At 33.6% G+C, this 122,211-nt stretch overlaps 8 protein-coding genes and 1 long non-coding RNA gene across 16 annotated transcripts; 7 read left to right on the top strand and 2 right to left on the bottom strand.

The window, feature by feature from the left end:
- Positions 1–9,205: 9,205 nt before the first annotated feature.
- LOC112733456 (uncharacterized) lies at positions 9,206–11,098 on the top strand. The gene has a single exon (XM_025782409.3). The coding sequence runs from the start codon at positions 9,870–9,872 to the stop codon at positions 10,815–10,817; it is 948 nt and encodes a 315-aa protein (XP_025638194.1). The 5' UTR covers positions 9,206–9,869; the 3' UTR covers positions 10,818–11,098.
- Positions 11,099–18,774: 7,676 nt separating this feature from the next.
- On the bottom strand, positions 18,775–21,247 carry LOC112733455 (uncharacterized). Its single transcript, XM_025782408.3, has 3 exons — positions 20,499–21,247; positions 19,430–19,632; positions 18,775–19,216 (listed from the first exon to the last, which is right to left on the bottom strand). Exons 1-3 carry the CDS (start codon positions 20,586–20,588, stop codon positions 18,961–18,963), a joined length of 549 nt encoding a protein of 182 aa, XP_025638193.1. The 5' UTR covers positions 20,589–21,247; the 3' UTR covers positions 18,775–18,960.
- Positions 21,248–22,410: 1,163 nt separating this feature from the next.
- On the top strand, positions 22,411–27,031 carry LOC112733454 (mitochondrial inner membrane protein OXA1-like). 2 transcript variants are annotated; one of them, XM_072212569.1, is made up of 10 exons: positions 22,411–22,534; positions 22,663–23,138; positions 23,395–23,485; positions 23,814–23,861; positions 24,322–24,380; positions 24,639–24,714; positions 24,818–24,949; positions 25,195–25,308; positions 26,041–26,095; positions 26,515–27,031. In XM_072212569.1, exons 2-10 carry the CDS (start codon positions 22,672–22,674, stop codon positions 26,604–26,606), a joined length of 1,134 nt encoding a protein of 377 aa, XP_072068670.1. In that variant the 5' UTR covers positions 22,411–22,534; positions 22,663–22,671; the 3' UTR covers positions 26,607–27,031. The 2 variants fall into 2 exon arrangements, with proteins under 2 accessions (XP_072068670.1, XP_072068669.1); XM_072212568.1 differs by having other exon boundaries at positions 22,427–23,138.
- A 2,162-nt stretch (positions 27,032–29,193) lies between these two features.
- Positions 29,194–33,896, top strand: LOC112733453 (mitochondrial inner membrane protein OXA1-like). 3 transcript variants are annotated; one of them, XM_025782405.3, is made up of 10 exons: positions 29,194–29,345; positions 29,466–29,941; positions 30,198–30,288; positions 30,626–30,673; positions 31,128–31,186; positions 31,439–31,514; positions 31,618–31,749; positions 31,995–32,108; positions 32,862–32,916; positions 33,262–33,896. In XM_025782405.3, the coding sequence occupies exons 2-10, from the start codon at positions 29,475–29,477 to the stop codon at positions 33,351–33,353; spliced, it is 1,134 nt and encodes a 377-aa protein (XP_025638190.1). In that variant the 5' UTR covers positions 29,194–29,345; positions 29,466–29,474; the 3' UTR covers positions 33,354–33,896. The 3 variants fall into 3 exon arrangements, with proteins under 3 accessions (XP_025638190.1, XP_025638189.1, XP_025638191.1); XM_025782404.3 differs by having other exon boundaries at positions 29,196–29,941; XM_025782406.3 differs by lacking the exon at positions 31,995–32,108 and having other exon boundaries at positions 29,196–29,941.
- Positions 33,897–43,092: 9,196 nt separating this feature from the next.
- On the top strand, positions 43,093–47,747 carry LOC112733452 (mitochondrial inner membrane protein OXA1-like). 5 transcript variants are annotated; one of them, XR_003168229.3, is made up of 12 exons: positions 43,093–43,243; positions 43,372–43,847; positions 44,104–44,194; positions 44,478–44,525; positions 44,992–45,050; positions 45,308–45,383; positions 45,480–45,611; positions 45,857–45,970; positions 46,377–46,423; positions 46,563–46,651; positions 46,747–46,801; positions 47,232–47,747. XR_003168229.3 is itself a non-coding variant. In XM_025782399.3 (10 exons), the coding sequence occupies exons 2-10, from the start codon at positions 43,381–43,383 to the stop codon at positions 47,321–47,323; spliced, it is 1,134 nt and encodes a 377-aa protein (XP_025638184.1). In that variant the 5' UTR covers positions 43,093–43,243; positions 43,372–43,380; the 3' UTR covers positions 47,324–47,747. The 5 variants fall into 5 exon arrangements, 2 of the variants coding, with proteins under 2 accessions (XP_025638184.1, XP_025638185.1); XR_011869970.1 differs by lacking the exon at positions 46,563–46,651; XR_011869971.1 differs by having other exon boundaries at positions 46,377–46,651.
- A 1,651-nt stretch (positions 47,748–49,398) lies between these two features.
- LOC112733450 (mitochondrial inner membrane protein OXA1) lies at positions 49,399–54,915 on the top strand. The gene is made up of 10 exons (XM_025782398.2): positions 49,399–49,670; positions 49,948–50,429; positions 51,364–51,454; positions 51,808–51,855; positions 52,356–52,414; positions 52,580–52,655; positions 52,750–52,881; positions 53,100–53,207; positions 53,682–53,736; positions 54,387–54,915. Exons 2-10 carry the CDS (start codon positions 49,966–49,968, stop codon positions 54,650–54,652), a joined length of 1,299 nt encoding a protein of 432 aa, XP_025638183.1. The 5' UTR covers positions 49,399–49,670; positions 49,948–49,965; the 3' UTR covers positions 54,653–54,915.
- LOC112733451 (uncharacterized) lies at positions 54,664–55,581 on the bottom strand. The gene is made up of 2 exons (XR_003168228.3): positions 55,224–55,581; positions 54,664–55,124 (listed from the first exon to the last, which is right to left on the bottom strand). It is a non-coding gene; the product is annotated as an uncharacterized lncRNA (long non-coding RNA).
- A 28,399-nt stretch (positions 55,582–83,980) lies between these two features.
- LOC112735421 (protein FAR1-RELATED SEQUENCE 5-like) lies at positions 83,981–86,972 on the top strand. The gene is made up of 3 exons (XM_025784959.1): positions 83,981–86,320; positions 86,425–86,505; positions 86,781–86,972. The coding sequence occupies exons 1-3, from the start codon at positions 83,981–83,983 to the stop codon at positions 86,970–86,972; spliced, it is 2,613 nt and encodes an 870-aa protein (XP_025640744.1).
- A 19,389-nt stretch (positions 86,973–106,361) lies between these two features.
- On the top strand, positions 106,362–107,510 carry LOC112735420 (F-box/kelch-repeat protein At3g06240-like). Its single transcript, XM_025784958.1, has one exon. It carries the CDS (start codon positions 106,362–106,364, stop codon positions 107,508–107,510), a length of 1,149 nt encoding a protein of 382 aa, XP_025640743.1.
- The last annotated feature ends 14,701 nt before the right edge of the window (positions 107,511–122,211 follow it).

The following is a 122,211-nucleotide window of genomic DNA, read 5'->3' as shown; positions in this document are numbered from 1 at the left end:
ATAAATAAATACAATGAGTCAACTTAAGGGAAAGAAAATATATACTATATAATATATATAGAGTGTGTATAACATGTTTTTGTTTGACAATATTATTATTATTCTCATGGCAAGTGAGCGAGCTATATAGGCTATGGGCTCCACTTTCAATCAAATCTCAATTTACTTCTTCTATACTCAGTTAGGTTCCATCCATTGTTAGAACTATATATACGTCTTTGTGCTATCATATTCTTTCTTGTCCCACCGCCACCACCGCCAACACTTCAAATGGAGGGTTCTCATTGGTTTCGGCCCTTTAATTTTGAACAACGCAAATGGGTAGTGCATGTTGTAACATTATACATGTAACTTGCATTGATGATGATGATTTCAATTTAATTTATTCGTGCTCATTTGGGGTGTGACTAGTTACTCCTTTATTTGCACTTGCCTACAAAATTATGAACCTATAAAAGGGACATAAATGGGAAGCCTTAGCCCATTATTGGTCATGTCATGCTGTGGTGTCAAAAATTTTCTACATTTAGACCCACATCGGTTGATGCCTTTTCCCCACCATGTATGGTACGTATCATGTGTGAAATATGCGGCCACTCATATTGAACCTTCTTTCATTCTTGAAATTAAAAATAAACTTATATAATAATTATCCTTTAAACCAGTACAATAACAAAATTCTCTCTTTAAATCATGTCATAAAATTATTATTTTATATATTTAATTAACAAATGTTCTATAAGAATTTAATATACAAAATAAAATTTAATTTGAGAACGAATAGAATATGATTTGTGAGATCAATAATAAATTTAACAACAATAAAAAGCATATATTTATGTGATACATTTGGAGTCATCTAGCACTGAGTGTGAACCCTAATGGGCAGTAACGAAGGTATCTTGGGGCAAAATAAAGGGTAAATTGATGGCGATCGGGACGAAGCTTAGTTCAGATAAGGGGGTTCATGGTCCCAAATTTTTTATAAAAAAATTAGTAGTATTTTTTTAAAAGATAAAAAATAGTTTAATTGATTTAAATACTTTAATATGACTTAAAGTATCCAATAAATTTAATAAATAATATTCTCTCTATTTTTAAGTTCAAATATAAAAAATTAGATATTTTTATTTATTTAATTTAATATTATTTTATATTTTATTATTTATTTAATTTAATTTTTTATATAATAAAAAAAATAGAATATTCAATAAGTATTAATAATATTATATTTGTATAAATTAATAAAAAAATTTAATAAATATTATAAATTTTAATATTTATCCTTCTAACTTCTTCTTTCAATATTTTATAGGATATATATTCAAATTTTATATAAAATAATAATGAAAAATTAAATAATTGATGCATTTTTTAAGAGGAAGACTAATATTTAAAAAAGAGAACATATAACTTTTACAATATCAACACCTGTAGATAGTTCTTCTACTTTAATGAATCACGAAAAAAGTCATGAGTTTAACTTTAACCTTTTGGAACGAGAACCTAGAAAACGGCTTTAAATTTGGCAATATTATCCAAATCCGAGAGATAAGATTAAACGAGCTTATCTTAAATTAAGTCCATATCAAAAACATCTTGACAATTATCCTCTATCTGGCCCCCAAAATTTTGTTTCAAGTTACGCCACTGATGGTGATGGTGATGCTTTGTGTGTCACATATGAGTAATGTGACATGCATGATGCAGCCCTCTCTGGGGCATCATGGGGGGCATGCATGCATCTCTTCTCAATTGGGTGGAGGGTCCTTTCAGAGTCAGCTATTTTAACCCAAACAAACATTATGGGGATTCCTAAGAAAATGACATCAATATATAACCCACTACAGTTTTATTCTAGATATGTAGAGAAATAATGGCTTTCATTGAGACCTATAGAATGGAGAGAGATTTGATGTATATATATATATTTTTTAATTTGTTATGTATATATATAAAGTTTAGGTTAATAAATTAATTGGTGATCAAAATTAAGTAGATATTTTAAATAGAAATTGGTATATTTTAAACAAATATATGGACAAATTCGATTTAAATTTATACACATAAATTGAACCAACCTAATTTTTATAGAATTTTATTTATTCTTTTCATACGATATATAATACAATATAGTTGATGAGAGTATTAGAGTGATATATTTTACTCCTATTAATTATTCTATATTATATACTCTATTTTAAAAATTTTGGAGTATAGTTTAAATTTATTTTAAAAATTTAGAATACTGATTAAATATATATATTAAAATTATGAAGGAGCTATTTGTGAATAAAACATAAACATATTTAATTCAAACCAGTATTTAAATATATTAATTTTTGAATACTATTTAAATATAATAATATTTTTATTAAATTGATCCAAACCAGTACGTATTAATATGCTCTTTGTTGCTCGTTAAAACGATATGAAATAAATTACATGATGAAAAATCAAATCCTAAATAAATAATACAAGACAAAATTAAATTAACCTGCTTCGATTTATAATATATTTTCTATACACATAAATCGAATTGATCTATATCGATTTATCACAAAAAAAAAAAAAAGAAAAAATTCCCAGAAACAAAGCAATCTATTTAGTAGGCTAATTTGATTTACATGGATTCTTTATTTTTGTGCATAAATTGAATTGAGTTGATTCAATTTATATGCATATGCTTATATATATATATGAAGTTTACCTAATTCGATTTATGTAAATTTATTTAGGACAGACATATAACTAATTTTTATTCAGAATATTTATGTAATTTTAATCTTTAATCAATTTATTAACGTGTGTATATATATATGAAATACATTAAAAATTTATTATCTGAATCTAAAATCTTTTAATTAGTAAAATATTTATTATTTTAATCAACTTCACATGTGGTGCCGGTTACAAAGATTTTATTATTTTGGAAATCTAAACTTAAAATTATTTATTAAGAGAATAAATTTACGCAAATTATTTTCAATATAATAAGACATGTGTATATGACAAGAGTATGATAGTAATGTGTAAAAATTAATGACACCAATTTTTTTGAGCTATGTATGGTGATGTGCAAAAATTGTATCATTAATTTGTATTATGTAATTATTTTTTCAAAAAAAAAAAAAAAGTTAGAAATCGCACCCACTCATTTTTATTATTTATTTAAAAAAAATCATAAATTACACCTAGCGATCTCTCTAAACTGCCCCCGCGATTTTTTTTAACATTTGTTTTCATATTCTAGTAAACTTCTAAAGAACTCAGTATTAAACGCCCCCTATATAAAAGAATTTGACACAAAAAAGTACTATCACTCATGCAAAGTATAAAATAACACAATAAAATAAAATAGTCAATAAGATAATCAATACCAAAAAATGAATGCCACAATTCAATACTCCAAGCTGGAAACATCATTTGCCAAATCGGTTCATCAGGTGGGCCCCAACTCATCCAGTGATTCTGTGACATGTGTACACTTGTGAATTGTGATTGTAATAATGAAAATATTATTCCGATTCTTATTACCCCCAATTAAGCAACGGCAACAATTGAACACCACAAATTAAATAAATTGATTGGAATGACTAATAGTTAATTATGAAACTAATTAGAAACATACATGGCTCCACCAGCAACAGCGAGAGTCAGCACGCGAATCTGTTTTTTAGATTCTTAATCGATATTTTTAAGGGCTAATAATAATTAATTAATAAGTGGTATAGTGTTATTATTAATGTAAAGTTATTTGATGGACATAAGTGGCATCTTAGTCGGACATAATAGACTATATATTGCCTTACTGGAGAATACAACTTGGATATTATTTAATTAATTCAATGAGTCACTTTCAAAACTGGCAACAAACATTCCTTGTTTTGTCCTCTTCAATTTGATATAGTAGACCCCTTTACCTAACCAACCGACCAAGATTGATTTTCCATGCACATTCTCCACTCTTCAATCTTCATATCATATATCAACGTATTTTAAACTGGCCTCCAGTTTAATCAAATGTTTTTTTAATTGTGTTCTTAATTATCCTAATCGTGCCTTCATTATATATTTGCATGTGCTTTCTGTGGTCCTGAAATTTTAATCCTTGTAGCGGTCAAGTTGGTGAAATTATGGCGTGATAATTTCTAATTCAAGTCATATATACATCGCTATATATATATGATTTAAAAGAAATGTTATCAAATTCTTAAGTCGTTCATTGTATGAATACTCAAGTCATACTTTTAAATATAAATCTACGGGCTAATATATAGTTAAATTAGTTTTTGAAAGGTAAGATATTTTTTAAATTTGTCTTTAAAATTTTTTTTCAATAAAATTGGTTTTTTAAAGATTATGAATTACTCATATATGTCCTTCACTTACTTCACTCACAATTTTTATTAACGATTGATGATGTAAAATGTTAACTGATAGCATACATGACATATAATATGTTCAATTAGACGTTAACTAAATATGTTTATGAAAATCTATCAATTTAATCACTAGATCATATTAACTATTAAGAATAGGATATTTTGTAATTAAAAAAATGACTAAATTAATAAATTTTCATAAACATATTTGGTCATTATCCAATTAGACATTTTAGGTATTATATATGTTATCAATTAATATTTTACAACACAATTTTAAAAAAAATTATTAATAGAGTGACTAGAGGACAAATATAATTAATTCGTAATCTTTTTAAGAATAAACTTAAAAAATATCTTATATAATGAAATTATCAATTTAATTTTCCAATATAACAATTTTAAAATTATTTTTAAAAGTTTGTATAAATATGATGTAATTATATATAAATTAAGAAAAGATTGGTTACAAGACGTAATGTTAAGAAGAAAAAAAAATATCTTATTTAATATTTATTAATTATTATAATAAAAATATTAAATAAGATAAATTTTGACTATTTTTGGCTAACTACTTTTGGTTATTATACATTTTGGTTACAAGAAATAATTTTCATTGTATATAGACATAAATGCATATATGATGAAATTGATGAATTTAATCATTCATGAGAAAGTAGTAGTGTGTCAAACACATCCATTTCTAATACAATCTATGAAGTACGGACACTTTGCTGAGTTACCGTGTTCGCGTGTTGGACACATTTTGGACACGACATTCATTAATATTCGTCTAACACGCGTGTCTATTGTGTCCAACCGTGTCTTAATAAAGAAGAAAAAATTCTTCTCCGAATACGTCTGGACACATCTAAATACCATCACGTGTCAGCGTATCCAATCTTATTCTTAACATATATTCTTAAAATAAATTTAGATATAATATATATTATTATTTATTAAAATAAAAAAATATTTTAAATACTTGACATAATTAAAATAAGACATTAAAAATAATTAAAAAAATTAATTTATATTTTAATATCAATAAAATATCAAAATATCATTACGATTTATCTAAAAAGAATTTGGATCCTCTAAATTTTAAATTTGTACTTTAGAGGGTAAAGTGTGATCTTCTATCCTTAAATAGTTTCTCTCTCATATTTATTCTTGGTTTCACCTATAAAATAAATGGTGAGAGATCACACCTTACTCTCTAAAGTGAAATTCAAACTTTAGAGAATTCAAATTCTCTAAAAAATACTTTATATTTTATATGTATTCGTGTTCTCGTGTCATGTAAAATTTTAAAATTCGCGTGTCGGCGTGTCCCGTATCGTGTCGTGTTCCGTGTCCGTGCATCATAGAATACAACTCTCCAAATTATGGATAACGTCAGAGAGATAATAATTTAGAATTATTTTATTTTATTTTTTAATTTTATATATTTAATATTATTTAATTATTTTAATTATAATTAAAAATATAAATTAAAGTAAGTAATAAATAAAAAATACAAAAAAAATATTTAAATAATTTTAGATTAATTTTTTATTATTTTCTAAATATTTGTCAAATTATATTGGATATGAATTAATTACTATTCACACAAAAAGAAAAAAAAAGTAGAAATAAGTGTGTTTTTATTTCGTTAATGCAATATGATATTTCGGGAACAATAGAGATAGAAAAATATATAGTTTTTTTTTTTTTTGACGGCTAACATATATAGTAATTAGTAATTAAACGATGAAAAGAATGGCACCGTCTAATTTTAGGTGAGTTCTACGATGTTTTTGTTATAATATTTAAATTACCTAATTTTTTTTAAATAAAAAATAAAATATTTAAAATAAAAAATAAATCATATAAAATTTATTAAATATTATTTATTTATTGGGTAAAGTATATTTTTTGTCCTTGAAGTTTGGCAAAAATTTTAAAAATACCCTTAAGTTTTATTTTGTTTTAATTTTGTCCCAAAAGTTTTCGATTTGCATCAAATATACTCTTGACGGCTAATTTTTTAAAATAATTAAGATCAATCTAACAATAATGCATGAAAATTATGCTTGATTTTTTTGTGTTGAGGGTTGTTCTTATGAAATTGTTGTTGAATTGGTCTTTAATTTTTTGAAAAATTAGCTGTCAGGGTATATTTGATGCAAATCGAAAATTTTTGGGACAAAATTGAAACAAAATAAAACTTAGAGATATTTTTGAAAATTTTGTCAAACTTCAGGGACAAAAAATATACTTTACCCAAAATTATTTATTTTTTTTAGTAACTTAAATACAAAATGATAGACACCATAACATTTACCTTAATTTTATTCTAAATTTGTCATTAGATTAGAGTCCCGCTAAAGAGACAATGAGGTATTTATACAATGGGCTGTTTATTTGGCCTAATATGTATTAATAATGTAAAGTAAACATCATTATTCCTAATTTTTAGTTGCTTTTTATGATTTCTACTCCCAATTTACTCTAAATTCTTTCACATTAACCCTTCATCATCCACCATTACCTACCCTCCAAAAAACTCTATTTTTTGTTCAACAGAAAAACTCCCTTTCTTCGCCGCCCTGCCGTATGCGCAGTCTGCGTGACGTGTAGCTTCCGTTCCTGCCGACCGGAACTGTCGCGCTCCGCCTCCTTGCGCCAACGCCCTCACCAGAAGAACCTCCGTCACTCCTCACGCGGCCGAACATCTGTGACCTGCAACTGTCAGCGTCGTCGAGGTGATGAGTTGCAGCCCCGAATCCCGTGCTCGCATCATCCCAGCGCTGCTGCCGGAGTCTTGTTGAATTACTCGAAGAATAAATATCCACGAAAATTGAGAAGGTGAACATCCAAAATCATACAAAAACGAACATCCAATGTGAACGTGTATAAATCATAACCAGCAATCATCGTCTACAACTAAGCACCCAAGAAAGTGAACATCCGGCGACAGGAAGAAGGCACAAACCGGCTGTGATGGAGGCGCTAGACGTCCGGGTTGCTGCGGTGTTGTGAGCTCGACTCATAATATGCGTGTCCTCCCTATGTACGGTGCCCTGTGCGGACGACGGCACCAGTCGGAAGAATGTCGGCGCGATGTCCAACGGCGACCGGTAACTGTGGCGGCATTGTACCAGTTTTTGCTTTGAGGAGAGAGTGAGACTGTGAGAGAAAAATTTGCACTGTATTTACTATTTAGAGAGGGAGATAATCCTAATTTGATTCTGACGGAAATCATGATTTAATTCAAATTTTAAATGAAAAACTATTCAAAATTAATTAATTGCCATAACTAACAGGAATCATAATTTAATTCAAATTTTAAATTGAAAATTACTCAAAATTGATTAATTACTTCTAATTTAATTCTAATTTCAATTTAACCCAATTGTACATATCGTATAAAACATACATTGACTTCTCGTACTTTTCCATTAGATTAAATCACTTATGGTAGATCGAGCAACTTGAAATACTGAAATTCACATTCCTGACAACGTTACTATCATACATGTGAAAATCAAAATCAAATGCTTCTTTGTAACGCTTTGGTTATTGTTTGACCAATTGGCTGCTATCCATTATACCTGAATTTGTGTGTTCATATACACATTCAAAATTTGACAACTCCTAGTTATATAAATTGTCTATAATAACGATCCCATTGTTTACCCAATATCTCAAACCATATCTTTGTTATATTCTCTCTATCTCTTGTGTACAAGTTTCATCAATCCAAGTTTTAAAATTTATTTTTATTAATAATTTCTTAAACATAGTTAATTTATCTCTCATTTAATTTAATAAGAGAATTAGGCTCCAACTTTTTTTTTTTGAAATAAAGTAGCTCAACACAATAGAGTGGAGCAAATTTAAAGACAAAAAGGCGAACAACACCTAAAATAATACAACTTAAAAACTTTTCATGTCATCTCCGGCATAGCCATCAACAACACAAAGAGCACACACCTTTTCACTCTTCATTGCTAAGGAAGGTCATATTGATGATTTCTTTAACACCTTTCCAACTTCAATATTTGTCAAATAAGGAGTTTATCATGAAAGGAGTCTATTATTAATTAAAAGCTATATGTAAGTATAATATTATCCACAAGATTTAAATTATTTGACCAAGGGTGGTTGCGATGTCTCTTGAGTCTGACCATCAAATTCTGTTGTGCTATGGTAGGTATGTGCATCTATCATCCAATCAACTACTACAGTTTTTATCTTTATATTCATTATTTTTTTAATTCTAAATTTTTGAATTCTAATTTTTTATATTTCTAAAACATAAATTCTAACCCTAAATTATCTTAAACCTTTAAAAATACACGTGAGAGTCGGAAAAAAAAAAGTTTAGAATAAAAGAAATTAATTAATGTTAGTTAATTAAATTACATGTATGATAGATGGTGGATGCATGATTGAATCTAGAGACATAAACATAGTATATCCATAGAGAAGATGAAACTTAACACGTGCATGCAACACATATAGATATCCCCATCTTGCTACATGTAAATCACATGACATAGGATAGGACCACTAATCACCACCACCTCAATTGTGTCCCACTACAAACCATGCTTTTGACAACTGTTATTAACCTCACTAAGAATCTTATGCCCCACTATTATTATATATATATTTGAGAATGGATGATCTCAAATTCAAATTTCACATAATCTTATTATATATACACTCCGTTTGATTATTCCTTTTTTATAATATTATTATTGTTTTTTTAAGAATATATTTTATGATCTCAATTTTAATGAAAAATGGAAAAACCTAGGCTATGGACCGTAGTTTGCCAACTTTGTAGTTTGCATTGGTTGCTTGGTGGTCAAGTCTATATGTGTAGCTTGGCCATATATCTACGTTGATTATTTCAGAATTAGAGAGCACTATCAAGGGCCAAAAACGTTCCACGTGTCAAGCACCCAAGGTGTATAGAACTTCATGGTTAAGTTTCTGTTGTCTATAATACTCTCCTTGTGTGTAAAGAAGGCATAGGAAATTAAAAGTGATATCCCAAGGTGTATAGTAGTTGTTACTTGTTACTATCACTAATCACAACCACTACTACCTTCACCACCACGCTCAACTTCAACAAGAGATTCTTCAATTTATATATCTATATCTATACATAGTTATAATTATTGGTCCTTTTACAGATAGATAATAAAGGTCATTAGATATAGACAGCAGAAGATAAAAGATCATGCTCACTTCTTCTCAATTTCCAAGGACTTTCCTTATTCCATTAAACAAATCTTTATTACAAAACGCGGTTTGTGCTATAAGCATCAGCACCAATCTCATACTGTTACTCTTGCTATCCTTCAGATTCATCATCCCTCTTCTAGCGCCTAGATCAAAGGGCTGATAGCTATTCATCATCATCATCAAAATCTTGCACCTTTTTTCTGCTTTAATTATATATCTTATTGGATTGTGTTATTTTTTGTTATGGGTTTGAGTTCCAAGCAGGTTTCAAGGAGTAGTAGTGGACTTGATTGGAACCAAGCCTTATTGGAATCACAGAACTTGGAGCTTCCAATTCCAAAGCCTCATCATATCATGAAGAAACAACAACAGAATAATCAATCATCGTCATCATCATCAGAGCCAATGAAGTGTCCAAGATGTGAATCTACCAACACAAAGTTCTGTTACTACAACAATTACAACAAGTCTCAGCCTCGCTATTTATGTAGAACTTGCAAGAGGCACTGGACCAAAGGTGGAACTTTGCGCAATGTTCCAGTTGGTGGTGGAAGAAAGAACAAAAGGGTAAAAAAGTCAACTGCCACTGCAACCGCCACAGCCACCGCCACCACCTCTACTTGCACCACAAGCATCAGAATTCAAGCTCCTTCTCTTGCAATGGATGATCACAAAAACATAGCTTCTCCTTCTCCTTCTTCCTCTTCTTCCCTCTATCAAGGTCTGATTCGTCCACCACCTTTCCTACTACATCAGAATCTGATGAATAATATTATTACCAGAGGCATAACATCAGAAAGTAAAGGTTATGGTATTGGTAATAATAACAATAATACCAATGGCATCTTTCTTGGTTCATCAGCTTTGTCTCTTCCTCAGAATCAAGGCTTGCTTTTCCCCTTCTCAACTGCATCAAGCTCTAATTTTGACACAAACCCATGTTTAGTTTCAGTTTCAACCTCTTTGCAATCCACCAATGTTTATAATAACTGTGGTGGTGAAGAGTTTAAAGCAATAGAGGAACCAAGCATGCACAGCATAATGGCTACCACTACTTCTACACAACCATGGGAGATACCAGCAGCAACAATGGAAATGTCAAACTATTGGGGTTGGGAGGACATTGATTCTTTGGTCTCTACTGATCCGAACAACAATCATCCTTGGGATGATTCTGATATCAAACCCTGAGAGACCAAAAAAGAAAATAAAATCAACTACAGAAGCAGCAACATGACACATGGCAGTGGTGTTCATAGATTAGTTAGTTTTGTTTTATTTGATTTAATTGGGGGTGTTTTTTTTATTTTTAATTTTGTGTTTCCTTACAGATTAGTGAGTGTTCTTGTTTTTCAGATGGAGTGATTATTATTGTTACAAAGAGCAGTATTTTGGAGCTGTTATGTTTTAGCTTCAGCTCCAGGCTTTCAAAAATTGGATCCCAATTTATTAGATGTAACCCACTTTGATTATTTCGTCCTCTTTGTTCTTTATCTCTCTGATCTGATCTCTATCATTTTCTCTCTAGTCTCTAAATAAATAAAATAAAATGGTGTGCCATATACTGATGTTGTATCTAGAGAATCCAGCTATAGAGAATTATTCATCAGTGTTTTGGATATTTTGCTTTTCTTTTTTAAGGTTTTGTGAATTGTGAGTGCTTTGTGACAAGGATAGTTGTTGTTAAATGGGGTCTGATCCAGCACTGCCAAACTGACAGAATGTGATCGAAGATTCTTGTAGATTTTGTATATATATATATGTTAGGAGTTATGGAATGATATATCATCTCATTGATTTTTATTGCTCATGATTCATCACCACCACTATATACCACTTCTTGAGAATCATTCTTTGATGCTGTGACTGACTGTTGAGAATTCTGTGGTGTATATGTTCAGTGTATAGTTGCTCCTTCATATTATCTATTTTTATTCCTACGATCATTTTGTCTGCTGGGGCTTTTTTTATTTATTTATTTTTTCATTTTCATTGGTCCTGTTTAATAGAACAGTGTACGGAACACATGTATAGGGCCTGCCTCCACATCATTTTCAACATTTGTTTATGCTTGTCTTTTTCTCCCAAAAAATAATTATTTGTACTCATAGATTTTGTTAATATTAATAAAAAATATTTATATTATATTTATAAAAAATTAGTTCTGCTCAATAAAAATATTTGAATTTTAAATTTTTGTTAATTTTTTGATAAAATTTTTAAATTATTTCATATTCTAATTTCAACCTCAACTCTATTATCAAAATTTTAAGTTTTTACATTCTTCTATTATTACCACCTTAATTATCATTACTTAGAGCTCTAAATCAAGTCTCTTCTTTTTCACCAAAATTTCATTTTCTTTCCATTATCCCATACAATATGTTCTTATCATTTTTTTCGTCACTTCTACCACAACTATCTCTACATCAACCTTAACATTGTTCGTTATTATCTACCGCACTATCTCATCATTGCTACGGTCCATACACATTCACTAACAATAACAATAGAGATGAGAGCAATAAAAAAAAAAGCCAAATTGAAGTGAGAAAGAGAGACAACAATGGAGGGGTGTGTGTGAGAGAGAACACTCCAAAGGAGGAGGGAGGGATCGGAGAAGTGGCGGTGGCTGTGGACTGTCACTCTTAACTTTTGTGACATGATCACTATTTTTGTTTTTTGCGGCACAATCGGCGTCGATTCCTCCTCTATTAACGCTAACATCGTCAATGGCACCACCTTCTTCAAGATATTCAAGATTCTTCGATTTCTCTCTATTATTCTTCTCTTGAATTTTTTTTTTTTGAAGAAAATTTGAATATTTTTGTGGTTTAATTATTTGCAGTTATATATTGTTGTTAGGGAGCTACTCAAATAAAGATGCAAAAAACATCTTTTTATGAAGATGCTTTGTATAAAAGTGTGATTTATTGATTTGGCCACACTTCAAATAGAAACAACACTTTTATAACATATCAAAATCTAACCCTACACTCCATCATCTAAGGGTCAAAAAGAAAAATCATCACATGAAGACAATTATAATATCTTCATGGGAGTACCCACCTTGTTGTTATTGTTAAAGGATGATGTGATTATGATTGTGACAGTAGAGAGAGAGGAAGGTGGAGCTGATGAGGTGAAAAAATTGATGTAGTTGATGTTGATGTCGTCATGATGGTAGTGGTGGAGTAGTAAAGAAGAGAAAATGTAGTTAAAATTATGGCAATACAAGATTATGAAAATTTAAAATACTAGAAAAAAGAGATAGAGGTAGAGATGAAGTTAAAGATAAAAGACGGAATACTTTATAAATTTTATTAAAAAATCAACAAAAATTTAGAATTTCATATTTTTATCACATAGAATCTGTTTGGTTGCTCGGATCCGAAGTGAATCTGGTTCTACGGAATTCGAGAGTTGGTAGGTGGTTGGATGCCTGGCTTGGGCGAGCTCCGGAGGGCAGGCGTGAGCGAGACTCTTTCGAGCTGACGAGGAGGGGGATGCCACCTGCAAGGACTCCAGGCGGCAATTAGGGTAATGTGAGTGACGTCCCTGGGGCCCTCCCTTTATATAGTTTGTACTAGAGTGGGTCCCATATGTGCAGACCCTCTTTCCTGAAAGTTTCCTTTCCAGCTATCCAGGGGTTCTGATGAGGTAGGGGAGTAAGGTGAGTTGGCGAGTCAGAAAACACGTCGGGTCGGCTCTCGGAGAGCACCCGAATCCGAGTTGCTTGTTGGCTGGGCCGGAACAGAATCCATTTGTTATGAAGATAAGGTTAATTTTTTTTATAGGTACTTTTCTTAGTATTGGTAAAATTTATAAGTACAAATGATTGTTTTATCAGAATTTCTTTTTTTCTATGGGTTTATTTGGGTGAACTTCTAAGAAAAATATATTTTTTCGAGTTATCTTTTTTTAAAAGATCTTATAAAAAAGTAAAAGTAATTTTATGTCTGGGTATCTCATGTAAAAGGATCTTTTTATTTATCAATTATGTTTGGATATAACAATATAAAAATACTTTTTTGTTTATTTATTACATTGAAAAACATCTTTTTTTAAGAAAAAAATCTTTTAAAAAAAATTATTTTTTTTGTTTTGACTCTTACTATTAAAAAATTATCAAACACGCTAAAAAATAAAAAATAAAAAATTTCAATAATTTTTTTTAATCAAAATAATGAGACTCAAACAAACACATATTGAGTCAATATGGGAGAATTCCTAAAAAATATTTAAACTATGCATGGTCATAGGTCTTTAATTACAAAACATTAATCTTTAAAAAATGGGGAGTATTAGGTAAACAATGACCATCTTGAACAATATAAACAATCACCAATCAAATACAAATACACTACATCCTAATTTTTTTTTTGGTGACTAAACAAGGAAAGAAACAAAGCAAAAACTATTCTAAATCCGAGCGGATGATTCGTTGGAGATCAACACTAGGCTCAGACCAAATAACATGATTAGAGTTACTCTTGGCACCATATTTAGCCATCCAATCCGCAGCTCTATTTGCTTCTCGGGACACCCATTCCACGTGAACAAGCCAAGGACGAGATAAAAGCTCCTGAATCTTGTGAACCAAATCTGTTACTTCAGATGGATACCCACTTGTAAGCTCATGCATGATGGGCAGAATGTCAAGGCAATCTGTTTCACATATAATATCCCTCAAACCGCAATCTCAAGCTAAAACCAGCCCCCTCCAAGCAGCAAATAATTCACATCTGATTATAGACCAAGGGGGAATGCTTCCAGAGCAGCCCGAGATCCAATCTCCCTTAGAATCTCTAATAATACACCCAAATCCCGCTAAATTTGAATCCATATACAAGCTTGCATCACAATTAACTTTAAAACTATTGCCTACCGGTGGTTCCCAACACAGGCAATTTCGGAGAGACCTAAAGGCATTGCTTCGATTCCTGTAAACCTGTAAGTCCTTGGCGGTAATTCTGGCCAAGGCAACAACCTTATGGTCTGTCCAAGGGTTGTCAGTGTTGAATATGTCATTGCACCTATGTCTCCATACCCACCAAAGCCCTGCACCAAAGGACGCCTCATTGTTAGCCAAGGCTTTCCGAAACCACTCTTCAAGAGCAGTACCAGCCGTCGAGTCCAGGATACTAGGATCCAACATATACCAGATTGCCTTTGATCGTTCACAGTCTCTAAGGCAATGCTCCATAGTCTCCTGCGCCTTGTTACATCTCTTACACATATCTGAAGAAGCTAAATGCCGCTTGAATCGAAAGGTCTCAGTTGGTAGAGCATCATGTAAGCTAAGCCACATAGTAAATTTGAACTTCTCTGGAATGTTTGTGTTCCACAACCAGTTCCAATTACTGTTGGCATTCCAATTTAATGTTTTCTTTAATAACCATCTGTAACCCTCCCTTGCACTATACTTTTTTGTTGCTGCAGGCCACCACTCCCACTGTGGCTCCAACTCAGTCAAACTAGGATATCTCAGACCATAAATAAACTGCTTAATCTCATGCGGAATAGGCGTGGTAAGACTATCAACCTCCCAAGACACCCCTTTCCACAAGTCAGCCACCATGAAATCTGATTCAGAAATATGTACATAAGGAACAAGGTTGCAAAGCTTACCAAAAGGAGTCCACTCATCATACCAAACTGATTTGTGGACATCTCCAATATTCCAATGAAGCCCTTCCTTGAGATGCTCATAGGCACTAACAATGTTCTTCCAGGTAGCCGATGAAGAATTTCTACTGTTTCCGTTCATACCAGATTGATTCCTGAGATATTTATGCTTCAGAACCTGCACCCATAACTTCTCACTATTATTTAGACAATCCCATACCAACTTTCCCAGAAGCGCCATGTTAGCACAGGAAGTATCCCTAATACCCAATCCTCCTGCCTTTTTAGGAGTTATGGCGACCTCCCACCTGACCAGAGGCAGTCCTTTTCCAGTCGCTTGGCCTTTCCACAAGAATTGTCTCATTGAATTTAAGATTAATTTACTCTTTGAACTCTATTAATTCACATTGTTCACACAATGTTCAAAAATATTGTTAATTACCTATACTTTTCCTTAAAAAATTAGTTACTTTTCATGACATATTTAAAACTAATTGATAGAAATTCATTGAATTATCATGATTACCATTAACTATTCTTTTAACCAGTCACAAAAAAAAAAAAATATTCTTTTAACCTGAACTTAGCAGACCAAGTTAGTGAATTATAATAACCCCATTTCACCATGAATAGCGTAATATTTTTCTCAGTATCAACAGAATTGGCTCAAACAGTGTAAATTTTCTCGGACTAATTTTATACTTTTAATTGTTATTATTCGTTCATGATACTTGCACTAGAGACCTTGGTCGAAAGCAATCTATACATAGAATGCATCGCAACCACTTTAGGCAAACAACTAAGTAAGCGTCAAACGAAGTCTAAATAAATTGTCGCTATGTGGCTAATTTCCACACCAATAAGCATGAAATGAAAGCTAAAAAGAGGTACTTTTTGAACACCAAGACAAATATCTTCACCTTTACTTTGAATATTCTTTATTTTTATTTAACTTTTGATTTTTTTTTTTTTTTACTTGAACAAAATTTGAGTTATTTAAAAAAAAATGACGAAAATTGTAAAGTGAGACTATTTCAAAAACTCTTGAAATTTGTAGAGATGGTTTCATTATAGATGATTTATGTGGTTTGCGAAACTTAATTTAAAGGAATGGTTAGTGGTAATTATGAATGAATTTCTATCAATTAGCTTTAAACATATATAGAGAGTAACTAATCTTTTATTTGAAAAAGAATTGGTTAAAAATTACCTTAAAAATTTTTTTATTATAAAATATCAGTAACATTTTTTTTATTACATCTTACATTAGTTAAGAATTATATTACCATCATAACAATTCAAAACACAAAAATATCCCATATGTAAAACATTTAGCCTTATGTACCAAACCTATAACCTACGGTAGCCCCTTTTATACAAGTTTAGCATATATTGTCAAAGTACAGGTTTTAAATGTAAAATTCAATGAAATTTATTGATACTTTCTCTATTTGTTCAAGTAATATATTAACTTGTTTTTACTATTGTATATACTTATATTTATAAGGGCATCATATATTTCAAAAAATGTCATTATATATAATGTTAATCATTATACATTTCTTTGAAAATATAAGGAATTAAGTTAAATTTCATCAAGATTACAAAAAAATGAGTATTAATTGTTGCCTTAAAATAAATTATTTATTCAATAACTGTACTTATTTGAATTAGAATAATCCTAGCAAATGGGGGTGAAGACTGAAGAGACTAGCAGCTTTTCTTTCCTTTATGCATGTGAGGATGCCCCCTTTCAGAATTCACAAACTGCCACAATCGGTATCATCTTTGGTGATGAGGTAGTACGCATTGGTTTTACAATTTCACATATATAAATTACTTTGACACCTAAATGTTATGTACCTACTACCTCAAATGTTGAGGCACCTTGCAAGTTGAGGCAGTATTATGTAGTACCTAATAAATAAAAATAATGCGCTTACATTGACATAGTAAGAGTGTACAATTCCCTCTCATCAATGTATGAATTTAGATACATTATTGATCTAATGTTAACCATACCGAGAAATAAAAGAAATAGGAGTGAGTATTTAATTGGGGGAGCTGTTAGGACCACAATGAGATTGAGAACATGATGAACCATTAGTGTAACCCTGAAAAAGAAAAGAAAAGGCATCATTTACAATGTAGTAGTAGTGTCCAGTCTAGGTTGTCCCGAAGCTTTAATTGCATGCATTATAGATATAGAGGTTGGGGATGTCTATTATTTATCCATAGCCATTTCTCATTATTGTTCCTCTCATGGTAGTTGCTGCGGCTATATATGAAAGATGTCCCATAAGGGGAGCAGGACCAGGATCAACGGTTTAGACCACCTCGCCCTATAAGAAATTATATTATGTATCATGTGATATGAGCGTTTAATTTTAGAATTTAATTTTAATTTTGATACACTCTTAGAATAAAACCGTTTTACATGTGCATCTAATCACATAACAGACACATTAATAAAAATAACTATTATTTATATTCACTGCATAAATGATCATCCAAAAAAACGATTGTGATTGCATAACTAGATAAAATGTTTTACACTGTCAATATATCAAAATTAAACTCTTTATTTTATTAGTTTAATAAATATTTAATTAAATAATTAAAAAAGGCTAAGTGGTTAACTAATTTGATAGAAGTTGGCTTTCAATAGCAAACAAAACTACAAGTCAATCATCTCTTCCTTCCTACGCGAATGAACTTCTTTAATTTCTATTTATCATCAAGAAAAGAATTGAAGAAGGAATAAAAAAAGACAAAATTCTAGACCAACATTTTTAGTTTTAAAATAAAAAGAATAGACTAGTATTGGCTCAAATGTAAAAAAAATGTTAGTCGCTTAATATTTGTAAATTTGTCAATTCAGAAATTGGCTTAAAAAATATCCTTATATTGATCACATTTGTATATACATAAGTAAAAGGTAGATCGCAACTTGTGAAGGTAGAGGAATGGCATTTGAAGGTTTAAGTGAACAAATGTGAGAGCCACAGATTTTCTTTAATGCATCAGAAGAAGTGTATGGTATCATAAAGAATACACTACAATAACCACTCCAACCACACAAACTCAAGTACAGTAATGTAACATATACAATTAATTGAAGCATAAAATAAATAACAGATTGCAACACTGCATATATATTGAAGTCACCAGCTATGAATAGGAGATATCTGGAAGCAACTAGGCTGAATCCATATCACTTTATTAACTTGAATGTTCTCTCCATCAGTCTCAAGGAAAAGCACATCACTATTTGTGATAGGAATCATAGTTCCACAGGTAGAAAATGAAACAACAATACGACATGGATTGATAGGACTAGTCTAATTATAATAGGATTTTATTCTAAAACTAAATGTGTTTCAAATTCTACGCTTTTACCAACAACAACAAATGTAATTACGTAAGTGGATGTGGATCCCTTGTAAAGGTAGAAAGTTCCTTCATGTATAAATAATTAAATATCAATATGACTATTAACTTAAAATTAACTGTTTAATCATACAGAGCAAGAACATTTTCATTCCTAGATCAGCATATCAGCAGAATCAATAGACATGTGGTATAGTTTAAACATCAGAATCACAACCAGTCTTCATAATTTACAAATAGCTTTTTTCACATGAATGATATTAGCCAGTTTTCCACACAAACATGTTCCCAACTACTAACTAAGTAAGAAAAAGTTCTATAAGTTTCCCATCCTCACACCAGTGTCCCTGGCATAGGGGGGAGGACCATTGTTAGCTTTGGAAAAACTAACATAATAAATCTCAGAGGCTATGCCTGTGAGAACGATGAATGCAGCTCCGGCTCCAAAGACACCCTTCCTCATTGTCTCGCACGATGGTGCACTCTGTTTCAAGAGATCTCTGTACTTGGTGTGGTAAGCATTCCTCACAGAACCGGCCAGCAGGCATGCCGCAGCAATAATAAACATTACCCTGAATCAACAACATAGCCATGTCAGTTCAAGTCTTAAATGCACCAAGTTAAACTTGGCGAATAATAGTATAAGTCCAAGAGAAATTATTGTGCATAATCATGTTAGATCTGTGTTGTTCAATTATCATTGTCCTGGTTAAAAAGTTGGTCTTGGAACTTTATAGGTGAAATCAATAAGAAAAGAAAAGGAAAACAATTGGAAGCAAGTGTACCAGCTAGTTATGAATAAGCAAATTGCCCAAGATCTGGAACCACTTGGTCTCATAGCTTTTCCACAGCAGAGGCATCTAGTTACAATCATTATGATCACTTGACTCGCGACTAGGATGAAGAACGAACCCACGCCAAGGCCAGTTGCAATGTCAGAATCATATTGGCAGTACTTTCTACCATTAGCATCAACAACTAGCTTGGCCTGTATTATCAACATATACATACATTAAAGGAATCCATTACAGCAACGCAAAACATTTGTTTAATGCTTTGCTTCTGAGGCTTCAACGGCATCATCATGTGTGTATAACTAGTTGTGGATAAGCTGTTATAATTCTATACCATGGTATCTTTGTTTCCTTGAAATTCACTTCTTAAATGCCATGTACATGTTTTCCCCCATCAAATGGTAATGTATGACAATATTATTGAGTTCTGCATAACGGTATAGAAGCTTAATGGGTTTTACTAACAAGTATTCTAAATTTGTATGGTTTCCAATGTGATGATGAATCATGAAGTATTGAAAAGCTTGTTCCTAAAATGTTAAAAATAAAATAAAAGTTTGTATATTTTTAACCCTATAGTTCCTTCTTGCCTTGCTGAAACACTTATATCCCAGCATCTCCCTATGAATCTCTTCATATCAAGTCTTTTATGAGGATCTCTAGGTCTTAGATGTTTCAACATAATGGATAAATCTTTACAACGAGCACATGAGGATTCTATGAAAGTTTGTATACTATACACAAGTATATACAGTGATTCCTAGAAGCTAATATAGCTACATAAAAGCTAAATCTTATTCCCCCTTCCCCAAAACATAAAGACCTAGAGGCTTCTACTTTGCAGGATTAGGATTTGGTCAGTTCAATTTCAACGAGAAGTCAAAGAAAATTAAGCAAACATAGAATATAATAAAATCATATTTTGCCAATAAATAAATAAATAATCAACAGAATAGTCATAATTTTTATGACCTTTCCAACCCAAGATTTTTCAATTATGTCATAAGCCCTAGAGCAACGAGAGAGAGAGAGAGAGAGAGAGAGAGAGAGAGAGTCTTACAGTGTTCCTCCTCTGTTCTGCAGCAACAGCAAGAGCAAAAGCAATGAGATCAAAGACAAAGACGACAGCGAGCAACAGAGACGAAGCCATAGCGGCTCAAAAGTAAAAACCCCCCACAACACCACCTTCCTTACTCTCCGTATAAATATTTACCCACAGAAACTAATAAATAAATAAATAATTAAATAAGCCCAGAGATTGGAAGAAACACGAAGAACGAAGAGTCAACAGCAGAAGAAGCCGTAGGGCTCTTGGTTTGGATGAGGGAGATTTTCCTTGTACGAGAAGGGAATGCATTAAAAAAATGATTACCACATGGCACACACTCAGCTCTCTTTCTATAGTGCACTTTGAAGCTGCCGCAACTTTACGCTGCCTATATTGTAATTAACTCTAATTTTGCGTTACGGGTACTAATATACATTTTTTTAGTCACCTAATAATCTATGCCCTAACTAATATGCAAAGGCTTAATTAAACATAAGTCCATCATCTTTTTCAGTAGCTATTGATTGACACGTTGTAACTTGTAAGAGCACTGTGGTGCATGATCATAGGTAAATGCTTATCTTCGTGTTTGTAATCATTTGCTTCTCATGGATTGGAAAACCTGTATGTGAAGGAGAAGGATAGTAGAGGACACCAGTCACAGGATAACCTTGCTAACAGTAACAGATCAAAGCTAGGGGAATCTGTGCATTATATGGCACTAGGAAAAGTCATATGACACGTCGGTTCAAACCAACTTTAAATGGACCAAATGACCAATTGAAACCATATCAAATACATTTTGCTAAGTAATTAATTAAGGTATTAGCCAACTCCAGCTAATTATAAAAGGAGCCGCAACAAAAAATTCAATAACACAAAAAAAAATCATATAATTAATTTTATTAGTACTTTTTTATCTAATACAACTTTTTTTTTCTTTTTTTATTAGTATTTTTTTTAAAATTAATTTTTTTAAAATTATTTAAGTTGACTGCACATGTAGTTAATTCCCTAATTTTTTTCTATTAGCTAACTTGCACTTATTTTTTTTTAATTATTAGGCGTATCATAAAATATATTTATTTTTATATTTTTTCTTAGTCTCACTTAAATTTTATAGTTTATAAAATAAATTAAAAAATTGAATAAATTTACTTCAAAATCCAAATGCTTTAAAAGACGGCTAGTTTGGATAAACAACTTAATTAAGTTATTTTTGAAAAAATAGTTTAAATAATAAATATTTATATTAAAAGTAACTTATAAATAAATTATTTTGTATTTGTTTTTTAGTTCTAAAAGTATTTATTTTAAAAAAAAAATAATAAGAAAAACTTTTTATTATAAAAGAAGTTATTTTTTTAACTTCTCTTTAAGTACTAAAATAACTTTTTAAAAAATTATAATTTTATTTTAAAAATTATACCAGATATTAATATTACATCTTTTCATAAGTTAAAAATTAAAAAAAAAAATCACTTATAAAACTATTCAAACTGGCTGAGGTAACATATACAATGTAGAAAGTCAATTTGATTCACACAGTATGTAGCTCAACACACCAGTATACTGTATCGTCGCAAAGTCACTTCATATTGGGTAACATTAATTTTAAATTATTTTTATATAAAATGCTTATTTTTATTTTTACTTTAATCAATTATCCATAATAAGAATTTATTAATAAATTATTTGTTGATTTAAATATAAATAGTATCTGTAATGGTAAGACAAATATCAAAATAAGTAAAATATTAATATGCTTGTTTATTTTCATTTTTTTTAAGAAATGGTAGAGCTAACATTCTAAATATAAAAATAGGTATTTGGCTAGCATTAATTTAAATGCAAAATAGATTAAAAAAAAAAGTATTGGTCATCAATTTATTTTGACAAAATATACTTGTTTAAAAATTAAAACAAAAAAAAAACCCTCCAAAATATGAAACGACAGCGTTTTTAAGCTGGAGAAACAAACGCTGAGCTACCACTACCAGTAAACAGCAGTCCAGCAGCTGCACTGATCCACCGTACTCAAATTCAAGGCAACGCCGTAACGCCACCATCCACCGATCACGTTTCATGCCAAACATATCAACGTTCCTGCGTTCTGAATTGCTCAATTTCGTTCTACGCATTTTCATGCTTTAACCTAATTCTCACCTCCTTTCAGTTCTCACCAATGGCTTATCGACGCTACCTCCTGCGAAGAACCAACCTCTCAAACTGCAACTTCCACCCTTCTTTCAGCTACGTTCTCCACCACACCATCGACGAACCCAACCAACGGCAACAAGAAAAACCGGTTCCAGCGGCAATAACTAGTTTGATCCAAGCGCGGTCCTTCGGGAGCTTCCTCAATGGAACAACGGGGTTCGGTGCTTCTTCTAAACGAAGAACGATTTTCAATAACACGTTTTCTGGATATAGTTTGTGCCGATACCTGTCTACGTTGAATGATGATTCCGATAAGATCAACTTCGGGATCGACGTGGCAGATGTGCTCGCCGAAACGACCATTGATACCGTAGCTTCTCAGGCTGGTTCCGTCGTCGACGAAGTTGCGATTGCCGCCGCTGATTCTCTTTTACCGATAAAGATGGTGCAGTATGCCATCGACTATGTGCATTTCTTAACTGGCATGAACTGGTGAGTGTAAACCATTATTGCTGAGTTCTGTGAAAATTTTGTAGTTTTTCATCGTTAAGAATTGGTTAATTGTGTATTTGAAGTTGCCATTATGTGGAATTTTTTTAGCTTTTGCCAGAATTAAAGGTTTATTTGTAATTTAGGGTTCTTGAGATTTTCTTAGCAAGATTGTTCTTTTATCATTACATTGTTACAAGATAGATGTTACGGAATTCATTTCTCCAATGGATTCTTTTTTCCTCTTTCTTCCTTTCAGGTGGGCAGCCATAGTTATGACAACCTTCTTGGTTCGAATCGCAACAGTTCCATTTTTAGTAAATCAACTTAAGGCTAATTCCAGATTCCGTGTACGTTATGCTGCTCATAGCTTCTTTCATTCATCTTTATTTCTTGGTAAAAAATAATGGCAATCTATGTCCTCTTCGGAATAAATTTGATTTAAACAGTTGGAGGGAAGGAGGTTTCAGCTTCCCTTTTCTTCTCTTTACTCCTCATAAGATCCCCCTCTAACATGGGTTTGAGGGTTAATTCCCTTGCTTCCCACAGTTTCTTTTTAGGTGCATTCAGAATAATCCCTGCAGCTATTGTAGTTGTTAATTTGTTATATCAAAATTAGATTTCTCCGTGCTCTGATCAACTGCGTTGCTAGGCTTACCATTTTCATTTCTGATGCAGGTATTGAGGCTTAAAGTAGATGAAATAATCGCACAGTTGGAAGACAAGGTAATGGTGGATTTTTTGTGATATGCAAGTGTGTTAAAGTTAATGAAACATCACAGTTCCATTGCTTTGTATCTCCAAATTTTTGTTTGAATCAATAGACTTTCTGAAGATTGATTTAGTTCAATTATTAAGTATCCGTCCTGGGGTTCTGTCATGTTTTTTTTTTTTTTTAGAGCTACTTTGGCAATCAAAACAAACAACTCTGCATAACTAGACTCTTTTTCTCCATCTACCACTATTTGAAGTGTTTTGTAATTTGTATAAGAGGTCATAGAGGACTAAATAGTGTAGAAAGAATGGGAACAAAGGATGGAAATGAGCAATAAGGTTGTTCTTTTGGATTGGAATCCGACCATCATTCAGCCTTTGAAATGGAATTGGACCATAGAAACAATTTTGGTTGTGATTGCCATAACATTTCTCTTTTTGATAAAAAGAGTGATTGCAATAATGATTTCAGGCATCGGGTCCTGCAGCTGTTGCCGAAGGTCAGAAACAAATTACAAAGCTATATAAGGAGTAAGTGTATCATTGGTTTGCTTGCAGATAAGTATATGTTTCAAAACTTTCTTTGTTTTCTTTTTTTTTTTTTCCATCCCTCTCTCCAGAATGTAAGTTGGACTAGTTATTATCAATATTTAAGAACTTCTTTGAACATACAAACTAGCAAGCACAACTGCTGGACTGTGGTATATATCAAGAGCCCAACTAGTAAATTAAACTTCTAAGATTTTCTGTTTCACTTTATATCCTTTTTTCTTTGATCTAATAATGCAGATTTGGTGTGAGTCCACTTCCATTATTTCATGGGCTAATTATTCAAGCTTCTATCTTGATCAGTTTCTTCTGTGCAGTAAGTTGAATTTAAATTTGATATTCTCCCTAATTGTAAGAGTCTGAGGATTCAGGATCCTTAATCTGTTTCTATTGATTCACATTATCTTGTTTAATGGAAGATATCAAACATGGCAGAAAAAATGCCATCATTCAAGCATGGTGGAGCCTACTGGTTTACTGATCTCACAACTCCAGATTCCTTATACATTTTTCCTGTTTTGACTGCATTGTCATTCTTGGTAATAGTAGAGGTCAGCATCCTGTTTCCAGAGCTTCTCTTTCAACTTTCATTTCTATTGTCTTTCTTTGTTGCTTCTTGAATTCTTGTCAATATTTGTTTTAGATTTCTGTTTTAAGTTCTATGCCATCAATCCACTTTATGACCGGTCACTTAATAAGTCATGAGAAACGTAGTTTTGGAGTCACCAAGAGTGTTGTTATTTGTTTTATTCCCGTTCATATTGTATTGGGTTTATACTTTTATCCTGTTCCCCAGCATAATGTTCATGAAGGCTCTCATTGTATGCTTGTGGAGACCCGTACTACCATGAAAAATCTCGCTAGGGCTGTTTCTGTTCTTGTAGTCCCTTTTGCCATGGAACTTCCAAAGGTAAACTTTTTTGGCTTGGCTCTTTTTTGAAGGAATTACTTCCCTATGCCCCCACACATCTGTGTGTTTGAGATAATTTATTATATGAACTTGGAAAGAGACCTAGAGACTATCAACTTTGTTAGTGAGACAGAAGATCAATTGAAAATTTTTTTTGCCAAATGGTACTAGTGGTCTTATTATTATCAGACTTTTTTGCCAAATGGGTTCGTCAAATGGCACTTCACACTTGCTTTCATAGAATTATAAATAATCTTTTTACCACCTCATCCTTTGTACTTCTTAATGAGTACCTTTTTATTGAAAATGTCCTAATAATTTGAAAATTAATATAATTATTGAATGTTTGAAACTTACTAGGAATCATGAAAAATGTTCTCTTGACCCAAAAGTCAAAACAAAGCAAAGTATGATTGTATTCTAGTCATTAGAAAATTTTAAAAGGGGAAAAAAACTGCTATTCTATTTTCTATACCAAGAAGAGATTTTTCATAATTATGAACAGAAATATTGTAATCATTGTCGAGTTTAAGGGTCTTTTTTTAAGAGAATGTTTTAGGGTATCTTCAGTGAAGCAAAAAGTTTGGCAACGGCTTATGCCATGCATGTTTATATATAATATAGACGTGGATAGGTAATAGATTATTGATTATCATTTTACTTATGAATTCTATTTATATTTTGTTTGTAGTTGTTTTTCTTTAATATCTGATCGAGTTTCTACTTGTGCAGGCTATATTATGTTTCTGGCTTGCATCAAATTTGTTTTCAATTATTTATAGACTTGGTAAGTCATTTCAAAATTTCCTTTATAATATTAATTCTCTCTTTTCCTTTATTCACCACTTCATTGGCAGAAGTTGGATTTTCCTCATGAAATACATATTGCTTTGAATATTGATTCCACTGTGTGATTCATATTGCATTTAGACACTGTAGAATGATACTGGTGTATCAAGAAGTGATCCGATTTCATCAGCATCTTGGTATTCTTGTAATGTTGGTTAATTGGTTATCTTCCCATGATAGTCTAAAAACCTCCAAGACGAACTTATAGTCTTATATGCTTCAAGTTTTACTGGGGCTGAATAGCCTACATCAGGATTTTGATTTCGATTTTCAAACTTCTAGTATATGCTCTTATTAATCATTTAGTTTATTATTTGTTATTTTCTAATCCCTTTGTTCTCTCTTGGAACTTTACAGTTATTAGCGTTCCCAGCGTAAAGAAAAGTTTAGGTATTCCTGTAATAGTCGTGGATTCAGCACCTGCCGATGCTCCAAAATCCCAGCGCTAAAACAAGCTGCATCAGCGACATATTTGAAAGATCATTTACCGGTAGAACATCGAGACATTTAAATGATAGGGTTTTTTCTTCTGTATCCATCAGTCAAAGGCTTAAGAGTCAGAAGCTTAGAGAATTAATACAGTGAAAATCTATGCTCCATTTTATCATCAAGTGAGCAAATTTTTCTTCTTCGAAGAATGAAGTTTTTTTTAAACCAAGTGAGATTCAAATCCAAAACCTCTAGGTTCGAATCCAAAACTTCTAGGTAGGGAGAAAGGACATATGCCATCTGAGCTATGGCTCGTTGGCGGAGAAGTTGGAAGTTTGAACTTTTGCTTAATGAATATCTATACAGAATACACTCTTTTTATGGATAATCTAAGTTTGATGATGCCTGAATGCCCGCAAAATAAGCGATGGCTCGAATTTGCAAATGTGTGTCACTGAGTAGTGGTGTTCAAATTCAAACCGATCTAAATTAAACCGCTCATCCAATTCGATTCAAATCGAAAATCGATTAAAACCGCACTAATTCGTATTTGATTGGATTTTATTTTTTGCAAACAGCTGGATTGGATCGGATTTTGGATCTACTTTTCATAACCGATCCAATCCAATCCAAACCGCACAATGTGCTATAATATTATTATTTTATTATTATATTTACAATTATACTTATAATATGTTCAATTTGTTATACATTTTTCTATTATTCATGTATTATTATTATTTAATAAATATTTTATGTTGAAAATCTTATTTATTTATTTATTTTAACCAACTTATAATTTTATTTCTATTATTATGTTATCGTTGGCTTTTTAAGATATTGTTAAGACTTGTTATGTCATTGTTGATTATTTAAAATTTGATATTGAGACTTGTTATATGTATTTAATTTTTTTTATTTAAAAATCGCAATCCAAACCGCTTGTAATTGGATCGGATTGGATCAGATTCCAAAAAAATTCCATCCAATCCAAACCGCACCGCACATAGGTTAAGCGTTCGGATCGGATGACTTTTTTCCTTAAAACCGAATCAAACTGCACCGCGAACACCCCTATCACTGAGATATTTAAATTAACAAAAATACTATTTGTACACTAAATTAGTCATCAATGTATTTGTGTATAAATATTTGTGTAATTTAATTTATTTTTAATGTATATTTATATTCTAACAAGTATTTTATACTGGTGATTGACTTTAATATACACATAACATAGTCCTTAAATTAATTATTTGAACACGATATATAAAATGCAACTAGGGATGTCAATCGGGCAGGGCGGGGGCGGGGGATGCCTCCCTGCTCCCCGTCCCCGCCCTCATATTTGTTCCCCATCCCCATTTCCCACGGGGTCCCATTCCCCGCGAGGACCCCATTTTCCATCTACATAATAGTTCTAATTAATTATTAATTTCTATATGAATAGAGCTACAAGTATCTATCTTATACAAAAACTGCAAGATTTTATACAAAAAGTCTAAATGACACGACGGTGACTTCTTTCGAAATAACGCGGGGAACGCAACGACGAGCCAAAGGAAAAAGCAGTGGACGAGATAGGAGACGCGGCAACAGAGAGGAGAATAGACACGATGGCAGAGTTACGAAAAGGAACGCCGCAAATAGAAATTACGACGCGGTAAGGTTGATGACACGGTGAGGTGTGACGATGCGATGAGAAAGGTGACGAGGGGGTGACTGCAGAGAGGTTGAATGGAATATGGACAACCTTAAGATCTCTGAATTGAAGAGGAGTTATGCAAATAAAGATTAGGAGTTTTGTGTTTCTATATATATGTGTGTGAGAAATGACTAAAAAACATGTATGAGAAATAAACTATTAAGAATAATTTAAGGAGTTTATAAATTTCGGGGAATAGCGGGAACGGGGTGGGGATCCCCGCTCGGGTCCCCGCGCCTACTTCGGGGGAATTTTGTCCTCCATCCTCATCTTCGCGAAAAAAATTCTCCACAATCAAATCTCCATTCGAGGCAGTCCCCGCAGGGATCCCCGCATCTCGGGAAATTTTGCCATCCCTATATGCAACATCTATGATTTGCGTATGTTATGGCTAACTTTTCGACGTCAGAATATTGAAAATTAGTGTTTTATAACTCTTTAAAAATCAGTCTTTTTTATTTTTTTATAAAATATTAAAATTTGATTTTTCCCACTTTTATAATCATTTTTATTTTTTTTAAGAAATGCTAGAGCTAACATTCTAAATATAAAAATAGGTATTTGGTTGCCATTAATTTAAATGCAAAATAGATTATAAAAGAAAAGTATTGGTCATCAATTTATTTTGACAAAATATACTTTTTTTTTTTAAATTAAAACAGAAGATACTAGTTAAAAACAATAAAAAGATAAAAGAATGTCTTAAAAGAAAAAAGTTTAATACATTGAGTATATAAAAAAAATCTTACTTGTTGTGTGACAAATACTTATAAAACCCATTTTTAACTAAATCTAATAATTTATTGGTGTATTAGTTTTAAATTAAAAATTTGTCTGTGTAAGCTTTTGCGTTAATATAAAAGTTAATATAAAAACATCTTTTATTTTTAAGTAAATTTAGAAAAAAAAAACCTCCAAAATATGAAACGATAGCGTTTTTGAGCCGGAGAAACAAACGCTGAGCTACCACTACCAGTAAACAGCAGTCCAGCAGCATTAGGCTCTGCCACCCCGCAGCTGCACTGATCCACCGTACTCAAATTCAAGTGACGCCGTAACGCCACCTTCCACCAATCACGTTTCATGCCAAACATATCAACATTCCTACGTTCTGAATTGCTCAATTTCGTTCTACGCTTGTTCATGCTTTAACCTAATTCTCACCTCCTTTCAGTTCTCACCAATGGCTTATCGACGCTACCTCCTGCGAAGAACCAACCTCTCAAACTGCAACTTCCGCCCTTCTTTCAGCTACGTTCTCCACCACACCATCGACGAACCCAACCAACGGCAACAAGAAAAACCGGTTCCAGCGGCAATAACTAGTTTGATCCAAGCGCGGTCCTTCGGGAGCTTCCTCAAGGGATCAACGGGGTTCGGTGCTTCTTCTAAACGAAGAACGATTTTCAATAACACGTTTTCTGGATATAGTTTGTGCCGATACATGTCTACGTTGAATGATGATTCCGATAAGATCAATTTCGGGATCGACGTGGCAGATGTGCTCGCCGAAACGACCATTGATACCGTAGCTTCTCAGGCTGGTTCCGTCGTCGACGAAGTTGCGATTGCCGCCGCTGATTCTCTTTTACCGGTGAAGATGGTACAGTATGCCATCGACTATGTGCATTCCTTCACTGGCATGAACTGGTGAGTGTAAAACATTATTGCTGAGTTTTGAGAAAATTTTGTAGTTTTTCATCGTTAAGAATTGGTTAATTGTGTATTTGAAGTTGCCATTATGTGGAATTTTTTTAGCTTTTGCCAGAATTAAAGGTTTATTTGTAATTTAGGGCTCTTGAGATTGTCTTAGCAAGATTGTTCTTTTATCATTACATTGTTACTAGATAGATGTTACGGAATTCAGTTCTCCAATGGCTTCTTTTTTCCTCTTTCTTCCTTTCAGGTGGGCAGCCATAGTTATGACAACCTTCTTGGTTCGAATCGCAACAATTCCATCCTTAGTAAATCAACTTAAGGCTAATTCCAGATTCCATGTACGTTGTGCTGCTCATAGCTTCTTTCATTCATCTTTATTTCTTGGTAAAAATAATGGCCATCTATGTCCTCTTTGGAATAAATTTGATTTAAAGTTTTGAACAGTTGGAGGGAAGGAGGTTTCAGCTTCCCTTTTCTTCTCTTTACTCCTCATAAGATCCCTCCTCAGATGGGTTTGAGGATTAATTAATCCCTTGCTTCCCACAGTTTCTTTTTAGGTGCATTCAGAATAATCCCTGCAGCTATCGTAGTTGTTAATTTGTTATATCAAAATTAGCTTTCTCCGTGCTCTGATCAACTGCGTTGCTAGGCTTACCATTTTCATTTCTGATGCAGGTATTGAGGCTTAAAGTAGATGAAATAAAGGCACAGATGGAAGACAAGGTAATGGTGGATTTTTTGAGATATGCAAGTGTGTTAAAGTTAATGAAACCTCACAGTTCCATTGCTTTTTATCTTCAAATATTTGTTTTACTCAATAGACTTTCTGAAGATTGATTTAGTTCAATTATTAAGTATCTGTCCTGGGGTTCTGTCATTTTTTTTTTTTTTTGAGAGCTACTTTGGCAATCAAAACAAACAACTCTGCATAACTAGACTCTTTTTCTCCATCTACCACTATTTGAAGTGTTTTGTATAAGAGGTCATAAAGGACTAAAATGGTGTAGATAGAATGGGAACAAAGGATGGAAAATGAGCAATAAGGTCGTTCTTTTGGATTGGAATCCGACCATCATTCAGCCTTTGAAATGGAATTGGACCATAGAAACAATTTTGGTTGTGGTTGCCATAACATTTCTCTTTTCGATAAAAAGAGCGATTGCAATAATGATTTTAGGAATCGGATCCTGCAGCTGTTGCGGAAGGTCAGAAACAAATTGCGAAGCTATTTAAGGAGTAAGTGTATCATTGGTTTGCTTGCAGATAAGTATATGTTTTAAAACTTTTTGTTTTCTATTTTTTCCATCCCTCTCTCCAGAATGTAAGTTGGACTAGTTATTATTAATATTTAAGAACTTCTTTGAACATATAAACTAGCAAGCACAACTGCTGGACTGCGGTATATATCAAGAGCCCAACTAGTAAATTAAACTTCTTAGATCTTCTGTTTCCCTTTATATCCTTTTTTCTTTGATTCTAATAATGCAGATTTGGTGCGAGTCGATTTCCATCATTGCAGGGGTTCTTTATTCAAGCTTCTATCTTGATCAGCTTCTTCTGTGCAGTAAGTAGAATTTAAATTTGATATTCTCCCTAATTATAAGAGTCTGAGGATTCAGGATCCTTAATATTTTTCTATTGATTCACATTATCTTGTTTAATGACAGATATCAAACATGGCAGAAAAAATGCCATCATTCAAGCATGGTGGAGCCTACTGGTTTACTGATCTCACAACTCCAGATTCCTTATACATTTTTCCTGTTTTGACTGCATTGTCATTCTTGGTAATAGTAGAGGTCAGCATCCTGTTTCCAGAGCTTCTCTTTCAACTTTCATTTCTGTTGTCTTTCTTTGTTGCTTCTTTAATTCTTGTCAATATTTGTTTTAGATTTCTGTTTTAAGTTCTATGCCATCAATCCACTTTTAGACCAGTTACTTAATAAGTCATGAGAAACGTAGTTTTGGAGTTACCAAGAGTGTTGTTCTTTGTTTTATTCCGGTTCATATTATATTGGTTTTATACTTTTATCCTGTTCCTCAGCATATTGTTCAAGAAGCCTCTTATGGTACGGTTGTGGAGAGCAGTACTACCATGAAAAATCTCTCTAGGGCTGTTTCTGTTCTTGTAGTCCCTTGTGCCATGGAACTTCCAAAGGTAAACTTTTTTGGCTTGGCTCTTTTTTGAAGGAATTACGTCTCTGTGCCGCCACACATCTGTGTGGTTGAGATAATTTATTATATGAACTTGGAAAGAGCCCTAGAGACTATCAACTTTGTTAGTGTGACAGAAGATCAATCGAAAGTTTCTTTTGGCAAATGGTACTAGTGGTCTCTATTTTTATTATTATTATTGTTGTTGTTATTGTTATTGTTATTGTCAGACTTTTTTTCAAATGGCACTTCACACTTACTTTCATAGAATTATAAATAATCTTTTTAGCGTCTCATCCTTTGTACTTCTTAATGAGTACCTTTTTATTGAAAATGTCCTAATAATTTGAAAATTAATATAATTATTGAATGTTTGAAACTTACTAGGAAACATGAAAAAATGTTCTCTTGACTCAAAAGTCAAAACAAAGCAAAGTAAGATTGTATTCTAGTCATTAGAAAACTTTAAAACGGGAAAAAAGCTGCTATTCTATTTTCTATACCAACAAGAGATTTTTCATAATTATGAACAGAAATATTGTAATTATTGTTGAGTTTAAGGGCCTTTTTTTAAGAGAATGTTTTAGGGTATCTTCAGTGAAGCAAAAAGTTTAGCAACGGCTTATGCCATGCATGTTTATATATAATATAGACATGGATAGGTAATAGATTATTGATTATCTTTTTACTTATGAATTCTATTTATAATTTGTTTGTAGTTTTTCTTTAATATCAGATCGTGTTTCTACTTGTGCAGGCTATATTATGTTTCTGGCTTACATCAAATTTGTTTTTAATTATTTATGGACTTGGTAAGTCATTTCAAAATTTCCTTTATAATATTAATTCTCTCTTTTCCTTTATTCACCACTTCATTGGCGGAAGTTGGATTTTCCTCATGAAATACATATTGCTTAGGGTATTGATTCCACTGTGTGATTCATATTGCATTTAGACACTGTAGAATGATACTGGTGTATCAAGAAGTGAACCGATTTCATCAGCATCTTGGTATTCTTGTAATGGTGGTTAATTGGTTATCTTCCCATGATAGTCTAAAACCCTCCAAGACGAACTTCTAGTATATGCTCTTATTATTCATTTATTTTATTATTTGTTATTTTCTAATCCCTTTGTTCTCTCTTGGAACTTTACAGTTATTAGCGTTCCCAGCGTAAAGAAAAGTTTAGGTATTCCTGTAATAGTCGTGGATTCAGCACCTGCCGATGCTCCGAAATCCCAGCGCTAAAACAAGCTGCATCAGCGACATATTTCTAAGATCATTTACCGGTAGAACATCAAAACATTCAAATAAAAGGGATTTTTCTTCTGTATCCATCAGTCAAAGGCTTAAGAGTCAGAAGCTTAGAGAATTAATGCAAGAGAAAGGAAGAAAGTAAAAACAAGAGGTGATGAAAATCTATGCACCATTTTATCATCAAGTGAGCAAAATTTTCTTCTTCGAAAGAATGAAGTTTTTTTTCGGCCAAGTTACATCAGGTGAGATTCGAATCCGAAATCTCTAGGTAGGGAGGGAGGACATATGCCATCCTAGCTACGGCTCGTTGGCAGGAAAGTTGGAAGTTGGAAGTTTGCTTAATGAATATCTGTACAGAATACACATTATTTATGGGTAATCTAAGTTCTCTTTTGTAAAACTCTGATGTTGCCCGAATGCCCTTAAAATAAGCGATGGCTTGAATGCACATGCGCGTCACTATAGTTTTTGAGATACTTTCTCTTAAATTAATTATTTAAACACGATATATAAGATGCAACATCTATTTGTGTATGTTATGGCTAACTTTTCGGGGCAATGCTACGGTGAAGAAAGTGATTTTTTTCTTCACCATTTGAAATGTGTTGGAGGAAGGAGAAGGGAATACGTGGAATGTTAGTTTTTTCTTTCTGGGCAGTTACTGTCATATTTGTAGAGTTATATGAAATGTAGATAAAACTGTAGTTTATTAATTGGAGTTAATTTTGCATATAATAATAATTCTTGAACTCATTTTTTGAATAAAAAATGGTGTTAGCTTCAAAATTTTATGGAATTTATCATGATAATAAATAGAACAACAAAAATAGTAAATAAAAAATGAGAGTTTTTTATTTAACAGAAAAATGAGCTTAAGAATTATTATTATATTTAATTTTATTAAAACTGGAAATATTCTTACTTGTTTATTATTATTAAAACAAAAATTATTATTATTATTATTATTATTATTATTAACAAATATTATAGCATTAAACATGACTTTAATTAATCTTTTAAAGATCAAATATATTATTATTATTATTATTATTATTATTATTATTAAAATCATAATATTAAATAGACCAAAATAATTTGATTATTATTATCTGCAAAAATAAAATTGTTCTTATTAGCATCAGTAGCAATAACAATATCAACTTAACAACTCAATATATTTATTAATAACACCAACCATGAATATTTTAATTTAAAAAATACAAAAAAAAATTCTGTTACGTCAACATACAATAACAATAGAATATTAAAATTAAACATATAGACTTTTAATTATATTTAACGTAAGAAATTGAAAAATCAATAATAAAAATATAATATTTTTTACTATTCACACTAATATAAAATATATATAAAGAATGAAATATATCCAATGGGAGTAATTTCACGGTATCAAAAGTTTATTTAAAAAAAATTGAGAAAACGGTGAGAAAACGCTTGAAATTATTATTATTATTATTATTATTATTATTATTATTATTATTATTATTATTATTATTATTATTCATGGTATTTTTGTAATAATTTTTATTATTAATTTTTTTTGTTAGCCCCACATATTCATAAAGAAAGAAAAAAAATTAGCTTTTATAACTTATATCTGACCTCCATTTCATATCACTATAGCATTTGTTGGACAATAACGGACCAACATTTCACATGTTCTCTTCTTTTTCCTCCAATACATTTCAGCAGGTGAGAAAAAAATTACTTTCTTCACTGTAACATTGGCCAACTTTTCGACGTCAGAATATTAAAAATTAGTGTTTTATAACTTTTTTTAAATTCAGTCTTTTTTATTTTTTATAAATTATTAAATTTTGATTTCTCCCACTTTTATAACCATTCTTGTATGTATATGATAAAGAACATGTTGAACTATGACAAGCTGACAACTCTTTTTGTTTACAGTAAAAAGTAGTAAAAGAGTAAAAATATCGAATTAAAATGAGCTACCACTTTTAGATTTAAGATCAAACTTTATTTATTGAATCAATAACATATTCTCTTAACATTTTTTTCGTAATCTTCTTAATTAAATATGAACAAAATTTTTAAACTTTTTTAAAGATATAAAATGTATTTGAATACTTTTCTAGTTTACAAATTAGGTTATATCATTACTTATAGTTTAAAAATGTAGATTTCGCACACGCCTAGAATTTATTTATAATAATCAAATATTTAATATAAATATAATAAAAATTTGAAAATGGATACTGTCTCTCTTTTATTTATAATATCGTTCTTTTTTTTTTTAATTCGTGCAAATATTGGAGGTTCAAGTTATCAAAATTCAAAAAAGAATGGATTTAATGATGGTTGAAAGAAAAGACTTTGTGTGTATAAATAAATGAAGCAAAAGTCTGAAACTACACACATTAGGTTTGTTTGGGAAGTTTTAAACGTAATTTTTTTGAGTTTTTGACTTATAAAAAGTAGTAGTATTAATGTCTGATACAATTTTTAAAATTAAATTACGGTTTTTTAAGAAGCTATTGAGGAACTTATAAAGAAGTTTAAAAAAATGACTTCTCTCATAATACTACTACTTTTTACCACATTTTTATAAAATAAGGACTTTTAGAACTAAAAATCCAAATATAAAATAACTTATTTATAAGCTACTTTCAAACAACTTAATTAAGATACTTTTAAAAAAATAGTTTAAATAATAAATGACTATATTAAAAATAACTTATAAATAAGTTATTTTGTATTTGGATTTTTAGTTCTAAAAATATTTATTTTATAGAAATGTGATAAAAAAGTAGTAGTATTATGAGAGAAGTCAATTTTTTTAAACTTCTCTATAAGTTCCTAAATAACTTTTTAGAAAGCTGCAATTTGGTTTTGAAAATTGCACCAGACATTAATACTGCTACTTTTTATAAGTCAAAAGCTCAAAAAAATTACTTTTGAAACTTTTCAAACGACCCTAAGAATATAAAATACTCCTCTTTCTTTGTCCCTCTATGCACGCTGCAATATATAAATATATATGAATCATTTTTATTATATCGAGATGATAATATTGGTAAATATTAATACTATAATCTTCTATCTATACGTCTTTATTTTATATTTATTTCATCTTTTTTATTTATTTATTTTATAACACGTTATCAGCAAGAAACTCTGATCAAGTTTTAGGAAGACTCAGGTAATAAATTTTTATTATGTCAAAATTCTCTCATTTTGAATTTAATAGTTTTGATATATTTGGAAACAACTACTTATCATGAATATTAGATGCCGAAATTTATTTTGATTCAATGGATCTTGAAAATACCATTAAGACTGAAAATAATGCATCTCAAAAGGATAAAACCAAAGTCATGATCTTCTTTCGTTGTCGTCTTGGCGAAGGATTGAAAAATAAATATCTCATACTAAAAGATCTTGCAGATCTGTGGAAGAAATTTGAAGAATGATATAATTATTAAAAGACAGTGATACTTCCATGTTACGAACGTACTCTTGCAGCAGCAGTATCAAGAAAAAGAATTTAAAAAATATTTTGAACTAATTTATTGCCTTCATCCCTATCCTCAATAAGAGAAATATCCTTCGCAGCCACCAAATCGTCATGCTTTTTGTTAATATACATGCAAACTATAATACATATAAATATCTTTCATCAAATAATTTACTTTTATTTAATAGATTTTAATTTTAGTTATAAACTCATTCATTCTTAAATTAATTATATTTTTATTAAAATAATAATAATTATAAACTCACTTATTTTTTTTCTTTTTATAATTATATAATATCTATTAATATTATTTTTTAATAAATACTTGTAGTATATAATAGTATAATAGATATAAACTAATTAATAAATTATTAAAATTTGAAAATAATATTTATTTTAATATAAAAATAAAATAAAAATATTTATGATAGTGTAAAATTAACAAAATACTCATTGTTCATGTTTCATATTATTTTAGAATAGCAAGATATTCTTAAAATATTAGTGAAATATGTATATTAAATTTTAAAATTTTAATTTTAATTTTAATTTTTTTATTCTTTTTTATTTTTTATTTACATAGAACCGAGTCAATCGATTCAACCAGTAACTCACCGATTGAACTAGTAACCCAGTGATCCAGTAACTTGACTGGTTCGATTACCGGTTCAATTCTGACAACTATGCTTTGAAGAAAATGATAAGGATATATAATGAAGATGTTTGTCTTGCGGATAGTGCAAGTTCGCATACCATTCTCAAACGTAATATATATTTTACTCATCTTGTACCAAAAGAAGAATGTGTTAATATCATTATTGGCTCAGACAATATAATAGAAGGCTCCGAAAGAGCTATAATTTTGTTTCTCAGAGGAACAAAATTCATAATAAATAATGCCTATTATCTAGTAAGTCTCTAAGGAACTTATTAAATTTTAAAGATATTCGTCGAAATGGATATCATATTGAAACAATGAATGACGAAAATCATGAGTACTTTTGTATCACAACTCTGATTCAAATAAAAATATTATATTAAAAAAGTTATCCTCATTTTTATCTGGGTTATATTATACTAAAATTAGTACAATTGAATCACATGTCATTGTGAACTAGAAGTTTACAAGCCAAAATAAATTCATAATTTGACATAATTGATTGAAGCATCCTGGAACAACAATGATGCAGAGAATTATTGAAAACTTCGATGGACATTCACTAAAGAACTAGAAAATTTTTAAATCTAGTGAATTTTACTGAGCTGCATGTTTTAAGGGAAAAATAATTTTAAGGCCATTATTAGTAATTAGTAAAGATTGGATTTGAGTCTCCTAAATTTCTTGAAAGGATTCAACACGATATATGTGGACCTATTTATCCACCATGTGGATCTTTTAGATATTTTATGGTTTTAATAAAAACGCATATTCGAGATGGTCATATGTGTACTTATTGTCTTTTCGCAACTTGGCATTTGTGAGATTACTTTCTCAAATTATTCGATTAAAAGTACAGTTTTCAAAAAATATAATTAAAACAATTTGTCTTGATAATGCTGGTGAATTCACTTCCCAAACCTTTGATGCTTATTATATGGCTAATAGAATAAGCGTTGAACATCCAGTAGCTCATGTCCACACGCAAAATGGGTTAGTAGAATCACTTATTAAAACGTCTCCAATTGATTGCTAGACCCTTACTTATGAGAACAAATCTTCCAATCTCTGTTTGGGGCATACAATTTTACATGCTGCAGTACTTATTCGATAGAGGCCAACAAGTTACTATCAATTCTCTCCTCTACAATTAGCTTTTGGCTAGCAGCCAAATATTTTTCATTTGAGGATATTTGGGTGTGCAATATATGTTCAAATTGCCCAACCTTCTCGCACCAAAATGGGACCCCAAAGAAAATAAAAAATTTACGTGGGATATGATTCTCCTTTTATAGGAATGTATCTTGAGATACAATTAGGAGATGTGTTTAAAGCTCGATTTGTAGATTATCATTTTGATGAATCAAAATTTTTAACATTAGGAAAAAAAAATAAGTCTCTTGAAAATGAACTTAATTGAAATGCATCATTTAGATCCTCAATCAGGACAATGTGAACTAAAAGTTTAAAAGATTATACGTTTGCAAAGAATAGCAAATGAGTTGTCTAATGCATTTTCTGATATGAAAAGGATTACTAAATCCTATATACCAGCTGAAAATGCTCCAATCCGAATTGATGTCCAAGTCAGACAAATGACAACTGAAACAAATTCACATCAGAAGTGCAGTAGGCCTGTCGATTTCAAAGACAAAAATCCTCGAAAAAGAAAAAAGGTAAATACTATTTCTGTTGGAAAAGATAAAAGTATAATAAAAATACTTGCAATTGTCCAAAATTCTGATATAGTTTTGACGGCAAAAGACGTTCAGGTACTTGAAAAATACTAAAAATTGTGAAAATAATAGGATCTCGATAAATTATGCATTTATAGGAGAAAATGGAATCGAAATAAAATAATTATCGATGAAATATTTGCATATAATGTGACATTACACATCATGCATGAAAGTAAGGATCTTGAGCCAAAAACAGCCAAAGAATGTCGACAAATGAATGGTTGGCTAAAATGGGAAGAAATTATGAAGGTTGAGTTAGACTTACTTGAAAAACGTGAAGTTTTTTTATCTGTAGTCCATACACCAGAAGATGTAAAACCTGTTGGATATAGATGGATATTTGTGAGAAAACGAAATGAGAAAAATGAAGCTGTACGCTACAAAGCTCGACTTGTGGCGTAAGATTTTTCACAAAAGTCCTGTATAGATTATGAAGAAATATATTCCTCTGTAGTATATGCAATAATATTGGGTTATTTGGTCAGTTTATCCGGATACCATAAACTACATATACATCTAATGGATGTAGTAACAACCTATTTGTCCGAATCATTAGGTCGTGATATTTATATGAAAGTCCTTGAAGAATTAAAGATAACTAAGCCATCCAATGAATATTCGCAAGGTTATACTCAGTAAATTGCAAATATCTTTAGATGGTCTAAAGCAATATGGACGAATGTAGTATAATCGTCTTACTAAGTATCTGACAAAAAATGAATTTAAAAAAGATATCTACCCATGTGTTTTCATAAAGAATCTGCATCTGGATTCATTATAATTGCTGTGTACGTTGATAATTTAAATATTATTGGAACCCTTAAAGAGATTCCAACAATTATAAAAACTCTAAAAGAAGAGTTTGAGATGAAAGATCTTGAAAAGATTAAATTTTGTCTTAACTTACAGATCAAGCATACAAAAATAGGATCTTTATTCATCAAACAACATACACAAAAAAGATCTTGAAGAGATTTTATATGGATAAGTCACATCTATTAAGTACCCTAATAATCATAAGGTTTTTAGATGTAGAAAATGATCAATACCATCCTAAAGAAAAAAATGAAGATATTCTTGGTTCTGAAGTAACATATCTCAGTATCATTTGGGCGCTAATGTATTTTGCTAATAATACACGACCCGATATATCATCTGCTGTGAATTTACTAGCAATGTATAGTTTTTCTCCAATTAGAAAATATTGGAATGAAATCAAACAAATCTTTTGATATTTTCATGGAACGGTTGATATGGTATTGTTTTATCCATATGAATCCAAGTCACAACGTGATGGCTATACAGATGCAGAATACTTGTTTGATCCACACAAAAACAGGATATATATTTACATATGGTGGTACAGTTATATCATGGAGGTCCACAAAACAGGCGATTGCAGTAATATCTTCTAATCATGTTGAAATACTAGCGATACATGAAGCTAGTCGCGAGTGTTTTTAGGTCAGGAGTTTAATCCAATATATTCTATCATTATGTGGACTAACCGATAGAAAAATGGCTCAAACGGTTCTGTTTGAATATAATACAGCACGTATTGTTCAATTTAAGGGTGGATACATCAAATGTGATAGAACAAAGTATATTTATCCCAAATTTTTTTTCACTCATGACATTCAAAATCAAGGAACAATTGATGTCCAACAGATCCGCTCAAACGATAATCTGACAGATTTATTTACAAAGTCACTTCTAAAATCCTCCTTTAAAAGATTGGTACATCAGATTTCGAGATATAAAATAATGTTGACAAGAGGGAGAGACTGTACTTTTTTTTCTTTGGTCAAAATTTTTTTATTGATTTTTTTACAAAGTTTTTAATGAGACAGTTTTCATCACAAATGATATTGTACTCTTTTTTCTTCACTAAATTTTTTTTCACAGAAATTTTTTTCATTAGATTTTTTTTAGTAAGATTTTAACGAGGCATAATCCAAAATGAATAGTAAAAAGAAAGTGTTACGATATAGATATCTATTTAATATGAGCCATTCATATTTTCCAATGTTGGAGACAAAGAATAGATTTAATGATGGTTGAAAGAGATAATTTTGTGTGTATAAATAGAGGAAGCAAAAATCAAGTTGGGTTGATCTAATAGTTAGCTTGTTAGTCCGTTTAAACAAGTGTCGGAGGTTTGAATCTCGCCTTGTGCAAGCAGCAACCCATTGGCCAGCGACAATCAATATATATATATAATCATTTCTATTATATTGAGATAATAATAATAATAAATATTAATACTAAAATCTTCTAGTTATGCCTCTTTATTTTATATTTATTTATTTTTATTTATTTATTTTACAACAACAACTAAATTTAATAATTTATTGGTGTATTAGTTTTAAATTAAAAATTTGTCTGTGTAAGCTTTTTATGTTAATATAAAAGTATTTTTTATTTAGAGTAAATAGCCAAAATCATCTTTGAAAGATACTCCGATCTTTATTTTGGTTCTCGGAAGATAAAGTTAATCAAAATCGTCTCCGAAAGATACACGATTGGTCACGTTAGTCCTTCCGTCAGTTGGATGATGACGTGGAGGGCTAATGCCACGTGTCACAAGATGATTGTTGACGTGTCAGATCAGTGACACCTGGCATGCCACGTGTCAGGCCAGTGACACGTGACACTTGACATGTAAAAAAGTTATTTATAATCAAAATAGTCCTTGAAAGTTCAGACGTAAGTCATTTTCATCCCTAAAATTTTAAAAATTAATCAAATTAGTCCTTATATAATTTTTTTTTTATTTTTTCTTGATAATATTAAATTTAAAATATTTTTTGATACTACTAATTTTAATAGAAATGTAATTGACAATCAAAAAATTAGTAATTGTATCTTTTTTTCTTAAATTTTTTTCAATAAAATTATCTCTCTCCTTTAATTCTTGTCAAAATCTCTCTTATTCTTTTCTATTCTAAAACTTTTTTCTTACATTATTACATTTTGCTGGAATATATATATATATATATATTCTCAAAATTGAAATGTATGTATTTGTTAACCTAAACAAAGTTAATAAAAATTTATACATCTTTTTCTTTTATTACGGTATTACTTTCATTTAGGTTAATATACATAAATTTTGATTTTGAGCATATAACTTTGTTTAGGTTAACAAATACCTATATTCCAGCAAAATGTAATAATATAAGAAAAAAATTTTAGAATAGAAAAAAATAAGAGAGATTTTGACAAGAATTAAAGGAGAGAGATATTTTTATTGAAAAAATTTTTAAAAAGAAAAGATACAATTACTAATTTTTTGATTGTCAATTACATTTCTATTAAAATTAATAGTATCAAAAAATATTTTAAATTTAATATTATAAATAAAAAATAAAAAAAATTATATAAGAACTAATTTGATTAATTTTTAAAATTTTACTATTTTAGAGATGAAAATGACTTACGTTTAAACTTTCAAGGACTATTTTGATTATAAATAATTTTTTTACATCTCAAGTGCCACGTGGCATGCCACGTGTCACTGATCTGACACGTCAACCAATCATCTTGTGACACGTGGCATTAGCCCTCCACGTCATCATATGCCACGTGACACTTAACGTGACATGTGACCTCATCCAACTGACAGAAAGACTAACATGACCAATCGTATATGTTTCGGGGACGATTTTGATTAACTTTATCTTTCGAGGACCAAAATGAAGATCGAGATATTTTTCAGAGACGATTTTGATTAACTTTATCTTTCGAGGACTAAAATGAAGATCGGGTATCTTTCAGGGACGATTTTGGCTATTTACTCTTTTTATTTATAATAAAAATATGTCTTTTTTTTTAAGTAAAAAAAAAAAAAAAACTCCAAAATATGAAACGACAGCGTTTTTGATTTGGAGAAACAAACGCTAAGCTACCACTACCAGTAAACAGCAGTCCAGCAGCATTAGGCTCTTCCGCCACCCAGCTGCACTGATCCACCGTACTCAAATTCAAGGTAACGCCGTAACGCCACCATCCACCGATCACGTTTCATGCCAAACAAATCAACATTCCTACGTTCTGAATTGCCCAATTTCGTTCTACGCTTTTTCTTGCTTTAACCTAATTCTCACCTCCTTTCAGTTCTCACCAATGGCTTATCGACGCTACCTCCTGCGAAGAACCAACCTCTCAAACTGCAACTTCCATCCTTCTTTCAGCTACGTTCTCCACCACACCATCGACGAACCCAACCAACGGCAACAAGAAAAACCGGTTCCAGCGGCAATAACTAGTTTGATCCAAGCGCGGTCCTTCGGGAGCTTCCTCAATGGAACAACGGGGTTCGGTGCTTCTTCTAAACGAAGAACGATTTTCAATAACACGTTTTCTGGATATAGTTTGTGCCGATACATGTCTACGTTGAATGATGATTCCGATAAGATCAATTTCGGGATCGACGTGGCAGATGTGCTCGCCGAAACGACCATTGATACCGTAGCTTCTCAGGCTGGTTCCGTCGTCGACGAAGTTGCTATTGCCGCCGCTGATTCTCTTTTACCGGCGAAGATGGTGCAGTATGCCATCGACTATGTGCATTCCTTCACTGGCATGAACTGGTGAGTGTAAAACATTATTGCTGAGTTCTGTGAAAATTTTGTAGTTTTTCATCGTTAAGAATTGGTTAATTGTGTATTTGAAGTTGCCATTATGCGGAACTCTTTTAGCTTTTGCGACAATTAAAGGTTTATTTGTAATTTAGGGCTCTTGAGATTGTCTTAGCAAGATTGTTCTTTTATCATTACATTGTTACAAGATAGATGTTATGGAATTCAGTTCTCGAATGGGTTCTTTTTTCCTCTTTCTTCCTTTCAGGTGGGCGGCCATAGTTTTGACAACCTTCTTGGTTCGAATCGCAACAATTCCATTTTTAGTAAATCAACTTAAGGCTAATTCCAGATTCACTGTACGTTGTGCTGCTCATAGCTTCTTTCATTCATCTTTATTTCTTGGTAAAAATTTGGAGGGAAGGAGGTTTCCAGCTTCCCTTTTCTTCTCTTTACTCCTCTTAAGATCTCCCCTAACATGGGTTTGAGGGTTAATTCCCTTGCTTCCCACAGTTTCTTTTTAGGTGCAGTCAGAATAATCCCTGCAGCTATTGTAGTTGTTAATTTGTTATATCAAAATTAGCTTTTTCCATGCTCTGATCAACTGTGTTGCTAGGCTTACCATTTTCATTTCTGATGCAGGTATTGAGGCTTAAAGTAGATGAAATAAAGGCACAGATGGAAGACAAGGTAATGGTGGTTTTTGTGTGATATGCAAGTGTGTTAAAGTTAATGAAACCTCACAGTTCCATTGCTTTGTATCTTCAAATTTTTATTTGAATCAATAGATTTTTGAAGATTAGTTTAGTTCAATTATTAAGTATCCGTCCTAGGGTTCTGTCGGGTTTTTTTTTTGTTTTTTTGTTTTTTTTGAGAGCTACTTTGGCAATCAAAACAAACAACTCTGCATAACTAGTCTCTTTTTCTCCATATACCACTATTTGAAGTGTTTTGTATGAGAGGTCATAAAGGACTAAAGTAGTGTAGAAAGAATGGGAGCAAATGATGGAAATGAGCAATATGGTCGTTCTTTCGGATTGGAATCCGACCATCATTCAGCCTTGGAAATGGAATTGGACAATAGAAACAATTTTGGTTGTGATTGCCATAACATTTCTCTTTTTGATAAAAAGAGTGATTGCAATAATGATTTCAGGCATCGGATCCTGCAGCTGTTGCCGAAGGTCAGAAACAAATTGAGAAGCTATTTAAGGAGTAAGTGTATCATTGGCTTGCTTGCAGATAAGTATATGTTTTAAAACTTTCTTTTTTTTCTTTTTTTTTTTCCATCCCTCTCTCCAGAATGTAAGTTGGACTAGTTATTATTAATATTTAAGAACTTCTTTGAACATATAAATTAGCAAGCACAACTGCTGGACTGCGGTATATATCAAGAACCCAACTAGTAAATTAAACTTCTTAGATCTTCTGTTTCACTTTATATCCTTTTTTCTCTGATTCTAATAATGCAGATATGGTGTGAGTCCATTTCCATCATTGCAGGGGGTCTTTATTCAAGCTCCTATCTTGATCAGTTTCTTCATTGCAGTAAGCTTAATTTAAATTTGATATTCTCCCTAATTATGAGAGTCTCAGGATCCTTAATATTTTTCTATTGATTCACATTATCTTGTGTAATGACAGATATTAAACATGGCAGAAAAAATGCCATCACTCAAGCATGGTGGAGCCTACTGGTTTACTGATCTCACAACTCCAGATTCCTTATACATTTTTCCTGTTTTGACTGCATTGTCATTCTTGGTAATAGTAGAGGTCAGCATCCTATTTCCAGAGCTTCTCTTTCAACTTTCATTTCTGTTGTCTTTCTTTGTCGCTTCTTGAATTCTTGTCAATATTTGCTTTACATTTCTGTTTTAAGTTCTATGCCATCAATCCACTTTAAGACCAGTCACTTCATAAGTCATGAGAAACGTAGTTTTGGAGTTACCAAGAGTGTTGTTATTTGTTTTATTCCGGTTCATATTCTATTGGTTTTATACTTGTATCCTGTTCCTCAGCATAATATTCAAGAAGGCTCTGATGGTACGCTTGTGGAGAGCAGTACTACCATGAGAAATCTCTCTAGGGCTGCTTCTGTTCTTGTAGTCCCTTTCGCCATGGAACTTCCAAAGGTAAACTTTTTTGGCTTGGCTCTTTTCTGAAGGAATTACTTCCCTACGCCACCACACATCTCTGTGCTTGAGATAATTTATTATATTAACTTGGAAAGAAACAGGAGATTTCCTGGGTTGACGAACTTTCCTTGTGAAATGTGCTAGGGAATTGACTATCAACTTTGTTAGTGTGACAGAAGATCAATTGAAAATTTTTTTGGCAAATGGTACTAGTGGTCTTATTATTATTATTATTGTAAATCAGACTATTTTTTTCAAATGCCACTACACACTTGCTTTCATAGAATTATAAATAATCTTTTTAGCGCCTCATCCTTTATACTTCTTAATGAGTACCTTTTTATTTGAAATGACCTAATAATTTGAAAATTAATATAATTATTGAATGTTTGAAACTTGCTAGGAAACATGAAGAATGTTCTCTTGACTCAAAAGTCAAAACAAAGCAAAGTAAGATTGTATTCTAGTCATTAGAAAACTTTAAAAGGAGAAAAAAAGTGTTATTCTATTTTCTATACCAACAAGAGATTTTTCATAATTATGAACAGAAATATTGTAATTATTGTTGAGTTTAAGGGCCTTTTTTTAGGAGAATGTTTTAGGGTATCTTCCGTTGAAGCAAAAAGTTTAGCAACAGCTTACGCCATGCATGTTTATATATAATATAGACATGGATAGGTAATAGATTATAGATTATCATTTTGCTTACGAATTCTATTTATAATTTGTTTGTAGTTTTTCTGTAATATCTGATTGTGTTTGTACTTGTGCAGGCTATATTTTGTTTCTGGCTTACATCAAATTTGTTTTCAATTATTTATGGACTTGGTAAGTCATTTCAAAATTTTCATTTATAATAATATTACTTCTCTCTTTTCCATTATTCACCACTTCATTGACAGAAGTTGGATTTTCTTTCATGAAATACATATTGCTTAGGGTATTGATTCCACTGTGTGATTCATATTGCATTTAGCACTGTAGAATGATACTGGTGTTTCGACAAGTGAACTGATTTCATCAGCATCTTAGTATTCTTGTAATGTTGGTTTAATTGGTTATCTTCCCATGATAGTCTAAAACCCTCCAAGACGAACTTAGTCTTATATGCCCCAAAGTTTTACTGCTGGGGCTGAATGCTACTACTACATAAGGATTTTGATTTCGATTTTCAAACTTCTAGTATATGGTCTTATTATTCATTTATTTTGTTATTTGTTATTCTCTAATCCCTTTGTTCTCTCTTGGAACTTTACAGTTATTAGAGTTCCCAGCGTAAAGAAAAGCTTAGGTATTCCTGTAATAGTCGTTGATTCAGCACCTGCCGATGCTCCAGAATCCCAGCGCTAAAACAAGCTGCATCAGCGACATATTTCAAAGATCATTTACCGGTAGAACATCAAAACATTCAAATAAAAGGGTTTTTTCTTCTGTATCCATCAGTCAAAGGCTTAAGAGTTAGAAGCTTAGAGAATTAATGCAAGAGAAAGGAAGAAAGTAAAAAACAAGCGGTGATGAAAATCTATACACCATTTTATCATCCTCAAGTGAGCAAAATTTTCTTCTTCGAAGAATGACGATGTCTAGGAATTTTGCCGAGGAAGTTGTAAGTTTTTTTTTTTTTTAAGGCTAAGTTATATCAGCTGAGACTCGAATCCAAAATCTCTAAACAGGGAGGGGGATGTATGCAAATTTTGCTACGGCTCGTTGGCAAAGAAGTTGGAAGTTTGAACTATAATCAATATCTATACAGAATACACCCAATTTTGTAAAACTTTGTTGTTCCCTGCAAAATAAGCGATGGCTCGAATTCGCAAATGCGCGTCCCTATAGTTTTTGAGATATTAAAATTAATTATTCGAGCACATTATATATAAGATGTAACATCCATTTGTTTATGTTATGGATGTCAGAATATTGAAATTCAATGTTTTATAACTTTTTTAAAAATCAGTCTTTTTTATTTTTTATAAATTATTAAATTTGATTTCTCCCACTTTTGTAACCAATCTTGTATGTATATGATAAAGAAAATGTTGAACTATGACAAGCTGATAACTCCTTTTATTTACAGTAAAAATTGGTGAAAGAGTAAAAAATTTAAAATAATTTTTCGAGGAGTGTTAGGGGCAGCAACTTTGTGATTTGTAGCCATCAAATAGCTATTAATGATGGTTTTAATGGTGTGAGATTGATGTGAGATTTTATCCAATGGCCCACTTTTCTTTACTGGTTACATGCTGGCCAGAATTTAACAAAGTTGTTGGTCCCTAGACTTTTCCTAATTTTTCACGTCCAAGCAATTTTATATCCAAGTGATTTGAGTTATGCATTTTTTTTTGTTTTCTTTCCTCTTTGTGCTGCTGCTTCTTCTTCACTCCAGATGCTACGTCATCTTCTTCTTCTCCTCGCCGCAAACAACAAAACCTCCACCTCCTCCTCTTCCTATTGGAATTTCGTCTCCTCCTTTTTTTTATCATTCTCCGCCATCATCATCATCATTATAATCATCATCGTTATCGTCATTGTCTTCTTCTAATACATATCGTCGTTATTGTTATATTTGAATTTGAATTTATATAATGGACAATTTTCGGTTGATTTGGTATTATACAATGGTTTCGTTTTGAGCCAATTTTTGATACATTTGAGACACAAATGTTTCTAAATTCGAATTTATATAATGGACAATTTTCTGTTTATTTGGTATTATACAATGATTTCGTTTTGATAATATTTTCGGTTCATTTGATCACCATAGAGAATCAGAATCAATAAAGATGTTAGTAAAATGTTGGTGTTGTTGGTGATGACGATAATGATGATGGAGGAAGAAGAAGGAAAAGAAGGAAGAGATTAAATAAATTCAAATAAAAAAGAAATAGGAGGAGGAAGAGATGGATGTGGTGGTGACGATAATAAAAATGAAAAAAAGATGAAGAAAAAGGAGAAGGAGAAGAAGAAGAAATAGGAGGAGGAGGAGAAAGAAGAAGAAGAAAAAGACGACAAAGTCCTGCAGCATAAAGAAATGACTTGGATGAACTGTAAAATTACTTGGATGTGTAACTGGACTAAAAAAATTATGTATAAACTAAACCGAAGAGTTTCAAGTATATCAGGAACACCGGTGTTCCAATTGTTTTAACCGTTGATTTCAATTAATATATATTTTATATATTTTTTATAACTCAGATCAATGGTTAAAACAATTAGAATATCGGTGTTCCCGATACACTTAAAATTTTCCTAAACTATAAAGTGGTATTATTATTTTCTTAAAAATTTGCATCCAGTATCTTGGGTCTTTTTAATTTGGGCCATATATGTTTTTAGGTATTGGGATTACATATAAAAGAAACGGACATCAGTTTAGATTGCATTCCAGCCCAAAACTGACAAAAAAGAAAAAAGATGACATGATTTGCATCCATAATTCATTTTTGGGTTTCTTGAAGGGCGGTGTAAAAAAACTACGTCGTTTGGATGTTTCCTTGTTTCATGTTTTGTTCCCTTCGCAACAAATGTCAGCTTTTCTCAGCTAGCTTACTTCGACACTAGCTCGCTTTCAGGTCCCGGCGGCACTTCCACACCAACCAACTCTCAACCCTAACTGCCGTCACCTCCCACAGTTGCCCCAACTCCGATCGCTGTTCCACCATCGGTGTCGTATTCTTCCGCCACCGTTGGTCCGCCGCCGGTTCGTATTCTTCTCTGCTTCGTTTCCCTCATTTCCTCCAATCAATAATTCGTGCTCTTGTATGTTTGTATACGTATATAACATTGGTGATCATGTAGTAATTCCCATTATACTATTCTTCATGCGTATTATTTCTCCCACTCTTTGGGATGTTACATTATAGTTAATCAGTGTATATTTGTGATTGCTTGCAACCTGTTTGATGAAAAGCCTCAACGTTTTGAATCTATCTTTTTTTTTGTCGGAATTTTGTTGGTTATTTGATGCTGCATGATAGAACTTCCTAAGGATACCAATGGCTTATAGACGATGCCTCTTGAAAAGAGGGAACCTTGTAGACTGGAAGTGTCACCCGTCTTTCAGTTATGTACTCTACAGCGATGATGGGAAACACAAGCGCCCAGAAGAAAAATCATCCTCTGCAGCAATCAGTAATTTTGTCCAAACAAGGTTCTTCGGGAGTTCCCTTAATGGGTCAATGGGGTTTGGTGCCTCTTCTAGAGCGCTTTCCAACACATTCCTTTCCCCGTGCTCTGGATATAGTTTCTGCCGATATATGTCGACTGTGAATGATGGATCAGATAAGATTGAGTTGATGTCCGACATTGCAGATGTACTTACTGACAAGGCCGTTGAGACCATAGCTTCTCAGGCTCCTGTTGTTAACGAGGTTGCCATTGCTGCTGCTGATTCGTATTTGCCTGTGAAGTTGCTGCAGTATGGGATCGATGCTGTGCATACTTATACCGGGTTAAACTGGTGAGTTTGTACTTGTCTTGTCTCGCTTCTTGAATTCAGATCAAATTCCTAAGTAGTTCATATTTTACTGCTTATTTGGTATCATATGGTGAGGTAAAATTAAATTGATTTGAATTCCTATGTTTAAAGTAACCAGTGAATCAAAGAATTGAATTTAATTTATACTGTTAGGAACGTGTACAAAAATGAATTGAGTCATTTTTTCTTTTCCTTTCTTAAGGTTAGGGTGAAATGCTATTTTGATTTTTCTATTTTTAAGCCAAAGTTTATTGAGTGTGGTTTGCAAATATGAACCATATTTTTCTTATTTACTTTTGCCCTATTTGCAAGAATCGACTCCCTCTTCAATTTTAATTTCATGTTTTTTATTTAGTTTCAAACCAAGGAATCGACGAATTCAGTTTCTTGAATGGATTGGATCCCTTGACTTTCCGAACATTCTGATAAAATTGGTACTCTTGTTGTTAAAGTTGCCATTGGTAGGTTTCTGGGTTTTACCATGAGTTAGAGGTTTGAACTTAGAAATGTCAATTCTTTTAGTTTGTTGGTTGCTAAGTTTAACTTGCTACACATAATTGCTGATGTAATTGATTTACCCAAACAATCTTATGATTTTAAGATTTTTCTACCTGGGTGAAGAATACACTTTCTGGTGTATATGGTAGAGCTTCTTCTTGCATTGTGATTTACAGATCGTCATTTTAGGTAGGAATGCGTTTTATTCATGGCAAAAAAAATATATGAATTGGCTTCTATTATGATTGTTCAACATTTAGTTGAATATATTAGGTTTTTGAGACCACGCTAATCCAAACTGTTCTTGCACTTTACACCGTAGTACATGACACCTACTCTGGGAATTGACTATCCAATGGCTTGATTATCCATATTTTGACATGTATTTGTTGCCATTTCATTTCCCTTTTTCTTTCAGGTGGGCCGCCATTGCTTTGGCAACCCTTGTGATTCGAAGCGCAACAGTTCCGTTCTTAATCTACCAACTTAAGGCTACATCTAAGCTTACAGTATGTTGTTGCTGCTTATACATTCATCCGTACATATTTGTTTCCTGCAAAAATAGATTAATGGAAATCTCTCTCTCTCTCTCTCTCTCTCTCTCTCTCTCTCTCTCTCTCTCTCTCTCTCTCTCTCCATGTGTCCTAGTTGGAATGGCCAAAATTTAAATGCATTGAGGAAGGAATATGCTTGTTTTCTCTCTTTTATCTGAGTTAAGATTGTGGAGGGTTATTTCTGTTGCTACTCCACTCTGTTATATTGAGAGATGTTGCCAAGCTTGGTCTGGTTGTTTTATCGGTAATGAATTTTCTATACTCTAATCAAGAGGTTGCCTGAGCTTACTATATCATGTCTATTGCAGTTGCTGAGGCCGCACATGGAAGCGATACGGGCTGAGATGGAATATAAGGTAACTGTATTGTATGTCGTCAAATTATTTTTTATATTGGCAATAATGGTAGATGTTCTGCTTTGCTGTTATATTGATATCTATCTAGCCATGTCAAGCAGATGAGAGACCCACAATTGCTGCTGCCTACTAACTGTATCCGAAAGTTTTAGTTTGAATTGATAAATTTTCTTAAGATTTAGTTCACCCGTTAATTATCTGACCTGAACTATGTCTTGCAAGAATATTTTTGGATCGAAATAAGCAATTCTTATAAACCTATCTCCTGTCATGTGCTCTTTACACTATATATTTTGACTAAATTTGTTTAGACAGAAGACTAAAATAGTATAGAGAATGGGAGGAAAATATTGAAAAACAAGAATAATTAAAGAAAGTCGGAAAGCCCAAGCTAATTTTATTTCTTTAAGACTAAATTAGCAGAGTGGAATTGGGATTCAACATTCAATCTTTGAATTTGACTTTAAGAAACATTTTTGTCCTTCATATATTAATTTCAGGCTATGGATCCGGTAGCTGCAGCTGAAAATCAAAAGAAGATGAAGCAGCTGTTTAAGGAGTAAGTGGTTTCTGATTTTGTTGGTGAAAGATATCATTGACAGTTCACGGTTTCTTTCATAACTGCTAATAGCATTTTAGATTCCCCCAGTGGCCCAGTCTGAACTTAGTTGCTACATTCAGTATGGAATGCCATATCATTTTCTCCCTGATTTTGATGATACAGATATGGTGTGAATCCGTTTACACCTTTGATGGGACTCTTTGTTCAAGCTCCTATCTTTATTAGCTTTTTTCTTGCGGTAAGGTGACTACCGATTTGATTTCTCTTGCTTAATCAAGGCTAAGGAACCTTTATGTTATTCTATCCATTAACATTCCCTTGTTTAATGATAGATATCAAACATGGCTGAAAAGGTGCCATCATTTAAGCATGGTGGAACCTACTGGTTTACTGATCTCACTACTCCAGATGCTTTATATGTTCTTCCTGTTTTGACTGCATTGTCGTTCTTAATAACAGTTGAGGTGAGCATTTTTTTTTTCAAAAACCATTCTTGCAACTAACATTTTAATTCTATTTCCAGTTTGACCGCTTAAATTGTGTAAGTGTGTGCCTTTCTTTTCTTCTTGGAAATAAAAAGTAAAAAGGGCCACTTAAACAACTGCAAAAGATAATTTTTGAATGAAGTTAGTAAGAAAACTGTTCAGGTTGCAATTTAAGTGAAATTTATGTTGTTCCTTAGTGTAATATGCAAGAAGGCTTGGAAGGAAATCCTGTGGCTGGTACCATGAAAAATGTCTCTAGGGGTCTTGCTGTTCTTACAGTTCCCTTCACCATGGGGTTCCCAAAGGTAAGCTTCTCTGACTTTTCCTTTTTGGGAATGAACAAGTTTACATTGCATTTGCTGTCTATGCATGTGAAATAACATCTTTCATTTGTATGATCATTAGAAAGAAAAGAGAAGTTTTCTGATGGTTACGATAGAATTGGTTGCATGTGTTGTTTCCTTATCTCCTGTAGACTAACTTTTCAATGGTTGGTCTTTGGGGCTGTGGAGTTGTCTTGCAACTTGTTAAGTGTAACTTGCATTATTATTATTATGCTTTTTCTTATTTCATCTATTTAGGGGGAAAAAAAATTCTTTCTCAATACAAAATTATTGTTTATCAAAAGAAAAGATCTTAATATCAGAATAATTGATATAGTAATTGGGAAGTATACTAAATGAGATAGGAAAGGCCTTCGTTTTTTCCTTTCTAAGTACTGTATTTTACCTTTTGTCATTTTATGTAGTTTGAACGTGTGCCTATTTGTACTTTTGCAGGCCATATTTTGTTACTGGGTTACGTCAAATTTGTTTTCACTTGTGTATGGACTTGGTAAGATGTTTCAAATTTTTCTTTTGCATACCTTGGCTTCTCCATTATTCACAACCTTAGTATGCTAAAAAATAAAAATTAGATTTTCATTCATGAAATACGTATTGTTTATGGCATTGATTTCATTCCACCATGCAATCTTATTTCTTGGTTGCTCTTGAAAGGAGTATCTCTTGTTCCCCCACCTTTCTGCATCATTCTTTCCTTCATCTTAATAAAATTCTTGTTTCTTCTATAATAGAAAATAATTAAACAAATTATGTTTCAATGAGTATAGACATCATTCATGATAAGGTATAATAACGTCATTTGATCTTCTATAGCTGATCTCACCTAGTGAGATAAGATTCTTTTGTTGTTTAGACGAAGTCATGTAATATTGTTAGCCTAAAATCTGTTGATGTTATTGGTTGGATAACTTTGACTATTTTAGTAGGACTAGAATTTTATTTTATTTTTGAAATATAGGACTGGAACTCTTCTAACAAAGGAAGTACTAAAGTGGGTTTGTAAGGCCTAAGTTTGAAGCTTTGTTTCGTTTGTCTTAATTCCGATTTTACTATTATTTGTGGTTTTAAAGGATGCTCGTTTCCATTTTCAATTTTTTATCTTATTTGTTTATTTGTTATCTCCTTTTTCGAATTTTACAGTGCTTAAAGTTCCTGGCATAAAGAAAACTTTAGGTATTCCTGAAATAGTTGCTGCAAAACCTACCACTGCTCCAGAACCACAATCTCCCTTTAATGTATTTCCAGCACTAAAAAAATCCACAGCAGAAGCAACTGAGCCAAGCTCATCACCAGTTGAACCATCAAAACATTCAAACAAAAAGATTTCTTCTTCTGCTGTTCTCAGCCAAAGGCTCAAAAGTTTAGAGAAACAAGTGAAAGGAAGAAAGAAAAACCTCAAGAGGTGAGCCAATACACGTGTTCCTTAATTCGGCTCAAATTGATGCCGTAAATGTGCCGAGATTTATTTATATTTGGTTATCATTATAATGATATAGAATTAGTCATTTATTCAACTTAAGAGAGGCCAGAGGGATATATTTTTTTGTGGCTAATAAATTTTGCTGAGGAGGTTCAAACTTTTGTTTAACGTGTAATCTTACCTTAGATTCGAGTGTAATCTTGATTATCTTATTTAAAACTCGGTCTTCACAAAAGGGAGACTTAACAAGGATCTTTCATATTTGATTAGATAGTATATTAGTTTCCCATTTGTGGCCAGACTATGGCTAATATGGTCTCGTGTCACATATTATTGGCAAGCCGAATGGGTAGTCTACTGTCAACATTTATTCTCCAGCGGTGAGCTTTCAACTTTCATCTCTGCCAACTTGTCCGTTCTCACCATAGTTTCTCCTCCCAATTTTGAAGATTTTTGTTCTATCCAAAAATAAGAACAAATTAGCACAAAAAAATTTGTGCTTCTGCGATTTTGAAAAAAAAAAAAAAAAGCTCACAGAAGAATAGTACAGTACGCACCTGCGATAGGCTTTCAGTGTAACGGGACAAGCAATAGCCTTCAAGAGCTTGGTCCAATAAGTAGTTGCAAGTTTCTTTGAAGCATGGCTTCTAAATTCTAATCGCATCCCAGCTAACTGATTGTGGTTATCAATAGGCTCTTCGAAACTTTGTATGTGCTCTTGATTACATATGTGCCTCTATGCATAATCATAATATTTATACATAATGAGAAATATAAAAGTTTGAAAAATAGAAAGCAAGGTATTCTGAAAGAAATGAAAGGGAAATTTGTTTCCATAGAAATCTTTAAAGTAAAAGCTTCAAGATTCATTTTTTTTAAGAATTTCTACGAAGATATAATATTTTCCTATTTCCCAAATACAAAGTTGGAATTATTATTAAAGTATGTTTATTTTAATGTTATTTTTCATGCACTGGCCCATTATGAAAGTTAATTAAAAACTCAATCAACAATCTACAAAGTTCAAGAGACTAGATCTACTTTGATAGTTATGTCCCACTGATATACTTCCACAGTTCCACTCACTCCACCTATGCGCTCGACTTTATCTATCCGATTTGGTACGCAAAAATTTTAATTACACTTACGAATATGCTCATGTATTTAAATATCTAATATTAACAACCCCTAGATAAAAGGGGCTAACTACCCCCACAAAAGAGAGTGGAAGTTACAAAATGATGGTTAAGTCATCACTATTACCACTATAAATACTAAAATACCTATGATGCACGGACACGAGACACGACACGATAAGGGACACGCCGACACGCGAATTTTAAAATTTTATATGATATGGGGACACGTATACATATAAAATATAAAGTATTTTTTTTTTTTTATTTGGATTCTCTAAAGTTTGAATTTCACTTTAGAGAGTAAAGTGTGATCTCTCACCATTTATTTTATAGATGGAACCAAGAATAAATATGAGAGAAAAACCATTCAAGGATAGAAGATCACACTTTACCCTCTAAAGTACAAATTTAAAATTTAGAAAATCCAAATTCTTTTTAGATAAATCTTAATGATATTTTGATATTTTATTGATATTAAAATATAAATTAAATTTTTTAATTATATCAAGTATTTAAAATACTTTTTATTTTAATAAATAATAATATATACTATATCTAAATTTATTTTAAGAATATATGTTAAGAATAAGATTGGATACGCTGACACGGTTGGATACAACAGACACGCGTGTTGGACGAGTATTGGTGAATGTCGTGTCCGAAATGTGTCCGACACGCGGATACGGCAATTCAGCGAAGTATCCGTGTTTCATAGATAAATACAGATATCTTCAAGTATAGTTAGAACTCAATCTACTAAAAATTTGTCTAAAATCTTTATTAATTTAAGTATTGGAGTCCTTTTGTAGGTATTAGTTCCACCTCCCCACGAAGATCTCGACACCCCTTGCTAACTTAATTTTTCTTGTATATATTTAAAGTTGTATACTAAAAAATATCATGGACTCTTCCTTTTACATTTAATTCTTACTCTTCAAAATCTCTTATCTTGCTGTCGCCGCTCAAAAATTTCCCCAAATAAACAAGTTCAGCGTTGCACACTTACATGCTTTCTTAAAATATAAATTTTGTAATATCAATTATTTTAGAATTACTTATTTTATAATATCAATTTTGTACTATCGTCGTATTTAATATCAACGGACTACCGATATACAATTTTAATTGGTGTCGATCTCATTTGACTGTTTGTACACTCCAATTGAATGACAAATAATTCCTTCTTGAAGATAAATAGATAATATGTGAATTTATTAATGAAACACATTACAATCGGTCTCAAATTAAAGACGCAATTAAAATATCTATTTTTTTTAGAATAATACTACACATTTAAAAATTTTTATTAATTAAATTTAATTAAGTTGATGTAATATCAACAAAAATCAATTAAGAATAATATTACTCCAACTTTTATTATTTAATTTGGTTAAATTTAATTCATAAAAAGATTTAGATGTGTAGTATTACTCATTTTTTTAATATAATATTTGACACTTTTAAATGATTGTTTAATGTATATGTTATTTTGTAATTTAATGCAATACTTGTGGAACATTCGCTACCTCTGTTATCCACTTAACAATGTTTTCTTTTCCATTTTTTTTTTTGGGTGGAACAATTAATCAGAATACAAAATATAAAATGTAAAGGCAAGATATAAACTTCATTTTTTTTTATGTCTGATATTGACATCAATAACTAAAATATTAACATTCTGAATTCATTATTAAAACAAAATACTTCTATAAACAATTTTTTGCTCATTTTTTTGGTTTTAAAGTTTTTTTTATAGTGTATGAAAATGGCAGCTGTTTGTAAAAGCACGGAAAGAAGTATAGTTGAAGATCATTTAAAGCACGATGAACTTCTCTAAGATGAAGACCAGGTTAGGATGTGTTTAGAAACACTGAAAATCTAAATTTATTTTAATATTTTTTTAATTTTAATATAATCAATTAATTTGATACAAATTATATTTGGATGTTTTAGCTGAAAAAGTTGTTTTAGATTAATCTGTTTTGTTTGGATAGTCTGAAAATAATAATTTTTTATCAATGTACTAAAATGGATATAAATATATTAATTGAATAATAAAATAAAGAAAAAGTATATTTTTTGGTTTAAAAATACTCTTAGGTTTTATTTTATTTTAATTTTGATCCAAAAACTTTCAATTTACATCAAATATACCTTTAACCGCTAAATTTTTAAAAAATTTAGGATCAATCCAACAATAATTCATGACAATAGTGTCTAATTTACTTGTGTTAAAGATTGTTCTTATAAAATTATTACTACATTTGTTCCAAAGTTTTTAAAAAATTAGTCACAAAAAATATATTTGATACAAATAAAATTTTTTTAGGATAATTAAAATAAAATAAAATTTAAAAATATTCTTAAATTTTTTAACAAATTTAAGAAAAAAAATATTACAGTGAAAGGCAACATAGGAAATTAAAAGTACCTTTATTGTGCAAGAGATACTGAAGCAACAAGCTTTTGCAAAAAGTCCAAACATTAATTTTATTAAGAAAAATAAAAACATTTTTAGTTATTGGTGTTTAGGTTATAATTTAAAAAGAAAATTATAGGTAGTCAACAAAAATATTAAATAATGTGAATAATGAATACATTGGATGTTCAATTTACTAGGTGTACGGATGGTTATCCTAATATTAAGATTTTGGTGGGTAATTTGGGGGTGTAGTATATTTTTACTTTATTGGGCTAATTTTAGAATTCATTGTTCACATTATTCACAAAAGCCATGCATTGTTTACCTTGGTATAGGTAGACAATGAAAATATTAAATAATGTGAACAATAGATATATCGAATGTTCAATTTACTAGGTGTGCGGATAGTCATCCTAATATTAAGATTTAGATGGATAATTTACAGGCGTAATGTATTTTTACTTTATTGGACTAATTTTAGAGTCTATTATTCACATTATTTACAAAAATCATTATCTTCTTAACAAAATCCTTTTGATTGATGAGACAAGACTTTATTATTGGATGTGGTTGCAAAAGTTACAAAGTAGAAGTCTTTTGTGTTAGATTTAAACAAAAATTAAATCAATAATTCAAAAATTTTAAATAACTTTGTCTTAAAATTTCTTCTTCTTATACTATTGAAAAATTTAATGGCTCAATTTTTTGGTTACGGAAACTTCGTTTGTGTTGTGCATGATGATGAGTTCTTAGGGTGTTACACTAATGTGTGGGACGGCTTTTGCTCAGTTTCAGTGTGAAGAACTCGGACCATGCGAGTTCTTTGTATGGAAAAAGTGATGATCAAATCGGAGGGTCCGATTTATATTTTTAAATTTTTTTATTTTTGAAAATAAAAATTGGAGGGTCCGATTTCAACATTAAAAATTTTTTTATTTTCTAAACCACAAATTGGACCGTCCGATTTGTGATTGTTTGTTTAAAAAAACAAATCAATACAAAGAAATCGGAGGCACCGATTTGTGTAACCCATAGCAACGTAAAACACTTCTCTTTTTTTTTTTTTGAAAGCAAGAGCTCAACACAAAACAGTGGAGCAATAGTACTAACAGACACAATAGCACAACAGCAAAAAAGTTTAGAAAAAGTGAGACAATAATACCAATAAAAGTCCCCATGTCATCTCCGACATAGCCATCAACAACCAAAGGGATCTACGCCTCTCCATTCGTCAGAGCTTATCACCGTCTTGTTGATTATCTCTTCCACACCTTTGCTCTCATTCTGAAATATTCTTCTATTTCTTTCCAACCAGATGTTCCAAACAATCGCGCAGAAGCATCTCAATCGTTGCTCTCGATCCTCCTTTCTCCTCGATTCCTCTGTCCAACATAAGAAATGTTCTCTCATCGAACCAGGAAAAGATCACTGTCGGCGAAACATCGATATCCAAGCACTCTAAACATGCCAGGAAAATCCACATCCTAAAAATAGGTGGTGTACATGCTCCACATCATTATTACAGAAAACACAGATATTGTCTTCCTGGCTGATAATTCCAAACCTGCTAAGCCTGCTTTTTGTACTCACTCTACCTATCAGAACAAACCAAGTAAACAGCTCCACTCTAGGTGAAACTAAACCTTTCCAGGTAGTCTTGGTGAAGCTGTAACTGGTAACTTCCTCTGGGATTGTTTCCTCCTGTCAAACCTGCACAAATGAGTTAGTTGATAAAACACTTTTTCTATCAAATTTCTGCATCACTCGATCCTCTCTATTATTTATTAGTGTCACCAGTCTCAACACCTCGTATAATTGACTCGGAAGTTCCAGCTCCCATTGAAAGAGCTCTCTTCTCCATTGGAAATTCCAAATCCACTCTAACCCGTCCCAGAACTCACATATGACAGATCCACATTGGTTTGAAACAGAGAAAAGCCTGGGGAACCGATCCTTCAACGATCCACAGAGTAACCATACATCCTCCCAAAAGCGAGTACGCCGCCCATCACCAACCTCCATGGACAATCCTGCAACCATCTTATCCCTTATATGTTGATTCGTTATTTGTAACTGGCATATATCCTTCCAGGGGCCTCCTCTAGTAGGTAGCACTTGAGTTGACAGTAGTTCATTAGGATTTAGATTGTTACAGGAGCACACCACTTTCTTCCACAATGGGCAGTCCTCCTTGGCAAAACGCCACCACCACTTAAACAACATAGCTGTGTTATGAATCATAGCATCTCCAACTCCCAACCCTCCCAGTTTCTTAGGGGCCCGCACGACTTCCCATTTAACTAATGCCATTCCATTACTCCCATCATCGTTCCTCCACAGGAACCCCCTCTGTAGGGAGATCAATTTTTCAGCAACAGCTTTTGGCATCTTAAACAAACTCAGATAATATACTGGTAGACTATTTAAAACTGATTTGATTAGCATAAACTTTCCAGCTTTGTTTAGTACTTTTCCTTTCCACAGGCTGAGCTTCTCCTCCACTTTGTTTATTATGGGCTTCCAGGTCTTCACCAACCTCGGATTTGCTCCTAAAGAGATTCTCAAGTATTTAACTGGAAGGGAGCCTTCCTTACAATCCAACAACCGGCACATGCGCTGGACCCACGGCTCGTCATAATTTACTAGAATCAAGCTCGACTTGTCAAAATTAATGCTAAGTCCTGACATCAACTCAAAACACCTCAAGAGTCGCTTGTAGTTCTTTATAGTCTCCTCTTCTGGTGGGCTAAACAGAATTGTATCATCCGCAAATTGGAGATGCGATAACTCTACCCTATCTCTCCCAACTAATAATGGTGATATACGGCCGTTCCTGACTGCCTCTCCAATCATCCGATGTAGCACATCTACAACCAGTACAAACAAGAAAGGTGAAAGTGGGTCACCTTGACGCAATCCTCTTTCTATTTTGAACGACTTGGATGGCGAACCATTTATCATGACTGACATGGAAACTGTCGTCACACACTCCATAACCCACGATCTCCATCTAAACCCAAATCCCATCTTTTGCAATACTAAGTCCACAAAGCTCCACTTGACTCTATCATATACTTTTTGGAAGTCTAGCTTGATTGTTACTGCCTCCTCCTTCCTCCGCTTAAGCCAGTCTACAGTTTCACATGTAATGAGTGCCCCATCATATATTTTTCTACCTTTCACAAATGCACTCTGAGTCTTCTCTACTAGCTCTGGCATTACTTGTCTCATCCGCCTAACCAATACCTTGGAAATGACCTTGTATACACACCCAACCATACTGATAGGTCGCAGGTCTTTAATCTCCCTTGCACCAACGAACTTCGGAGCCAGCGCCACCCAAGTGATATTGGACTCCGCCGGTAACCTGGATGTCTGAAAAAATCCAATCACAGCTGCCGTGAATTCCGGCCCTAACTCATCCCAGCACCTCTTTATGAAATTCATGTTGTACCCGTCATAGCCTGGTGCCTTAGAAGACTCACAGTCCCACACAGCCTCCCTGATCTCCTCAGCAGACGGCAACATTTCCAACTTCACAGCATCATCCTGACCTATCCTACCCACCAGACCATTCCTAAAGTTCATCATAGGAGACTCTTCCTGTTGATATAAGTCCTTATAGAAATTTCTAATAGCAATTTTTATCCTAGCATGATTCTTGACCATTCTGCCATTGATTAGCAATATATCAATCATGTTATTCCTCCTTCTTGCTGAAGCTATATTGTGAAAATATCTTGTATTTTTGTCCAACTCCTTAGCTTGTCGCGATCGGGACATCTGCTTCCAATGAATCTCTTTTCTCACATACCACCTCTCACAGCAAGTTACTAGCGCCTTTCGTCTAGCCTCCATCGTTTCATCATACACTCCACTGCTCACCATATCATCAATCTTCTTAATTTCTTCCTCAAAGGTCGTAATCTTCTTGTCCATATCACTAAAATTGGCCTTATGCCACCTCGCCAACGGGATCGTCAACGCCTTCAATTTATCTGTGAATTGTATCTGCCCCAAGCCTCTCCACTCCTCTTTCACCATTATGAGAAATCATTCATGTGTAAACTAGGAATCTAAGCTTCTGAAAGGCCTTGGACCTCCCCTCTGTTTTTTGTCTTCTACTATAATAGGACAATGATCTGACAATCCCCTTGGTCCACCTTGTACCCGAGTCTCCAAAAATTGCTCTAACCACTCTAGGCTAACTAAAACTCTATCAATCCGACTACAAGAACATCCCCTAAACCATGTGAACATACGATCAGTGAGCGGCAAGTCCACTAACTCCATATCTTGTATCCAATTTTTGAATTCTTCTGCAGACCGAGGTAACCCACCAGCACCTTGTCTCTCCTCCACATGTACTATTTCATTAAAATCTCCCATATAACAACTCGGCACCTGGCATAACCTAGCTATATAGCTCAACACTTCCCACACCTGCAACTTTGCATCACTGTCATGTGCATCATATACCAAGAAAAACGCACAGTTGAAACTACTCTTTACCAGGACCCCTTCAACACACAGCCATTTCTCCCCTTTATAGCAGTTATTCGATTTAAACACCAATTCATCCCATATTAATAGAATTCCATCTGCTGCACCTTCAGAGCCTACATATTCCCAATCCGCACCATCCTGTCCCTATATTCTTGCCACATCATATATCGTCACTATCTCCCTTTTAGTCTCAATCAAACCCAACAGATCTAATCTATATTTATTCTTAAGATTCTTTACCATGCTAAACTTTTCATCACCCCTCAACCCCCTAACATTCCAAGAACCAAAAATAATTTAAAAAGCTTCTAACACACTTGTTTTTTATGTTTGGGTCTGTAGCGTCTCAGTTTCTCCTTCTGCTTTGCTACTTTCCTTTTCCGATCTATTTCTTCATTTTGTGCTTGGAGTATTGCCATGATGTCATCATCCTCATTGTATAGCATGGCTCCTGACTCATTTGCCAACTCCCAAGTTCTTCGGTTCTCCAGTATCTGTTCCTCCAAACTCGAAGGCTGAGAATCACCGTCTTCTGCACCTGACATTCCTAGCTCGTCCCCACGATCGTTCCCTTCACTTCCGTCCTCCTCGTGCCCGACAACCAACCTCTTCTCCCTTTGAGCAATAACCTGACCTCCATCAATTCCAACTTCAAGTTGTTCATAGGTTGCCGCACACACCTCTTGACTCACGTGCCTTCCTTGATTGCCGCCTCCAGCTACAACCACACCTTCCTCTGCATCAACCACATTCAATCTTCTCCTATCACCGGCTCCCCTTTGATTATGTTCCTTATCCTCATTAGTCCTACAATTAATTCTGGTCGCCGAATCTGTTGCCCTGTAGCCATCCTTGGAGACGGGATCTTCACACGCCGGCCCTCCCAGCCCGACTTCATCAGTGAGAGTTGGAGCAGCTACACCGCGGCGCAACCTATTGGCAAGGATCGGTGAGTGTCGACTTCTCCCGTACCCAGCCCCAGCGAACATGTCTGCGCCATCCTCGAAGGTTCGCTTGCTGTTGGTGCTGCACCCAAACCAGTCGTTCACATTTTTTCGTGGATTGGTGAGCACCCGACCTGGATCTCCCAGCTCAGGCCCAGTTGCAGATTCGCTTGCTTCAGATGATGTTGGGCCTGTCTGGCCCTCAACCCTTGTATCCGTTCTGCTTTTGTGACTGGCCCAAACTGTATTTAGGGAAGCTGCTTTCTATTTGGCCTTAGTGGACCCCCTTCCTAATCCATTTAAAACACACGTGACTGTCCTCTTAGACCCTGCCTCCTCCCTTGTAACGGTACTCGCCCAAAATTCTGCCATTCCTTGATTATCGCCAATAATTTCTTGATCAGTTACGATTTTCAAGCGATTATGGTAATTATTATCATCAGTCCATTCATTCAAAAAACTGTGTGGAATTCCGAGTCTGCCATTATCTTCTTCCTCTCTTCGTGTTACCAGTAACAGCATCTCCTCTTCATGACCGCCCTCATCCACTGAATCATATTGATGTCGCTGCAACAAGTCAACTCCTGGCCCCTTACTCGTTTTGCCGTGATTTCTTTGCTCACTGTTCGTTATCTTTTGATCACCAAGTCTTTCAGTACAGTGCAGGTCACACGCCTCATGTCCAATCTCCTTTACTATGACATCATATCCCCCGGTTCCAACATTGATATGGATCCATTCTTGGATCCCGTCTATGACACACGTATCAATCTGCACGCGACCTACCGTGAAAGAACTGCACAATTCAGTCTCTCTAGCACATCTAACTACTTCGCCCCATTGGCCTCCTATCCTTTTAAAAGTGTCCACAGACCATGCATGTAACGAAACTCCGAAGCACTCGAGCCACACTCTACGAGTTTCACTGTGTTCAGACTCCTCCCACCTCCATACACTGTGAAATAAGTGGAGTAGGTGATTCATGTTCAACGTGTAGGTTTCTTCAGCATGTACAGCACTATTGAAAGTCAATAGAGCTTTGTAAGCTCCCATTTTCCTGACCTGGACAACATTAGGAAAGTTCTTCGCAATCGTTTCCTTCAGAGAGTCAAAGTTGATAGGCTTCGTCGTGCCCCCAACAAGGCTTCGCTGCAGCCAAACCAAATTTTCTTCCGCCACTGCTACCTCTAGCTTTTTCGTCCAACCATTTTTATGCAGGTCTTTTTCGACTTCCTTCATTCGTAACTCACGACCAGATGACCCAGCATCAGTCGGCACTACTTTGCTTTGTGGTTTCCGAGCCAACAGATTTTGTGTGTCCGCACCTCTCTCTCCACTACTCGTGGCCGTTACCCCCGATGATCTTCGATACTTAGCTTCCCTTACAAAAATAATCTTACCTCTCAGCCGCAGTCGATTCATCTCCGTTGTAGCTTTCAACGCCCCTCCTTTCGTTGTGTACCGAATGAAAGCAAACATGTAGATACTTACGCTTTTTCGCTTTCAGGATAAATATATATCATTGATGCGTCCCGTCTAGTTGAACAAATAGAACAATTCTCGTTTTGATATGTCTTCAGGGAGGTTACTGACAAAAACGGTGAAGGACTCATTCTCCAGTCGGCGATACTCCTCTCGGTTCCAAACCCTAGGATCCTTGTCATATTCCCTAAATTTACCCCTCCCAGTGTTTCCCACCCAGACTTCGCGCTCTCTCTCTCACGCTCTCTCACTCTCATTTTTTCTCTAGAAGCCCCTTAAAATAAAATACTTCTCTTCTCACACAATCCTGTGACACACGTCTCTCTCTCACACACGAAAAAGAATTTGCGAAATTTAATAGTTTCAACGATGTTAGGTGGGTAGCACGTGTAATTGAATTCAATTTAAGGGGGTCCCTTCTTGTCGGTTGCAGCGATATTCAAGAAGCAAAGCCATGCTTTCTGCATGGATATTAGTAAGTTCCACCAATTATTCAAATTTGATGTTGATGGAGAATGGAATATTAAGGTCCCCATGATGATTAGCAGATATTGCTATTTGCTAATAAGTAATAATTCTGCTTTTTCTTTTTCTTTTAAAAAAAATGGTCGAAACTCGAAAGAATATCGTAAAAAAAATAAGCAGACTGCATTTGATGTTTTCAGCTTCTTGTTGGTCCCGTCTCATTATGTCTCCAACTCAATCGCAGCAAACAACTTGGAATTCACCTTAAATAATAAGGATGGTCACCTCTCCAGTGGGGCAATTTTCTCACGAAAGCTTCAATTTTTTTTTTTTGGACAGACAGTACCAATTCCTTTTTTTTCCCATTATCCACAAAAATAAATACACAATTACATACTCAAACAATAAATTATCTTAATGTTATATTTTAAAAGAAAAAATTGTCAGTTAATTAAAAATAGTGTAATAATTGATAAGCATTAAATGATCATAACCTTAATACTGTTTCTACGAGAAGGAATTAATGTTTGAGTAATTACTTAAATCTTAAAGTTTTTAAAATTAAATATTTTTGTCTTTTAAATTTTTAAATACACAAAATAGTGTCTGGCATTTATTTTCGTTAAACAATATAATTCTTCTTTAATGGTGACGACTCACATGAAATATTAATTCAGGCACATGATCGTTAAATGTTTATATGTGCGAGCTGGACAAATTAAGCTCAAGGTAAAATATAAAACAATACTAAAAAATTTAAAAACTCAAAATAGCCCTTGAAAAATTTTATGTTAAATGAGAGTTTTTCTATCTCTTTAAACTATACTAACTCATTCTTTTTTTTAATCATTAAAGAATGATCAAAGAATATCATATCTACAAATTAAATTAAATTAAATCAATATCTTACGTGATCAAAAATAAATATAAGTTCATTTATTTTAATTTTTTTAAAATGGTACCTTTTTAAAATTAATTTATAATTTAATATTTAAAATATATAATTTTTTGTATATATAAATAATTAAATTTGAGATAAATAGACTAAAATTTTTAGAAATTAAAATTTATTACTTTAAAAATAATTATATATAAATAATTCAAAGGGACTATTTTAAAAAATTTTAAAATTTTTTAATAACTGTTTAAGATTTTTAAATTTTTTTGTGAGTGTTTTATACTTTATCTTAAGAACTGATTTATCTAGATTACACACGTAAAAATTTGATCATATGTGCAAGTCAACGTCAGCAGCAGTTATCATTAGTGATTAATGGAGGGGACCTTATTGTCTAACGAAAGTAAATCTTAGGGATTATTTTGTGAATTTTAAAATTTAAGAGACTAAAGTGTCTAATTTTAAAAATTTTAGGGAAAGACATATAATCAAATTAAAATTAGGACATTTATATAATTTTGTTGGTCAATTATTTTATTAAAATAAAATATCCGTGTTAAGTGTTAATCCTTGTAAACTCCATATGCATATCATTAACTAATTAATTTTAACGAGATTTTGTGGTGCCTTTTAAGTTTTAAATTGTTTTCTAACTTACCTAAAATAAAATGTTTGTATTAGACACTTATGCGCGTAATAAATTACCGTTAATACCAACATTAATTTCTTATTAATATTAATGACTTATGCCACATCTCCAAGGCTCCAAGCAAACTTCCATGTTTCTTTTTAAGAGAATACATAATGAAAGTTTTAACGCACTTATTAACCGCGTAAAAATTTAAAGAATTAACATTTAATTTGTATTTTTATAATAAAAATATTAAATATTTGTTAATAAGGCTCTTTTAGATTGAAATTTTTTCTAGAGTAAAGTGACAATTAAATTTTTAAAAATTTCGAAAAAAAAGTATCAATTTGGTCCCATAATAGCAATATATATTTTATATTCTATCAAGTTATCACGTAAAATTTAATGGTGGTGTTTATATGTATCATTAACTATTGTGACTTATCTATTTATGAAAAATTATTATGTAAATAATAATTTTTGAAATAAAATTTCACCCATTTTAATAAAATTCGTTATAAATAGATAACAGTTGATAAATGTTATATAAAAACTCAAAACGTAATGTCTAAAGCTATATTGTTTTTATGCTCATGTATAGTAACGAGACACATCACTATAGAAAATAAATTAAAATACATAGACATATAATTTCATTTTATTTGGCACTATTTATTGATAAAAAGATACACATATCCACTATTTACTATGTTAGAAAATCTAATTGATTTTTTTTTCTAAAACTAATTAGTTTTAAGTCTAAATATTTAATGATGTAATTGTCACTCTACTTTTTTTTTTTTTTTAATATGAAACAATTTGTTTTAATTAAAGCACGTGTTAACTAACTCTATAATTTAAGAGTTCTGGCTATGTTAGTTGGATCACGTGTGACGGTATTGAATTCAAGGATGCGTTCTTCAGTTCTGTCGGGTCAGGAGCGCAGCGACGCTGAAAACTGGAACCCAAACATTTGTTGTGACACGCTGCAATTTTTCTACCACTATTATTGCCCCTTCGTTTTCTTTTTTCTTCTCACCAATTATTCAAACAAAAATGACACAACAATCAAGAGTCATCGTAAGAAAGAATAATGTGTGGGGTAAATGATTTACTTTCTTCATTGCACAATTTATTTTTTATTTTTTTGGTATTATTTCTCTTTATAGTTTATACATATAAGGAAATTTTCCTGATGGTGGGTCTCGCTTCCTTGATCCGTCTCAATCTCAATAACCTTTGGATGAGGCAGCTTTGAATGTGCTCAATAATAAGAATAGTTACTTCTCCAAAAGGAATATATAAATATATTTTAATAATCTATATTGCATCACTTTATCAGTAAATATAAAATGTTAAAGAGAATGTTTTATATATATATTTGTTTACCATAGTTAAATGTTAAATTGCTTATGATGATTTTAAAAGATTTAAAGATAGTAATTTAGCATTTCAAATAAAGTTCATCTATCCCCTACCCTTTCCAAAAAAATCTGGACACCAAGCTTTCAAGTGCATTTTTTATGCTGTAAATTATGTGACTATTTTTATCCTTATATAAATATTTAATTTACTATTGATTGTTTATATGTATATTTTTTTGGTACAAAATTTTATATGTACATAGTAGTATTAGTAGCTGCAACTTGACAGAAATAAATATAAGCAGTTGGGATCGGATGAGGTAGTTGAGACTTGAGGTCTCGCTAGATTTGCTTTTAATTCCTATCGTCCCAAGTGTTACACACACCACCTACTTTCTGGTTCCACTAAATATAGTGAATTATTTCACGTTTCTTGATACTACAGAACTGCTGCTGTTTTTTTAGAAAAAAAAAAATTATAGGGAGAATTATAACATAAGCGAACTCAAACTAATTTTTTGGATTTTTAGTCTTAGAATTCGAAAAATTAGGATAATGCAAAATTAATTTTTTTTTTATGACAGACCTATTTTTTTAACTAGTTGACTACACTTTTAATTAGTTCCTTAGAGAAATCTTTTTTTTAAGTATCATTAAAGGTGGTAGCGTACACCCTATCCAATCTAATTGGGTAGGATTGCCAACCCAATCCACTACAAGTAGGATTAAGTGCGGAGCGGGTTGAGTCTCAATCCTATCCGACTAACCCGCACCCTAAATATATGTATATTATAAAAATATGTTATAGGTAGGTGTTGAACGAAAGACTTCTCACTTAGTGCAAAAAGTTTTTACCATTAAACCAAGATCTTCGACTTTTTTACGTATATACGCATGGAAAATTTATTTATTCCCAAAATGCGCATATGTGAAAACCGTTCTCAAAATGCTCAGGGCCATTTCTTACATATATGGCGGCCACGAAATGGGTTTAAACACCATTTCAGGTAAGGTGCCCACGAAATGGGAGCACCATGTCACTTAGAGCAGGCACGAAATAGAGATCTTATTTCAGGCGTGGCAGCAACAAAATGGACAGACAAAATTAGAGACGGCAGACACGATTTGGGGGCACAGCAGAGGTGTTCTCATGCATATTTCAGTAAAAAAGTCAAATATATGAAGTGTGTATTTGGCAAACGGTTAGAGAAAAGAAAAGTGATTCCACTTCTGAATGAAGCTAAAATTTGTTGCTTCTGTATTCATGTTCATAGTAGCTGGTTACTGTTAAAAAATTAGATGAAAAATTTAGTTCATTTAATATATGCTGTTGGTTTTATGAAATTTTTATTCTTTTTTATCTGAATGCTTTTTTTTTTTTCTTTGATGTACTTTATTTTTATTTTGTATAAAAAATTTTATTTTTTATTCGACTTTTTACAATTTGTAATTGTAATTATTATATAATAACAAAATAGTATTATACAAAAATGATAAAAAAAAATAATAAAAAAATATTAGACATAAAGAACCGTCAATGATAAAAAAAATTAATATGTACAAAGAAATAATAAAAATTACAAAAAATAATAATATACATAAAAAATTATAAGTGAAATAATATAAAAATTATTTATCATATAAATAAAATAAATATAATAAAAGATAAAAATATGAAAGAGAATATTATAAATTTTTATTATTTATAATTCTATTGTTATTATTTATTTTAAATTATAAATTACTATTTGTAATTTTTATTATTTCTTTGTTCATATTAAGTTTTTTTTATCATTGACTATTCTTTATGGCTAATATTTTTTTATTATTTTTTTATCATTTTTGTATAATACTATTTTATTATTATATAATAATTATAATTACAAATTGTAAAAAGTCGAATAAAAAATAAAATTTTTTATACAAAATAAAAATAGAGTACATCAAAGAATAGAAAAAAAAAATACATTCAGATAAGAGGAATCACTTCCCTTTTCTCTAACCGTTTGCCAAACACACACTTCATATATTTGGCTCTTTTACTCAAATGCGCATGGAAACACCTTTACCGTGCCCCAAACCGTGTCTGCCGTTCCTGATTTAGTCTGTCCATTTTGCTACTGCCAAGTCTGAAATGGAATCTCCATTTCGTGTCTGCTCTAAGTGACATGGTGCTTCCATTTCGTGGGCACTTTGCTTGAAATGGTGTTTAAACCCATTTCGTGGCCGCCATGCAAAAAATGGCCCTGTGCATTTTGAGAACGATTTTCACACATGCGCATTTTGGGAATAAATGAATTTTCCGTGTGTATATACGTAAAAAAGTCCAAGATTCTCAATTAGTAGTTTAACACTTTTGTTTATATAAAAACCAATTCTATTTTAGTGATACAACATTATATCACAATATTGTATATTTGTTATTAATTTAAGAAAAGACTTTTATGTAGAATTAAATATTTGGGTTATGTTGATTATGGAACGATTGTGTTGTTTATGAGATAATTGTGTTGTTTAATTTGTATTCAATTTTTAATTTGCATGGTCATTAAGTTATATAATAATATTGCATATTTGTGAAAATTCGCGAGTAGGGTTAGATATTCGCAGGTAGAGTTAGGGTTGGATTGTTCTCAATCTGAAAGTAGAGTAGGGATTGAGTTTTAGTAGCAAATTTAACCTGCAATAAGTAAAGTTAGAGTTGGGTTCAAATCCTGTCGTATCCTAACTATTGTCACCCTAAGTGTCATATTTCATTAAACCACTTTTTTTCAAAAGTTTAAATTAAAAAAAAAACACAAACTAACTTTGGTTAATTTAATGGTTAATTTATTAGTTTATTTAAACAACGGTGAGATGAATCCTACTTTATATATGCAGCAACTTATTAACCAACGATAAAATTTTAAATAGAACTCTAATTTGTCAAAAATTAATCTTTAGCCTGTCGGATTGAAAAGTACTGTAATAAAAGACACATAAATAATTATATTTTTAATATATATTCTCAAATAAATTTTTTTTAATTTGTTAGTTATATTTATTTATTTATATTGTTCTTAATTTCATAACTTATGTTTCAATTTAGAAGAAATATTTAATAATTTAATTTGAGGCAAAGTCCATGATATAGAATGTAATTTTTTTCTACTCATATAAAACTTACGTGAAACTCTTAACAAATCAACGCCGGTAAAATTGTACTCTATCTCTAACAAAGTGATGTAATCTCTAGGCTAATTAATAAGACAGTTTGCAGGGAATTTGTCTCTCTGTTTTACTTGAGGTTAACTTTTAAATGAAAGTGTTAATTAGGTGGGATAATTTTTTTGTACCAACAATAATTAAAAATGGGACAATACATGAATTTAGGCCAAAATAACCATTTTAGGTCCTTTAACAAAGACAACAAAATAAATAAATAAATTAACAAAGCATTATTTCTAAAAACAATGAAAATCAAATTAAATACCAACGTATAATTTCTTTTTTCCTTGTTAATTTATTAGAAACATAAGCTTGCTCACACCGATTTTGATACAAATTTGAAAAAAGCATTTTAATTTAAATGAATAGTATGAACATACTGAAAGAGCCTAGCAGCGGAAACAACACAAATGTCCAATCCAAAAACAATATGGAAGTACTCACATCACAATATAGCAGCAACTATAACAAGCAGATATAGCAAGTAAAGCAATAACAAGAACACGCTGAGATTTTAATGTGGAAAACCCCCTCAATGGGAGAGGTAAAAATTACGGGTCGTCCAGACCAATGAAATAACTCCACTATAATCAAATGAGGTACAAGAGAATCTCAAACAAAGCACAAAAACGTGCATATAACCAGGCAAAACATCAAATCACCAAAGCTTACAAATGAGAAGTAAGAAGATGAAATATACCCAAAAAATAGAGCTACTGTCGAAGCCAATTTCTCCCTCTGCAGACCTCTAATTAAAATCTCCACAGTCCAGAATGAAGAACAAGATGTGAAAAATCGATAGTTTAAATTTCACGTCGATCCAACGGTGAAAGAATGAGAAAATGTCGTTCAAAGATTGCTACTCTGTGTAAAAATGAAAAACCTAATTCCTCTCTTGCGAAGCCAATTTCTCCTACTGCAAACCTCCAATAAACATCTCCACCGACCAAAATGAAGAACAAGATGGGAGAAACACGCAGTTCAAATTTTAAGCCGATCCAATGGTAAACAAATGAGAAACTGTCATTTGAAATTTGCTGATTTACAAAAAAAAATGGGAATTCTGTTTTTTCCTCTTCTCTCTCTTTTGGTGGCTACTCTCTTTCTCTCAAATTGACCCCAAAATCTGATTAGGGTTGTGGCACAATGGGTGTAAAGAGACACCCTCAAAATATTGGGCTTGGGCCTCACAAAGGAGAGAAAAAACCCAACAAATCTCCCCCTTCTCGACTAGGTGGAAGCTCTCGCCATTCCGGCGATCAAACAACATGTTTCAAACTTTTCTCTTGACAATGATTTTGTCATCATATCAGCACCATTGTCATCAGTGTGAACTTTCTCAAGTTCTAACAACTTGAAATCTAACATATCCCGTATCCAATGATACCTAACATCAATATGTTTAGATCTTGCATGAAAAGTAGAATTTTTGGCAAGATGAATAGCACTTTGGCTATCACACAACAACACATAACGGTCTTGCTTAAAACTAAGTGCTGCAAGAAACTTCTTCATCCACAACAACTCTTTACATGCTTCAGTTGCTGCAATAAACTCTACCTCTGTGGTAGAAAGTGCAACACACTTCTGTAGCCTTGACTGCCATGAAATAGCTCCCCCTGCAAACTTGACCAAATAACCTGAAGTAGACTTTCGAGAATCAATATCTCCTGCCATGTCTGCATCAATAAAGCCAACTAGCAAAGGTTTCTCACCACCAAAACTTAAACTCAAGTTAGTTGTACCTTTGAGATATCTCATAATCCATTTAACAGCATTCCAATGTTCTTTACCTGGAGTAGAGAGAAAACGACTCACAGTACCAACCGCATGAGCAATGTCTGGTCTAGTACACACTATAGCATACATCAAGCTTCCAACAACTGAGGCATAAGAAATTTTATCCATTGCTTGTTTCTCCTCATCAGTGGTTGGATATTGCTTGGTGCTCAACTTAAAATGAGGAGCAAAAGAACTAGCAACACATTTGGTATCATTCATGCCAAACCTTTGAAGCACCTTCTTTATGTACTTCTCCTGTGACAAATAAAGCTTCTTAAAATCTCTATAACGAGTAATAGTCATGCCCAAAATCTGTTTGGCAGGACCCAAGTCCTTCATAGGAAAGAACTTGCTCAACTGTTTCTTCAACTCATTAATCCTCAAAGCATTCTTGCCCACAATCAAAATATCATCCACATAAAGCAAAAGAATGATAAAATCATTATCAGAAAAATTTTGCACAAATACACAATGATCTGAAATTTTCTTACGGTAACCATGCTCCCCCATAACAGATTCAAACTTCTTGTACCACTGTCTTAGAGCTTGCTTCAACCCATAAAGACTCTTCTTAAGCTTGCACACAAAATCTTCTTTTCCTTTAACAACAAATCCCTCCGGTTGCTCCATGTAGATCTCCTTATCTAAATCACCATGAAGAAAAGCTGTCTTCACATCTATTTGCTCAATCTCCAAATCAAGAGACGCTGCTAATCCAAGCACAGCACGAATGGATGACATCCTCACAACAGGAGAAAATATCTCCTCATAATCAACACCTTTTCTCTGGCTAAAACCTCTAACAACCAATCTAGCCTTATACTGAGGCTTAGAATTGTGTTCTTCATTCTTGATTCTGAATACCCATTTGTTCTTCAAAACTCGCATACCCTTCGATAGCTTCACCAACTCATAGGTATCATTCTTAAGCAAGGACTTCATTTCTTCTTGCATAGCTTCAAGCTATTGAGCTTTGCTTTCATCTTCAACAGCATCTCCAAAGCATTCAGGTTCTCCCCCATCAGTCAAAAAAATAAACTCATGTGGAGAATACCTTGACAAAGGCTTCCTCTCTCTTGTAGACCTTCTGAGTGCATTTGCAGGAATTTCCAAAGTTGGTTGTGCATCTTGATCATCATCACCAACTTCATCAAGCATTGGATCAATTGTTCCATCTTCACCAGCACTTGTATCATGCTCATTATTTTGACCTTCAACTCTACCATCTTCTACCATAGGCATAGAGGGAGTAATATCCAAGTCAGAAAAATCATCACTAGGCTGAACCATTGGCTTCTCTGCATTATCAACATCCTTCAGTTCAACAAAGACAACATCTCTACTCCGAATCACCTTCTTGCTAACAGGATCATAAAACCTGTAACCAAACTCATCCATGCCATAGCCAATAAAAATACACTGCCTAGTCTTTACATCAAGCTTAGATCTCTCATCTTTAGGAATATGAACAAAAGTTTTACATCCAAAGACTCCTAAATGATCATAAGAAACATCTTTACCTGACCATACCTTCTCTGGCACTTCAAATTGCAAGGGAACACATGGTGTCCGATTCAAGACATGAACAACAGTTATCAAACCTTCACCCGAAAAGGATTTTGCCAATCCAGACTATGACAATAAGCACCTAACTCTTTCAACCAATGTTCTGTTCATCCTTTCAGCCAAGCCATTCAATTGAGGAGTCTTTGGAGGAGTCTTCTGATGTCTTATACCATGCTCTTTACAATAAGCATCAAATGGACTTGAGTACTCACCACCATTGTCAGTACGAATGCATTTCAACTTCTTCCCAGTTTCTCTTTCAATAGAAGCTTGAAATTGCTTGAACACATTCAAAACTTGATCTTTGGTCTTCAAAGTGTAAACCCATAATTTTCTAGAATGATCATCTATAAAGGTTACAAAATAAATAAACCCTCAAAGTGTTCTTGTCTTCATCGGTCCACATACATCAGAATGCACCAAGTCAAGTATCTCTGGCTTCCTTGAAGGTGGATGGCTCTTGAAAGAAACCCTATTTTGTTTTCCAGCAAAGCAATGGTTGCACTTTTGCAAAGCAACCTTGCAACCAGATAAAAAATTCCTCTTGGATAACATATTCATGCCTTTCTCATTCACATGACATAATCTCTTATGACATAAATCAGTTTAATTAACAAACTCAGCAGCATTAACAACATCTTTCACAATCTTTGCTTGAGTTAAATAAAGAGTAGAGTGTTGAGTACCTCTAGCAACAACCATGGAACCCTTGGTGAGCTTCCAGCTATCACGAGAAAATGAGCTATCCAAGTCTTCATCACACAACTTACAAACAGAAAGTAAGTTCAACCGGATATCTGAAACATGCGTCACATGCTTCAAAGTCAACTTGGTACCGTTGGAGGTTTTTAAGCAAACCTGTCCAACACCGGCACATTTTGCAACACCTTGATGAGCCATTTTTACATCATTAAAATTACCAGGAGTATAAGATGTAAACAAATCCCTCCTAGATGTAATATGGATAGAAGCACCACTATCAATCTCCCAACTAGTGCTATTATCAACAACGTTAACAGATTCAAACTCCTCAACAACAAGAAAATCATCATGAGTTACATTAACCTTGTCTTCCTTGTTACCATCATCTTTATTTGTGCTCTTTTCTTTACTTGCCTTGGCTTTCTCCTTCTTTAGCTGCCAATAAAAATTCTTTACATGTCCCTTTTGACCACAATGATGACACTCAATATTCTTATACTTTTCTCGAGCCTTGCTTCTGCTTTGATCTCTACCTTTAGGACCTCGATTTTTGTTTCTCCCCCTAGACTCAGAAACAAGAACATCTGAATGTGTAGTCGATGTACTTTGTGATTCAATGTTCTAAAAACCGGTTCGGACCGGCCGGTCGAACCGGTTGAACCGTGAACCGCTACAAAAAATGACTCGGACAAATGTTAAAACCGCCAATTTCAAAAACCATAATAGAACCGTCGAATCGGACGAGAACCGGTAGGTCAAAACGAACTGTGACCCGGCCAGTTTTTTGAAAAAGGAACTAAAGGTTGTCGTTTCATTGTGCTGCACACTGACTAACCCTACCCAAACTCCATCGTCCAGATCCAGAACGCGCATCTGCCTCCTCAGTGCCTCTCTCACACTCAGTCCAGGGCTCCTCTCTTCGAGCTCCTGGTCGTCCGTTTAGCCACCGCCAGCTACCGCCGCCGTCGGAACTTCGAACAGCCACCGCATGCTCCCTCACTTCCCCTCCATCGTGCCGCAGCCATCGCAATCTTCCATCGCGCAGCCACCGTGCGAATGTGGAAGCCTCTGTCGCGCAGGTTCCCCACTTCTCCTCCTTCTCCTCATTCAGATACAAGTATACAGCGCCCCCACCCCCAAAATACAAACCCTAGGTTACTCCCCCACTGCCGCAAGGGTCTCACTCAACGCCGCCGTTGCGCTCAGACACCATCGTGTCTTCGTCTGGTCGTCTGCGGCTCCACGCTTCTTCCTCATTCAACAATTGGTGCGTCTTCCTCGAGCTCACGAAGGCAATGGCTTCATTTTTTTTAAAATTTTCATTCTGATTTTTTATCTTTGCTCAGAACATTGATTCAATGATTTTTTTGAGATTCTGCTAGAACATTGATTTTTTTTTTTGGATTCTGTTAGTGTTATTCAGATTGAAATTTAAATCATTGATTAGCTCTGCTCCTGTGCTGTATTATACTATTTTCTTGTTTTGGATGGAATCATTGAATAATTAGTTAATTTAGTTCAGTTAATCTTTGTTAAAATTAGACTGATTTAGTTCACTGCTTAATCTTGTTAACCTTGCTTTAGTTACCAAGTTGCTTGCTGCTTCAATTTAAAGGGATTGTGAACTTTGGTTTAAGCTGTGATTGAAGTTTCCTTCCTTTGGGTGTTCTTCACTTTTCCAGTGAAGCTTAGTCTTTGATTCTTTAAGCATACAGGTTCAAGTTATTATTCTCAGCAATGCTGATTCTTAGATATTTCTTTCTTTGTTGCTTTGTTTTAAATGTTCCTATAGGTGTTGTGTTGCTGCTGTGTTTTAAATGTTCCTTTGATTCTTTGTTGTGTTGTTGCTGTGTTATCTTTCTTTTTTTTGAATGTTTGTATTGATTTGCTGTTCGAGGACCTGCACACCAACTTGCATTCTTGCAATGAAGCTTTCCATGTTAAAACTGTTTTTGCATACGAAATGAATGTGGTTTGATAATTTCTAATTGATATAACTTATTGTGGGATGAACTAGAGATTACTTTGAAGGTGTTGGGAAGGAAAGGGGGTTATTGAGCAATTGAAGAGTTGATAGTGCTAGCCTTTTTTTTGCTATTAATCATTGTGCTGAACTTGTTAAAATTGATTTGAAAACTCTGTTAATTTATCTTGTTAAAATTATGTTTGAAAATTTTGTTAATCTTAGTTAAATATCGTTTATTTTTGTTAATCTTGGTGTGTTTATTTATATTTTATTTATTATTTTATTATAAAATAGTTATTTCGGTTGAACCATGATTAAACCGGTTAGACCAATAAACCAGTGAACTAATCACTAGAACGGTTTGATTACCGGTTTGGTTTTCAGAACCTTGCTTTCTTCTCATCTCTTCATTCAAAACATTGCTCTTGGTAAGATCCATAGAGATTACACCATCAGGAGCAGAATTGGACAATGACATTCTGAGAATTTCCCATGAGTCTGGTAAGGAACCAAGAAGTAACAATCCTTGAACCTCTTCATCAAATTTGATACCCATGGAAGATAACTGATTCATAATTTCTTGGAAATTATTCAAGTGATCTGTCATTGATGTCCCATCTGTATACTTCGAAGCCAACAACTGCTTCATCAAAAACATCTTGTTATTCCCAGTTTTTTGAGCATACAACTGTTCAAGCTTAATCCAAAGGGTCCGAGCATGTGTCTCTCCAATAATATGGTTCAACACATTATCGTCAACCCACTGCTTAATATATCCACAGACTTGTCTATGCAACAAAGTTCAATCATCATCAGATTTATCAGTAGGCTTCTCTGTACCAAAAACTGGTTCTTGACATAAAGCAAATCTTCCATCTTTGACTTCTACAAATCATAATTAGGACCATTAAGAGTAATCATCCTACTAGTATTATTATTAGCTTCCATTGTTCATAAAATCACAAGCCCAGAAAAATACCAACAAGCTCTAATACCAGTATGAAAGAGCCTAGCAGCAGAAATGACACAAATGTCCAATCCAAGAATAATATGGAAGCACTCACACCATAATATAGCAGCAACTATAACAAGCAGATATAGCAAGTAAAGCAATAACAAGAACACACATAGATTTTAACGTGGAAAACCCCGTCAATATGAGAGGTAAAAACCACGGGTCGTCCAGACCAATGAAATAGCTCCACTATAATCAAATGAGGTACAAGAGAGTCTCAAAAAAAGCACAAAAACGTGCATATAACCAGCCAAAACATCAAATCACCAAAGCTTACAAATGAGAAGCAAGAAGATAAAATATACCCAAAAAACAGAGCTTCTGTCGAAGCCAATTTCTTCCTTTGTAGACCTCCAATTAAAATCTTCACCGTCCAGAATGAAGAAAAAGATGTGAAAAATCTACAGTTAAAATTTCACATCAATCCAACGGTGAAAGTATGAGAAACTTTCGTTCAAAGATTGTTGCACTGTGTAAAAATGGGAAACCTAATTCCTCTCTTGCGAAGCCAATTTCTCCTACTACAAACCTCTAATCAACATCTTCACCGACCAGAATGAAGAAAAAGATGAGAGGAACACGCAGTTCAAATTTCAAGCCAATCCAACGGTGAACGAATACGGAACTATCATTTGAAATTTGCTGCTTTACAAAAAAATGAGAATTCTGTTTTTCCCTCTTCTCTCTCTTTTGGTGGCTACTCTCTTTCTCTCAAATTGACCCCAAAATCTGATTAGGGTTGTGGCACAATGGGTGCAAAGAGACACTCTCAAAATGTTGGACTTGGATCTCACAAAGGAGAGAAAAAATCCAACACATACTTTTACAGTTTACTTCATTATATTTTTAACTATTATAATTATTATGCTTACACACCAAATTTGTATGTATAGTTGTTTTACATGAAAACCAAATCTTAAAATATTTTATTCTAGTTTTAGATGAATATTTTTTATTACATGATTTTATTTTTTTTTAAATAATTATTTTCTAAAATAATTTTTAAAAATCTAAATAATTATAACATGAGTATACATCCATTTTGGTCCTCAAAGAATTTCAAACTGGACATTTTAGTCCCCAACTAAAATTAATTACTCGATTGGTCCCTAACAATTAACTCCGTCAGTCACTTAGGTCCTTTACTCCGTTAATTCTAACGGAGGACAAAATAGTCACTGATAACTCTAACAGGGGACAAAATGGTCCCTGATCTCCTCTGTTCGAAAATGATACTGTTCTCTTCCAATTTCTATCATATCTCGCATAACACTAACAGTCTAACACTGTAACTTTAAACTATACAATGCACACTCTATAAATTTAATGTTCACAAGAAAAAAATCCTCCACGAGTTGAGTTGCTGATGTGGTTTGTAATTTTAGAAAGATTGAATACTAGAGATAGATTACGTAAGTTTAAGATTATACCAGAAGCAGAATCCTTTTGTGTCTCATGTAAGGATAGATTGGAGACGGTACATCACTTATTTTTTCATGTGATCGTGTATGGAAGTTGTGGGGATCAATCTTGGTGGATTGGAGTGTGATTTGGGTTTGGCCAGGAACCACCAAAGAATGCTTTGAGGTGTGGATGGATAAAAAAATAAGAAAAGATATGAAAGAAGTGTGGATGGTGTTTTTTTTTTTTTTTGTAATATGGTGCACATGGAGATGTAGAAATAACATTGTCTTTAATAATGGAGTGTTGGTATTAGAGAAGTTAAAGGAGGAAGTTGTAGAATGCACAAATTGATGGTGTCAAGATCGACAATATAGGAGTAATTGATGTACTTATGAGTGCAAATATCAAGTCTAAGGCGAATAAGAAGACATATGAAGTTGATCTTTGATGCATGATTTATTGATCTATGAAAAAGACTAATAATTCTGCAAAGTAAAAGTTGGAAGGAGAATGATCATGATTTGATGTTGTTGTATAACTGATCGGGTTCATCTTGAAGTGTCTTTGAAGGAGCCAAAATCATTATATTCTTTTGCTCCATGTTTGCTGTTTTATGCTAGTTTTTATGTTTTCGTTGTAGTTATTGCTCTGTTTTTGTTACTGTTTTTTGGAACTATGCCCACTTTGTTTGGAATTGGGTGGAGATGTAATTATCTAAAAAAAAGAAAAAAAATTCTCAACTTGTTCTCAACCAATTCATACTCAGGAAACTAATGCCTATGTTTCTCAACTAGTTGTCGTCTTCGATGGATCCCATGAATCCAAACAACAAGTCATTTGTTAAGACTTCGAAAAAGAAGGAATGAAGCACTCGGTGTCTATTTCAAATGAGAATTTGCATATGATGTCGAAGGAGAATCTTCTCATGATGTCCTAATGTCCAACAATCTATATTGCTTGCCGGAGAGTGGAGAAAGGCGTGCCCTTGGAGTAGTTGTGGAACTTGGTCTTGAGGATGTCGTGAACGTTGTCGGGGTTGGAGGTGATGTTATCAAAGACGTGTAAGTAGATGCTTTTGGTGGATGAAGTGCAGAGGAGGTGGATGTACCAGTCACAAAGATTTAGGAAGTGTGTGGTCCATGACATGTTGAGATAGGTGCAACACATGTGACAATTACACCATGGCTTAATCTTGGAGTTAAAGAGGCGGAAGGAAAAGATGGAAAAGAAGACTGTGAAGGTGAAGAAGAAGAGTATGAATGTTAGGGTTATGCGATATATGATAAAAATTGGGGAAGAACAGTGTCGTTTTCGAATAAAGGTGTCAGGGATCATTTTGTCCCTTGTTAGAGTTGTCAGGGATCATTTTGTCCCATGTTAGAGTTTTCAGGGACCATTTTGTCTTCCGTTAGAGTTAACAGAGCCAAGGACCTAAGTGACTGACGAAATTAATTATTAGAAACCAATCGAATAATTAATTTTAGTTAGGGGCTAAGATGTCTGGTTTGAAATTCTTTGAGGAACAAAATGAATATATACTCTTATAACATATATAATGCTTAAAATATAAGAAAAAAGTACAATAAAAAAAGTTTTATTAAAAAATAAAATCACATCATGATTATTTTTTAAAATCAGATTTTTTAATATTTTATTTTATTTTATTTTATTTTGTCTTTCACTGAAATAACCAAAAGTAACTATTGGTATTTTCTTCTTTCGTTGATCACAAACAATTAGTAAAGTTATAAACAACTAACTATAATAATTAATTAATTACATAGATGAAAAGCAAGAACTTAGCCCAAATTCAAATATGGTTCACCAAATTTTATTGGCTTGTTACAAAAAAAATTAACCCATCCACTTAACACTTTTATTCAAAAATCAATCTGAATTAATACAAAGAAATAAATTACTGCAAACTGTCCTATTAATTAGTCAAGAGACTGCAGCCTCACTTGGTTAGACACAAAATATAGTATAAGTGTCCATTTCTAAAAAATATAGTATAAGTGTAGAAAAAAAAAATATTTTACATTGGAGATTTTGCCTTAATTTAAATGTAGTTTTAAATGTATATTTATTTATGAACCTTAATGTTGAATCATTGTTTGTTTTTATACTATCATTTAATTAAATTTATTATTTCAGTAGGTACAATGTTTCAACTGGACTGTTTTTAATTTGGGGATAAATGGATAGATTTTATAATATGCCTTATTTAATTAACTTGTGTACAAAGATGGATTCCCAATTTTGGTCACGATCATACTGGTGTGTGGTACACCTTATTCCCCCCGGTGTACCATAGTCTTGCTCTAAAAACACGGCCATGCACTAGGTTAAAAATGATTTTGTTTTTCATATATTTATATATGATACTTTGAGTCACGCTAAAATTTGCGTTGATGATTAACTAATTATATATGGACACAGTATATAGTTCTGGAATGATAATTGAGATTAGAGGAAACCGTAAACTTTTTTTTTTTTTTGTGGGGGGAGAGAGGGAGGGATCTGCTATAATATTTTTAGAAAAATGACATAAAAAAAAATTCATTTTAATGGGCCATGCACCGTCACGTCTTGTCTTGTCTTAGTATTATGAAAAATGCATTAATTTTTAGTTCGTAGTAGTGCATCATAAATATTGAAAATTTACTTATAACAATCTTAAACAACCATTTTTTTTTTGTGGGAGAGGGAGGAAGAGAGGGATTTGCTATGATATTTTTAGAAAAATGACGTTAAAAAAAAGGTGATTTCTTCTAAACCCATGGCAATTTTGTGGGTAAGTTACCCTTGCACATGTGTCTTCATCTCAGCCGTTGATCAAAAAAATTTTCAACCTTTCACTAATTGCATTTATTGATAATAGCAAAAGCCTTTAATGAACATATACTATAACAAATACTACATTAATTATTGTATACATATACTATATAGTGTATTGGAGAACATTTATAATTATAATTTATAATCTCTAACTTGTTTTTCATTTTATAAAATACCCTCCATCACTTTCTTAAATTCAACATGCATGTCTCACAAGCCTTTAATTCATGTTTCACTTCCTGGAAAACGCATAGAACCCACTGCCCACTGGTTTTTTCGCCTTCGTTCTATACCTACTACCCAACCCTGGAATTTGTTATCCTAGAACCCACTACCCAACCCTGTTTGATTTTTAGTGTCCATTTAGCAAGAATGATCTCCTTCGAGTAACAGGTTCCGGAACTGGTACTCTGATTTCGTCGGATTGGCGTCGACGTCAACTCAGGAGAGGGCGAACGTTCTTTACTAATGTGGCTCCGGTAGAGAATTTTGTAGCAGAACTTATGCTAGATCCGAAGCTGTGGCTGCTGGAAGCTGGTTTACCAACATTCATTTTTCGGCTGCCTTCGAATTAGGTGCGTCGGATTAGGTAAAGGTCACCTCTCTCCGACTCTGACAGTGCATTTTTTATCCGTTGAAACTCAACCTCTGGTTCTCATCAAGGTATGCCCGATTAAGTTTTTTTGTTAATCCAGATTAGTTTAATTTTGATGATAGTCTATGCCTTTTCAACGGTTCTCTGTTTACGGTGTTGGGTTGCTATTCTGGATTATGGAAATAAAGCAACATTGTCCAGTTCTATGCTGTGGCTAGGTTTGGGGAATTGAAATTAAAACCTAATACTGGGGTCCAAAACAATTGGGTTAGTTTAATTGGATTTGGTTCATTTAATTTTACATGCAGCTTAGTTTAGCTTTCCTTCGTTGCTGCCATTGGCTCTGTTTATTGACATTTTTGGGTAAAATTATGGCAGGGGTTAAATTATGTCCATAAAGGAGGATGATGTTAAAAATGATTCTGATAATGATTTGGGTGATGATTTCGATTATCAACCGAATGCAGAAGATGATGCTGATGACGACGATGTGGATTCACTGGATTCCACTAGCAAGAGTGAAGAAGTTTGTGGTGTAAAAAGAATAGCGGATTTAATGGTAGAGGATATTTGGAACCTGGAGTTTAGGACGGAGGATGAGGCTTGCCAATTTTATAACGCTTATTCTTGTTGGCATGGATTTGTAATGAGGAAGGACGACGTGGTTAGGGATAATCAAGGTAGAATCATTAGCAGGCAACTTGTTTGCAATAAAGAGGGCTGGAGAAATATGAGGTATCTCGATCTGGATGATAGATCAAGGGAGGCAAGGTCACTAACGCGAACCAAGTGTCCAGCTCGGCTTAGGGTAAAGCTTGACTACGGCTGTCGTGGATGGAAGGTATCATGTTTTGTGGAATCTCACAACCACGATCTGACGCCACCCCAATTTGCGCATCTGGTACCGGCTAATCGTCGTCTCACTGTGACTGATAGAGTCCAAGTGAAAAATCTTCATAATTTTGGTGTCAAGAGCTGCCATATTATGGGGTATATTGCATTCCAGAAGGGTGGATATCGTCATGCTGGCTTCACACGGAAAGATTTGTACAACCACATCAATCGCTATCGTCGGGCAAAAGTTAAAAACGGGGATGCCAATGCGGCAATAAACTATTTGATTGGCAAGTCAAACAACGATCCGCTGTTCTTTGGAAAGTATACGTTCACTAGTGACGAAAGGCTGGAGCATATTTTTTGGGCAGATGGGCAGTCAATTATCGACTATCACTGCTTTGGAGATATTGTTGCCTTTGATTCTACCTACAAGAAGAATAAATACAACAAGCCTTTGGTCATTTTCTCTGGATGCAATCATCACGGGCAGACTGTTATCTTCGGCTCCGGCCTACTATCCGACGAAACCACAGAGACGTATAAGTGGTTGTTGAAAACCTTTGTTGAAGCGATGGGTGGGAAAAGTCCAAAAGCGGTAATAACTGACGGAGACCTTGCCATGCGAGATGCAATAAGGAATGTTCTGCCTGATGCGACCCATCGGTTATGTGGCTGGCATCTGCAGAGAAATGCATGTGAAAACATAAAGAATCCTAATTTCCTGCGCGATTTTAAGGGTTTTATATACGACAACAACGACCAGAGAGACTTCGATCGGAGATGGGCAGCCATTTTGGATAAGCACAACCTTGTTGGCAGTACCTGGATGGAAAAGACGTACGAAACTCGTGAGATGTGGTCCCATTGTTTCCTCCGGGATAAGTTTTTCGGTTACATAAGGACGACATCACAGTGTGAAGGTATAAATTCTCTCATCAGATTCTATGTTAATCGCAAGAACACCCTCATTGACTTCATGCATAACCTGGATAGGGCCTTAAAGGAGTATAGAAACAACGAGTTAATAGCTGACTTTAAGTCTCAGTGCTCAGAGCCAGTGATGATTACCTCGTTGGAGGTATATAAAAGATCTGCATCATGTTATTTCACGCGAAACATTTTCAAGGAAATTCGTAATGAGATTCAGAGGGCAGGGGCTTTGAATATAACGGTACTAAGCACAACCTTGGACAAGGTAGAGTTCAGTGTGACTGCTCTCGGAGACCCGGGCAAAGATCGACGGGTGGAAGTCGATAGAGGTAAGAATCTGTTCTCGTGCTCGTGCAAGCTGTTTGAATCACGTGGTATTCCCTGTAGTCATATCTTCTGTGCCATGAAGTTCGAAAACATACTTGAGTTTCCAGATTCGTTGATATACAAGAGGTGGACAAAGAATGCAAAGAACGAATTTATTAGCACAGAAATGCCTGTGAATGATGACATCGAAAGGGTCTTAAAGTTTCGAGTTGGAGCATTGGCATCGAATTGCAACAAGCTGTGTGATATTGCTTGCAAGGATCTTGCAGACTTTGATGAAGTCCAGTCTGAACTTGTCAATTTAGTTATCCGCCTGCAGTCACGCAAACAGGGCAAGTCAACTCCTAATGTTAACGTGGAAGGCATCAACGATCCCTTTGTTGTCAAAAGCAAAGGAGCCCCTTCCAAGAGGTCTTCTTGGAGGAAGAAGAGAGCATGCTCTAATTGCCACAAGTACGGTCATTACTACAAGCGCTGTCCAGATCTGATGCAGCATAGTGTGGAAGGTAACCCTCGCGATCAATCATACGGCAATGCATCAGCCAAGGACTCAGGTTTTAGTCCAGAAAGGTTTGCTAATTCTTCGAGGTCGTTCTCAATTAAGTCCGAACACCACTCAGGACCTAATACTAAGGTACGATTTGTTTATTCGAAATAGACTCCTGCTGTGAAAATCTTGTTCGGTGTGTGTCCCTTTAAAAACCATTAAACTATGTGAATGTTCCTCTGTTTGGGCAGCCTTTTAAAAAGGGAGGAACAAGGAAGTTTACGGCGACGGGTATGAGGAACTGGAAGGGTAAAGATAACACCTTTGTGGAGGTAATTTTTTTGAATATAAACATCTAATTTCCGTGTCATGAACTGGGTAAACTAATGAAGGTCAACTTCTTCTTGTCAAAAAAAAACATAATTATAAAACAGCGGAGCCTCCATGAAAGCAGCGAATCCATTGACATCGCGTCCACGAATGGTGTTTTCAATAAAAATCTCGACTCGTTAACACAGGTGTTATGCGTAAAACTCCTCCATGCGTAAACATTATGGTTGTTTGCATTATTATAGTTTCTGATTGGGGATTATGATGTTATCAGCAGGTGAAGGAGTCACAGCAGGACAAGAGACATTCATTCACGAACTATGAATGCAATAATGATGTCATTGATAATAAATGTGACACACGACATGTGCAGATGGATGTCCGAGATCAGTTACCGTCGTCACTGCCTTGTGGCAACAAACAAGGATCGTACATGGCATTGTTCGTGTCGATGCATAGGACACTTTGACCATTTCAAGGAATTAGTCCTCTGAATTAAGTGCAATGCAAGTATAATTGGTTCTAAGAGCGTGATCTATCCTGATTTACTGACCGCAATGTAATTGTCAGTGCTTGGTGTAGAGGATTTTTAAGTTGTATTTATTTACGTTAACTCTGCATATGTCCATTATCGTGGTATTTATGTTCGATTATATGTATGTGATTTGCTTACATTGCTGTATTCTCGTTGCAGTAAATTGTGGTTGACTTTTGGGTAACGACTTTCTACCATTGTGATTATGCATTTCAGTTGATCAAACAGAGTTGTGTAAACTGATTTTTTTCCGCACTTATTCCATTATGATGACAACAATGTTGAATAATATGCATGTATTTTGCTTACATTGCTGTAGTTTAGTTGTGCTGTTTATTGTGGTTGCATTTGGGGTAAGGACTTCCTACCATTGTGGTTATGCAATACAGTTGAAAAAATAGAGCTGTGTTAATTGATTTGTTTCCTTTCTTAGTGCGTTTGATTTAGCAACCAAATTATTAGATTGAATGGGTTGTATTATCCAAGGTTGAATGGTTCATACATGGTTTTAAATCTCTTTTTGTAACGTTGAGGTTGTGAGTCTACTTTGTTATTATAGATTTCCTGTATGCATTGAAAATTTTATTCAAAGGGAAATGGCACACTGTGTATGAAAGTAGTTTGAAAATATGTATAGATATATGAACCAGAAGATTCGTAAACAAACCAACACATTTCTAAAGGCTCATATCATAGTTTCGATTCAATGGTTCAATAACATTTTGATGATGTTAGAGTCTTACATACTGACATGAATTTAACACTATGAACAATAAATGTTTGAAACACTGCGGACATTTCCTTTAAGTTGTACAATAGCTAATCTTTCTATGTTATCAGCTACTTCACTACGGCATGACTTTACGTTGATAGGCATGGTTTTGCTTCCTGGGATTGAGAGTTTGAATGTTTCCAAAATGTAGTCATCCAACATCCGTAACGTTGTTGACTATTATGACCTGATATTAAGAAAACTCATCACGACAACTATACACAATAGATGAACCAAAAAAATCAATTAATTGAATAAACCTGAAAAAAAAGGATCCACGAAACTGCTACTTACCCTTAAGCTTGTGGAGGTCTGTAGCCAAGGCAGTATTATCGAGGTCTGTAGCCAACGACATGTTGTAAGACTCTAATTTAGTGTGTCAAGCCGACAGCAGAAGACGTTCCTTGTTCGGCTAAGGGGAAGGGAGTATCAAATCCAATTTTGTCGGAGCTACCAACCGATGACGGGATAAAAGTCAGACGGAGGAAGGTAGATGATAGTGTTTGGTTAAATGAAGGTAGGTATGCACCTCCTGATTTCTTAAGACTAAAGCATGGCTATTTTGTGGTTTTCAAGTACGATGCTGAATCCGTATACGAATTAATTGTGATCCACTTTGACTGATGCAGAGAATGACTAGTCAAGTTTGAAATGTTTTCATAACGACCAGCAGGGAGTGATACGGAAAATCATTTCCCACATCCCGGTGCTCGTGACGGAAACGGATCAACCTCGAAAATTCAATCATCGGTTCACTCAGTAGGGTCACAAGGAATTCACCATGGATTTACCAGTGCAAAAAAAAAACAACAAAATACCCATGCCTTAGCGCTAAGAAACCAACAACTCCATACCAACTTTCATTCAACCAGACACGAGCATCTATATTTTTTTCTCAGTCAAACCTTTTTTCCGTCACCCGCTGGTACCTCCGACAATATGGTGTTAACATAGATTAACCAATTAACTCTGAAAATTTTATTCACATTACAACCATCACGCCATTGTCTTACCTTCATGGTCAGATTTGTTGGCTGCTTTGGGTTCAGGTATTCAGTGGATTCCTTCAATACGACTGCTTCCGGCGACACCTGTGACTGCAGTTTCCGGCAACCGAATGGCGACGGCAACCCCATGGCTGTCAAATTCATCGACCAACGTGCATGTTGGATCACAAAAGTCCACCCAGCAACACTTGGAATGAACACTGCTTCCCGAACAAAATCTGAAATCCCAGACAGACACATCAGGTATGAAACACTCAATAAGTCATTCATCAAATCAACTATATACATTAACATCCATGTTCCAACAAAATCATGTCCAAATACTCAACCCAATATAATGACTTGACAAATTATTCCATAAACCGAGAAGAACTTACCGTCGTATCGACGATAGAGCCACTTTGATTTAGCAAGAAACTACCCATCCTTGTGAGACGATATAGGGCATCCACGATACTACTGCTAATTGTGACGATTTGTGGAATTAGGGAAAACCTCAACCGAACGAGCGTTGATGGGGTTGAAGACAATCTGCCCATTTATAGAACCATCGCTTGGTGTTGGATAGGGTGTTCATGGATGTGGATAAAGTCTTATCTCATTAGGATCGGCAATTTGTGGTTCTCGTTCGTCTCTTCCAGATCCACCTCTTCTTATCTATGCTCTGGAACTACCAAATGAAACCACATGACCCCCACTGCAAAGTGAATAAGCCCACACCACCCATTGGCCCAAATACCTTAAACAAGTCCACCGCTGAAGACCAAGACCAAAAACACAACGCAATAACCCAGCCCACATACCACCCATTAGAACCACATAACTTTACTCAAGACCACTGGCCCAGCTGAGATCCAAGCCCACCAAAATAAATTACCCACCCTAGAGTCATTAAAAGAAACTACGGATGGGCTATTTTACTCATTGATTGGGCCGAACTAATTTTTTACTCCTCTGTTCATATATCAAACAGAAAAACATTTTTCATTAAACCAAGTTAAAAAAAACAAAAAAAAAAACTGGTGACATACGGCTTCGTTCAAACATTACCGGTGTTTTAATCTTCCTCGATAAACTTTTTTATCTTTAACATTTTAAGGTCAAACCAAACCAATTTTTTTAAAAAATCCCCCCTTTAAAGTGTCAATTTTAAACCCAGCATATAAAGAGAATTTTACCTACAACAATTTGAGGAGTTGTTGTCTTCCTCACCTATTGGGCCACATTTTTTTAATAATTTTTCGTAAAAGGCCAACAAAGTTTCAATTTATTCTGGCTACTATTTTTTAAAAAAAAAAGGCAACTTTGCCATTTTTAATGAGAAACTAATTTTTGTGCAATCAAGTTAGAATGGTAAAGTAAAAAAGAAAATGAGCACAAACATAAAATATTTGCGAACGCGATGCTGTTTTAGTTAACACCAAAAGTTGTTTTCAATTTAGTAACAGCAAAAAAAAAAGTCATTATAAGTGTTCAACAAACAAGAAACATATAATACTCTGTAAACCCACTACTGGAAAAGTCTTAGCATGATATATTATGACAAAGAGGTCAAACACAGGGACTAAGCGCCTTCAGTCACTCATCCTTATGCATCCTATCTGCATCGAACCTGGATGATCGTCACTGGCTCCTTTGATATCACCTCGAAGACACCCACTCCACCTGGCTTGAAGTTGCACAATGAAGCAAAGTTCTCCCATCCTCCAGAAATAACGCCGAAGCTACCATCCCTCTTTCCACTGTACCTTGTATATGTAGCTTCGACCTGTATGTGGCCATGTGTGAGGATGAGAGGGTGCCTCTGACCAGTGAAGTGACTGAGATGAGGGACGTTCGGCTGATTATAACACAAGAAATTTCAGTTAGTATTATCTACTTTAATGCTTACTTTAGTAAAACAATATTTCAACCAAAATGTCTTAACAACTTAACGCTTACCAATAATCGCGACGACATCATGCGAGCAGTTAGGTCCATCACAAAGAAAGGCCACTTGCTTTTGACCTTTGCGGCAACCGCTCTAGCACTGGCTGAAGGAGGGATGTTGATACACTTTGCAACTTCATAATTACCAGTCCTTACATATGGTGGTTCTTCAGGATCACGGAGTTGGTACGAGTTCTCAATGCCACCAAAATAAAAAATCCTTACTTGGAAAGTGGAGTTTCCTTTGTGTGTGAAATATAGCATGGAGTCCAGATTGATTTTGTACATCTGATAGAACTCCTCCCAGCCTCGAGTCAATGCAATTTTGCCACTTTGGAGTTGCGTCCAGAAGCACCGACAGGGGTTATTCCTTCTGTCAGGCACAACCAGGTCCAGGTAGGGGGTACGGTTTGGTAGCTCATCGGGAGTTATAGGTAGTGACTGTTACAAATTGGTGAAGTTCTGTCAAAACATCGATAGCATTGAAAAAACTCTAAAATTAAGAGGTGTTAAGGAAACGGATGTTAATTACCAGTTTGAACATTGAAGGCCTTATTACTGGCTTCAGAAACCTCATCTTGTAGCTCTGTGTCGCACCGTTATCAATCTCTTGGACTCTCTTACCCTTGTCCTTCGAAGTCGTCGTCTATGGCAAGTGTCACACAGTTGCCAAGTTCAAAAAGGAACAAGGTCAGAGTTCATTTAAAAAAACCCATACAGTCGAAGCTTCTGATTTAAAATCAACACACATGCATGTTTTTGGAATTGGAAACTAAGTGGTTCAATTTTTCCACACACAGTGCAACTATATTTTGTTGTAAGGTTTAGGGTCGTGATCTATTGAATCTTTAACAGAACAATCTTAATCAAACCTAAATGCATAAAATCCTTTTCAGACGAACAAATCAGAAACCCACATCAGTCCCCCAATCATTTAAAAAATGCTTAACCACGTCTTAATTTTATTTGACTACGATTGCATTTTTAGTACATTGACACTACATGCAGATGATGATTAACAACCGATCACTATCAGGAGAAGAGTTAGGATAGAGTTTCACCTTGTTTGACATATTCTCCGAGACGAAGTTGTCGGAGTCGATGCCTTCAGCAGCAACTTCTGTGTTATGTTGGGGTTGCTATGAGGAGTGTTTTTTGAAGGAAGATGGAAGGTGAATACTGATTACTGAAGGATACTTATGTTACACGCTTGTGAATCAAAAGAAAATATAAAGTAAAAAACGAGGGGTTAAAAACGCGGCGTTTTTACAAAAAAATTTAGTGAGTTATTTAGCTACTTAAACCTTGTGGTTTTCGATAATCTCCAACAAATATTCTGTTCTATCCCAATAACTCCCCGTAAATCCCTCTCCTTCGAAGTTCGTTTTCAACGAAATACCAAATAAAATTTAATTTAACTTAAAAAAAAAAAGAAATCCTAGGAAGATGAAATTATTAATTGATTGCTATTAACCGCATTAATTTATGCAAAGTTGCTGGAACACATTTTAGGATTTAAGTAAAATAATTAATTTAATAAGTCGGTTTATACGTAACTACTACTATTTCCTTTGAAAATTAAATTTTTCAACAATTGTTACCATCGAAATTAATGCTAGATTAAATTAAAACCGCTAGAAACTCGAAACAAACGTTTTAAAATTTTTAAAATTAAATTCATTTGTTTAAATAATCTGATTACTGTGTATCTTTTTTTCTTTTTTAAAATGCATGTGTCTATCTATTTGATAACTATTATTGTTTATATTTAGATTCTTCAATGAGAATTATTAAACTACATAAACCTAAAAAAAATCGTTGCACATTTATAAACGACACATTTCCAAAACATTTTGATAATCAATGAATTAAAGTTTATTTTTACGGTCTCCAAAATTTCGGATAACATAGAGTTGGCTAATATTAAGTACCTCTCTACCACTGATTTGACGTTTGGATTAATTTTACATTAAACGGATTAATAAATTCTCAACTAACATAGTCACAAAGTAAAACAACTGAAAAGAAAAAAAGTTACGTTTCTTTAGTCAACTATTGTTCTTCTGAAAACTTCCTTGGCTTCTCCCTCCCTTCAACCACAGTCCACAGCCATCGTCGAAGTAATTAATCAATAATGGAGTCTGGATTCCGGTAAGCATCTTCTTCAATTTTTACTACCTCCTTTGATAGCAGTCGTATCTGCAAAGAATAAAATGGAGCATATTGTAATAACTGCATGCATAGATTAATTAAATAAAGAGTCACAAAATGTTTGGCTACTCCCTTATTTTATGGTTTCGGACCACTTTGTTTTATTCGTTGTTGTTTCTACATGTTGGTTTAGGTATGTTAATGCATTAAGGAACATTCAACAATCTTACAACCAGTTCTATGTGTTTGGGCTCTTTGCAACAGATGTACGTATATCCACAATTTTGCCTTTTTTTCGTTGTTATTATTCTGTTAAAAAACGTTTGGAAAACTAAGTTGCCATGGTTTTGTCTTGTTCCGGCACAGGATGATGTTGAATTCCCACCTAATATTGTGCATCTCTTCAAGTGGTACAGTACCACTGATCTTTATTTGGTTGACACTCAAGACAATTGCCTCCACATCACACCCAAGCAAGAAGGTAACAGGTTCTGGATAAAAGGAGCTGATATAGGGAGGATACGGCGCATGTACAGAAGAAGTTCTTTGCTGAGTGTGGAGCTTAGGTACGTTGGCTGGGGAGTATTCTACATGCTCGTCCGGGACATTAACCGGAAAGATGAACCTCCGTGTGTTGTTGATGACATGTATGCGGCGAAGGTTTTGCCTGACTATATCGTTCAACGCTTAGCTTCGGTGTGCGGGGCTTACTTCAACAAAGAAGCCCAACTTAGAGTCTACCAGACAGAGATGTTCCTTATGAATCACCGCCGGATCCAACAACAGCAACATTTAGATACTCAGCAGTCAGGGTGAGTAACAATGGACCATTATTTTCTGGTCTAATTTCTCACGTTTTCATGTTTTGTGCCTAAATTTTTTTAACTTAACTACAGTGTAAACAAGAGGCAACATGGTAGGGGGGCTGAGGCAGGTCCTAGTAAGCGACAGCGACCCCAGACCTGTCCTGAATCGTCCGTCAACCAGGGGTCAAATTAATAGATTTATGCAGACCTATAAAATTTCCTGTGTAGTGTAATTAATCAAAATGTTATCCTTAATGTGTTATTTTGTATGTGATGTAATGTCTTTGACATTTGGTGATCAATTGCGATATACTATGTTTTGTATTTATGGTGCATATGTTGCTTTCTTTTTTGTTGCGACTACGTTTGGTTATCAGCAGTGTATCGATTTCGGTTAGTGACTGCTACTGCATGCAAATACAATGCTACTGAATGCAAATGATACTGTTCGCACGTATCATAGATGATAACACTAGTATATGGGAAAACAATGGATTTATTTGATTTCTTAACTTTGTTATTTTTTAGTTTGAGCACTCTCCCGGTTTTTGGTTTTACAAAAGTTTAGAAAAAAAGAAAAGAAAGGTACTAGATTTCCACAAAAAAATACATTGTCACTGGCCCACTTAAATGTCATTTGGAATTTTTGGTCAGAGTGTATAATCCTTGAAGTTTTAGAAAGATTTTTTCTCCTAACAACAGCTTTAGGGCCCATTAACAAAATTAAAACTAATACACAAACTGTCAGCCACGTACACCAGTTTTAAAATGTCCAAGTAAAAAAGGTGAAACTCAAGTAACATATTTCCAAAACACATTCCTGGTTTGTCTCCGACGTTAGTCCCAACAAGTTCAAGTACCATGGAAAGATAATCTAACTTGGATATTAAAAAATGAGCCTATAACGTATATTTCATCTCCCTTAACAAGTAAGGATTCTGTTGTAACTTGTAAGTAGATTATTTTGAAAAAAAAGACACTAACCTTTATCGTATATAGTATGACTAATTCACACAGCGATAATGTGTTCCTGTCCACCATCTGATCCAACATTTCATGCCTTGTATGGTATGATGAACGACATTTTTGTCCCCCATGATAATGCGCGGGATTGATGCGTCGTTGAAAAGAACGAAAGCAAAATCACCCGAGTCTTTGTCCCTCCGAGGCATGACTGTCACCCTTTGAACCACATGACCAAACATGTTGCAGAAAAACTCAGCAATGCCATCTGCAGTGGGCATCGACTCTTGACCGAAGCATACGGTCAGTGTCTTTGGACGTTCCACGTCATCCATCTCCTTGCAGACGTACTTCAGCTTTCCCTTATCTTGCTCAGTTTGCCTTCCTCCTTGTTACATATGCAATCCTCGGCCATTGATATGTCTACTCAATGCCTCTGGTGCAACCGATATGCACTGGTCCTTTGTGTTGAAACCCAGTAGTTCTTTAGGAGTCCTCTGGTACTCCAACCACACCGCATCCATCGTTATGTCGCCTAGAATTCTAGCGCAAATGGTAGATAGGGTATCGGGAATTAGAGTTAGCAGGACGGATCTCATCCTATGAACCTGGTATAACGTGAGCTCAGTTTTCAGCACGTGTCCGAGGGTTTCGAGTTTTCTGGAGTTCTCCACAACCCCAGAGAACTCCTGAGATAGTAGGCATTGCAAACAGATGACACATTCATCGGCAAGACTGTTCATAAACCAGCCTTCCTTTTTTATGGCTGTTTGCACAATACCATTCAGTCCCATTGTCTCCAGTGACAGTAGAAATGCCATGACCATCAGGGACTGTTTAACTTCGCGGTGAAGGACTTGCGTCAGGATCCTGAATGCTGTTCGATCTATTCTATGAAACATTTCCAAACATTCGATTGCCATGGTTGAGGGCTTCCTTCTAGTATCCATGTTGTATGGGTTAGAATTTGTAAGCATATAGTTTGTAGTTGTAGTTTTTTATGCTTAGACCACCTACTCATTTCCTCCTTCTTGTAGTCATGCAGCATGGTCTCCACTTTATTGCACCATCTTATTGCTCGTAGTCCTAGACTAACCATCACCTACCTAATTGGAATATTATTTAATGGCCTTAATTACATTGTATACATGTATATGATTTTATTGATACCACTAGGTGCGGTTTATAGTTTCTTCTTGAAAAAGAACATGTGATAACTTTATCTAGTAAGGCGAAATTGAAATTTAATTGCGTAAACATCGCCATATTCTATGAATCATAACAGCTTATTTAGCATAGGCAGAAATAATTTTTTTATTCTACATTATCGTTTTAAGTTACATGACTGAATAGATGTTACTAATTAATTCTCTAATAAAGTTAATATTTATAGACCAAAATAAAAATAATATATTAAAAGTGGGAAACAATATTTTTAATTAAAACTAATAAAACATAAAATTTAGAGAGAAATGAGAATCATTAACAAAAAAGTTAAATATTTATGTTGGTAGTAATTGAAATAAATGATTATCGTGTATATTGTTTGTTGTTTGCCGGTTTCCGGTTCAATGCGTACGGTTCAATATGTCCGGTCTAGTGACTAGATCTTAGACTGAATGGTCTTCGTGCCGATGGTTTATTGTCTGGTTCAACGTGTACGGTTTGGGGTTCGCGGTTTGGTCGTTAGGTCTTACGGTGAATGGTTCTGTGCCTCTGGTTTATCGTTTGGCGGTTTCCGGTTCAACGTGTACGGTTCAATGTGTACGAGTTAGTCAGCAGGTCTTATCATGAATGGTTCTGTGTCTATGGTTTATCGTTTGGCGGTTTCCGGTTCATCGTGGACGGTTTAGGGTTCGCGGTTTGTTCGCTAGGTCTTTTAGTGAACGGCTTTGTGCATATTGTTTGTTGTTTGCCGGTATCCGGTTCAATGCGCACGGTTCAATGTGTCCAGTGTAGTGACTAGATCTCAGACTGAATGGTCTTCGTGCCGATGGTTTATTGTTTGGCGGTTTCTGGTTCAATGTCTACGGTTGAGGGTTCGCGGTCTGGTCGTTAGTTCTTACGGTGAATGGTTCTGTGCCTCTGGTTTATCGTTTGGCGGTTTTCGGTTCAACGTGTACGGTTCAATATGTACGAGTTAGTCAGTAGGTCTTATCATGAATGGTTCTGTGTCTATGGTTTATCGTTTGGCGATTTCCGGTTCATCGTGGACGGTTTAGGGTGCGCGGTTTGTTCGCTAGGTCTTTAAGTGAATGGCTTCGTGTATATTGTTTGTTGTTTTCTTCGCATTTCCGGTTCAATGCGCACGGTTCAATGTGTCCGGTGTAGTGACTAGATCTCAGACTAAATGGTCTTCGTGCCGATGGTTTATTGTTTGGCGGTTTCTGGTTCAACGTCTACGGTTGAGGGTTCGCGGTCTGGTCGTTACTTCTTACGGTGAATGGTTCTGTGCCTCTGGTTTATCGTTTGGCGGTTTCTGGTTCAACGTGTACGGTTCAATGTGTACGAGTTAGTCAGTAGGTCTTATCATGAATGGTTCTGTGTCTATGGTTTATCGTTTGGCGGTTTCCGGTTCATCGTGGACGGTTTAGGGTGAGCGGTTTGTTCGCTAGGTCTTTTAGTGAACGGCTTCGTGTATGTTGTTTGCTGTTTTCTTCACATTTTTGGTTCAATGCGCACGGTTCAATATGTCCGGTCTAGTGACTAGATCTCAGACTGAATGGTCTTCGTGCCAATGGTTTATTGTTTGGCGGTGTCCCAGTCGATGTGTACGGTTCAATGTGTACGAGTTAGTCTGTAGGTCTTATCATGAATGGTTCTGTGTCTATGGTTTATTGTTTGCCGGCTTCCGGTTCAATGTGCACGGTCCAATGTGTACGGTTTTAGGGACTAGGCCTTAGACTGAATGGTTAAACCCAACGGTTTATTGTTTGGCGGTTTCTGGTTCATCGTGGACGGTTTAGGGTTTGCAGTTTGGTCGTTAGGTCCTATGGTGAATGGTTCTGTGCCTCTGGTTTATCGTTTGGTGGTTTCCGGTTCAACGTGTACAGTTCAATGTGTACGAGTTAGTCAGTAGGTCTTATCATGAATGGATCTGTGTCTATGGTTTATCATTTGGCGGTTTCCGGTTCATCATGGACGGTTTAGTGGTTCGAGGTTTGATCGCTTGGTCTTTTAGTGAACGGCTTCGTGTATATTGTTTAATGTTTGCCGGTTTCCGGTATAGTGCGCACGGTTCAATGCGTTCGGTCTAGTGACTAGATCTCAGACTAAATGGTCTTCGTGCCGATGGTTTATTGTTTGGCGGTTTCTGGTTCAACGTGTACGGTTTGGGGTTCACGGTTTGGTCGTTAGGTTTTACGGTGAATGGTTCTGTGCCTCTGGTTTATCATTTGGCGGTTTTCGGTTCAACGTGTCCGGTTTAACGTGTACGAGTTAGTCAGTAGGTCTTATCATGAATGGTTCTGTGTCTATGGTTTATCGTTTGGCGGTTTCCGGTTCATCGTGGACGGTTTAGGGTTCGCGGTTTGTTCGCTAGGTCTTTTAATGAACGGCTTCGTGTATATTGTTTGTTGTTTGCCGGTTTCCGGTTCAATGCGCACCGTCCAATATTAATTTTTATGATTTCTTTATTTTTTTTGTTCACATCAATTCCTTTTTTTCTATTTTTTCGGTTGGCGGTTTCTGGTTCAATGTTAACGGTTTAGGGTTCACGGTTTGTTCGCTAGGTCTTTTAGTGAACGGCTTCGTGTATATTGTTTATTGTTTGCCGGTTTCTGGTTCAATGCGCACGGTCCAATGTGTACGGTTTTAGGAACTAGGCCTTAGACTGAATGGTTAAACCCAACGGTTTATTGTTTGGCGGTTTCTGGTTCATCGTGGACGGTTTAGGGTTTGCAGTTTGGTCGTTAGGTCCTATGGTGAATGGTTCTGTGCCTCTGGTTTATCGTTTGGTGGTTTTCGGTTCAACGTGTACGGTTCAATGTGTACGAGTTAGTCAGTAGGTCTTATCATGAATGGATCTGTGTCTATGGTTTATCGTTTGGCGGTTTCCGGTTCATCGTGGACGGTTTAGTGGTTCGAGGTTTGATCGCTTGGTCTTTTAGTGAACGGCTTCGTGTATAATGTTTAATGTTTGCCGATTTCCGGTACAGTGCGCACGGTTCAATGCGTTCGGTCTAGTGACTAGATCTCAGACTGAATGGTCTTCGTGCCGATGATTTATTGTTTGGCGGTTTCCCGTTCGATATGTGCGGTTTAGGGTTAACGGTTTCGCGTTCGATGTGTACGGTTTAGGGTTCACGGGTTGGTTGTTTGCCGGTTTCCGGTCCAATGCGCACGGTCCAATATTAGTTTTTATGATTTTTTTGCTTATTTTTTGTTCACATTAATTCCTTTTTTTTCTATCTTTTATTACAGTGTATTTATGTTGCGTATGAAATTTTTTAATTTTTTATTCTAATAAATTTTATTTAATTTTTAATGTATTTTTTTGTTCATATGATACATGTTGTTGGTTTTATCAAATTTTTATTATTTTTTATCTGTATGTTATTTTTCCTATGCTTTGATGTACTCTAGCTTTGTTTTGCATAAAATTGATTTTGCAAACTTGATTTTGATGAAAAGTAAGTTTGTGTTAAAGTGATTTATGTTTGGTAATCTTTATATCAAAATGGTTTATAGTAAAGTAAATATTGTATGGATTACACTACCCAAAATTACTTTTAGATAAAAAATTACTAAAATGGACATCAAATTAAATAAATTTTTTATATTATTCTATTATTTTAATTTAGATATTGAAATAAGTATTATTAATTAAATTTATAATAAAATTAATATTCATTTACTAAAATTAAAATAATATATAAAAATTGACAAAATATATTTTTATATCAAAAGCAAAAATAATATATGAAAAATATATCAAAATATACTTTATTAAATTATATTACTTATAATTTTTTTAATACTCTAAATACTCTTTTATTTAATACTATTTTAAACTATAAATTTTTAATTATTCATGACTTTATTCTTAGTTATAATTAGTTTTTAATATTTTATTCTTTTTAATGGGATCAGTAATTTATATTATAACAAAATTATAATAAATTAATATACAAGAATTACATTTACAAATTTTAACAAAGCCAAACAAAATTTTTTTTTTTTTACAAAATCAAAAGTAAACATTTAATAAAGAAATATAATTATATATTTAAAATATTTGAATACTAAAGCAAGAAAGTAAAGGGTAGAATTGATAAAACAAAATAAATCCAGTCCTAACGTGATTATCTAAACGCAGAAGCTACAATTTCCAGCTTCTTATAAACGCACGTTAAAAACCTAAAATCACGTTGGCGTTTAAAGAAAAAAAAAGCACCCAAACAAAAAGAGAAAGCGTTCAATGCACTCAAACGTGCTTCTCTTCCTTCCAATGCAAAATCAAACACACCCATAATGGTTCCAGTTTTAGAGTGAGTAAATCCAATGTTATGATACTAAAGATTATACTAAAAAAGTTCCAAACACATTACTAATAGTTAGCTTTAAGTTTCGTTATTATCTTTCGGGGAAGGAAGTGCTTTGCGATGAGGGATAGGAAGTTCAGTCTCCTATAAATGATAGGCAACAGGCCTAAAGGTGGAAAGCAAAAAAGTCATTAGGCAATAAATTAGGGTGCACCATAAGTTAGATGATGAGTGAGCATGACAAACGAAAAATCAAAGATCTGTGTGGGAGACAGGTAATGGTATACACGTAGTTAATGAAAAGGAATATAACTCATAGGAAATGGAATAAAAATTCCCCTTTTCTCGAGCTAACAACAAATACGTGTATTATTTTAATGCTAACCTTTTCGAGTGTTTAGCCGTCGCATTAAACTTTGTTGCGGACTAAATCTTTGACCGAGTGTGTGAAACAACAAGAGATAACAACAAACACAATTCTGATATTGAGCATATTACTTTATGAGCAACTTAATGGAGACAAGCATTCATTACGAAAATTAAAACAAATCTTCCAGTAACCGATTGGTAAAAGGAATATACGGTTACAAGAAAATGTTTAATAGCTTTGACTACAGAAAAAGAAATTAAACAAATGTATTTTGCTGAATAACTTCAAATAGATTTAAAGGATTGATACCTCGACTAAACGGAAATAATTTAAAAAAAAATGGTTGGAGCCTTATCTTTTACCAATCAGAAAAAAGATTTTTATGTAAATTATAATTTTACTCAAAAATTTAGGAATATAAACTCTGGAAACGTAAACTGCCTCATATATTAGAGGTCTATAGCCAAATATCACTCAATTGTCAAAACTCCTTTGAATAGTAGGGACAAGCTACCGTGTTTGTTATTCTTTTAAGAAATTGTGCTTGCTAGTGGAGTGCAACTCATTAACTGAACATGTTGCAGTATTTTTCATGTTTTTTTTAATAAAAAAATTAAACAGCTAAAACACCCAATGGCTGCCAGAGGAAAGCAACGCTCAACACAAAAAATAGAAAAGGGAGACGACGAAGCCAAAAAGGAACAAAGTAGAAAGATCTCAAGAAAAGTTGTCGACAAGGAAGTGATAGAACTGTCATCAAGGTTAGAATTAAATTACATTTCGAGAAACTACTGAAGTCCTTTTATAACGATTCCGAGTATAAAGTATTCATATTTTTAAGTTTTGTTTCTCATAGTCTCCGAGGAAGCACCATGCATGACCAGCGACTGCATGTAAATTTTAACGGTGGAGCCAGCAAAGAGATAGGCGACGACTTCGGTAAAACTACAGTCGTAGAACCTTCCCTAAAAGAAGTGGTAACGCAAATGTCGACGATGATGAATACACTTTCAAACCTGATTGCTTCCCAGACCAAGACGTGTTATCCTGTGTTTGGAACTATGCCACAAACGATCAATCTTCGGAATGGGCCGCCGGATAACTTCAACCCCACAGTAATGCCTGTGATCATGAGCGGATTCAGCATGCCATCCGGTACTCTTGAGAGGAATATGGATTCCTCCAAGAATATTAGATCCAACATGTCAAGCATTCATCAAGCCGCGGATTCAATATCGCATATGGCTACAAAGTGTTGTTCAATGTCTCCGAAGTGTGAACAGACACTGCCAGATGATTATGTTATTCGTCGTAGTTTGTTCAGCGATGATGGTACTGGAAAGAAGACAGCTACAGAACCAGTTATAACGAGTAGCTTAGACAAGGCTGTATATGTTAGCTACTTCAACCCGGCTGACAGAAAATTGCCACTAGCGAAGGAAACCGCAAAGATACCTGCGGTGGGTTATATCATGTTAAGTATGTGTTAGAGATTTGGTGTGCTGGTTTACTATTAATAACTAACGGCTTAGTTTTCGTTGTATCAGTGGAAGCCTGTTCTGTTCCGTCCCCCAGCTGAGATGGCACTGTGCAAGGACGAAGTTTCAGTCGTAACCTACGTCTTTGGTTCAGATCTGGAGGATGAAGAACTGAATTCGGAGATAATTTCACAGACAAACTTGTGGCACGCTAATAGGAGAGTCATGTATACTCTACTGCCAAACAAACCATTGGTGGACGAGGTATGGATTTTTCAGTCATTAGCCTTCGTTAATTTCATAAACGAAACTCCCAACATATAAAATAATTTTAACAAGGGAATATATGTTTATATTTTTTCTTATTGGCCGTCAATCAACGAACGCTGAAGCAGATCATAAACCTCACATCAAGCATGCTCATGTGTGATGCACGCAAGGACACCGGTTTTCCCTGCTTGTGGTTTTTACCCACTACATTTTCGGTGAGTGAAAACCATTAAGAGGATCTCCATCTCCTGGTTTCCATTGATCTTACACATGTTTATGAAAAATCTAATTTCAGCAATTTGCCCTTAATTGGACTCACTCCCCAAAGACTTTGAAACGCTATTACGCTGAGGAATACATGGGAGAGTTTGAGTCGTTATGCAAGGTAACTTTCTAATTTAATTCTCGTAATAGATGATAATGTAAATTAAAAACGCTTATTCCAGTATAACTTATTTGTGTATATTTTTGATAGATTTTTGTTCCAATGAACGAGGATAACATGCACTGGTACCTGCTTGTAATTGATATAGAAAAAAGACACCTAATATTATTGGATTCTAAACCATGCGTCTCAAGCAGAACCAGGCGCCGTCGTTGTGCGAAGCTAATGGTAGTGTTGCAAAATTTCTAATAGGCGGAAATAGAGTCTAAATTGCTTGAACAGACACCAGAGTTGACACCTGAGTTAAATTTTACTTTGATTACAGGCACTGTTTATTGAGGAGATGCTTGATGACTCCACATTCTATGCTAACCAAACAACACACAGACCAATCATTTCAGAGTATCCTATAATACACCCTGCAGAAATTGGCGAGCAGAACGATGACTCGTAAGAAACCTTACAAGTTATTATTGATTGTTGAGTTCTGAATTACTGAGATGTATCAAAGAATTTGCTAACGTGTGATGAATACATTTTCCTTCTGCACAAGTAAAATAGACCGCTAACATATTTATTGACGTTGTAATAGTGCTATACATTGCTTTTCCGGCCAACCTTGGTTACGGAAGATAATATTTTTTTACACTTCCATTTCGTCTGCTATGATTTTTTTTCCTTAGAAATTAAGTTGGTTATAGACTACAATAAACTTTTTTTACATATACAAGGAATGATTGTGGAGTTTGGGTGACAACCTGGATGAGAGAGTGCCAATGGAGGAGTAACTACAATATTAAGGTAGTTATAAAATAAAATTGGTTTCATGGTTTCATATATTATATCAAAATTTTAATCTAACCTATGCGTCTGAATTCTTTTGTTTTCTCTCCTAGGTAAATGATAGCACTAGATTACGGCTGGCTATTGATCTGGTCATGAATCCGTTCAATTTGAAATCCCAGGAAGTCCTTGAGGCAGCAAAGAAATACTACAACGAAATAGCTAAAAAGGAAGAGCGATTGGTTAAGGGGTTAGGAAGTATGCTCTGAGTTATTTATACCTAAGGCATTAAAATAATTGTGTCCGTTGCATAGACTTTAAATACTATAATGCTTGCAATAAGTTATTCTGGTTATGTTATTTTAAGTACGTTCTGTTAATTTTTGATTGACGTTTTGTGTTACGCTTACTGATTGGGAAAAAGCTACTGGGACGTAAAAAATATGATTATGTTATTTGAAGTACTTTATGTTAATTTATGAATGGAACAGCACATTGTGATATGTTAATAAAGAAAGGTTTGAATGATTTCCTATATTTTGTCAAACAATTTAGTAAACAGGATTTCAATAATTTACCTAAATATGAACACGATATTAAACTTATTATATTTTTTTAATTTTATTATGTACAACCTTCGTTATGTTTATTCATCTAGTGATACGTATACCAATGAATGGTTATTAAACTACATTTACCTTTACCAAAACAGGAGTAATACAATTCAAATAGAGTTTATTATGTGTATTTATTATTTAGTTTAGATTTACGAAAAGGTTTGATTAGTGATAAGGTTTGAATCCTAATGGATGGCTTCAATATATCCCTTCAACTTCATTTCCAACCGGTGTGACGTCTGGTTTTACCCTCTTTAAAAGTAAAACTTGACTTCCTAGAGAAAATCATTTGACAACACCATTGTTAACCCTCTCCTAATTCACTCACCGCGCCTATCAACTTCAGAGACTAGTCACTAAAATTAGCAAACAAAGATGGAGCCAGAATTCCGGTAAGCAGATAACTAATTTTTTCTTTTTGTTAACTATTTTTTCCACACACATGACCATCTGTCCTTGCATGGTTTGTTCTTTTTAACATTGATTACTTCTCAAGTTTCGGTTATGTCCTTCCATGGTTTCTTATTCTTAACAATACTGACTTTTCAACATTTGGTTCGTGGTGGCTACCGGCTAGTTACGTCAGTGCCTTAAGGAACGTGAGAAGATGCCCTGACCAGACTTTCGTCCTAAACCTATTCCCAACAAATGTAAGCTTACTTCCGGTGCCGCAGACACCACTTCTCTTTACGTTTTTTTATCTAATTTTTTTCAAAATCTGTTTAACATCTAATTTTGTTTCTCTGACTATAGGAAGATGTAAGGATTCCACAGCACATCGTATGGCACTTTTCGTTCTTCACAACCACTAATCTGTACTTAATAGACAGACAAGACAACTGTCTCCATATCCACCCAAATAGAGACGGTGATAACTACTGGATCAACGCAGCCGACATGGGGAGGATAAGATCTCTCCATCGACCAACTCCACGGCTTATGCTGGAACTCAGTTACGTAGGTTGGGGTATCTTCCACATGCTTGCATGGGACCATACTCGTTCGGTAGAAATGCCCAGAGCCGTTGATGAGATATATGCCTCCAACGTATTGTCGGACCAAATCAAACACTGGCTGGCGGACAGATGCAACGTACACTTCAACAAGGATGAACAGGTGGCTGCATTTGAGACCGAAAGGTTATTACGCCGGCAGCATCGGAGGCAAGAAGGTTCACCACCGTGTTCTCTCGAGTCAAGGTAACAATAACTTGTTTACTTAGGAAAGTAAGTCTACATACTTTATTATATTCATTGTTGTATAATAAATTTTCCAAAATTACTGCAGGTTCAACCGCCATCAACAGGGGAGAGGTGCAGCGGCAGTACCTAATAATAGGGCAAATGCAGGACCTAGTAGGAGGTATGGTAGAAATTCGCCATCTGACTCTTCCGACTCGTCTGTGGACCAGATAGTACCATCATCGTAGGACAAAAGAAGAATTATTAATTTGTTTAAGGTTTATTGGTGAAATAATGTTTTGTAGTAGTGTTTCGGTAGCCATGTCTGTATGTACATGTTGACTTTTGTGGAAATCTTCCATTAGTATTCTGTGTAATAGCTTTGATTTTCTGATTATGGTGTTGGACTTCGTTATTTTGATAATTTATATACATCTATGGGTTTATTTTTGATCAAGTCTCATACAAGTCTCACAACATCTATGGGTTTTTTTATTCCGGTCATTATTTGTAAGAAAATTTGGTGACAACGACTTTTTTATCGTGTGGAAAACTTGAATGTTGTTTACCTGTGGCTGCATGGATGATGGTGTCGTAATGGTTGCTGGTAACATCCTAATTAGGTATTGGAATTACTTAATGTTGAATCTGTGGAAATGATTAATTTGGGAGTAACATGGTTTTCTTTAGGATGAGGGGTTATAATGTTGTGATAAGGCAAACAAAATTGGAAATCAAGTATCCAGAATAGTGAGTATATCAGCAAATTAAAACTTAATAGGGAATATTTGTGGCTGCTTCTAATTTCAAACTAGAAAAACGAAAAATCAAAGATAATATTGGAGTATGTTGGAATTCCAACTGAATTTATTTACTAGGGTAGGCAAAAACTTGGGAAGACGAGTCAAATTTAATGGTACTAAACACCTAGTTCAAACAGGTTAGGATAACACCGGTAAATACAATATTCTGCCTCATCAATTCTCGTTGGATGCTGTATCTCACACAATTAATAAGTTAGACTAATTTAGGTTCATTACTTAAAAGAGAGCAACAGACTTCAACAATTCAAAAACTACAAAGTAAACACAACCGAAAACTAAGATTACGAAACACGCGTCTAGTAAAATGGCTAAATTCCAACTTCCCTTGCCGATTATTCCAAATGAACTGCTACAAGAAATCTTCCTACGTAGTAGTGCCAAAGCTGTAGGGAGATGTATGTGCTTGAATAAATTCTGGCACCGACAGCTACGCCAACCAGAGACATGCATACACCACATGCGAAGGCAGAAAGTGTTAGATCAACATGTTTTGTTTCATGTTGGATACTCACTACTGTTAATGGGTTCAGATTCACTATATATAGTGAATGCTGCTTCTGGAGAAGAAGTGAATGCTCAGCATCCTTTCGGAGTTGGCATCCATGGGTGGTTCCGCATTGTGGGAGTGTCAAACGGGAACATATGTTTCAAGTTCTCCCGTGAACAAGACGACACAAGACTTTTGGTATGGAATCCGACAACACAATGCTCTAGAGAAATTTCTGACCCCCACAGGGACCACGGTAGATCATTTTTCCCAGTATATGGTTTCGGTCATGTTCCAAACTCAGATGCATACACAGTCATACATATGTGCAAAAGGGACATAGCTGATGCCTACGTTTTTTTCTCTAGATATTGTTCAAGGCGTTCTACATGGTTTCACTGTGTTGATTGTCTCCCTGGTGTAGAAAAAATTGACCCTAACTCTGTTTTTAATAATGGTCACGCGTATTGGATAACTGGTACAGGAGATAGCTATGCTACACTCAAGTCTGTTTTATGTTACAGTGTTGAAGATGAATCATTTAGAGAGGTGTCTATCCCTGTAGGTGCAATATATACCGTTCACAATTTACTAACCCACAAGGAAAAAGTTGCACTCCTCGCTCATACACACAACGAATTTGGGTATGTCGCAGCAATTTGGCACTTGAATGAAGACGCGGATGGAAACAGAATATTAGAGCAGTACTGCAGGTTTGCGAGTCGAAGCATCAGAGAAAATCCAATACTATTCGTGGATGATAACCTACTTTTGTTGGTGAACAATTCAAAGGAAAGAGAGTTACTCGTCAATTACAGGTACAGAGAGCTTGTGTTGACAGAATATGACATCGAACATGGCACTAGAAATCTATTGGTGAGGAGAGCATGGCGATACCCAAAAATGCCACACCCGATCACAGTAAGGTCTACACTCAAGTATTTTGCACGGATGTTTCCTGTCTAGAAATAATTGACATTTAGATATACTCCGACTACATGTATTGTGGAACTTAGTTGAAACTCTTTGCTTAGTATTCCGGTTGATGTTAATTATGTTTTTTTTTGTTAATGGAATCCATAGAACTGTTATGACAATGGTTAATTCCTAGTGTTTTTTCTATCAGTCTGTCTTTACATTTGTATGTTTTACATTTTTTTGAAAGAGCCAAAATTAAGAGAAATGGTTGCATAACAACCTCAATCTATCTAATTCGATGTGTCGTGTAGTCTTCCTCATGTACAGGAGATTTATAATGGTGTTATTCTGTTTCTAACCATCCTAGTATAGGGATTATGTGAGAAATAACAGTTAACCTACTAACATTTTACGCGAATATTCAATCAAGAAATGCTATTCCAAATAACATTGATCAAATTAACGGTTAACACACACATGAATGGAATCAATAGTTACCTGGAAAAACTTGGTTTCCTTTTAAAATTCCGGAGAGAGTTGGGCTTAACAGGTTTCAAGCCAGTTGCTGCATTAATCCTGACTTGAATTATCCACTAATTGTTTTTGTAGTTGGCCCAAGTTGATAGATAGCCCACTTTACTTTTAGATATACTTGAACTACCAAAAAATAAACATCTTTCCAGGTTAGTTGACCGAGCCCAATCCCAAGTATGACAGAAAGACTAAATATTCAGTTAACTAAAGTAACCAACCCTGGGGAAAAAAAATTTCTATGACCTTTGATCATATACTATGTTACACCTTAATACCTAACCAGAACTGATCCGGGATAATCGTGAATCGAGACAATTCGACCTATAATTCGACCAAAGTTTTCCTATGTAACACGATTCGACCAAAAAAGACGACATATAAACGGACATATAAACGGGCAATGTTACAAGAGAAACTCACATGATGGCCCTGGGTTTTAGGAGAACAGTTGTATACACCACTGCTTTGTTGGACGATGACAGAACCTAGCCCAATGCACGGTAAAACCTGCAATAAGCTATATACTCGTTGAATATTACTTTATAAGAAGAAAAAAAGAGCAACCCAGTACATGGTAACCTGGTAAGACCTACAATAAGCCATTAGCACTCCATGAACAAACTCCAGCTTGCACTCTACCTCCACGGCCACGTCGCTGAAATGATCAACCCATTAGCACTCGTTCATTTACTTTAGATTATAGAGTAATAGGAATTCAATCAAGTGCATGAAGGGGTGAATAAAGTCAAATAATTTGAGCAAACAAATGATTCAGCAATAATGGGAAGTTATGGTAATTTAAAAAGTCAGATCTTTCAATTGGAGTATTATACATCATGTGCAAGGGTATAAAGATGATGATCTACAACTTCAATACCTAATGAGATGAAGCCTTTAAAACCCATTATGTTAACAGACAGGCTAGCTTATTTCAAGCATCATAGCTTGCTGAACAATTTATGTGTATTAGAACAAAGCAGTGGCCATTCATCATGATCAAATAAACTACAAGTGTTAAGATCTATTTAGGTTCAAGGGATTAGGAATTTCAAAACCTATGCAGGAAATTTTCTGAAAGGAAAGCAATTAAACTTGACCAACAAGCTGCAATTCAACAAATTTCCAAAGCCTAACATAGCATTCTAGTTTACTTTCAGCTCCTTCATTCTATCACAACTTAAAATTTATGCTGCACACTAGTATATAAGAAGAAAAACATATCTTGTCAATTATCTATTGTGGTGGCCGCATGATTTGTCATGGAAGTCACCAAATCATCGGCGTATATTGTCATGCCCTTCTCCTTCCTACTCTTACAGAATTGCCGAAGATTGAGTTATAACATGACTGCAATCTCAAGCATTCGTTTCACTAATAAAAAAGGTTGCTATTTTCTGGTATTCAGTCTGACTTACTACAACATATTAGCCTTCATACGCTATTGAAATTAGTAGGGAACTTTGGTAACTAAGTCACAAAAATAGATACCATAAAACATATACGTATCTATGGGTAAAACAAAAACACGTAACTAGAAACATAAACAAATTCCAACCATGTTGCCCAACTCAAATGAACGTCTTCGACAATTTTTGCTTTTAAAGCTTCAAACATTTGTGTCTCTACATTCTAGTAGCAATTTTCAGCAAAGAAGGAAATTATTCTTAAGTTTCTGAACCTAATCGAGGTGCTTCGGGTTCTGGTTTGCAGCTAATCAATAGACGTTGTTGATGAAGCCTCCATGTCTCTTGCAGCTGCTTCTCTAGCCTTTTTCCTCAACTCTGCTTCTCTACTTTTCTTGTTCAGCAGCTTCTCTAGTTTTGCTATTCTTTCCTCTACATGGTCTATCAAGTTATCCATTCCCAAATGTTTTCCAACATCACTCTGCTTCCCGTCACCCGATCCCCTTGTAGCCTCCCCCGCTCTGATCCTAACAATGTGGTCATCAACCCAGAGAAAGAACTTGCAATGTGCTTCTGTCACCTACAACGAATAGAACACAATTAATGTAAGGGGTTACAAAATACTCCAATTCAATCTAATCCATGTACGTCACTGTAATTAATCCCTAGACTCTACATCTACAAAATCCTTTCAAATTTTAGCATCCATTTTTAATATCAGATCACGTACCATGTCAATTCTTGTCACAATCATGATTTTTAATCTAGGTAGATCAATTTTGAATAAATCAACTTTTTCCCAATTCTCAGTCATTCATCAAAATTAACCAGCACCAATATCAAATTATATACAAAATCAACCCAATTTAACATCAAATCAATAACAAAGTCAAATCATTTTCATAACCAATAGGCATGCAATTCCCAACAATTCAAAATCACATCCACAACAACTTGAGCAAGGTGGAGAATAACCAAAATATAGAGTCTAAAGCTCCATTCCAGAAAATTCAAATTTTAATCAAATTTTAGCATAATCTTAGTTCTCATACATAAAGAATTGCGTGGTTACCTTTAATAATGGGCATCCAAAAAATAACCTATTTGGGTTGGTGTCTGTCTTCGACATGTAACTGATGGCATATTTTTTACAGAAGCATTTTGGGGCCACACCATCTATTACATCCTGAGGTTGCAGCGAACTTGAGGTTGCATTTCCAGATCTCAGTTCCCGTTGTCCGCCGGCTCCCCCTGTGCCTCGTCTCGTGTTTGAGGAGCATGCATCACTGGCTATCGATCTGATTAACATTTAACACCACCATGGAAAACTATCATCATCTATTGCATTCGAAATTGAATCAATCTTCTTCGATGAACGGTGATTACAGAAAGTGATTAACAGAACAAATCACGCAAATTGGCTAAAAAAACAAAAAAAACGAACGAATGACCTAGATGAAGAAGCAGTAGGGCTTACAAGGGTTTTCCGAGAGCGTTCTGCACGTGGGTCGCCGAAACCTTCCTAGCAAGGGGATGACTTACGTTCTTCGACGGTAAATCACAGAAAATGACACCCGCGTAACCCTGGACGAAGACGCAGAAGGCAGGGTCTTCCACGGGGTTCGGAAAAATCTGTCCCTGACGATGACTGACCTTGAAATCAGAGGAACGAGGTAGAAAAAGAGGCTGTGGATATTACAGCGGTATCCGGGGAAGGTTATGCGAGTGGGTCGTCGGAAAAATCAAACGCTTAAGTTAAAGGGAGGGTAGAAGAAGCACTGAGGTAGATGAAGGAGCTGTGGATACTACAGGAGTATCTGGGGAAGGTTTTAGGAGTGGGTCGCCGGAAAAATCAAACCCATCACCCACAGGAAGGGTAGAGAAGAAGAAGAAGTGAGATCGTAGAAGGGTAAAGGTTGAAGAATGAATGAAGCAGTTCTTTTGAAGTGTCTTTTGAGAGGTAGAAGAAGAAGCTGTACACATTGAAATGGTATTTGAGGAAGGTTTTGATTTGTATGGTATTTGGGGAGAGATTTGTAAAATCAACTATTTGCGTATTGCATCAAGTATAAATACATTACGGGGTATAATGTAAATAATATAAAATACAATGTAGTGTGAAAACATTTAATGCATCAATTAATGAAAAGTTGAAAATTTTTTTGATCAACGGCTGAGATGAAGACACATGTGCAAGGGTAACTTACCCACAAAATTGCCATGGGTTTGGAAGAAATCACCTAAAAAAAATTCACTTTAATGGTTCATGCGCCGTCACGTCTTGTCTTGGTATTACGAATGATGCATTAACTTTTGGCTCGTAGCAGTGCACCATGAATATTGAAAATTCATTTAGAATAAATGACCATTTGTATCCATGAAAGTTTAGAATGTTGACATTTGTATTAATCGTAGATGAAAATTGACTTTGTATTTATGCAAGATGGGTTTCGTATGACAAAAATAGCTTGGCTTAGATTGGCACTTGCTTCGGGGTTGTAGGACCCTACGTGGCTCTCCGAACCTCCCAAAGTCCTATCTACGTGGATCTGAACGTTTCCATATGCAATTAGAAAGAACCTTGTGCTTGAAATCAAAACCCTAGCAACTTGTCTTCCCCAATTCGAACCATACCCCCAAAATGAAATATTGGTGAAATTCAAATGCACCCAGAGTTATCTCATAACCCCAATAATGTCATTAGGCAGATTTAACTCTGATGCAAATGATGGAAGTCGTAGCAGTTCTTCAAGTTCGAAGAAGATGAAGGAAAAGAAGCTCGACGGCAAATGTTTCTGTGGGAGGGATGTTGTGTTGATAGAGCCTGGCACGATTACGAACCCTAATAGATGGTTCATCAGATGTCCTCTATGGGCAGTAAGGGCCAGATGCTGTTGTTGTTGAGGTGAGACAATTATTTCTGAGTTTTAGTTAACAATGTGGAGCGTTTTTTTTTTCCAGACAAGAGATTGCAAATACTTTGTTTGGGTGGATGAACTGGAATAAGGTTGGGAGGGCCTGACAAGATGTTTAGCTAAGAGAAAGTCGGAACATTCTTATGCAAGGCATGATGATGGATTGACTCTCACTGCAGGGGAAAAAATCAGCAAGCATCTTCAATGATGGCTAGGAAGATAGACAAATTTAGGGTTGAAATTAGGGGTGAAATTAGGGGAATTAGGCATGATATGATTTGTTTCTAATCTATACTCGTTTGCTTTACATGTGATACATTGATGTAGATACGCAGGCTTTGAACTTGTAGATTGGGCTTTGGGAGGTTCGGAGAGCCACCGGATCCTACAACCCCGAAGCAAGTGCCAATCCAAGCCAGGCTACTTTTGTCACACAGAACCCATCTTACATGGGTACAAAGTCAGTTTCCATCTACGATGGGTACAAATATCAGCGTTCTGAACTCTCATGGGTACAAATGGTCATTTATTCAATTTACTTATAACAATCTTAAACAACCAAATTTTTTTCACCAAATTCAATCAAATCAAATTTATATACGCATGTTTACGTCATTATTATCACTCTTCTTTTTTATTCTCCTCTTTCATTATTATCATCATCATCATTATCATCTCGATTGATTTTTTCTCTTTTCTTCTTTTACCCCTTTAACTTCCTTCAATGTCATCATCATTACCATCATCATTATCGTCATCGTCTTTTTCTTCTTAGTCCAATATCACACAATTAATTTAGCAATAACAAAGGTAGCACAAGAATTTTTAGTTAATAATACAAAAAAATCGGTTGAATATAACATCAAACACTACAAAAAAATGCTGAATATCGGCGAATTTACCAGCGGATTTGACAATAAATTCATCGGATAAAAAGATCACCGTTGGATTTGATTTTTCTACGGTAAATTCGTCGGTAATAATTGAAGAAAAAACAAAAAAAATTGGTGTCGAAATTATCGTGGAAGTTACCGTTGAATTTATCAACCGGTAAAGCTTAATTAATGAAATACTACGTTTTGGTCATACGCAGTGCATTACCATTGGATTTATCCGCCGATAAATCTGACGGTAAATCTTATCTAAATTCAAAATGTGCAACCCTCTCCCCTCACTTTCTAGAATACTCTTCTGTCTCCCCCATTCTCCTTTCTCTTCTCTCTCCCCTGCAACTACCTCCAACAGCCCCTTCGACCACCCTCCGCCGACGCTGCCCACCTCCATTCTCCTCCAAAGTCTACTCAAATCGCCTGTATCGTGTTTTGTTGTCTCAAACGGAGTTGCTCCTTCTGTCTCCGTTACTATTGGAAGAGCTACTGCTGTCGCTCCCTCTGTCACCAGAGTTATTGTCTCTCCTCCGTCGTACAGGTAGGTTGTCCTCATCTCTCTCCCTATTTCATCTTATTTTTATTTTTTAAATAAAAAATTATTCTAGACCTTTTTGCTTTAACTCTTTTTTTGAACCACCATTCAGTTCCACCTCTGCCTCTGATTCTTCTGCCGCAACTGCTTCAGTTGTCGCTTGCATCCCCTTCATTCTATGTCTATCACTTCCGGTTATCTTGTTTAGTTTCTCTGCCCGTGCTTCTGCCAAGCACAAACACCTCAGAGTGAAGGGACCCGTAAATATTTTCACTAAAGTTCTTCACATCACTACCAAAAAATCTCTTTGTGATGAAAGTAAAATTTTCATTACTCCTTCTACAATTTTTATCATCCTGCGACTGTTTTGTAATTTATATTTTTTTTTCAAATTGAATCTATCTCTCATATTTGGATATCATTCATTATAAAATATTAAAAGATTTTGGATTAAAAAGATTGTCTATTTCAATGCTTTCATTCGGTAGTTAGATAATAATTATTCTAAAATTTATACAAATAATAGTAGTGTTACTATTAATTGAACATTTGATGCAAGTTATTTGTTAAAATTTTAAGTTTTAGTGACTTAATATTAGTTTTATGTTGTGGTTAGTTCACACTATACTTGTGATTTGCTGTGTTGTTTCTTTGGTTTGTCGATGAATTACTTTGAAGATGAGTTCATGAAGATTGTAGGCAGTGAATAGACCTTCGAGCGTGCCGCCTTGCTTCTCTTTAATGGCTTCAAGGTAATATCGACTCCTACTCTAAACCTGTGCTGATCATTTACCCATAGTTTATCTGACAAAATGCTTACATGTTGTTCTTACATGCAAAAGGAAAGAGTTTGTTTGTTCTTTGCATTGTTTTTACTTTGTTAGGTTGCCAATTACGGTTTGCATAAGAATGTGTGACTTACCCTTCGTTTCTTTAACTATGCATGATGGCAGGACAAGCTCTTCGGCTATGTTGTTTCCAGGATCAAGATTGTGTCAATGTGGTGAAGAGAAGATTTTGCTTGTATCGAAAAAAGATAAAAGCCTTGGAAGAAGGTTTTGGAGGTGTCCTAATTGAAAAGCAAGTGAACGTGTGAATTATTTTGCTCTTGTATACATAATTGAATGGTCGTTTTAATAGCATGTACGCTTATTGCAGCCAACAACAACAGTATCAAATAGAAAGGAAAATAGAATTAGAAGAATAAGGAACTGAAAGTATTAAGGATAACAATGCAGAACCAAAAAGTGATCATTAAAATTAAACTTCAAAAGCGATTAAACTGTTAGTGGCATAGTATAAAATGGTTTAGGGTGTATGAAATTTTTAAGGATAAGTCCTTGTGTTGCATAACGTACTTAATGCATGATGGTTATCAGTGGCTAAGAGAAGGGGGTTGAATCTTAGCCCCCTTTTGCTTGATAATACTTGCTGACTTTTGAAACCAACTTTGGAAACTTTTTGTCTTTTTATCTCGTCACTAGTCACGAGACTTTTTCTTTTGTCTCGTCCTTAGCTACGAGACTTTTCTTTTTGTCTCATCACTTGACACGAGATATTTTTGGTTTTTGCTCCTGTGCAGTAGAAACATAAATGGAGTAGAGAAGAGAGAAAATTACACCCAGATATATCCTGGTTCAGCTGTTAAATGCAGTGTAGCCTACATCCAGTCTCCATCACAAACATGATGGAATTTCACTATAATCTTCCTGATTACAATCTGTAAAGTGCTAACCCAACTTACAAGGGAATTCCCATAGAATCATGAAATACAACATAGATGAACAAAGGAACTCTAAGGACATCTATGGCTTTTTTCTTTTAATTTTGCATTCTCTGCCTTTTTCCGCTCTATGGCTTTTTCATACAAACCTCACTGTTTGCCTTTTTCCATGAGACTCAAGACATGACAAAATTAAACAGAAAAATTACAAAACAGAATACATTGAAGGAGAAGAGAAAACTGTTAGCTCAGGTAGCTCTGAGAACACTGTGCCTTACACTCTCAAACTTTCTCCTTGCTCCAAACAGTGGCTGTTCTCTCTTTTTATAGAAGAGGGAAGCCTTCACTTTTGAAGCCAAAAACCAAGCCAACTTCTTCTTCTCCAAGAAACAAAACCGGTTCGGCCAGAGAGAGAGAAGAGACAATCCATGCAAAAACCCAACATGCAATTACCTCTAGTCCTTCCTTGGTCATCACTCTTCATCAATCCGAGCGCTCCATCCTTGGCTTGCTCTCCAAGATGAATTTCTGGCCCTTGATGCTTCATGATGATGATGACTTCTTCTGCTCCACTTTTGCTTCCTTCCTCACGTAGCCACCCTAGCTACCTTCTGTGATGAGTGAACTCAAAAGTAGTGACAAGCCATCTCCTCCAAGATCTTCTTTCCTGTTGGCCGAATCTCCTTCTCCATTTTTGGTATGGAGAAGCTAAGATCTCATCACAAAATCTTACTACAAGTGATAAGAATCTCAGCCACTATATTTTTTATGTTTTCTTGCCATCATTGAGATGGTCTTGTAGCATGCTCTTCCTTCAACTCGGTAGCTAAGTTTTGCTTCCATTGTTTCCTGGGTATTGTCCGAAAAGAGGAGAGAGATGAGAGAATAGAAAATGTAGAAAGAGAAGCAATCAAGTGTTTTTGAACAAATAAACTAAAGTGAATTAATTTACTTCCCTTTCTTTGCTATTGGTAACGTGCAGCACTATGACAATCAATCAACTATGACAATCAATCAACTCAACTGCAAATTTCTCTCTCATATTTTCCATGCAATAAATGATAATTTAATAAAATTTGGAATCCATCACATGGTAAAATGCTTGGATCCGTTGGAAGCAATTTTTGCTTTCTTCTTCACTTGATTTCGGATCAAGCATGAGGAACATTCATCAAAATTAAAATTGGGTTTAGTAGCAACAACATTTAATCTGGCCCAATAAAATTTTAATTCATCCAAACTGATTGGGCTTATGGCAATATTTGAGTTCTGGCCTAATTAATCACAAATTGCTTCAGCCACATATTATAAGAAACATACACCTAGGCTGAATGTTGGTTTTGATTTGGGCTTGCAATATTTCTTTTATGTTTCGGCCCAAATAAAACCTGTATTGCAAAAATTAATTTAATCAACATATTAATATTTTTGTAATTAATCAAATTAATAATATTAATAATGTTTGGTCATCACATTTTTAATTTAGAGTTTCCAAACTCATCAATGCATTTTGTTACTAGTTTGCTTCGTCTATCAGTTGCTGTTGAAATAGTTTTGTCATTGTATTATTTTGATATTGGCTTTTAAGTTGATAGTATTAATACGTTGACAACGAAATTTATTTGGTGAATGCTACCTAACCCTCTCTAAACTAACATGTAAGTTATCCTTCATGATGTGTCAAATTTTAATTGATCATTATCTTAACCATAGTTGGGTTATTTTGTAATTTATTATTTGAGATGGGTAATGGTATAATTTCTTAAAATATAAAAATCTCACTCCCATTAATTAAAGCACCTTTCCACTCCTCAATTCTTTTTTCATCGCATAGCTTCGGTCCTTCCAAGCATCGCTTGTCACCGTCGTGACAAGAAGCGCTGACGTCATTGTCATCTACTGTACTCTCACGCGATCTCTCTTTCTTCAGTGCATCATTCCTTAACTTAACTACTTGTTAAATTCCCGTCCTTCCTAGTATAGCCAGCGACAATGTCATTGCTATCTCCTATTTTCTCATTCGATTCCTCTTTCTGCTGTGAATCACTCCTTACTAACATAATTAATGGTTAATTTGGTTATTAAATTTTTTTATTAAAAAATATCTTTATTTAATTATATAATAGAACATATGTAAAATATAATATAATAAAGTAAATCTATTTAAGGTACTAAAAATATAATTAAAATCATGAACATATAAATATAATAGTAAAATTTATACTTTAACCAAGTAAACATATGTTTTATCATACATAAATTATTTAAAAAATTGAATAAATTGTTAAAATTAATAACAAAAATTTTAAATGATAAAATCCAACTTTCTTACCGTATTTGTTATAATATTTTATTCTTTTAATTTTTAATTTATTAGTACTTTATTATTAAATTAATGATTAAATAAATTATTTTTATAAAAAATTATTTTTTTGTATTATCTTAAAAAAGAGACCAATATAACAGTTTAAAAAATAACGTAAAAATAATATTTTAAATAAAAAATATTTAATATTAAAATTTTTAAAAACAAAAATAAATTGTATAAATATTTAACAGATAAATATAAAATACATGCCTAAAATAGAGAATTATTTTTATTTTTATATTTATTTTAGACATGTATTTTATATTTATCTCTTAAATATCTATACAATTTATTTTTACATTTAAAAATTTTAATATTAACTATTTTTTATTTAAAATATTATTTTTACGTTATTTTTTAAACTATTATATTGGTCTCTTCTTTAAAATAATACAAAAAAATAAATTTTCATAAAAATAATTTGTTTAATCATTAATTAAATAATAAAGTACTAATAAATTAAAAATTATAAGAATAAAAATACTATAAAAAATACTTGTAAAAAAGTTAGATTTTATCATTTTAAATTTGTGTTATTAATTTTAACCATTTATTCATTTTTTTAAAAATAATTTATGTATAATAAAAGATATATTTATTTGTTTAAAATACAAATTTTATTATTATATTTATATGTTCCTAATTTTAATTATACTTTTAAGTACTCTGAATATATTTATTTTATTATATTATATTTTACATACGAATATATATTTTATCATATAATTAAATGAAGATATACTTTTTTAATAAAAAAATTTAATAACCAAACTAACCATTAATTATGTTGATAAGGAGTGATCTACTGAGGGATCGAATGAGAGGATAGGAGATAGCGATAAGGTCAGTACTGGCTATATTGGGAATGACGGCAAAGTTACAACATGAATTTAATGACGTCGCTAAGAGATGAGGTTTTGATATTTTAAGAAATTATATCATAACCTATCTCAAATAATAAATTATAAAATAATCTAAGTATAATTAAGATGATGACCAATTAAAATTTGACACATAATAAAGGGTAACTTACATGTTATCTTAAAGAGGGTTGGGTAGAATTCACCAATTTATTTTTATTGGTTTTGAATTGATGTTTGATTTAATTTGACTATTGTATTGGTTTAATTTATAATAATATATGGTTGATATTGTGAATGATGTATTAGTTAATTATTAGTATCATAAATAGTTTGGTATGGTTATTTTTTATGTAATATAGTAATATTAGTATTGTCTAATTTCTAATGCTCAATAGTATTGCTCTTTTGATTTCTAATTTAATTTTGTTCAATTTTTGTAATTGAGGGTTTGGTGCATTTTAAATTTGATTTTTCTGCTTAATTGAATTCTCCTGTTTTTAGTAATAAATTTTGATATTTAAATTTGTTTGTAAATTTTTAATTAAAAATTATAGACAAATTATTATAAAAAGTTATAAAACTTTAAATTTTGTTAGTTTAAAAATATTAAATTTAAATATTTAAAATTATATATTAAATTAAAAAAAACTAAAATTTAAGTTTATTGTCGAATTTATCATTGGTTAAATCCACGAGCAATTATTACTTATTTATAATAAATAATATATTACCGTCGGATTTATTGGAAAAAAATCCGATGGTAACAAGCTCCAAAATTCCACAATTAAAAGTTTATATCCACCGCAATTAGTGGCGGAGAAAAAAATTTGTCAGTATACAATTACTGGCGAGATTTATATTGTCAGATCTATTCCGCCGGTAAATTCGACGACTTTCTTGTAGTGAAAATTTTTTATAAATGACACAAAAAATCTCTAAAGAACCACATATTCAAAATCTTAACTCAATCAACAAAATACATTCAAATGTATTTTAGAACAAATAATAATTTGTTACAAATGACATATATAGGAAGAGTTAGACCTCTTGTATATGAGTTCAAAACCATTCAATTGATTCAATGATAAGAAAAGTTAGTTAAAATTTTTTTTATGTCACGGTTAAAATATTTTGGTGTCAAAATTAGAAAACTTTATGTGACACAGTTAAAAAATTTCAATGTTATTTTTCTAATAAATTTTACAAAATTTATAACTATCCTTCCTCTTCTTCATCATCATCATCTTCCTATTTTTCTTCTTGTTTTACATTCTCATAATTCTTTTTATTTCACCCTCTTAACAATAATTTGTGTCATAGTTAAGAAAATTTAATGTCAAAATTAAGAAACTCATGCTTGTATCATAGTTAAAAAGTTTTGGTTCTATTTTTAATGAATTGTGCGTAATTCAAATATCTCATTCTTCTTTCACATTCTCATAATTTTTCTTATTTCATCATCTTAATAAGAACCTGGATCACGAATAAAAAATTTCGGTGTCAAAATTAAGAAACTTCATGGATCATAGTTAAAAGTTAAAAAATTTCAGCGCTACTTTTCTGGATAAATTTTGCACAATTCAAAATTCTCCATCCTCCTTCTCTTCTTCTTTATTATTATTATCATCATCTTCTTCTTCTTTTTCTTCTTTAACTTCTCTTTCTTGTTTTACATACTCGTAGTTTTTTATTTTACCCTTTTAACAGGAATAAAAATAAAAAAATTAAATAAAAAAGTAAAAAATACTGCAATAACCAATACGAAGAAGAGGAGGAGAAGAAATAAAAAATGTAGCAAAAGACGATGAGGAAAAAACGTGCAAAGAAAAAGAAAGATTGCAAAGAACAAAAGAATGACGATGAGGAAAAAACGTGCAAAGAAGAAGAAGGATTACAAAGAAGAAGTCCGTAATTCACGCGCAAATTGTGTAAATGATTTTGTTAGGTTTGAACTAATTTAGTTAGAATTTGTTAACAAAAACGCTTAAATATATATGAAGCACTTTTAATTTAATTTAATATAATATTTGATAATTAAAATAAATTTTCATTTTATCTCATTGTTAACCTTTTAAGAGTAAAATTGTCTAAATGAAATTTTATTAATGGTTAAATGTCAAAAAATTAAAAAATGATAAAAATAAAAATTGTTTTAATTTTTTAGAATAAAATTGATTTAGTTAAATGTTAAAATTATTTTAAATCTTTTAGTTAAACTTATTTATTTATTTTCGTACTCAAATTCATACAACTTGCATTGAGTAAGCAAGTATGTATAATCTTTACACGGAATTTTTTTTATAACTGTTATAAACTTGTGAGGATTAATTATATGTTTGATTCACAAGTTATCATATATATATATATGAATTTTTATGTTACTGTTTAGTGATGGAAACCAAAATCATGATATCGTACAAGTAAACATGGCAAAAGCTGAATCCATGGTTAAGTTTCATCATGAAACTATTCATTCATGGTACAGATGGTATTATTCAAAGGCACTTATTCAAATGAAGATGTTAAAAATATTTTCTTATGAAGAGTCTTATGTTAAAAGTATATTTTATTTGTTTAGCCACACTTTAGAGAAAGATAATACTTTTGTAACATATCAAAATTAAACCCTTCAATTCATCATCTAATAATAGAAAAGATACATCTTCACATAAAGACAATTGTAATATCTTCATAGTAATATCCACCTTATTCAAATATATAGAAGACAACAAAGGTAACCCCATCCCTTTAGCTTTGTTGTAAAAAAAAGTGAAGAAAAAGGTAACCCATCATTGACACGCTCTTCATAATTTTAATGCAAAATAAAGTAGCTAGTACATACAACCTGTGTTTGCAATTGTACAGTCTGCTATCTGCAAAAGACACATAAAACACATGGCCAAATGAAAAAAGCACTACCCATTTTCCCCGACAACATCCAATATATGTCCAAAATTGATGTTATAATTAGTAAAAAAATTATAAGTGGAATATTGTGCTTTGTAATTTTTTTTTTTTTTATGTTAGCCACGTAATTAGAATCTAAAAAAATATTTGATTATTGCAAATGTATTTTACCTCTATAATATCTTATGCTAAATTATTGTAAGGTAGACCGATTTAATATTTTGTTGCATTTACTATACTAAATTATGGTAATAAGATGTAAAAATTTACTGATTCGAATCTTATACCTACTAAATCATAATAGGGTACGGTGTAAAGATTTAATTTAGTATTTCAAACCTACATTTTGTTAAATCATAGTAGAATAATACAATTTATGTGTAAATAATAAATTAAACCACTTTATCTGTTACGATCTATATATATATAACAAAAGACAATTTTAAAAAATTAACATAATATTAATTTTAAATAATTTATTTACGTGCAAGTGATTCAACAAGTCATATTCAGTTTTTCTAAATTGACGGTAAGATTTAGATATAAGAACTATTGTAAACTCTAAAAAATTCAAAAATCAACTGAATATTAATAATTTAATATAAAGTATCATA

The sequence above is a fragment of the Arachis hypogaea genome, chromosome 13, assembly GCF_003086295.3.
Source record: "Arachis hypogaea cultivar Tifrunner chromosome 13, arahy.Tifrunner.gnm2.J5K5, whole genome shotgun sequence".
Classification (NCBI taxonomy): domain Eukaryota; kingdom Viridiplantae; phylum Streptophyta; class Magnoliopsida; order Fabales; family Fabaceae; genus Arachis; species Arachis hypogaea.
The sequence above is the reverse complement of the archived record's forward strand: the minus strand, read 5'-3'. Positions and strand labels throughout refer to the sequence as shown.

What these genes read in the sequence shown, in the direction of transcription:
- LOC112733453 (XM_025782405.3), top strand. Translation starts at nt 29,475, where the DNA reads ATGGCTTATCGACGCTACCTCCTGCGAAGAACCAACCTCTCAAACTGC. An exon ending in AGGCACAGATGGAAGACAAG is followed by an intron (nt 30,674 to 31,127) that starts GTAATGGTGGAT and finishes TAATGATTTTAG; the next exon opens with GAATCGGATCCTGCAGCTGT. An exon ending in CATTCTTGGTAATAGTAGAG is followed by an intron (nt 31,750 to 31,994) that starts GTCAGCATCCTG and finishes CCTGTTCCTCAG; the next exon opens with CATATTGTTCAAGAAGCCTC.
- LOC112735421 (XM_025784959.1), top strand. Translation starts at nt 83,981, where the DNA reads ATGTCCATAAAGGAGGATGATGTTAAAAATGATTCTGATAATGATTTG. An exon ending in ACTCAGGACCTAATACTAAG is followed by an intron (nt 86,321 to 86,424) that starts GTACGATTTGTT and finishes CTGTTTGGGCAG; the next exon opens with CCTTTTAAAAAGGGAGGAAC. An exon ending in AAGATAACACCTTTGTGGAG is followed by an intron (nt 86,506 to 86,780) that starts GTAATTTTTTTG and finishes TGTTATCAGCAG; the next exon opens with GTGAAGGAGTCACAGCAGGA.
- LOC112733455 (XM_025782408.3), bottom strand. Translation starts at nt 20,588, where the DNA reads ATGGCTTCGTCTCTGTTGCTCGCTGTCGTCTTTGTCTTTGATCTCATT. An exon ending in CAGAACAGAGGAGGAACACT is followed by an intron (nt 19,633 to 20,498) that starts GTAAGACTCTCT and finishes TTGATAATACAG; the next exon opens with GCCAAGCTAGTTGTTGATGC. An exon ending in TGCTTATTCATAACTAGCTG is followed by an intron (nt 19,217 to 19,429) that starts GTACACTTGCTT and finishes TTGTTGATTCAG; the next exon opens with GGTAATGTTTATTATTGCTG.
- LOC112735420 (XM_025784958.1), top strand. Translation starts at nt 106,362, where the DNA reads ATGGCTAAATTCCAACTTCCCTTGCCGATTATTCCAAATGAACTGCTA.
- LOC112733454 (XM_072212569.1), top strand. Translation starts at nt 22,672, where the DNA reads ATGGCTTATCGACGCTACCTCCTGCGAAGAACCAACCTCTCAAACTGC. An exon ending in TCGCACAGTTGGAAGACAAG is followed by an intron (nt 23,862 to 24,321) that starts GTAATGGTGGAT and finishes TAATGATTTCAG; the next exon opens with GCATCGGGTCCTGCAGCTGT. An exon ending in CATTCTTGGTAATAGTAGAG is followed by an intron (nt 24,950 to 25,194) that starts GTCAGCATCCTG and finishes CCTGTTCCCCAG; the next exon opens with CATAATGTTCATGAAGGCTC.
- LOC112733450 (XM_025782398.2), top strand. Translation starts at nt 49,966, where the DNA reads ATGGCTTATAGACGATGCCTCTTGAAAAGAGGGAACCTTGTAGACTGG. An exon ending in ATGAAGCAGCTGTTTAAGGA is followed by an intron (nt 52,415 to 52,579) that starts GTAAGTGGTTTC and finishes TTGATGATACAG; the next exon opens with ATATGGTGTGAATCCGTTTA. An exon ending in TTCACTTGTGTATGGACTTG is followed by an intron (nt 53,737 to 54,386) that starts GTAAGATGTTTC and finishes CGAATTTTACAG; the next exon opens with TGCTTAAAGTTCCTGGCATA.
- LOC112733456 (XM_025782409.3), top strand. Translation starts at nt 9,870, where the DNA reads ATGGGTTTGAGTTCCAAGCAGGTTTCAAGGAGTAGTAGTGGACTTGAT.
- LOC112733452 (XM_025782399.3), top strand. Translation starts at nt 43,381, where the DNA reads ATGGCTTATCGACGCTACCTCCTGCGAAGAACCAACCTCTCAAACTGC. An exon ending in CATTCTTGGTAATAGTAGAG is followed by an intron (nt 45,612 to 45,856) that starts GTCAGCATCCTA and finishes CCTGTTCCTCAG; the next exon opens with CATAATATTCAAGAAGGCTC. An exon ending in TTCAATTATTTATGGACTTG is followed by an intron (nt 46,802 to 47,231) that starts GTAAGTCATTTC and finishes GGAACTTTACAG; the next exon opens with TTATTAGAGTTCCCAGCGTA.